The 142,537-nt window shown below is 31.9% G+C and overlaps 15 protein-coding genes and 1 pseudogene across 27 annotated transcripts; 10 read left to right on the top strand and 6 right to left on the bottom strand.

Annotated features, from left to right (window-relative positions):
- Positions 1-2,983: 2,983 nt before the first annotated feature.
- Positions 2,984-7,814, bottom strand: LOC107605446 (disease resistance protein RPM1-like). Its single transcript, XM_016307327.3, has 2 exons — positions 7,155-7,814; positions 2,984-5,150 (listed from the first exon to the last, which is right to left on the bottom strand). Exons 1-2 carry the CDS (start codon positions 7,795-7,797, stop codon positions 3,106-3,108), a joined length of 2,688 nt encoding a protein of 895 aa, XP_016162813.1. The 5' UTR covers positions 7,798-7,814; the 3' UTR covers positions 2,984-3,105.
- Positions 7,815-12,648: 4,834 nt separating this feature from the next.
- Positions 12,649-16,528, top strand: LOC107605447 (12-oxophytodienoate reductase 1). The gene is made up of 5 exons (XM_016307328.3): positions 12,649-12,956; positions 13,056-13,196; positions 13,441-13,571; positions 14,913-15,086; positions 15,828-16,528. Exons 1-5 carry the CDS (start codon positions 12,889-12,891, stop codon positions 16,415-16,417), a joined length of 1,104 nt encoding a protein of 367 aa, XP_016162814.1. The 5' UTR covers positions 12,649-12,888; the 3' UTR covers positions 16,418-16,528.
- A 710-nt stretch (positions 16,529-17,238) lies between these two features.
- Positions 17,239-20,068, bottom strand: LOC107605448 (peroxidase 46). Its single transcript, XM_016307330.3, has 4 exons — positions 19,732-20,068; positions 18,543-18,722; positions 18,303-18,468; positions 17,239-17,823 (listed from the first exon to the last, which is right to left on the bottom strand). The coding sequence occupies exons 1-4, from the start codon at positions 19,972-19,974 to the stop codon at positions 17,411-17,413; spliced, it is 1,002 nt and encodes a 333-aa protein (XP_016162816.1). The 5' UTR covers positions 19,975-20,068; the 3' UTR covers positions 17,239-17,410.
- A 4,495-nt stretch (positions 20,069-24,563) lies between these two features.
- Positions 24,564-25,892, bottom strand: LOC148563101 (uncharacterized). The gene has a single exon (XM_088491168.1). It carries the CDS (start codon positions 25,890-25,892, stop codon positions 24,564-24,566), a length of 1,329 nt encoding a protein of 442 aa, XP_088347294.1.
- Positions 25,893-28,642: 2,750 nt separating this feature from the next.
- LOC107605449 (spindle/kinetochore-associated protein) lies at positions 28,643-31,728 on the top strand. 4 transcript variants are annotated; one of them, XM_016307331.3, is made up of 5 exons: positions 28,643-28,892; positions 28,981-29,076; positions 29,638-29,760; positions 30,519-30,558; positions 31,468-31,728. In XM_016307331.3, exons 1-5 carry the CDS (start codon positions 28,752-28,754, stop codon positions 31,539-31,541), a joined length of 474 nt encoding a protein of 157 aa, XP_016162817.1. In that variant the 5' UTR covers positions 28,643-28,751; the 3' UTR covers positions 31,542-31,728. The 4 variants fall into 4 exon arrangements, with proteins under 4 accessions (XP_016162817.1, XP_020960877.1, XP_020960876.1 ...); XM_021105218.2 differs by having other exon boundaries at positions 28,649-28,892; positions 30,519-30,563; XM_021105217.2 differs by lacking the exon at positions 31,468-31,728 and adding an exon at positions 30,719-31,402 and having other exon boundaries at positions 28,649-28,892.
- A 246-nt stretch (positions 31,729-31,974) lies between these two features.
- LOC107605450 (uncharacterized) lies at positions 31,975-34,009 on the bottom strand. 2 transcript variants are annotated; one of them, XR_015886201.1, is made up of 4 exons: positions 33,615-34,009; positions 32,507-32,656; positions 32,268-32,414; positions 31,975-32,193 (listed from the first exon to the last, which is right to left on the bottom strand). XR_015886201.1 is itself a non-coding variant. In XM_016307332.3 (3 exons), the coding sequence occupies exons 1-3, from the start codon at positions 33,819-33,821 to the stop codon at positions 32,337-32,339; spliced, it is 435 nt and encodes a 144-aa protein (XP_016162818.1). In that variant the 5' UTR covers positions 33,822-34,006; the 3' UTR covers positions 31,975-32,336. The 2 variants fall into 2 exon arrangements, 1 of the variants encoding a protein (XP_016162818.1); XM_016307332.3 differs by having other exon boundaries at positions 31,975-32,414; positions 33,615-34,006.
- A 1,378-nt stretch (positions 34,010-35,387) lies between these two features.
- On the top strand, positions 35,388-39,252 carry LOC107605451 (uncharacterized). The gene is made up of 10 exons (XM_016307333.3): positions 35,388-35,645; positions 35,839-36,238; positions 36,330-36,574; positions 36,906-36,990; positions 37,076-37,261; positions 37,341-37,508; positions 37,642-37,860; positions 38,355-38,526; positions 38,609-38,780; positions 38,929-39,252. The coding sequence occupies exons 2-10, from the start codon at positions 35,867-35,869 to the stop codon at positions 39,029-39,031; spliced, it is 1,722 nt and encodes a 573-aa protein (XP_016162819.1). The 5' UTR covers positions 35,388-35,645; positions 35,839-35,866; the 3' UTR covers positions 39,032-39,252.
- Positions 39,253-40,409: 1,157 nt separating this feature from the next.
- Positions 40,410-48,107, top strand: LOC107605452 (uncharacterized). Of its 5 annotated transcripts, none has more exons than XM_021105224.2 (4): positions 40,410-40,794; positions 43,852-44,053; positions 44,321-46,645; positions 47,399-48,107. In XM_021105224.2, the coding sequence occupies exon 3, from the start codon at positions 44,473-44,475 to the stop codon at positions 46,546-46,548; it is 2,076 nt and encodes a 691-aa protein (XP_020960883.1). In that variant the 5' UTR covers positions 40,410-40,794; positions 43,852-44,053; positions 44,321-44,472; the 3' UTR covers positions 46,549-46,645; positions 47,399-48,107. The 5 variants fall into 5 exon arrangements, with proteins under 5 accessions (XP_020960883.1, XP_088347942.1, XP_020960881.1 ...); XM_021105222.2 differs by having other exon boundaries at positions 40,413-42,778; XM_088491816.1 differs by having other exon boundaries at positions 40,411-40,794; positions 43,852-46,645.
- Positions 48,108-49,889: 1,782 nt separating this feature from the next.
- Positions 49,890-56,107, top strand: MGD1 (monogalactosyl diacylglycerol synthase 1). Its single transcript, XM_016307338.3, has 8 exons — positions 49,890-50,641; positions 51,841-52,013; positions 52,604-52,765; positions 52,849-52,990; positions 54,124-54,348; positions 54,881-54,943; positions 55,026-55,100; positions 55,713-56,107. Exons 1-8 carry the CDS (start codon positions 50,114-50,116, stop codon positions 55,947-55,949), a joined length of 1,605 nt encoding a protein of 534 aa, XP_016162824.2. The 5' UTR covers positions 49,890-50,113; the 3' UTR covers positions 55,950-56,107.
- A 2,347-nt stretch (positions 56,108-58,454) lies between these two features.
- Positions 58,455-63,204, top strand: LOC107648531 (putative vacuolar membrane protein YML018C). 2 transcript variants are annotated; one of them, XM_088489297.1, is made up of 8 exons: positions 58,455-58,780; positions 59,436-59,810; positions 60,450-60,667; positions 61,251-61,324; positions 61,673-61,771; positions 61,855-61,972; positions 62,714-62,849; positions 62,944-63,204. In XM_088489297.1, the coding sequence occupies exons 1-8, from the start codon at positions 58,700-58,702 to the stop codon at positions 63,007-63,009; spliced, it is 1,167 nt and encodes a 388-aa protein (XP_088345423.1). In that variant the 5' UTR covers positions 58,455-58,699; the 3' UTR covers positions 63,010-63,204. The 2 variants fall into 2 exon arrangements, with proteins under 2 accessions (XP_088345423.1, XP_088345424.1); XM_088489298.1 differs by having other exon boundaries at positions 58,647-58,780; positions 59,518-59,810.
- An 11,945-nt stretch (positions 63,205-75,149) lies between these two features.
- Positions 75,150-78,129, top strand: LOC107605454 (ER membrane protein complex subunit-like protein). The gene is made up of 6 exons (XM_016307339.3): positions 75,150-75,426; positions 75,500-75,556; positions 75,801-75,954; positions 76,878-76,975; positions 77,050-77,115; positions 77,811-78,129. Exons 1-6 carry the CDS (start codon positions 75,295-75,297, stop codon positions 77,847-77,849), a joined length of 546 nt encoding a protein of 181 aa, XP_016162825.1. The 5' UTR covers positions 75,150-75,294; the 3' UTR covers positions 77,850-78,129.
- Positions 78,130-80,617: 2,488 nt separating this feature from the next.
- LOC107605455 (putative small nuclear ribonucleoprotein G) lies at positions 80,618-81,672 on the bottom strand. Its single transcript, XM_016307340.3, has 4 exons — positions 81,537-81,672; positions 81,384-81,406; positions 81,033-81,154; positions 80,618-80,912 (listed from the first exon to the last, which is right to left on the bottom strand). The coding sequence occupies exons 1-4, from the start codon at positions 81,569-81,571 to the stop codon at positions 80,853-80,855; spliced, it is 240 nt and encodes a 79-aa protein (XP_016162826.1). The 5' UTR covers positions 81,572-81,672; the 3' UTR covers positions 80,618-80,852.
- A 4,099-nt stretch (positions 81,673-85,771) lies between these two features.
- On the top strand, positions 85,772-90,328 carry LOC107647689 (uncharacterized; annotated as a pseudogene).
- Positions 90,329-100,709: 10,381 nt separating this feature from the next.
- On the top strand, positions 100,710-105,531 carry LOC107605456 (putative protein phosphatase 2C 59). 4 transcript variants are annotated; one of them, XM_016307343.3, is made up of 10 exons: positions 100,710-100,801; positions 100,917-101,011; positions 101,123-101,446; positions 102,028-102,155; positions 102,841-102,939; positions 103,046-103,204; positions 103,627-103,713; positions 103,794-103,885; positions 104,273-104,347; positions 104,986-105,531. In XM_016307343.3, exons 3-10 carry the CDS (start codon positions 101,364-101,366, stop codon positions 105,142-105,144), a joined length of 882 nt encoding a protein of 293 aa, XP_016162829.1. In that variant the 5' UTR covers positions 100,710-100,801; positions 100,917-101,011; positions 101,123-101,363; the 3' UTR covers positions 105,145-105,531. The 4 variants fall into 4 exon arrangements, with proteins under 4 accessions (XP_016162829.1, XP_016162828.1, XP_020960885.1 ...); XM_016307342.3 differs by having other exon boundaries at positions 100,917-101,003; XM_021105226.2 differs by lacking the exon at positions 100,917-101,011.
- A 2,448-nt stretch (positions 105,532-107,979) lies between these two features.
- LOC107647690 (pectinesterase inhibitor-like) lies at positions 107,980-108,465 on the top strand. Its single transcript, XM_016351746.1, has one exon. The coding sequence runs from the start codon at positions 107,980-107,982 to the stop codon at positions 108,463-108,465; it is 486 nt and encodes a 161-aa protein (XP_016207232.1).
- Positions 108,466-117,516: 9,051 nt separating this feature from the next.
- LOC107605457 (protein GLUTAMINE DUMPER 1) lies at positions 117,517-118,591 on the bottom strand. Its single transcript, XM_016307344.3, has one exon. It carries the CDS (start codon positions 118,509-118,511, stop codon positions 117,927-117,929), a length of 585 nt encoding a protein of 194 aa, XP_016162830.1. The 5' UTR covers positions 118,512-118,591; the 3' UTR covers positions 117,517-117,926.
- Positions 118,592-142,537: the final 23,946 nt, after the last annotated feature.

The following is a 142,537-nucleotide window of genomic DNA, read 5'->3' on the forward strand; positions in this document are numbered from 1 at the left end:
TAATTTAAAATATTTGAAAGACGAATTTGATTATTAAAAAAATTGTTCGGAGACCAATTTAAAAAACGAGTAATCTTTCGGAGACAAATTTAACTATTTATTCTACTAGCAAACATATTTAATTCGCACATACATCTTATGAATAAAAATATAAGAATAAAGACGTGGATAGTATAAAACTAAAATTAAAACTAAAAATAGGGGTGAGAGTTTTGTAAAATGAATAGAAACATGAGAAACTAAATAATGAATTCACATCAAATATTTCATCTCAACTCAATAATGAATAGTAAAAAGTTATGGAATATAAAATAAAAGTGTGCAAAGCATTATTATATTGTGCATCTACTGGACATGGCCTTAACCACCACATTTTATTGTTGCTGCTCTGAAGCAAAAATATTTTCAAGTTTTAATAATCTATATGGAGAATATACTTTTGATTTTTTTGTTTTGGATTGTCCATTTTCAAATTTAGTGAAACTCCTCAAAGAGAATGAGAGGAGCTACATTATCCTATGCTATTTATATTTACTTTGTTCTTCTCTTGGACTTTCAATCCTATTTCAATACTGACAAAAACAAATCTACATGGAGAATATATTTTTGTTGTTACGAGTTAGACGGTGAAAATGACAAACGAATTGCATTGTCTCACAAAAAATAAGATCAGAAATTAAAATAATATTTTTTTTATATAGTTATATTGTCTTTTTGTAAAAATAGAAAGAAATCTTTATTTGACAAAAATTAAAATACCATGATAATGAAACAGAAAATGAAACTAACATATAAAATATAAATATATATTGAAAATAAATTAAATCATACATATATTTATATATAAATATATTAGTGAGTAATTTTAGTATACTAATATTTTTAAAAAAACATTGTGTCACATTTTTTTTCTTAATCCATATCTGCATGATCTTGTCTTATTGTGTCTTATGAATTTTTTTTAATATAATGTATATCTGCTTAAAGTTTTTATAAATGTATTAAGTCTATTAGAAAAAAGTTAGAACAAATTTTCAATTGCTTTTCTAGTTTTCTTAAATAAATTAGAACTATCAAAATTAAAACCAAACATAAATAAATATTAAGAACAAAAATATACTTAGTTTCAACCCCAACTCATCCATTTATATGGCTAATTACTAGTTAGTAGTTACTCGTTACTTTGAGAGAATGGCGCAAATTACAAGTTGGACTAACTCGATAAAAAAAAATTGCATACTATTTAATTTGTTTTATTTTATTGCAAGTTTTATATTCTTAAAGAGTATAATCTACAAATAATTTAGGAATATAATACATTTCTTATTTTTTAAATTAATTTTAAAAATAAATTATATTTATTCAATTCCAATTCTAATGTAATACTAGAATTCAATTAATAGATCAAATAAAAATTAATTTAGATAAAAAAAAGCATTATAACAGCTAAAAAAATATTAAAGAATTAGTAAAATTTATTATTATGAGTCCATTTTGGTTTTTGATAATTTTTTCGAAGAACTAAGAGGACCCAATAAACAAAATACTCATTTTGGCCCTTGATATTTAACTAATATATCTTCTATTTATGTTTATAAGTAAAAACAATTTACAAATTACTAATATTTCTTAGTTTTATACCGTAAATTTAACTAACATATTTAAAAAAAAAAGTAACAAAAAAATATTAAAAAAATTAAACGACCCAGACCATTATCCTTAAAAGACAACGAGACTCTCAACAAAAAAAATTTATCAATCTTAGTTTACTCTTAACGAATAAATTAACAGTTTAATATATCATGTAGACATATTTCGTTGATACAAAGAGAAAATATTGTCAGAGTGACTAATCAGTCTCATAAGAGTAAAAATCAAGAGCGAAAAGGATTTTTTTTATGAATAAATGGTCAAATTAGTTCCTAAAAGATCACTCATTCTTCAAATTAGTCTTCGAAAGATTTTTTTAATCAAATTTGTCCTTCAAAAATTTTAAATTAATCATTTTAGTCATTTCGTCACTTTTGTTGCTAATAACGTCAAAGTTTGTTAATGTGACACGTTAATTGACACCACAATACACACCTAATAGTCCTAATTGATGGCTAATATGATAAGTTTATGAAATTAGATAAAAAAAAAAACTCAAATTGAGAGATTTTAATACCTCAAGTTTTTCTCTCAATTAGGTTTTGTTTTGATCTAATTTTATAAACTTATCACGTTAATAGTCAATTAAGATTCTTACATGTGTATTGTAGTATCACTTAACGTGTCATATTAACAAATTTTGGCGCCGTTAACAAAAAAATGACTAAAGGACTAACGCGATTAATTTAAAATATTTGAAGGACGAATTTGATTAAAAAAATCTTTCAGAGATCAATTTAAAAAACGAATAATCTTTCGGAGACAAATTTGACTATTTATTCTGCTATCAACATATTTAATTCGCACATACATCTTATGAATAAAAATATAAGAATAAAGATGTGGATGGTATAAAACTAAAATTAAAACTAAAAATAGGGGTGAGAGTTTTGTAAAATGAATAGAAACATGAGTAACTAAATCATGAATTCACATGAAATATTTCATCTCAACTCAATAATGAATAGTAAAAAGTTATGGAATATAAAATAAAATAGTGTGCAAAGCATTATTATATTGTGCATCTATAATTTAGGAAGGTGCATGTTTTCATAATAGGGAATGTCAGAGATAATCACTTTGTTGAACAATATGAATAACCACCAATCAAATAAAAATATATTACACCTCTAAATTAATCCTCTAAATTTTAATATTAAAATAAGCATCCGTACACTAAAAAAATGAACATCTAATATATCTATTGTTTACATTATTTAATATTTTTATTGTTTACCTATACTTTTCCTTTAATAATCGGGTCAATAATCCCAATTGGGACAAATATGAGTTAAAGTCAAAGATTCTTTGACCATCATAAGTACCCCAAAATATTAAAAATCGGCGAGAAATTCAATCAAACATAGTCATTACTATTATTTTATTAAATCACAAATCACTGATTCATAGTGTAAAAGCAACCCTCTCTTTATTCTTAATTTGTTGTGTATGGGGCTAGGAGCAACTCATCATGGAGATAATGGGTATGAGAGGTTGGATAATCCATTCCCTCCGAACATGACCTGGCACTTGTACTGTTTTTGACTTCAGAGTCCCAACTGGGAGGGCAAGGTGTTGGAGGCAAGGCAGTGATCCTTCATCTATTCTAATAGTTTTTAATATTGGACCCCCTAGTTCGAGTGATTGTAGTTTTCGGAACCACCCCTTTTGGATGTTTAATTCATCACCCTCGAATGACTGGACATAAAGTCGCATCAATTCTGGCAGGTGGCACCCTACAAAACACAATTGATCTTGTGTGAATTTAAACCTTACCAACTCCAACTTGATTAGATTTTCGAGTCTAAAAACCCAATCTGGCACCTTTTTCTCTGGATAACCTCCAAATAAGTAAAGACGCTCAAGGTGTCGAGGAGGACTAGTTAGTGACTCCAATTCAATGATTTCATTGTCTTTGGCAATTATCAACAATGAGCATAGATTGGTCATGCTCTCTATAGCATTGCACAACCCCATTTCATCCTTTCTAACAACATTTTCGATCTTCAAACTCCTCAATTGCTTTAAATTCTTCAGTTCCTCAACAACATCACTTGCATCAACCCAGGCTAATTTTTGTAGGGCCGTTAAATTTGCAACCCCTCTCTTTAATTTCACATCTTCCCTCCTTTTTGTACGCACATTAAGATAACACAGCTTTGTAAGTGAGTAAATCTCCACCGGAAGATCACTCACATTGGTCTCTTTTAGGTCAAGAGTCTCCAGGTTTCGGAGCTTTCCGATGGATTTGGGGATGGTCTCAATGTTGGTATCTCTTAAATTTAAGTATTTCAAGTGGACAAAGTTTCCAATTGTTTCTGGAAGATGACCAAGTGGTATGTTTTCAAAGTGCAGTGTCACCAAGAGCTTGAAATTAGAGAAAAGTGAGTTCACAAAAGTGCTTATCATTTCCTCCTCATCTATAATATCATAAAGAAGGAAAGAACGCAACAAGCTACATTGGTTTCTATCAGCACTTGTTCTCAGATCAGCAAAGTCAACATTTGTGCCAATTGATAAACGTCTACTCCATTTATCAAAACAAAACGGGTTACCTTTCTTCACTTGGCAGAAGTTGAACTCTTCGCATTTCTTGACAATGAAGTCATGCATCAAATCATGAACTCTACACTTTCTAACTCTGCTGTAAATGTTCACATCAGCTACCTTAACCAAGCTCCTAGCAATGAGCTCAGCTAAGTACTCTTCTCCAACTTCTTGTTGAGTTTGGTGCTCTCTGCACTCCACAAACCCTTCAGCTATCCACAAATTGATGAGCCTTGCCCTCTTGATTGCGTATTGCTCGGGAAATAGGCCAAAGTACAAGAGACATGACTTGAGGTGGTAACTAAGATCCTGATAGCTTTCTGACAGTGCCTGATGGTAACCTTTAAGATGAGAATCGTTTGCAAGCTTTGATTGAAGGCTGTTGTACACCGCCTTCCATTCTGAGACTCTTTCTTTCTTGGTTGACAGAAGAGAAGCTATAGCCACAATTGCAAGTGGCACACCATCACACTTTTTTGTGAACTCTTCAGATAGTTTCATCAACTCTTCTGACGGATTCTTGGAACCAGATTGAAATGCCTTCGAATGGAAGAGTCTCAAGGCATTTTTGAGTTCTAGAGGCTTCAATGGGTAGGTATGAACTTTTGCTGACACTTTGCAAGAATCAGCAACACCCATGTATCTTGTTGTAATCATTATCATTCCATTCTTTTTCGGTAATGCCAATTCCACAACTCCCCATAGATCTGTCTCCCAAACATCATCAAGTACTATTAAGTACTTCTTTCCTTCCAAGTATTCTCTTGTATCTTCAATCAAAGCATGAAGGTTCTTGTCCACATTGCTTTCTTTCATATCATGAAAGCTCCGCAGCAAAGTCTTGAACAACTGCACTCCTTTGAGTGAGCGAGATACATCCACCCACCCATAACAATCAAAAGAGTGCTTTTGTTGTTCTTGCTTGTATACATTTCTCACCAGAGTCGTTTTACCTGTTTCAAATCATACATGACGAAAAGGTACGATTAAATATGTATAAAAGCGTCTAAGATAAAATTAAAGAACCATGATTAAAAAAAATTACTTCTAAAAAAGAATTTAATGGAAATAGATTAACAAAAAAAAAACCATTTCTAATTATATAATGGATACACTAAAAATCAACGACCGAATTAATAATATATATTATAATATAAAATACACATAAAAAATAAATAATATAACATATATATTTATACATAAATACATAATAATTAATTTAAAATGTATATTTTTTAGCACTTTTTAACTCTTTAATGCATGTTATTTTTACTTGAATAGTAAAATAGAAAAACTAATTTAAAGATAATAATATAAATCATCAATAAAATAACAACAATAGTTTGTAATTATCATCTATCAGATACAAATATAACCAAATAATGCATATCTAAAATATTCAAATAAAAAATTAGAGAGTAGGTACTTCCTTAATTGTTTACTATTTATTAATATAAAAATGCTATATTATATGAAAAAAAATATATAAATTTGATAAATTGATTAAAAAATTAATAACATCTAATTGTATACGATTTTACCTTTTTATTAATAAAAACATAATATAAAAATACTATATTAATGAGGCAACAATTTACTTCAATATACAATGAGGATATATTTTTATTTAGTGTTCAAACTTTATTAAGACTTTTCTCTTTTTTATTATTATATAGAGTTTTATGTTTCTGTAGCTGTTTTCTTTTTTTTTTCTATTTTTTTCACATTTTTATTAAAAATATAAATGTCAAAATTTTATAAATTTATCAATAAAAATTAAAAAAAGCTTCACGGATAGAGTGATCGACAAGACCCTAGGACATAAAAAAATATGCTTTGTGTTAACAAATTATTATTTTAAAGATGATTTATTTCAAAAAATGGGTACTATACATTTTAGATCTAGAGCTCTAATACTATATCATGATACCAATCATACCAGAAGCTTATTCCGATAGAAAAAGATAAAACTAATAGTTATATTTCTAATACTCCCTAAGCCTCCCATACTTTCCCTGTTCGAAATTCTAATGGTCCTAAGAATTAATAACCTGCAAACTATTTTTTCTATTATCCTTCACAATAATTAGGGAGTTAATACTTATATTGATTTATAAAGTTACACCTATTTTTATTTAATTTTTAAAATTTTAATTTATTCAGTTTAATCTCCCTAATTTAATATTCTAACGTTAGTCTCTATCATTATTTTTACTAAAAAAATCATTAACAATATATTAAGATGCACTAATGGCTATTTTATATATTAGACCTTCTAATGGCTTGCAATTAAAATTTTTTTACCTCAATAATTTGTTCCCTACGAAAAATTTATAATTTTAATCCTAATTTTACTTAAAAACTTTAAAGAATTTTTATGAAGTAAAAAAAATTGTCACAATTTATAATGGTTAGTCTATCTCAAATATATTATTAATAATTCTATAAAAAATTAAATAGGATGAAAAACTAATACGAGTCATAGGTATCAAATTAAAAAAAAATCAAATTGAATAAATCAATTTAAATTTTAAAGACTAGATTAAGACGCAAGTATAATTTCATAAGAGTGTTACGAGGTCAATAAATTTTATGTTTTGTAACTATCAATTGATTATCAATAGTATTTTTAATGGTATGAGATTATATCTAATAGTGTAAAATTACTAATTTTTTTATAATTAAATATTGGTCAGATTTTACCCTAAACTTTCTCATTTTATAATTAGGATGTAATATTTTTGAATGAGGAATGGTAGAGGCAGCAATTTTTGTGATTTGTAGCCATCAAATAGCCATCAATGATGATTTTAATGGTGTAAGATTGGTGTGAGATTTCATCCGATGATTTACTTTTCTTTGCTGGTTACATGACCAGAATTTAACAAAATTGCTTTTTCTTTTTGAATTGGACAGAGAGAAACATAATATAGAAAGTAGAGAGGGAAGCAGAATACCAAGTCCGCCTTCGCCCACCACAGCGATGACTGTGCGACCAGCAGCGCCTTCTGAGAGCCAGTTGGTGAGCTCTTTCTTGGCATGTTCAATCCCCACAAGCTCTTCTTCTTCAGCAAAATTGGCTTGCAGTCGAAGGTAATGCCGTTGCGGTGATGAACTGCGACCGCCGCTTGATTCTGCAGCAGCATTGGAGTCGCCGTACAATTGTCTTGCTTCCTTGAGTCTGTTTATTGACTCTCTGATTTCGCCAATCTCAGATGCAATCTCATGGCGGGGTACACAACTTTTGAGCAAGTCACAAATTTTGCACAGAACCCCAGCAACGGCGTTTCGCCGTCCACGGCGGGGATTGTGGTGGTCGTCATCATCATTGTTGGCCACCTTGTACAAGTAAAGGTCGATCACATCTTGAATGCGGATGGAAACTTGTCTGATTTGAGCAACCCACTCCTTTCTGCTCTGATCAGAGTTCTGTGCCTCCATCTCCGCCTTTGCATCTACATCCCTGAGATATGCTCGCATCAGCCGTAGATCGTTGCTGATGCTTTCGATTTGGCCACGCACGCCACTCAGCAACTTTGCCTCACTTTTGAGTAATGGGATTAGTTTGTCAACAACAAGGTTTACTGCTATTTCTGCCATTTTAGTATTTGGTTTTCGTTAATAACATGTATTTACATACTCACCTCTATATATAGTAGTAGCAGCAGAGAATATGGATAACTTATCCATCATGCATCAAGAAAGGCACATATCTCTTTGTTAAAAGTAATGGAATCATGTGTGATGAGCAAATTAATTAAGGAACATATTCTAACTTGTTCTACATGTTGCTTGCTCTATGCAACAATTATATATCTTGATTCACCCATTCTTAGCTCAATACTTGTTGCTTGCATTCAAAGTTATGCAGTGATCAACATGACGATCATGGTGAATACTCAGATAAAAATAAATTTTATTGTCGCTACTCTGAAGCAAAAATATTTTCAAGTTTCAATAATCTATATGGGGAGTATATTTTTTATTTTTTTTTGGATTGTCCATTTTCAAATTTAGTGAAACTCTTCAAAGAGAATGAAAGAGGGGCTACATTATCCTATGTTATTTATATTCAGTTTGTTCTTCTCTTGGACTTTCAATCCTATTTTAATACTGACCAAAAAAATCTATATGGAGAATATATTTTTGTCGTTTCGAGTTAGACGGTGAAAATGACAAACGGATTGCATTATCTCACAAAAAATAAGATCAGAAACTAAAATAATTTTAAAAAAATAAAATACCGTGATAATGAAACAGAAAGTGAGACTAACATATTAATTTTAAAATGAATATGTATAATCAAATATCCATCTCGTCTCATTTACCTTGGAATTAGTGTCCGTAGTGTGAATATAAGACTAAATCTCGAAAGTGGTCGCTAAAATTGACGTCTTGCACTAAAATCGTTCTTAAGATTCTAATTGCATCAATTACGTTTTTTAAATTAAAAAAGTTGCAACATATTAATCCCTATGGCCCGTTTTCCGTTAACAACGTGCTAACGTAGCTTCATGACGTGCATTTTTGGTGACACGTGTCACCTCATGATTTGGCCATATGTAACGGTATGATGACGTGTCGGTCAGTGACATATGGCATGCTGATGTAGATGGTTATACCACGTGACACAATGTTATTTTGCCATGTGTCAGATTATGCTATGTGTCACAATGTTATTTGTCCACGTATCATCCACTATATCATCATTACATATGCACCAAATTGATTCCTTACTTTACATCAAATGACTCATTTTAGTCTCTAAAATTGAATGGCGTGCACCAAATTAGTTCCTTCATCAGTTTGTTGTCATTATTTTGTAAATTTAAAATTCCCAATATTTTTTGATACACTAATTTTAATTATATTTTTTATTATACAATTTTTTTATAATATTTTTTTAATTATTAATTTAAACTTGTATCATTAGAACACGTGTTAGCTAAATCTAAAATTTTATTATTGCCTCTTGTGTTTATTTGTATTTGTTTTAATATTGTTCAAGTCATAGTTACAATAAGTGCTTATATTAATTAATAGTGTAATATAGGAAAAGGGCGCCTAGCTAAGTTATAGATAAAATGAATTATTATAAATCTATTTTATTAATTTAGTGAGAAGTCAAATATATGGAGAATTGAACATTCTTAAAACGGATGGGAATAATAAATTTATATTAGTTAACAAATGCCTTATCAAGTATTCTTAAAATATTTATTAAGGTGTTCGATAAAAAATTGTATAATTAAAATTAAAATTTTAAAAATATTTTATAAAAGCACTTGTATTTAAATAAATTGTAAAAAAATAAAAATAAAATTAGTGTATTTAAAGATATTAAAAATTTTGAATTTATAAAAAAAAGAGAACAAACTGATGAAGGGACTAATTTGATGTATGACATTCAATTTCAGGGACTAAAATGAATCATTTGATACAAAGTAAGGAACCAATTTGGTGCATATGTAATGATGACATAGTGGATGACTCGTGGACAAATAACATTGTGACACATGACATAATCCGACACGTAGCAAAATAGTATTGTGACACGTGGCATAACCATCTACGTCAGCATGCCACATGTCGCTGACCGACACGTCATCATACCGTTACTCGTGACCAAATCATAAGGTGACATGTATCACCAAAGGTCCACGTCATCAAGCCACATCAGTGCGTCGTTAACAGAAAACGGATCAAGGATTAATATGGTGCAATTTTTTTAATCACAGAGACCTAATTGGTGCAATTGGAATTTTAGGAACGATTTTGGAGCACGACATCAATTTCAGGGACCACTTTGGAGATTTAGTCGTGAATGTAATGATAAAAGTCTACTATAATTATGGTAAAAACATTTGACTACGCTACATCAAAATTAGTAACTAAAATTAACTACTAATATAAAATACATATTAGAATATAAATACACATTAAAAATAAATTAAATTATACATATATTTATATATAAATATATTAATGACTGATTTTAGAAACCAATTTTAATATACAAATAATATTTTTTAAAAATATTGTGTCACATTTTTTTCTTAATCCATATCTGCATGATTTTGTCTTATTGTGTCTTACGAAATTTTTTGAATATAATGCATATCTGCTTAAAATTTTTATCAATGTATTAAGTCTATTAAAAAAAAAAGTTAGAACAAATTTTCAATTTCTTTTCTAGTTTTCTTAAATAAATTAGACCTATCAAAATTAAAACCAAACATAAATAAACATGAACAAAAATATACTTAGTTTCAATCCCAGACTCATTCATTTATATGGCTAAATGCTAATTACTAGTTACTCGTTACTTGGAGAGAATGACACAAGTTGCAAGTTGGGCTAACTCAATAAAAAGAAAAATTGCATACTATTTAATTTGTTTTATTTTATTGCAAGTTTTATTTTCCTAAAGAGTATAATCTATAAATAATTTAGGAATATAATATATTTCTCATTTTTTAAATTAATTTTAAAAATAAATTATATTTATTCAATTCCAATTCTAATTCTAATGCAATATTAGAATTCAATTAATAGATCAAATAAAAATTATTTTGGAAACAAAGCATTATAACAGCTAAAAAAAATATATTAAAGGGTTAGTAAAATTTATTATTATAAGTCTATTTTGGTCCCAAATAATTTTTTCAAAAAATTATGATGCTTCAATAAAAAAATATTCATTTTGGTTTTTGATATTTAATTTTTTTTAGATTAGTTAGTCTTTCTGTTAATAATTTCTCTCAAAAATATATTTATGTGACATGTTAATCACTAATATATCTTTTATTTGATGTTTATAAGTAAAAATAATTTAATTAAAAATCACTAATATTTCTTAGTTTTACACAGAAAATTTACCCAACATATTTAAAAAAAGTAACAAAAAAAATATTAAAAAAAACTAAATAACCCTGACCATTACCTTTAAAAGACATCGAAACTCCCAACAAAAAAAAATTTGTTAATCTTAGTTGATTCTTAACGGATAAATTAATAGTTTAACATGTCATGTAGATTTATTCTGTTAATACAAAAAAAAAATATTGACAAGAGAACTAACCAATTTCATAACAGTAAAGATCACAAAAAAATATATTTTTTATTAAGAGACTCGTTGTTTTTGAGATAATTGTCGTTGTTTAAAACTTTTTATTATTATTTTTTGTTAATAATTAATCAATAACATTTAAAAATATATTATTAAACTATTAAATTAAAACAATTAAACTGATATCTAAAAGTATTGATATAAAAAAGTACTAATTAAAAATAATATGTTCTGCTCGTCAAGATGTTTTGACTTTTTTTCAGTCCAAAAAAGGCAAAAAGCCATCCAGTTTGAAATTGCCCCACTAATTCACTAAAGTCGTTGCCTTTCGAATGGCTGCTAAACTAAGTGTCAAACCTGGTGGTTGTGATTGTGCGTAATGGCCGACATCATCCTATTCTATTATTAGCAACTAGCAACAAAGCCATCATAATAATTGTTTCGGAATATCTTTTACGTTTTTTAAATATAATATAATTATATTTTATCCACATAATCTCAAATTAATATAGATAAAAATAACCAAGTTGGGTTGGTCTAGTGATTAGCTAATTAGTCCGCTTAAGCAAGTGTTGGGGGTTCGAATTCCGCCTTGTGCATGCAGCAATCCATTGGCCAGCGGCAAACCCTTAAATGGAGCTCAGTACCGCGACGGATTAGTCCTTGACCTGCCGGGTTGGGGGATACCGTGGGAAACAAAAAAAAAAAAAATAAAATATAGATAAAAATAAATAATTATGATTAATTTTGAGGGTTAAGCCCTATTTTAGTCCCTAAAATTAGCGAGTTGCACTGATTTGGTCCTGACTTCTCAATTGCTACACTTTGGCCCTCCAGATAAAAGTGCACCAATGTAGTCCCTCTTTAACGTCGTTAGTGAGATAGCTCAAGTCTTACCATGTTAGACATATTAAAACGATGCTGTACACGTTTTGATGCTAAAAGAGTAAAGCACTAAATAATGTCATTTTAGGGTTTGAACAATATCAAAAGGGAGGGATATAATGTTTTAGTATTATTCAAACCCTCAAACGACGTCATTTGGTGCATTCTTTAACGCCAAAACGCATACGACGTCGTTTTAATATGTCTAACGTGACAAGACTTGAGCTACACTATTAATAGTGTTGAATTCCAGCGACGAAAGATATACGAGGAACTATATTGGTGCACTTTTTTGAATCTCGAGGATCAAATTATAACAATTGAAAAGTCAGGGACCAAATTAGTACAACCTGCCAATCTCAGAACCAAAATAGGGTTTAACTCTAATTTTGAATCATAATGTTGTATAAATATTATTATTTTTAGTCATTATTAATTATTATAAATATTTGATTATAAATATAATTTAAAAAAAGCGTAAACAAAAGATATATTTTAATGAGAAAAGATTATACACCAAGTTCTGAAAGCAATAACTTACATACACTGTACTCATAAAAAAAAAAAAAAAAAAAAACTTACATACATTGTATGGATCCTTTTAGAACTGGTCCACTCCCTTCACTTTACTCTCTATAAATAAATGGCTTATTAATGTTGGAGTTCAGATATCTTGCTTTATTCCCAACATATAAACAACATTATTATATCACAGAAACTAATTAATTATTATTAGAATGGGTGAAGCTCCAGTGATTCCTCTTCTTACTCCTTACAAAATGGGCAAATTCAATCTTTCCCATAGGTATGTCATAATAAGAATCTTCTTCTCTTATTAATAATGTGTTTTCTTTTTACTTAGCAAGTTAAGGTTTAACATTAAAATAATATTTTGTAATTTCAGAGTTGTTTTGGCACCGTTGACAAGACAGAGATCTTATGACAATGTTCCACAATCCCATGCTGTATTGTATTACTCCCAGAGAGCTTCTAAGGGAGGCTTTTTGATAACTGAAGCTACTGGAGTCTCTAACACCGCTCAAGGGTATTTCTTTTCTAACTTTATTTTTGACTAATTAAAAATATAAAAACGTTCTTAATTTTTTAAAATATGAGATATTTAAGTCTTTCTGTTCAAAATATACAAGAACAAATTGGTCTTTCGAAAAAACTTAGATATCTCGCGTTTTAGAAAGAAAAAAAGGCTTTTGTTTTTTTAGTTAATCAAAAACTTAAATATATTTGTATATTTAAATATATGAATAATGAATAATAATGGTGAAATGAAGGGCGTTGCACACACCGGGCATATGGACGAAAGAGCAAGTAGAAGCATGGAAACCCATTGTGGATGCTGTTCATGCCAAAGGTGCAACATTCTTTTGTCAGCTTTGGCATGTTGGAAGGGTATCAAGTTCAGGTACTTTCCTCATTTTAACTTTCTGTCTAAAAATTTTCTTACCCACCTTCTTAGACTAACATTAATTAACTTGGGCATGTATGTATGATGTATCTACTTTCTAGTGTGTGTTTTGATTACAGTTTGTAGACGGGAGTTTGCATAAAATTTATTTTGCAAACTTGATTTTGATCAAAAGTAAGTTTGTGTTAAAAGTGATTTATGTTTGTTAATTTTTGTATCAAAATAAATTATAGTAAAATAAATGTTGTTTGGCTTGTACCATTTAAAATCACTTTTAGATAAAAAATTACTAAAATGGACATCAACTTAAAATATAGTATACGAGAATTACAATTATAAAAGAGAGTACTGAAAATAATAAAAAAAATTAAATATTTACTTTATAGTGATTGAAACAAATTTAAAAGTTATTGATGATCTTTTTATATAATATATTTTTAGTATTTTTAATACTCTTTTTTAGTATGTTATAATTTTTTACTATTATTATTATTTACAGTTAATTTTTTATTTAATTTACTTTATCTAATAGAATCAATAAATCATATTATAAAAAGATAATAACAAACATAATACACAAAAATTACAATTATAAAAGTGTATAATGTCAAACAATAACATATATAAAGGATAAAGTTGGTAAAAGGTAAATAAATGGTTAATATCTATGGCCAAAAGCCCGTTAAGAAAATGCAGAAGCTAAAATAGTTGCTTCTTGTAAACGTAGTTTTGGCAGCAAAATCACTTATGCGTTCAAGAGAAAAAAATTTGCCAAACCAAAAATTGAAACTTTCAAGAAATTTAAACGTGCTTCTGCCATTCCAACGGATTTCCCAAACACACCCCTAACCTTCTAGAGATAGCTGAACTTATTAAGTTTGAAATGCCTAAGGAGATGTGAGAACTGTGTCTTTTATTAAAGGTTTCATTTTTGTATAAAAGATATGGTGATATTATGTAATTACACATGCTATATGTATAAAATTATAAATATTATCTTATATGCGGTAATTTTAGATATTATTTTTTTAATATTATTGTTACAAAAATAATTTATTCACCAAGTTTTTCTTCTCATATATTTTTAACAAAAATGTTAAATGTGCAAAATTAGTTATCAATGTAAAATATATATTAAAATATAAAATATACGTTAAAATAAATTAAACTACAAATATATATTTATACACAAATAAACTGAAAGTTAATTTTGATGTACGCTTAATATTTTTAACTATAATGTCTCTGTTTTTCTCAATGTATATCATTCTCTGCTCACAAAATAAACAAATAAACATAACAATCCGTCATTTTGTTGTGTAATTTTGGCAATTACAGCTTATCAACCAAATGGAGAGGCTCCAATTTCTTCAACAGACAAGCCCCTCAAACCACAATTTCGTAATGATGGTAATGAAGCTCAGTACACACCACCAAGGCGTCTTAGGACCGATGAAATCCCTCATATTGTTAATGACTTCAGACTTGCTGCAAGGAATGCTATAGAAGCAGGTAATTTAGTTTAAAGCGATTATTCATGTGAAAATATTTTTATGTAAAAATAATAGTTAAAAGTCGTCAATTAATTAGGGGTGAATGCGGATCGGATATGGTCAAAATTTCGATCCGATCCACACTAAAATCATCGGATCGGATCCAATATCCGCAATTTTTAAGGTTGGATAAGATCGGATATCGGATATATTTTATTTTTATTAAAAAATATCAATAAAATTTATTTTTTCTATTCTTTTAAATATATTTACTCTTAAAATAATATTAAAATACTTTTCTTAAATAATAAATTAAAATAATACAACATATATGATAATTATTAGTTGAAATAAAACATAAAAAAAAATTTACTTATTTATTTCTTTATTTTTGCGGAGACGCGAATATGCAGATACCAACACAAAATTCGCAATCCAATCCGATTCGAAAGCCTTGCGAATCGGATCTATATCCGCAATTTTTGAATCGGATTCGGATAAATACCGCTGATATGCGGATCAGATCGAATCCATGAGCACCCCTACAATTAATTTAATAATTGATATCATATTTTTCAAGACAAACATGAACATGCTATGCAATGGAAACTCACATAGTTAGATGATTTGATAAGTCTAATTAGATTATCGTCTAAGTTCTCAATTATGAACTTAACATGAAGACAAATGGACGTGAAGGTTCACCTTATAAATTAGTCCAATAATAAGTGCAATGTTTTCATGCTGATGTAAATTGTAGGGTTTGATGGGGTTGAAATCCATGGAGCACATGGGTATTTGCTAGAGCAATTCATGAAAGACCAAGTGAATGACCGTACAGACGAATATGGCGGATCTCTGGAGAACCGTTGTCGATTCACGTTGGAAGTTCTCGAGGCCATTGTAAACGAGATAGGTGCAGACAGAGTTGGAATTAGGCTCTCACCTTTTGCAGACTTTGCAGATAGTGAAGATTCCAACCCAAAGAAACTTGGACTCTACATTGTTAATGAATTAAACAAATACAACATTCTATATTGTCACATGGTAGAACCAAGAATGAAGAATGTGCTTGAAATAAGTACTCAATGTCCACACAGCTTGGTGCCAATGAGAAAGGCCTTCAATGGCACTTTCATTGCTGCTGGAGGCTATGATCAACAAGGTGGGATTGATGCAATTGCTCAAAATAGAGCAGATCTTGTTGCTTATGGCCGTCTGTTCTTGGCTAATCCAGATTTGCCAGAGAGGTTTGCAATTAATGATGCTCCTCTCAACAAGTATAATAGAGAGACATTCTACACTCCTGATCCTGTTGTTGGTTATACTGACTATCCATTTCTTCAGTAGAATGTATAGCTAGAAATTCGCTTATTATCGTCGGATTTAATTATTTTCGAATAAATTGACAAATTAGTTAAATTTCGAAAAAAAAAAAAACAAGATTTTTTATATTTTTCACAGGCTGTTTCTATAGATGCACCTCTTTCTCAAGTCAGAGAGAAGTTTATGTTATGTTGGAGTTGAAACTCATTTTGGCCCTGAAAATTTTCGACCGGGCTTCAATTTCGACCCCCAAATTTATAGTTACCCTATTAACACTCTCAAATATTAGATTGTGACCCACGTTTGCCCATGTAGCTATCTCCATTAATGGAGATCTGATATGGCACGTTAAGTTGACAGAATGTGTATTTACGTGGCACCCAACTTGCTAGAATGGATGTGTGATGAGTAAATGACGTGGCAAAAGTTGAATGAACTCAATTTCTCAAGCAAAGTCTTAAACATATTGGAAAAAGAGGGCTGCAAATTGAGTTCATTCAACTTTTGCCACGTCATTCACTCAGCACACATCCTTCTAGCAAGTTGAGTGCCACGTGGATACACACTCTGTCAACTTAACTTGCCACATCAAATCTCTGTTAACGGAGATAGCTACAGAGGCAAGCGTGGGGCACAATCCAATATTTGGAGGTGTTAATTGGGTAACTATAAATTTGGGGGTCGAAATTGAGGCTAGTCGAAAATTTCAGGGGCAATATGGGTTTCAACTCTGTTATGTTGTGTAATGACTAATGAGTAATGATGTCAATAAAGAAGAGAAGACCACTGAATTTGTTATTGGATTTTTAGTATGTATATAATATTTTTGCAGTAAAAATAAGGAAGACAACCCAATCCTATTTGCCATTATTTGATAAGAATTATTTAAAATATTCCTTATGCACAGATTCAAAACAAATACATCAAACTAGAATAAATAATTAAGAAAGCAATAAAACCTCTACATGAAGAAAATTCTTCAGTTGTGCCATAGTTGCATATTATGCAATACATTAATTAATTAGTTGCTCCGCAAAATCTTCTAATCTGACCCTCATCACCAGTTTTAACTCCAATACTTGTGAGCTTCAAAAATGACTGGCCCCAACTCTCAAAGAAAAGTTGTTGATCATTTGCCAAATCCTCAACTAGCTTCCTTGTTCTGCCATCAATCAACAATGCAGAATCAGATGGGAACAACCCTTTGTTGTTCATAAGGTTCCTGTAGTATTGGTTGTCAAACACCAATGATGTTTCAGGATCATTGTTCACTGTCACTGAAGGGCTTACACCTGTTGGACACTGTTGAATAAGATCATTGGCATAGTTACTGTCAAGGGTTTTGTCAATCAGGGTAAATTTTCCATTGGAGGTTTCTTGGAACCGACTTCGAATGGAGCTGCAATGAGCTGCTCCAATGGTGTGAGCTCCTGCAAGCGCAAAGCGAAAGCGTTTTTAACATGTATTTTATACAGATAACTGATTTAGTGATTTTTTTTTTGTATACATCGAGCATGGCTATTATTTGTCACTAGAAACTTCAGTTATTGCATTAAAAAATGTAGAGAACTTGATAAACAATAGTGGGCCAAAATAGTTAATGCATTGAGGGATAAATGGTACTGAGCAGACAAAATTCTAAGATGATTCATTATAATGCAATGGTTTATACTTTATACTTTATAGTTAAAATAAGTTGGGTTTGAAAATTCAAAGCTACTATATATAATGGAAAACATGCATGGTACCAACTGGAAAGGAGTGATTCTAATAAATGTGGTGTGTTGTTTCTCATCTGCAACTCTACAAGGCATTAATATTTCAATTCTTTCTACCTAACCAAAGTAACTATAGTTGTAAATTATATATGAAAGAGAAGTAGCAGAGAAAATAGAAATTGAAAATGCACCTGAAAGAACAAGTAGATCAATTAAGGACAATCCTTTAGTGGAGAAGAGATTAATCATCTGATCCATAGTGAAACTTGTGTCCACAATATTGGGTCTGACATTGGAAACAACTGAGACCACTCCATCTCTTCTACCTGTGGGAATTGGAATCATAGGTCCACCTGTCTGTGTTCTCAAAATAATGAATCATTAATTAGCAATAATAATAATATTGTAATGAAGATATAATAAGCACTTACAATTGCAACAGCATCTCTAGCAGCCAGAGCAATTATGTCAGCACAAGAAACTGTTTGAGGACACAACATCTCAAGGTCCCTTTTTGCCAAATCTATAACTGAAAGTCCTCCAATGGATCTATTTGCAGGATCACTAAGCTCTGTATTATTCCCTCTTAGCATCAAAGATGCATCACATCCCTGCAATTATATATACCATAAATAATTCTTCTACTTCTATGTCATAGTAAAGATGGTTGGTAAGTTTTTTACGTTAAATAAATTTGTAAAGTTGAAATATCGCTTTGGAGACTTAATTACATTTTTTTATAAAAATATAGCTAATTAATTAAAATGTTTGAAACCAATGAGTTATAACTCAAATGACATAATCTCTTCATACTCATCTAAGAGGTCACGGGTTCGAGTCTCCTATCTTTAGTAAAAATAAATAAATAAATAAAATGTTTGAAATTACAAGGATGTTATTGAAAATTAGGTCAAATAAATTAATTAAATAAATTAAAAAACATGTCGATGTGACCACTTCAACTCATAATAACATAAATAGAACCTCATTAGCTGCAAAATTACTTGGAATTCCATCATTGCATTAAATAATAATGAAGAAAATAAAAGGAACGGATTGCTAGGAAGCTTCTCTTCCAAATAGGGGTACTAAAATATGATTGCCACAAGGCATAGTTATTTTAACTTTTAAGTAGTTCATCACTTATTCCTCTTAATTAATTAAAAAGAAAAAATAAATTAAAGTATATAGGAGAGCTAGCTATATAAGTATATATAGTATATATCTTTGACCTAAACTCTAACCAAATAAATGAATTAGTTAGACTCAGTGATTCTTTTTGTAATTAAGTTTAAATTTTGGAGTGATTTAAATTAAATTAAAGAGTAAAGTGACAAATAAATCCTTGAGATTGTTTCGGATTAGATTAGTCTCTAAAAAAAATACTAATAAAGTGTTTTAGGATAATAAACATGGACAAATTGATTTAAATTAAGACATTTTATTTTAATCATAGAGACTAATTTAAATATAGTATATTATGGTATTCTAAAAAAATTTATTAATACTTTTTTTTAGAGATTAATCTGTCCAAAATATAAATTGATATATATTTATTTGTCACTTTCCTCTAAATTAAAAGAGTAAAATCAAGTCTATTTTACTTACTAATTCACTAACCTCTACAAAACAATCATGGAAAAGCAAGCGAAGAAGCTTTCCAGGAATTGAAGCATCAGAAGAAGAGGAAGAGGTGACTGCATTTCTCACAACAAACTCTACACCTGGACATGAATTTCCATAGAAATTGAAGAAGAGGCTACCACCTCCTGAAACAGATCCAACTAAAAACAACACCACTATAAAAAGTGAAGACACGGCAATAATAACATTGGTTAACACCACTGCTCTTGTTGTCTCCATAGACTTATTTTATTTGTGGTACAACTTGTGCACAGAATAGAGTGTCTCACTTGATAAAGAGATGCAATCATACAACAGAATCTGTCAAGGAGGTTGATGATTCTATTTAAGGCTACATTTATTGTGGTTTGGATCAACTTTGTGACATACAGTTCCCATTTGGTCATGCACTAATGCATTTTCAGCTTTACCATTATTTAACCAACTTGGATTTTTCAAGTGGCAGTTAACTTGTCTGTTTAATTAGATTGTGTAAATCGATCGGATCAAATCGGATCTAATAATGATAATATAGATAATTGGGTTTATTATTGTTACTATAATAAACCGATTTTGTTCTGGTTTATTAAAAAATAAATTATTAACTGATTTAATAAAGATGTCCAATAATATCATGACACATATAAACGTCTTTAAAAAAAAAAAAGACATTTTTAATGTCTTTATCGAAGTGACCTCTTTATTTATTAATGTATTTATGTTATTTATCCTAAAAATTTAAATAATTGTTTTTACAAATTTAAAGTTAAGTTGCGTGAGCTATTGGTTGAAGAGGAGGCATTGGCACAACTCCAAGCAGAGTTAGGCAAAATTGTAAGGTATCATTGCTTAGCTTTCATCCTTGTTCTAAGTTAATTGACATACACTACCAGAAACACGAACGTTACCAAAAAAAAGATACCCACGAACTAAAAAGAGTGGCAAATTTATATGATCATGGTAATCACTTGCAACGTCTTGTATTTCCGTTGTCAAATGTTGTGAAAATTTTTAACAATTTTGTTTATTCGTGGCTAACTTGAGATGAGTTCTACAATGACCACAGATTCAATGATTACCGTGGCAAAATCGAACCATTTTCACTTTCAAATTCTACGTTTAATTTGGTTTTGTCCTCCATCCCTCTCAAAATATTTTTATGCAGTTTATACTTTTTCAAAATTTAAACTGTAACTTAAGGTAAATTCAATTTATCAGGTGCAGGCTTTTCCAATTCTTCAATTGTTGAATTCTTCTCCCTCCTTTTGAGTGCTGCCATGAAAAATTAATAAAGTATGTTAATGGTTTAATTTTAGATGTTGTTGATGATATGCAATTTTCTCATTTCGTATGATCCTTAAATTTGGTTATGTGTTTTTTTTTATTTAGTATTAGCTATGCGCTGATTTGATTAATTTTTCCTTTTTGATTTAATAGTAGTTTTTTAACGTGGTTGTATTATTCATTAATTATTACTAAATCAGATTGTAATGTAACCAAAAAAACTAAATTATATACATACAATTTCAATATTTATATTTTTTAGTTGTTATATTTTTTTGTGCGTGTTTTTTTTGGTCAGTTTCAGTGTCCAATTTTATCGTATGTATTATTTAGAGACTTTGGTGATAGAATAAAATGATTCAATTGAAAATAAATGTTAAAATTATAAAAAGAGTACTTATAAAAAGAGTACATATTTATCTTTGATAAAATAGTTCTAACTAATTTTGGAAAGTAAAAGATACTAACTATGATTGATTGAAATAATAACTAATTTAATTATTCATTATTTAATTACTCACTATTAATTTATGGCAATATTAATAAACAGAATTTTAACTTTTAAAATTTAGAATATTAGTTTTATACCTAAATTTTATTAATTTAATTTAAAAAATAAATTAAAATTATTTTTATGGGAGTTCATTTTTTAATTATGTACACTTTTTTTTTTTTCAATTTAAAGGTATCAAATTCTTAAGTTTTAAGTTTATTTATTTTAATTTTTACTGATGCCATTTTTTTTTTAAATTCAACGAGTAAAAATTCTAAATTCTAATTAGTATGTGAAATTTTTGAAATATAGTTTAAAGTTATAAATTTTACAATTTGATATTTTTTTATTAAAATTAAATTTTACTCTAAATTAAAAAGTTACAGTTACTTCACTAAACAAAATTCAAATTAACATGTCTAATAAGATGAATGAAATTTTGAGCAGCAATGTTAAGCGCAACTTTTATTAAGTAGCCCACTCACCCAGTCTTAACAATAACTCCTTCCCACTGTTCCCAAAATTCCTATTTGTTAGCTTCTGCAATTGATTAAGTTTGATAACATGCAGCTAACCCCTTTTACTAATAACATTTTCTTCCGTTTCTACAGATCGTAATTTTTTAACTCCTGCACTCAGATCAATTCAGCTAACTTTCAGAGCAATTCGCTTAAGACGTTCCTGTTTAGGTTTTGTGAAAGAGCAGGGTCCATGATTTGCGGTTCGAGTACCGTCAGTTTGAGTCGCCGAAGAAGCAAGCAAAATCGGTGGAATCAGAATTCTATCTGTAAACCCGAATCGCGAAGAAGATTTTCATGATATCATTTTGTTTTTTATATTTCTTTTAGTCAACAATGAAAGTTAGTTTTAGACTTTTTTTTTTTTTATTCCAACGTGCATTCTTTCTTTTGTTTCTGGTTGTAGATAGATGCAACTGACAATTGAAGGCCGCAAAGCAGTTGCAAATTACATCCGAGAAGTAAGTATTGTACCTTAATTTTTTTATCATCTTTGAAGGAGTCAAATCATGGCCTATTAATTTTTTAGTTTAATTCTTGATCTCTATGTTGCTTAACAGATTTGATTGGAGTACACAAAGCAACTGGAGTATCGACAGGGTGTATAATTCAGTGGTGTATAATTTAGTGGCCGAAGTTATGTGTATTTTTTACTATTTACCTAGAAATATTTTTGCATGTGGATTATCTGTGTAACAAGAAATGGAGAGCTTGATAAATTCATTATTTTGGTACTTTCAAGATTTGTATCATTTTAGCAAAGTTTGATATTTATTTTGTAATAGTTTTATTTGAATATTTTTTTAACATTAAATCCATTAATCTAGGATATTTGCTTTTTAATACTAAGTATTTGTTAATTTTATATTTTTATACTATAGATAATACATATAGGAATGTGATTAATTTTTTTAATATTATATAATGTAATTTTATATTAAAGAGCATTTTTATTATGATATTTTTTTTTAATTTAACTTCTATCGTTAGCCACGAAAAAAAGTGTGGCAAAAAAGTCTGGCTTGGTCAATTTTGTCACAGGTAAAGTATGTTTTATTTTGTCACGGAAAAGAGTGTATCTAAACGTGTTAAAATTGTGGTTAACAAAATGTCTCCACGGATGTTAAAACCGTGGCTATTGGAGTAAAAGGCGTGGCTAACTAAAAACGCGTTGCCCTCTTTAGCCACAGATGTTCATTTGTTGCAAAAGCATAATTGCCATAGTTTTTTTGGAATTTAGCCACAAATTTTTTCATGGCTAAACTTCTTCTTTTTGGTAGTGTATAGATAGATTAAAAGCAAGCAATATGAGTTATAATTTATACAATTTATATGCATGTTTAGTTCAGTTATGTTAGTTTAGGTTGAGATTATTGTTAGTAAAAGAAGTTTTTTTTAGTGTGGTTAGAATTTAGGGCAATTTACCAAATTAAAATGATTGGATGTAAGCTTTACCAAATTACAACAATTGGAATTTGGTTACCATTTTGCGTTGAATCAATTTATATAGAAACCGTGGGAGCCAACCACGGATTCCAAATGCACATAAACCGTGGGAGGTAGGGAGGTTTTATGATCAAACCATTTTGTATGTAAACCGTGGTAGGCAGCCACGGTTTACGTGAAGAGAATGTGAAGCATAAACCGTGGTAGGCAGCCACGGTTTATGAGTAAATGCTTTCGAACATAAACCACTAGAGGCAGCCACGGTTTATGAGTGAGTAGTATAAATAGCAAAGCCGTGGCTGGTGAGGGCGGATCATTTGTGAGTTTTGTGAGTGAGGGGAAGGTTGGTGGGTGAGAGAGGAAAAAAAATTTTTTTTTGTTAAGTTGCTGGTTTGAGAAGTTGAACCGGTTTAGTGGAGAACCGATGGAAGAAGAAGACCGGATGTACCGGTTAAACCGCGTTGCGCATGTGGCTGGATTTATCGACCAAGAGGTTGGTTAAACCGGCTTTTTATTATTATTTTTTGTTTAATGTTCTTATCATTAATGGTAAATGTTAAATTAATATTTTAACAGTTATAATAGAATTTTTTGCTGTTATCATGATAGTGAGTATTTTATATTTATTGAATTTGTAATTTATATTGTTGGCAGAAATAATTTTTTAGGTTTACGTGTTAGTAGTATTGTTAGTGTTATTTTCTCTATTGTTGTTATGCTTAGGGTTTTTTATTGATATTACTGTAAATTGTTGCTATTGTTGTCTGTTGAGAGTTCGCTATCTTTCTTTTTACAGCCTGCTAGGGTTATTAGTGGTGTGAGAAGACAATAGAATATGCCTTTACACGAGCGTATCATACCGTATCTAGAGACGGCGGGCTTATATCACTTGGCTAGGCTGAACAGTCAGTGGTTCTGGGTTGATGAGCCTCTACTTAGCGCATTCATTGAGAGGTGGCGTCCTGAGACCCACACATTTCACATGCCCTTTGGGGAGTGTACGGTCACCTTGGAGGACGTGGCCTATCAGCTGGGTTTACCGATTGATGGTGAGCCTGTGAGTGGGTGCCTTAGTGAGTTTGAGAATTTCATGGAAAATGGAAGACCGGCATGGGTGTGGTTCCGTGAGCTGTTTGGGGAGTTACCTCCGCAGAATAAAGTGAAGCAGATGACAGTGTGCTACACATGGTTCCATGAGCGGTTTCGGGTTTTGCTTTCCAAACCTTCCGGTAACTGGGTTTGAAGCCGTAATCAGCTTCAGTCGCTTGTTGCAAGACCTTGATCGGTACTGCAGCATCCGCACTAACCAACGGAAAAATCCTCGCACATATAACGTGGTAATCAAGCTGACGGTGATCACTGGAAACAGATGTTGCTAAGCAAGTGTGCGGACCGTTGTACCTCCTAACCTCCCAAGTTCCCTTCCGTGCACGGAGCGAAATCCGAATCAGCCAACTACAACTTTTGCCGAAATCCTTGCACCTTCCATGATACTTCAAATGGTCCGATTCCATCACTCGGTACTCAACACCTCGACGGATGCTGTAGTCCTTCACACTAAGAACAGCTTCTTCTTTACTCTGGAAGGATTGCCCAATCTGAAATTCGGTTGACGAACCACCTACTGTAGCAACTCCGGCCGTATGTTCACCCAGAGCCTCCAAGTTTAACGTCGAGAAGTGTGGAGGGTAATGCTGTGTGCCGGAACTTGAAGGACCTTCTTGTGCTTGTGGATTGGCACCGGTGTCATCGTCGCTGTCCCCAAATATATTTACAGGCTCCTCGCCAGAGTCATCGTCCCGCATTGCATTCTCTACTCGATCAGGTACCCCGATTTCTTGATGTTCATCATCTGTGGCACGACCTGATTCCCCCAGAAATGCCTGTTGCAGGACCCCTTCATTAGGGGAACGTGCAGTTGGAACTGCAACCGCTGGTACCAGATCAGCCGCAAAAGAAGGAGAGGCAACCTGCGGAACAGAAAACCGGTTTGCTGGCGCCGAGCAAGACGCACCGCCAGCGGCAGTCGAGCTATGAACAGGATTCGATGCCCCAGAACTATCCAGAGTTACCTCCAACTTCGCATACAACTCGTGTATTCTGAGCTCAGGAAAACTCCTCACGCAATGAAATAGAACCCTAATATCTTCGTCAGCCCCTAACACGAATGTATCATACATCACACCGCTGGAAACTACAGCGATGGGAATCTTGTAGAAGATCTTCTTCACAACCTTGCTCCCAAAAACTCCAAGCTTCTGCAAGATGGTGCTCTTCAAATCTGACAAACTGTTTGACGAACTAACAAATACACTCAACGGTTCTCTATCAGTGAACTTCACACCATATTTTTTGCTTTTTTTAATTTTTCCAGAGCAATGCACTAAGACAAGAACACTCTCTCCCTCACTTGACATTGTGATAATGATCTCCTCAGCAACTACATTCTCACTCGAATATATATAGATTTTCATTATACATAAACCGTGCTAGGTTACAAGGTTTTATGATCATTGAATGCCCTTCATAAACCGTGGTTGCCAGCCACGGTTTATGCTTTTTCTTCTTCATAAACCGTGGCTACCACCAGCGGTTTCTGCTTTTCATTAATAAAGTGTAAACCGTGGCTGCCTACCACGGTTTACATTGTGCATTTCCAACTCATAAAACCCTGCTGCCTCCCACGGTTTATGTGCATCTGGAATCCGTGGTTGGCTCCCACGGTTTCTATATAAATTGATTCAACGCAAAATGGTAACCAAATTCCAAATGTTGTAATTTGGTAAAGCTTTCATCCAATCATTTTATTTTGGAAAATTGCCCTAGAATTTATTTAGAAATTTACACTTTTTTTATGTGAAAATTATATGCACGCATGTTTAGTTTATTTTTAGTGTTAAAGAGTTATTATATTCCTAGTAAAAAATATGCTAGAGTGGTAAAAAGTTTATGCCTATGTGGGTAGAGTTGATTATTGTAATTAAAAAATTTATTTGAATTATACTCCTATTATTGTTTATTTTCTTAAACATAATCTTTAACATGTCTTTGTTTCAAGAGGAATAAGAATTTACTTGAACATTAGTACCTTATCTTGAGGAGGTAGGTTATGTTCCGTCTATATCAAAATCAGCCATTAGTATAAAATATATATTAGAATATAAATATATATTAAAAATAAATTAAATTATACATATATTTATATATAAATATATTGGTGATTAATTTTAATGGCTGATTTTAACGTACAAATAGTATTTTTCTTCTTTTATATAGGTTGACATGCATAGCTGTCATATATATGCCAAGGAATTCGCCCAATAATTCAAAGGAGCAAAACTCTTATGTCACCAGATTTTGTTCTTCCCATGCGACTAGATCTCGCCAAAAAACTATAGAGGTGAATACGAAGACGAATGACTATTTTGGCCTTTGGCTCGTATTATACCTAAAATAAAGTAAACATCCCAAACTGCTTTTTGTCTATTTTTTTCAAAAAATAATGTGATCTCCGTAAAATAAAAGAGACATTTTGGCTCATAACAAATTTATTTTAGAATAACACAAGCCTTCTGTTAAAAAATATTAAATAGTAACAGGAACTAATTTTGTAAAATTCTTTCACTAGTAGTAATAAAGTACTTAAGTGAAAAATAATAATTATCAGAAGTGATGTGACAAAAAGAAAAAGTAATTATAATACGAAAATCTTTAAAAAAAATTAACATCGTACAAAAAATAAGAGAAGAGAATGATGAGGTTAAAAGTGTTACTTTCAGTGTTCATGATAGTAAAGGAGATAATAATCATATCAAGATATGACTACATAATTAAAATAGCAGAAATAGAAATTATAACGATAATAATGAGAAAGACAGTGATAGTGGTGATAGTAATTGATTTTATTATAAAATTTTTTTTGGTGATTTAAAACCCAAACAAATTATAAATAAAAGTCTCACAATACTAATTTTTATTACCTTTTTAATAGAAAGATTGTATTGTCGCGAAATAATTTTGTTAAAAACCAAAATATATATATTCTTTTAATAGGAATTGCCTTCTCCTTCAAGAAAATAAACCAGTATTGAATTGAATTGGGTATTTATTTAAAAAACAGTAAAATGATAAATAAACTCTTAAAAATTTTATATTTTAGACATTAATTTTTAAAAAAAATACCAATAAAATATGTTAGAATAACAAACGTGAACAACTTAATTTAAATTAATAAGATATTCTACACTAATTATTGGAGATAATTTGAAAATAGTGTGTCCATATGATATGCACATACACTTATCTCCACCTTACCTAGCTCATTTTCCTTGATCATCAAGTTTATTATAATTCCTCTCTTAATCTCCAACAACATCAAAAACATAGAATTCTCTAGAGGTGTTCATGAATCGGATTCAATCCGCATATTCGTGGTGTTTATCCGAATCCGATTCAAAAATTGCGGATATAACTCTGATCCGCAAAGTTATCGGATCGGATTGGATCCGCACATTAATATGATCGAATTGCAGATTTTGTGTAGGTATCCGCATATCCGCATATTAGCAAAAATAAAGAAATAAATAAGTAAATATTCTTTTTATATTTTATTTCAACTAATAATTATCATATATGTTGTATTATTTTATTTTTTTTTGGTGATGTATTATTTTAATTTATTATTTAAAAAAATATGTTTAATATTATTTTAAGAGTAAACATATTTAAAAGAATAGAAAAAATGAATTTTATTGATTTTTTTAATAAAAATAAGCATTTAAAAATAATTTTGTGTTTTGCGGATATATCCGATATCCAATCCATAAATGTGTGAATCGAATCCGATCCGATGATTTTAGTGCGAATCGAATTAAAATTTTGGTCATTTTCGATCCGTGTTCACCCCTAGAATTCTCAAACATGAATAATAATCCAATTAGAAGATCACTAAGAAGAGAATTTCACTATATCTACTTTGTTAAAAGACTTTATTAATATTTTTTTAAAGGATTTTTAAATGTACTCAAAATATTAATATCTTAATAATCTTAATAATTGAAATCAAATGTTAAAATTATTAGTTGACTGATACACTTAAAATTCTTCTTACTTTTTTATTTGTAGGACTATTCGAAGTATAAATATTCACGTGTTTATTTGTCGGATTACTCCTAAAAAAAATTTGAATTTAGTTGGCTCCTAAGGAATGTGTATGTGAGAAATTTGAAGTTTGAAACTTTTCGACATTTTGATCCCACTACCCGCACAGGAGAATAATGGGTCACCAATTTCATCAACAAATCCAACGCCATCAAGCAACAGATGGTGTTCTTAACCTCTTCAGAAAAGCCAATCACGATCTCAACTTCGTTCACCACTCCCTCGAAAAGGAGTTCCAAACCCTTTACCCTGACAACGTCCGTTTTTTCACTCCTTTTCCACTTCGCACTTTTCACATTTATGCTTCAATTTTAATTTTAATCTTTATTTTATTTTTTTTTCCAGGCAAACCCTATGAAGCTTGTTTCGAGAATCAAGAAGATACAGGAAGATATATCAACATTGAAAGGGCAGTGTCAAGATCTTTTGGCTGCTAAGCAGGTTTCTCTATACTCTATAGTATTATAGATAACTTATTCTGTGTAATTTCAATGCTATAATGATATGTAATTTTTCTCAATTTTTTATGCTGCCATACTTGATTGCAAACTTATCAGACTCTTGGCTTAATTTGTAAACAGTAAACACTACAGGTTTAGATGATTAGGTTGCTACTTCAATTTTATGATTGAAGTTTACCTAAACTCGTGTAAGCTTCACAAGTTAAGATAAACGCTGAGTTTTGAATGCCTTGTTTCATTGATGTTTGAATTAGTATATGTTTAAATACCTAAATTCTGGTTTTTCTTTGTTACTGAATAGAATTGCTATTAGTATTGTAGGACAATCATGATATGATATAGGAGGACGCTTGTCATCGTGACCCTGCCTGTAAAATTAGTCAGCGTCAAGATGCTGTGGCAAATGATCTTAAAAGGATGAGAAGATATTGGAATTGAGTGAATTTCTGATATTGACAGTAAATAGAAATAGAAAGGGTTCCATATTTGATATTTTGATTTTTGAAGTAGATTGTGAGATTGTGTTTATTCACTTGTGCAGGATTTAATTGATAAGGCTCAGAGAACTCTGGTTGAGAACAGAAATTTAGTGCAGCGCATGCAAGCATCTGTGGGCATCCCCCTCACCGGCGAAGATGATGAGGCTTTTACTAACTTCCAACAGGTAATTGTGTCTCTGTGTATGTTGTTTTTTCTGCCCTTTTTTGTGTGTGTTTTTGATTTTTAGAGGAAAAAGAAAAGCAATGAACAGACGAAGTGATGAAATTCTGCTTGTGAATTGTGCCTTTTTTTTCTAAACAGATGTAGTGATGAAATTTCTTGTAGTTTTCTCATTAATCTATTACAGAGAATTTCATAATGGTTCGTGTAGCTTCCCAATAGGATTTAGCCTGTTAGTTCTTCAAAATATCATGCATCATTGCATTCCCTGATAGTTTTGATTTCATAAGGGAAGAAAAAGCATCATTTCACAATGCAGTTTTTTTCATTTTGGAGGTGACTAAGTGGAGCGTGATGGTTATTTCTGTATGCGTCTTCTGCAATTCTCAATGGTTGCCTATTTTCCAAGTGGTGTTTCAAGTGTTTACACCATTTGCCAGCAAGCAACTAATATTTAAGAAATATGAGGCTTTGCTTACATGTATTTTACCCAAGCAAAGTTGTTCTTGGGTATCTTTCATATTGCGCTGCCTCCAACATAACAAAGATTCCGTGTGATTGAGTTGGTGGAGAGCGGAAGGTGGAAAATAGAGAATGGAACGAAAATCATTTTGATCAGAGTTATGTTCTTAAGTTGAAATGAGTAAATTTTGTTTTCCATGTTAATATATTTTTCTTGAGCCAATCAAGTGCAAATTGATTTTCTAGTCCCTAAAGCTTCAAGTTGCAATGAATTTTACAAAGTTTTAACTGATTGTGCAGATAATTGAGGAATGGACAATGCAAGTGAGATCCAAAATAGGTAAGGTATTTCTTGGGCTTTTTGGTTTATCAATTTTCCTGACATTTATGACTGCCTATTTAAATATTGATGTGTAATTTTTATTAGATGACAGTGAAAGTGTTTTCGAAACAGAAGTTTTGATTGAAAATGTATATATATATTTTTTCCAAATTGTTAGGAGGGATGGAATTTATAAAAGCAACTATTGTCCAGTGTGCAAGAACAGAAAAGGGAGAGAAATATAGAATGGAGTTTGGGTTTGAGTAAATGATCGAGTCTTAAGTCTAAATATGTGTTACCACTTCTGGCTCAAGGTTTGCGAGACAGTTGTTCCTGAGCCACAAGAAGGAACAATTTGAGCTTTCTCCAAAGGAATTGGTGTTCTCCTAGTCCGTACTACTACTACTGTAGCAATTGTCAAGACATTCATTCAAGTTCTCATGCACTTATGTTTATCTCTTCTTATCGCAATTATTTTTAACTCATCAACTGCGGAACTGCATAAGTCATGTGTTCAGAATTTTTTTGCCTCTCTTTTCCGATGTTGCATGCATACCAGTTTGCCTCATAAAAAGTGGATGCCATTTGGTTTCTAAACCGCAAAAAGATGGTTGCAATTTAGATGCAGTTTGGACTTTGAAATATCCGAGCCTTGCACACCCCTACAATTAACTTCGTCCTGCTTGCCCTACTCATTTCTTCTCATGTTAATATATGATGTCACTTAGTTGTATCTCTGACCTCTGTAGCTAATTAAGCTTTTAGAAGAGATGATTAGTGACAAGTTTTATTTTCTTGTTAATATATTTATAACAGTTGTCACCTTTTCTTATCATAATGTGATCTTAAATATTTTTTTGCATGTTACTTCCAAAATCATGAGTGCATTAAACAAATGTCTCAGTAACCACGTATGTGTTGATGCAGGGGATGAAAAACATGATGCTGATTCTGGAGATCTAAACAAACTGCTCTTCTCAGCAATAGTTCAAAGTAATTGAACAGGTTTCATGAAGGTTGTAGATGTCGCAATTTATGTCAAACTCCAACTTTGTGTTGTAGTATCAATAGAACTCTTGGTCCAGAGTTGTTACTCCTTACTTTGTGAAGGATTGGAATTATAGACATGAAAACAATTATGTTAGCAACATGTACAATTTTCGTTAAATTGATTATTCTCATTTTTCTTTTTCTTTTTTTTAAAAAATCCTTTTTTCTGGGATAGAAAAATATGAAGACAATGTAAATTACGCCACCAATGTGCAACAGGTTGGAAAGCTTATTCAGGGAAACAGAATCTTGTTACATGGCAAGATCTCCCGCTAGAACTATATGTAAGTGCCAGTTAGCTCAGGTTTGTGTCTAGTAATAGAACTCAAATTCTGATAGTTCAATCAGAATTAGACAGAAAAAAAAAAAAAAGAAACAAGAACATGTAAAAGACATTATATAATTCAAAACAAAAGCAGCAGAACAATATGGTTTTCACTGCAGATATAATCTGTTGTTGAAGGTTAGCTGCATCTCTTATTAGTTAGTTATACAATCCTCTTGACATGAAACATAGACACATGTTAATGATGTATTACTTTGTTATCTCACAACTTAATGTTGTATGCCTGTTTTGAAACCACTTAGATGCACCAGGTTGAACTTGCATTAAGATAATCCAATGGTATGGATTTGAATCATCAGCGAGTAGCATTTATCATGATTCAAAACTACACCATTAGATTACTATGTATAATTCATTAAGTCCAATTCTTTGCACCATAGCATTGTCCATGGTATCTTTGCTACTTTGAAGTTGGAGGTTCTTCTAACCACTTTGCGCGAAAGCCGGTTCCTTGACAATCAGAACAACACATGGATCCCTGAAAAAATATGACAAAGTAATGGCATGATGAGTCTCTTCTAAATTGAAGTGCTAAGGATCTAAACAATTAAGTTTTGAGCATGGATGTACCTTGCCATTGCAAATAATACAGCTGGTATTTTTCGATGGAACTTCACAGAGCATTTTGTCACCAATAATGAAGAAACCAGTACCCCCACACCATTTGCATTCAGTATGCCCCTTTGAGTTGCAAGACGAACAAACAATTGGCCGTGGTTGCTGCAAACATCAGGAGTTTTTGAGAACAATGACCAACATGGAGCTATAAGAAAAAGGTAACTAAATTTATATTCTAGAACATTAAAATCCTTGCTAGTTTTCTTCATTCCTTCTCCTTTGTACTTGTCTTCAGGTGAGCTGTTTCGAAGTCATAGCTGATGTAACCATTGATACCACTATGACTATCATCATTCATAATTACACATTACCAGCATATTAGGCCAAGGGACTTATGCAGTTTTATTATTCCCTCCATCTAATAATACCTGTCCGATTTAATAAAATTGGCACATTCATTATTGGATAGTAGAATCTCATCTCATGTGATTTGGACGTGTAAGAAAAAGGTTTGCAGAGAATCCAATTTGGAGGATGAATCAGATGGAAGATTGACAGGCGGCGAAAGGCAGAGGAAAACTCAAAAGACCATGATATGTAATAGTATCATTATAAACATGATACAAAATCAATCAAATAAAATAAAATAAATTTGATATATAATAGGACATGATAGCGAAGTTTAATTCATGTAAATGACTCCTATTTAGTAGGATAAGGCTTTATTGTTGTTGTACATTCTTTATTGATTTTATCAATTTAGCTGTTATTAATGGACAGAGAAGTAATTACTTTGTAAGGCGCTAAGTTGCCTAAACAATGAACACATATGGCATTCATTAAGTGCATGCTATTTTACTAAATTGAATAAATTCAAATGCTCTCTTTGTTCTGGGTGAAACAAAAGGTTTGTGAAGGGATAAGTCCTCTTGAAACAACATCTTGGAGATTAGACAAGCATTGCTTATATGATAAGTTAATTAATTGAACCATGTAAATTGAATTCATCAGAAGCATACCAACTTAGATTTTTCTTGCAAAAAATAAGGAATATGAGATTTATTAATTTAATGTTATCATCATCAGCAGCACATGATGGAAACAAGAATTTGAAACGTACCTGGGAGATTAACCAGGTTTTTTCTATGCGACTAACAAAATCAGAAGATGAGTCCACCATAGAAGCTCGGATTCTATTGAATAGCTTTGGATTACGTGGCATAGAAACTCTTAAACCAATTGGTGCTCTGAACCTTCTTCTACTACTCTGCAATGTTTTTGTCATGAGTGCTGACTCAGTACTACTACAAGATGCAGAAGTAGCCATTTTCGGGTTTCTTCTTCTTGGATAGATATTGAGAAGGGAAAAGAGAACATAGAAATAGAAGACCTTGAATCAATTTAATGGTCAAAATACAAGGTAGCAGGTCATGGTTTTTTGTGTTTTCCTGTGGTGTAAAGGCAACTTAGAATCCATTGGTTCTGGAGGCAGCAGAGACCAAGATATGCACAAGCACAAGGCCAAGGACTAATAAGATATTTATAATAATTGAAGTTGGGACCCACCCATAAAAAAAGGGTTCAAAATAGAAGAAAAAATGTATAGATTGGGCGTTTTTGTTTTAGATTATCTTTTATTCAAATTAATTATATATAAAAAAAAGCAATACAAAAATTTGGATTTGAATTTTTTAAATTTTGAATTTTACTTTAAAAGATAAAGTATAATTTTTTATTATTTATTTTGTAAATGAGACCAAAAAAAATATGAAAAAAAACTATTCAAAAATAAAAAAAATTATTTTTTCTCTCAAATAAAATTTAATTTTAGAGGATCCAAATTCCAAAAATTTATAAACAGTAGGTTGTTATTTATCCATAAATTTATTTAATTTGTTCTTGTTGAAAATAAATTAAAATTAAGAGAGAATAAAAATATGCTAATAGTTTCTACTTTCTAGTAGTAGTTAGTGGGTGTAGTGGCTACTCGCTAGTGAGAATTGATACAATATTTTTCATATAACTCGATCTAAAGGTTTGTTTGTGATTACTTAATGAATTAATGAATTGCTGATATTTAAATTTTCGATACATGTTTGAGTAAACAATAAATTAATTTAAATTTGTTTTTATATAATTTTTTTTTATTTTTTATAGTTTTTCCTAATCCGGCTAGCCCAAGATGCCCAAGATTATTGGAGTTATATTTAATGACCAATCCTTCACATATTGGAGTTATATTTAAATGTTTGTCTCGATCATCAGATTCTAAATTCTAAGTTCATAACCCTAACCCATTCTCATTTTGAGCAGAACAGATCTACTAATTCTTTGATTTCAGTTAGTAAAATAAGAGGAGTCAGATCTTGAACTAAGAAATAGATTCTAGAAGCTAAAAAAGGATATCCTGAACAATTTCAATAATCCGTTTCATTGATATTCTTGATATAGTAGATGCTATCACGCATACAATTATACTCAATTCGATGGAATTGTTTGATCTTAAAGGGGATCCTCTATAATTTCGCACGTGAGGAGTTATTTCTTGGTTTCGTCCAGTCATTAATAACTTGATTATTTTTAGATAATAGTAGATAGAAATAACACTTGTAAGGAGTCCTATTGAAACCAAGAAATATAGGCCTGCCTGCGATCCACACCGAATAAATGAAGTTTTCCAAAAAAACCTGCTAGTGGAAGAAGACTTCCTAAAGATAAGAGACATAGGACTAAAGAGAGAGCCAAGCTGATTTTTAATATAACTTTTTTTTGGTAAGGGCCTTTAACATGATTTTAATTCAATTTCCTAGGAGATTTTTTGGGCAGGAGGAGTAAGAATTTTTTGTTAGGAAACCAAAAAAACCTCTAGCTTTTGTTTTGATTTTGGGCCTTTAGCCCATTTAAAACCGACAACCCACATTCAAAATGTTTCTCGTCATTTCGTATCTAACCCATTTGACACTGACAGTTTATAACACATAACCTCCCTCCGCCCTCCGCCCTCCGCCGTTCGTCGTCATAGTCGCGCCTCCAGAAGCTTCTCTTCCGTGTTGCCACCGTCGATCCGAGTCTATCGACCGTTCTGAAGCTGGTAGTTTCCAAATCTACAGTGAAGCTCCTAGCTCCCCAAAACCCTAATCATATTGATCAGGTATTCACTCACACACATCCCCTGTTAAAAGTCTTGCGTTGTGCTGAAATATTTGGAATTTTTCGAATGCAATAACACAAATTTTCACATAGAATAGAAATTGTCGATGTAGAATTATGCTAAAATCATTACATTAGATAGCATGGCCTTACATTTTCTCCCGTTTTAGTAAAGATATATTTATTTTTCTCAGGTAGGGGGATTGGTGAAGTGAACATAACATGGCTTCAAAACGGGAAAGGGAAACTAACAAGGGGTTAGGGGAGGAAGAGCTTGATGCCGAGGCTAAAAGGCAGAGAAAGGATGAGGAGTCTTCTCCTCCTTCTGCTGCTGCTTCCATTGCAAACCCTCTTTCTGGGTTGGCCAATAATTATGCCGACATTGATGAGGAGGAATATTATGATAGAAAGGGAAAGCTTTCTACTAATGAGAGGAGGAATGACGGGTCCCAGAAAAATGGGAATGGATATGAAGAGCTGGGTGATAGTGATAGTGATGACGATGATTCCAGCGAACCATTATATGGTGGAAGACGCAGTCGACAAATTGAGGTTCGGAAAGACTGTCCTTACCTTGATACCGTTAATAGACAGGTATTCAGCTTATCCTGTTCTTTTGTATAGGCAGTCATTCTTTTGTATGCATATCGTATCTGAGATTCTGAGCTATGATGATGTTGTGTAGGTTTTGGATTTTGACTTTGAGAAGTTCTGTTCTGTCTCTCTGTCGAATTTGAATGTGTATGCGTGCTTAGTTTGTGGGAAGTATTACCAAGGCAGGGGTAAAAGTTCTCATGCCTATACACACAGCCTTGAAGCAGGACACCATGTTTATATCAATCTCCGAACTGAGAAAGTCTACTGTCTACCCGACGGATATGAAATTAATGATCCTTCATTGGACGACATTCGTAATGTCCTTAATCCAAGGTTAGTCTAATATGTTTTATTTTGGCTCTCTTGATACCATAATGTAACATCCTACCATAATATGTTTTTTGCTTAGTGAACTTTACCATGTACTTAGGTTCTTCTGCCTGTGGATGTGCCATCCTGTTTGTAACATGATAGTTCTGTGATGCTCATAGTTCCTGTAAAAGATTAAACCTCAATTATCTAATATTAAGAATTATATTAAAACTAAATTTTTAGTGATTATTCTATATGATACCAATCTTTCTTCATCTAGGGACAACAAATTCTAGTTAAGATTAAATACTAGAACTCATCGAAGTGCATTTATATGGTTCTCTGCCTGCAGGTTTACTCCAAAGGATGTTGAGCTACTTGACAAAAATAAGCAGTGGTCTAGGGCACTTGATGGTTCTAGTTACCTTCCTGGAATGGTATACCTTGTCTTGCTTATATATTATAACAATAAAATTTGCATTGTTCATTGGATTTATCTAATCCATTATGAAATGATTTCAGGTGGGACTCAATAATATTAAGGAGACTGATTTTGTGAATGTAACAATCCAGTCCTTAATGAGAGTTACCCCCTTGCGGAATTTTTTCCTTATACCTGAGAACTATCAACACTGCAAATCCCCACTTGTTCATCGATTTGGCGAACTGACAAGAAAGATCTGGCATTCACGAAACTTTAAAGGACAGGTTTGTTTTAGACATACTCATTACCTACGTGTGACTTTTATAATTTAATGCTTATCTCTGTATTTATCTGTGCCAACAGGTCAGCCCGCATGAGTTTCTACAGGCAGTAATGAAAGCCAGTAAGAAACGGTTTCGGATAGGAGCTCAATCTGACCCAGTTGAGTTCATGTCGTGGCTTCTTAATACGCTACATGCAGATCTTAAATCTTCGAAGAAGAATACCAGCATAATTTACGATTGCTTTCAGGTACTTCCTTATTGCTCTTATTTTCTTATCTTTTGGTTGAATGTTGTTGCTAGCTGCAACTATCTACCTATGTTTCAAAGATTTTTTTTTAAAAGAAAAATATCTACTGAAGTGGCATTTCATTTTTAAATAGGGCGAACTTGAGGTTGTAAAAGAGATTCCTAACAAAGGGATCACCGATAAGAAAGAAAACGGTGAGGACCTAAACAAGAATGAGAAAAATTCAGATGGTGCTACAGAGAGAGATGCATTCGTCAAAGAAACTTCCAAGATGCCATTTCTAATGCTAGGATTGGATTTGCCACCGCCTCCACTTTTCAAAGATGTGATGGAAAAAAATATAATACCCCAGGTACTGCTTCACTTAACTCGCTTACTTTGCTTTGTGCATTGAAATATTGTCATGAAAATAATTTTCATTTAGGTGGTTGTAGTTTGAATCATAACTCTGTTGCTAGGAGACATACAAGAATGGCGAAAGGAATGTTGTGGTTACACTGTTAGAAGGATAGTGTGAAACCTTGTAGCTTGTTGCTTGTTAACATTTTTTTCTGAAAACAAGGGGCAAATTACACTCATCTTATGATTGTAAAATATAACACTTCAACATAACCTGGACAAAGAAGGGGGTAACGAAGAATTTCACTACACCATTCAAGGGAGACCAGAAAAATTTTCCCTTAAAAAAAGTAAATGAAAGAAGCAGTTTATGATATTTACTTAAAAAAGATTTTGCTTATGCTGTAATACAGCTACAGTTTATGTTATGTAACTTATGTTCTCCCGTTTTCACTGACCGGGTTCTCAAGCACTCTGTCTCTCGTGCTAACAAAGTTTGCTATATAGGTTCCTCTCTTTAACATTCTAAAGAAGTTTGATGGGGAGACTGTTACAGAGGTGGTTCGTCCTCACATAGCAAGAATGCGGTATCGGGTTACCAAATTGCCTAAATATATCATTATTCACATGCGTCGATTTACTAAGAACAATTTTTTTGTGGAGAAAAATCCCACTTTAGGTAAGAATTTACTTGCTGTAATTTTGTTCTAGTTGATGCCAGCATGCTTATTCCAAGTTCATAATAAGAATTCTCGTTTCAGTCAACTTTCCTGTTAAGAACCTGGAGTTGAAGGACTACATTCCCTTGCCAACGCCGAAAGAAAATGAGAAATTGCGATCTAAATATGATTTGATCGCCAATGTCGTCCATGATGGCAAACCTGGTGAAGGTTTCTATAGGGTATTTGTTCAACGCAAATCAGAAGAACTATGGTAAGTTTTGTTTCTTGGCTAGAGACAGAACATTTATCAGTCTATTTATCCTTTAGAACTCAAATTCATCAATCTGAATTTCTGTTTCAATAATAGGAATTAATATCTTAATTTTATTTCTTTTCTTTTTTCAAAAAATATAAAATAGGTACGAGATGCAGGATTTGCACGTCTCAGAAACACTTCCTCATTTGGTTGCACTTTCAGAAGCTTATATGCAGATATATGAGCAGCAACAGCAACAGCAATAAAATCGACTCAAGTCCTGTTTTGCAAGCACCATAATCTGAAACTTGATTTTACCCGAATAGAGATGTAGAGGTGTACGTGCTGGGGTTGGGATGAGTTGAATCCAGCATTATTTTTTTACTGGGTCATTTTGTAGAAATCAAATCAAAATCACTGAAAATAATTGGATCTAAAGAGTTGACCTCATATTAGACAATGCATTATGTAAGACTTTGGATATTATATGTACTTATGTAGTAATGAAATTTTAAACAAAAAAAGAAGTTTTTGGCCAGCATTTTAAATCCTTTGGTTTTGTAATCAAAGAACATATTTTTAGCCAACATTTTGAAATATAGTTGGATAATTGTTGGTCAAAAATAATAAATTCTGTTAGTCTTGTAACATTCTTCTATATAAAATACTATTTCAACAAAAAAAATAGTGTCGAGAGCACAAGTATGGAACAGGGAGTTCTTCTATATAAAATACTATTTCAACAACAAAAATAGTGTCGAGACTCGAGAGCACAAGAATTCACTTGCAATTTGCAAATATGACAAGTTCTTTAGCAGGTATTAATTAGCATTTACATGCTAAATTAATTTTACATAAACCAATTTAAATTGATTTAGTGATTAGCTCACTAATCCAATTAAGTAAAGAGTATATAAAGAATATATAGACAATAGTACATATGAAAGAGTTTAGCATAGACAAGTGTATACCAAAGTTCATAAATACGAAAGTATATTCCAAATATTAAGTTTTACAAATTCACTAACGGTATGGTATTTTTGTCTACTAAATAATATTTTAGGTGTACTTTGATATTTTTATATTTTTGTTCACCCCAAATTCTTTTATGTGTACATTTGTCTATTTACTTTTTAAGTAAGTGTTAAAGGTTCAAATTTCGCTTTGTACATAGAATAACCCATTGGCTAGTGGTAAACCTTTAAATAAAGCTTCAATCCGCGACGGATTAGTTGAGCTTGACTAACTGACGGGTGACTATACTGGGCGACCCCAAGATTGAGTGGTTCGACGATGATTAATTGATTATTAGCGTATTTAAAAAAATTGAACTGACTTGGGCAATCAGATCGAAAACATTAGATCATGTAAGGAACAAATCCGGTAAGAATCGGTTTGACTCAGTCGAATTTTGCGAGAACTAGTGAACCGGCTGGTTTGAAAAATTCGAACCGATTTGAAATTTTTTTAATTAAAACCAAAGCTCTGAAAATCGGTTCGAACCGATCGATCGAACCGTGAATCGATGAAGTTTCCGGATGGAAATCATAACCGCCTTTTTGAAAAACCGTTATCGAACCGAACCGGAACCCGGCCGATTTTCAGATTTTCCACCAAAACCTAATCCTCTTCCCCGTCCTTGAGCACTCACTCACTCACGCTACCCGCAGCAACATCTGGCCTTCGAGCTCCTCCATGACTCTGTCACTTGCTCCGTCCAGCCACCGCCGTCGCAACTGTCATCTCCGGCCACTCTCCCCCAAGCCATTCCCCCAATCCTCAGTCCTTCCTCTCTCAACTCTCAACCCTAGGTTACAGTCTCCCCCACCGCCGCAAGGCTCGACTCAGCGTTAAACAATCGGTGCGTCCGCCTGTATATTCTCCTGGTAGCCCGTCGTCCGTCGCACGTCGTGGGTCGTCGTGCTCATTGCCTAGTCGACCGTCGCCCTCACCTTCTCATCACCAGCGTTCTTGCTCCTTCTCCCTCATACTCTGCTCATTGCTCACTTCTCAGAGTCTCATACTGAAAGTAATGGTTATTTTCTTGCCTTTTTTTTTTGTTCATTTGTTGTTCAGATTCAGAGATGTCCCTTTCCTCCTTTGCTTGGTTAGATTAGTATTATTTAGTTTATTCATACAATATCTTGCTTAGGTTTTTTTTTATGCTTAATCACTTAGAGGATTTAGACTTTAGAGTTATTTTTTATTGAATTTCTGGATTTGAATTTTGAATTCGTGCTTGATCTGCAATTTCTGTTTGATTCTTCTTACTGTTGTTGTGGTTGAAATTCAAAATTGAAATCTGATTCTTCTTCTTCTTCAATATCATATTCTGGACTTGTTGATTTGTGAACTGATCTTGTGAAATTGAATTTGTGATCTGTTGTTGGATTTGTTGCTAAATTGCTTGTTGAATCTGAATTTGCATCGATTTCGGCCTCTCTTTTTTCTTGAATTTCTGTTGATGTTACTGCGAGTCTTGTTCTGTTGATAGCTGAGATTTGGTTGCTTCTTGATCGATTTGTGGTGGTTGCTGTTGTTGCTGCCTTAGTCTAGCTTTAATCTCTTCCCACTCAATTTTCCATTCTGCAACTTCATTCCAGCAAATTTCTAGCAAGCTTGGACGCATATCCAGTTGGTAGCGATGATAGAACGCAATTTCGAATGTTTCCAAATTGGCAAATGGATTGAGCGCCTTCCATAACTGAAACCATCTTAGAGCTTTCCCTTTCAAACCTCTTTCCACCTCTATGAATCTCTGCTCCTCAGTTGTCCATCCATAACCATCTTTTCCATCCAATATTGGAAATGTATCTTCATATTGTTGAGTTATTTGTTTTTCCATGAAAAATGGAAGAAACCTCTAAATGAGAGCACCAATATTAGAACTCCCTCTTTGAGTTAGGGAGAGAAACTCCAAATTGAACCAAGTTCAATATCAATTCATTAATTCCTTTAATACATTGATAAAAGTCTCTTATTTATATTCTTAAAAAACTAAGTAATTCTAATGGACATAACTAGTACCCTTCCTAATATTAAATCGTAACATGTAGTGGCCACTGTTTATGAATATCATAAGTATGCAAAATCAGTAGAGGATGCTTGATGTTCTCAGAGCAGGTGTTTTATTTGCCATTTTCATTTTAAGTGGATAAATGGTTTCACTGAATTCAATTTTTGTGATAAAATTGTGAATATGAATAAATATGATTGATGACAAACTTGGATGTTGGCCTTTTATGTTTAGTTGGTTGTTTTTGTTATTTGACTTGAGTTTGTATTTGAATGAGATCATAATATTCTGGTTTATATAGTACTTTTAATTTGGATGATATTTTAAAGTTTATATTAAACTATAATTATGTTTTAATGTGTTTATTTATATTTTATTTATTATTTTATTATAAAATGGTTTTTTCGGTTCCATCACGGTCGAACCGGTTGAACCTATGAACCATTAAACCAGTAATTAGAGCGATTCGATAACCGGTTCGGTTTTCAGAACCTTGATTAAAACCCCCCAAAACGATGTCGCTTGACGTTTAAAGAAAACAAAACACCCTAGGCTAGTTGAACTCACCCCACCCAGTACTTTTGAGTTTTGACGACGGCACACCACACACAGGCACAGCGCTGGCAGCTCACCTCGGTTCACCGCCGCCGTCGTCGTGCCTCTCGCCGGATACTCCACATCGTGTGCTCACGAGTCGCGTCTCGCCTCTCTCCTCCGTCTATGCTGTGTGCTCGGCCGCTCGCGTCTCGCCGCGCCTCCACCGGTGAGTGCTCGAGCTGTGCTTCCTGCAGCCGTGCAGCGTGTCGTCGTCTTCCGCCATCACAGCCCCCAACGCCTGGTGTGCTCCACTTTTCGCGTCTTGCCTCTCTTCCTGCAGCTGTGCTTCCTGGTGAGTGCTCGCGGCGAGCTGCGCCTCCGTCCCTCCCCCGCCTCTCTTCCGTGGTTGTTGCTGCCTAAACTGCTGCTTGTCGTCCATCTTCTGCCTCTGCAATATCAGGTGAGCATTAATTTTTTTTACAGTTTTTTTCAGGTTGATTCATTGATGTTATTGCTGTGAATTTTATTGTTGATTGGTTTATGAGCGGATTAGAAATAAATATGGCAGTGGTTGAATTGAAATGTTGAATTGATTTCTGAATTGGTTTATAAATATGAATATGCAGGGGTTTTGCTGATTATGAATATGGTTTAATTGTTGAATATGCAGTGGCTTTGTTAATTGTTGCATTGGTTTATGAATTGGTTTCACTGATTATGAATTTTGTTGATTGTTGATTGTTGTTTCTGTAATGATGCCGGTTTGTTTTACTATTAGTTACTTAATTGATTGAATTCTTTTCTGTTATGGGATTTTAAGATGGCTTCATCAGAGACACCATCATCCCAAGAACATTACATGAAGATAGATACCTAGATTTTGAAATTACTCATTAGACATAGTTTATATATTGTTATTATTGTGTTAAATTAAGATATATTATAGTGGTACTGACTAAGTGACTATTGACTAAGTGACTATTGTTCAAATGTTAGTTAAGACATGCATTTCAAATTTTAATTTTAAGATTTCAGCTGTTTTATATTTTTATTTAAATAAGACCGATTCAACCCGTAACCCACCGATTGAACCAAAAATCCAATGGCTCAGCAGTATATGGTTATTAGTGGTGATAAAAAATTGTATGGTAAATAAATAATAAAGATATAAAATCAAATTATTATCTCAATTTTAAATCAAATTAATTCTTATTTTACATAACAAATTTGTATAATAATACTTCATTTTCAATTCATTTCAAATTAAATTAAATAGTGGGTTTAACAAGGTTCGGCTTGAAGTCGATCCAAAACCGCTTTGGACTTCTGTCACAATGGTGCTAGTGATTCTCATTCATCCGTGCCTCTTGTTGCTGCCATTGAGAAGTTGATGAAAAAAGGCCGGTCCTTAACTTGCAATCACGTCAAATGCTTGTGCTGATGGACTGGTTAAGTTGGGGCATAATCACCCTAATCTTTATGTTGCTTATGAGTCTCTTCTTAGAGTAGTTTTTTTTTTTTTCTTTTTTGCAGCTGATTTTAGAGGGATGTACTTCGAAATCCCAGCAATCAACGATGTTGTTTAGGTGTCATCATGAGCGGTGAGCCCAGCACAGAAAGACAACACCACAGTCGCAGGCTCATATTCCATCTCTGATTCCTCCCTCTATTTCATCCAAAGCTTCCATTAATTGAGAATCACACCAACCAATCCTTTTCAATTTAAAAAATGCAGGTACCTGCACTTCTTCATAATTGAATCAAAGTTCCTTTTGTATTCTTCATGTTGTGAAAAACATTGCCTTCCTGCACCTTATGGCACTGAGCTTCAATCCATTGCGAAAGGGTTTACAATATAGATTCTTGAGCTACTTCTATGATTATTCTTTATGTTGTGTTGATCTGAATCTGTGCTCTTCATCATTGCCTGCAAAAAGTTCTGTTTCTGGTTTTGGGGCTCAAGGTCAGGGTAAACGTGAAAATCATAGTTTTAGGTTTCCAGGGGAATTGCGTGTTACTGCCGATGATGATGGAAGTAAAGGTCAGAACTTCAATTCTGGTAGTCTTGATACACTGAGTGATGATGAAGAGGAAGAAGATGGTGATGGTGTCGTGAAAGGGTCTAGTGATGGTGATGATGAGGGTCTTGAGTTTATGAGCTCCTCTAATGGCAATGACAATCATGCATATGGAGAGAGTATTGGTAGAGTTGAAATTGATGAACATGAATTCAGGCACCCTTTGGTTAAGGAAGTTTGTAGGTTGATTACATATAGGTCAGCTTGGAACCCTAGACTTGAAGGATATTTGAGGTACTTATTGAGAAGATTGAAGCCCCCACATGTTTGTGCTGTCTTACGCTCTCAAGAAGATGAACGGATTGCTTTGAATTTCTTCTATTGGGCTGATCGGCAGTGGCGCTACAAACACAATGCTATTGTCTACTATACATTGTTAGATGTGCTTAGCAAGACTAAATTGTGCCAGGGTGCTAAGCGGATTCTTAAGCTTATGATGCGCCGTGGAATCAAATGTTCCCCTGAGGCTTTTGGCTATGTGATGGTGTCTTATAGTCGAGCAGGCATGTTGAGGCATGCCATGCAAGTTTTGACCGTGATGCAGAAAGCTGGAGTTGAACCTAATTTATCTATATGTAACACTGCTATCTATGTTTTAGTTAAGGGCAGCAAATTGGAGAAAGCACTGAGATTCTTGAATCGAATGGAGCTGGTTGGAATCAAACCCAATGTTGTCACTTATAACTGCTTGATCAAGGGTTACTGTGATCTGAATCGGGTTGAAGATGCATTGGAGCTTATTACGGAAATGCCATCCAAGGGATGTCCCCCTGACAAGGTTAGTTATTATACTGTGATGACTTTCCTCTGCAAGGAGAAAAGAATTGAAGAAGTGAAGCTGTTGATGGAGAAAATGGTGGTGAATAGTGAATTAATTCCAGATCAAGTTACATATGATACACTTATTCACACGCTATCCAAGCATGGACATGCAGATGATGCTTTGGCTTACTTGAGAGAAGCAGAAGACAAGGGCTTCCACATTGATAAGGTTGGGTATAGTGCAGTAGTTAACTCCTTTTGTAAGAAGGGCAAAATAGATGAGACGAAGAGTTTAGTGAACGAGATGTACTCGAAGGGCTGTATTCCTGATGTTGTGACATATACTGCTATTATTGATGGATTTTGTCGCATGGGGAAGATAGATGAAGCGAAAAAGATGCTGCAGCAGATGTACAAACATCGGTGCAAGCCAAATACCGTTTCATACACAGCTTTGTTAAATGGCCTGTGCCACAATGGGAAATCGTTAGAGGCAAGGGAGATGCTGAATGTAAGTGAGGAGCATTGGTGGACGCCAAATGCCATAAGTTACAGTGTTGTGATGCATGGTTTCCGTAGGGAAGGAAACTTGTCCGCGGCTTGTGATTTGGTTAGGGAAATGGTTGGAAAGGGATTTTTTCCAACTCCAGTTGAAATTAACCTGCTAATACAGTCCCTGTGTCAAAATCAGGAAGTAGTTGGAGCTAAAAGATTTTTAGAAGAATGCCTGAATAAGGGTTGTGCCATCAATGTCGTAAACTTTACTACTGTAATTCACGGTTTTTGTCAGATTGGTGACTTGGAAGCTGCTCTATCAGTGCTAGAAGACATGTACTTAATCAACAAACATCCTGATGTTGTCACATTTACAACATTGTTTGATGCGTTGGGGAGGAAAGGTAGATTGGACGAGGCTGCTGAGTTAATAACGAAAATGCTGGGCAAAGGTTTGGATCCTACTCCGGTAACATATAGGACAGTCATCCACCATTATTGTAAATGGGAGAGAGTGGATGATATGTTGAAACTATTGGAAAAAATGCTTGTTAGGAAGCCATTAAGAACATTATACAATCAAGTAATTGAGAAACTTTGTGCTTTGGGGAAACCCGAGGAGGCTGAGAAACTTCTGGGGAAGGTTTTGAGAACAGCATCAAACCTTGATGCTAATACATGCCATGTTCTCATTGAAAGCTATCTGACTAAAGGGCTTCCTCTATCAGCAAATCGAGTGGCTTCTAGAATGTTCAGCCGTAATTTGGTTCCTGATTTGAAGTTGTGTCAGAGAGTGAGCAAGAAACTAATGTCTGATGGAAAGTTGGTTGAGGCTGATAACCTTATGTTGCAACTTGTTGAGCGTGGAATACAACAAAATGAGACGAATTTGTGATATTAGCTACTATTCCAAGCTTAAAAGTTGTGCCCATGGTGCTATGTTATCACTTCCCTTCGTTGGAGAGATCCAATACATCTTGCATTTCAATGTGGTAAGGCCATTCTTTGTTCTAGGAAAAATGGTTCTGATTTTTGAGAAAGCAAAATTCATTCATGTAATGTTAAATATGGTTTAGATAATTGTCTTTTTATGTTTGGCACATATGTATTTCTCTTTTGTGGTGATGATGATAGGCATATCATTTTCATGCTAGTGTTTTGCTTATATATTTCAGTTTGATAACAAGAAAACAAGAATTTAGGGGTAGAGTATGCATCTTCTTCTAAATATTATTTACATGATATATTATCCTACAAGTTGTGCATGAAAATGAACTCTAACATTGTGTGCCTTGTTGACAATTGCATGCTTCTTTCCCAAACAGAGTTCTCCCAATCATTTGGAAGAGAACTTAGCGCATTGACTACTCTTGTTGCTGAAATTGCTTCCTCATCTGTAGTCCCTAGCACCTCTTTCTTTGATAAAATTTTAAGCATTCGAATAGTTGTCTATCTTGGCTACCAAGCTGTCAATTAGATTCACTTTTTTTTATCAGTAAACTGGAAAAATCACTTATTCTTCTCTTTTTTCTCTTTCTACTCTCTACATTACTGTTTTTCCCACCAATGCCAACTATCTTCCATTTCCATAACCATTAAAAGGTAACATATATAATGTATGTAGAGTACATTTTCATATATAAATATGTGTGTAAATAACATTTCATGTTATTGAAAGGCCATGATGGATACTTTTAAGGTACTATTTTGTATAATTACTTTTGACTGATGGATTTGCTGAACAGCTAAATTGAAGATGCAAGACACATTTTGCAATGGAGTTGTGTAGATATTGTGGAATAATGTGCTACCTACTCACATGCTTTTGGTGTGCACTCTCAAGTCTCAACCAAGCCAATCTCAGTTAGTTCCACTTCTTCAAAATTGCCTATAAATAGACCTATGTATTTAAATGCCTTCTCATGTCCAGACATGAAATTTAAAAAATATTAGTTAGCTTACAAATTAGATAGGAAAAAGAAACTAGAGAGATGGAGTTGAAATACAAGATGGTAAGGAAAGTAGTTGTGATTATTCTATTACTTAGGAATCATTGTCATTGTTGATGCTTGCTTTGATCCAATTTCGGTCTCCTTCAAGAAGGTGCTGCATTCAAATGGAGGTGGCGATCACTTTGTCAAATCTAAATCTTTTATGTTTTGTGATCATTGTTTTTGCATAGAGTGTAGAGTCAATGCCTCTCACATGCAACTGTATGGCTGGATGTTGGATATCATTGCCACCAAACTTGCAATAGTTGACATTCCTCTCATTTCCTCAAAAGTGTCAATGTTTAGATGAAATGGTATCTTGTTATCCTCCATGTACAATCTAGATGACTAATTAAGAATACCAACAAAGTTTAAGTTACTTTTGAATCTTGTAACTGAAACAAAATCACTCATAAAAATGCTCCTGTTATTTTTATTTTTATCTTTTACTTTTTTCTCTTAATTTTGTCTTCCGTGTTTCTTTTTTCTTTTTTCCTCTCAATTCAGCCTTTTATGTTTTCATATTAAATTTGATCTCTTATATTTTAAATCTTTTGCAATTGGATCTTACTGATAAAGAACTAAGAGTATTAAAAAATATATATTAAAAGTAAAAAATGGTGATTCATAATATAATTAAATGAGGATAATATAGTATGTGAATAAAACTGAACTCTTAAAAGAGACAACCTCAAATCAAATAGTTAATTTATGACAATAAAATCTAAATATTGGTAAAAAGTTCAAACTACTACTGGTATACAAAAATGAAAATTTAGCTATAGAGAATAAGAAAGTTTTATGTTTACATTCTAAATCGACAAACAATTCATCACACAATTTTTTCGGAATAATGCTGCGCATCCAACTATCTAAGTGTTTTTGTTAATCAAGTCCAATTAAGTTAATTTAACATTAACAAAATTCAGTAATAAATAGTATTACTCCAAGTCTCCAACTCTTATTATTTAATTTGATTAGACTTAATTCATAAAAAAACTTGAATGTATAATATTACTTTTTTTGTGATTTTGCTCAGTCCTGTGATGAGTCGAGTTGTGTATTTGCTTGGCATTCACTTCACATGACTGGCTGCTGTAATTTTATAAATAAAAACTTTTCAGACAATTATTAGGAGTTATTGATTTGGATTGTTTGGAAAAGAAGTATAAATAGCAAATAGAGGGAGAATATTATTAAATTAATTTCACGTCTTAACTTGCAATTTTCAAATACACTATTTCTTTGACATTAATTTATTAACACAAAATACGAATACAAAAGAAATTCAATTGTATATTGTCACTTCATCAAAAGTAATTAGTTTTTAAATATGTTATTTAATAAAATTCATGCAAATATATAAAATTATTTAGAATAACATATCAAAATTAAGGTTCGTTTTTAAACACTCTTTATTAAGTAAGAGTGATACACACCTTATTAATTAAATAAATCTTAGTTCTTGATTTATTGTATTTTATATTAATGACTTGGATTTAGGATTTGTTTGACTGTCATTAAAGTTAATAAAAAAAATTTGTGTTTATCAAATTTTTAATAGTAAAAACAAAAATAAAAATTTTATTTTTCGAAAAGTTATAATTTATATATTTTTTTAAAAAAACCTGTTTTCTTTAAAAAAATATTTTCACATGATAAATAAATAAAAAATATTTTTACATGAGATATTCAAATATAAAATTATTTAAATTTAAAATTTAAGATTCAAAATTTATAATTTAAGATATAAAATTTAAACTTAATGTTTAAGATTTTGAATTTAGAATTAAGAATTTAGATCTTCAAAGAAAAAATAAAAAGATGAAGGAGTAAAAAATTATTAAGAATAAAGTCCTAATTTAATTTATACAAAAAATAAAATTGAAATTAATTAATTAGAATGTGAGTATTTTAGTTATACAATATTATTAAAGTTTTAGTTTTCATTATAAAAAATTTTAGTTTATGTGTCTTTATTTTTTGAAAGTATTAAATACAAATTTTGACAACGAAAACTAAAATTTTAATATCAACCTCTAAACAAATAAATATAATACTAAATCTCAATCTCCAATTTCTATCACATTATCTCAAAACAAACGCATCTAAAATTTGAAGACAGCTGCACTTAAAGTCCAAAAATATTTAAAAAAAGAGAGAAATTTATAATGAAAAAAGAGTAATTATTAATGAGAAAAATGAGAGAATATTTTCATTTCAACTAGGATTCAAATATACATCAGATTCACATGGTAGCATTAGCAACCCACTTGGTGCCAATAAGAAGGAAATAGTGAAGTGGAGAAAATGGCATGAACCAACAAAACCCCCACTCTCTCTTCCTGTCTTTCTCCAACAAAGAGTAACAGTTTTCCCTCTGCAACCTATTAAGTATTAATCTTCCCCCTCTCAATCTGTAACATTATCCTAAAATAGAAACATTCACTCACACTTTTACTATTCATCATGCATAATCCCGCTAGTGTTAACCACGAACAACGTTCTCTCTTCGATTTAGGAACCCAAATCTGTCGCTTCACCTTCAATTCCACTCTCACTGGACCAGACACCTGCTCCTCTTCTTCCTTCCTCCACTTCAACGCACGTGCGCCAAAACGCACCGTTTTGAAGGTCAGGGCTTTCGCCTTCGCTACCTTCGTCAACGACTTCAACCGTGCGGTTACGTTCTACTGCGATAGGGTTCCGATTGGCTTCGCTTCGTTGAGGATTGGTTCCTTCCGAGACACCAATGGCAATGGAAGTGGTGATGGGAATGGAGGGCGTGTTGGGAGTGGTGACGATGGGAATGGGAATGGAGTCAGGGAAGATGGTGGCAACGGTGTTGTGGAAGGTGAAGGGTTGCAGTTTAATGGCGGAGAAGGTGTGGGTCCCAAGAAGGTGTTGATTCTCATGAGTGACACTGGTGGTGGACATAGGGCTTCTGCTGAAGCTATCAAAGCTGCTTTTTATGAAGAATTTGGCGATCATTACCAGGTTACTTACTCTCTTTCTTTCTTGAATTTAATGGTGATTGATTGAGTCAAACACTCTTATCGATGTAACAGTGCATGATTAGATATCTGTAACTAATTTTGATGGACATGTGCGTAACACTTTCACCTTGCACTTGGTTACTTTGTCTAATTAGAAGAAGAAATGAAGATGCTTTAGTAAGCAGGTTAATTGGTGGCTAGAACTATTCTACTTTGATCATTCTTTTTTTCTCACTTTACTGTTAACCAACTTTATTCTAGTTTTGTAACTTTTTACTGGTTACTTTGTATTTATGAATAATTTTAGGACGATTACAAGGTTACTTTTATATTTCCCCCTATTTTGACAAGCATTTTTTATGGTATAGGATTAGATATTTGGCATCTATTTGGTGTAAAGCTTGATTAGAGACTTCCCCTCTCAGACATATTTGAGAGACTGGAAAGCTATGGTTTATAGATAGCTCTTCTTTTGATGGTTTTCTTGCTCCTCTATGAAGGATCATTATCCTCCATCTCCTTATAATTGTTCTTCTCTCTGTCTTAAGAAAAAACACACATTTTTAGTGAGGTTTAGTTTACAATGCTAACAGGCCTTCCTTCAAAGGAAGAATCATCTACCTTTTTGTAAAGTGTTCATTGGAATGCTTATCTTTCTGTTTTCATTAAAAAATACAAATCAAATACATGCTTTGACTTCACTTTGGCTGTTCAAAAGGAAGTCAGTGTTGAGATACCTTTACTTTAAATTACGGAAAATGACATCAACATTGTTCTTGCTTAATAATGAGAAATTAGAATGTTGATGGAGCTTCTGATTTGGCATCAAAATGATTCCACTTTGTCATCAAAATGATTCCACTTTGTACTACAGTAGGATCACTTTGATTGAGCAAATGGATTGGTATCAGGGCATAATTTTAAGAAAGGAAATAAACCGATGCCACCATCTCTTTTCTTGATGAACAAACTGTCAAACACTTTTTATGACATTCATAACTGAGGAACTAATTGATGTAAACTTTATTTGGAGTATAAAATGAGTGTTCATATTTTTCGTTTGCATTTTCTTTTGTGGGATGGATTGATGGAAAATTTAGCAATCTGATTGTTGGGTGTGAGATTACATGTGTTCTTTTTAGTTTCTGTTCTTTCTTCTCCTACCCTGGTTGTGTTCTCAATGTGGATTTCATGACGCAGGTGTTTGTTACTGATTTATGGACCGATCACACTCCTTGGCCATTCAATCAACTCCCAAGGAGCTATAGCTTTTTGGTGAAACATGGGCCATTATGGAAGATGACCTACTACGGAACTGCCCCACGTGTTGTGCATCAGTCTAATTTTGCAGCAACTTCAACATTCATAGCTCGGTGAGATTCCTGTGTGTTTACTTTACAATTCCTACTCCTATTAATTGCCAAATTACTCCAATAAGACCAAGAGAAAAAGAAGGAAGGATACTCACATTTCATTGTAGATTGGTTATAGGTTTTGTGAAGTGAGACATAAAGACAGTACTGCTGTAGCATTTTGCTCATCTTTCAAACTGAAGTTGTCTTTGGATCACTGAAGAACTGCAATAAGTTATATCCAAGAACTTTATATTTTTTCACAGATTTCATTCCAAATGGCTGGAGTTATTTGTTTTGCTCATATTCAGAGTGCATATATTTGTTTATAAATGTAGATAGACAGAAGTAGAGATAATGACAGGGTTACTTGGCAATATTTCTATTCGAATTTGTGTACTTCAAAATAGTGCATGATACACTGGAACAATCTTTGGATTACAGTTTCAAATGTTTAGTGCATCATGGTAGTATCAAAGTATCAAACCGATGTTGCAGATGATGAAATTGTTTTTTAACTGAAGCTATATTCTTGAGCCCATGTAGCTCTTCTCAGACATATAAATTATATTTTGCGTGTCAGAGTTGAATATCCCATCTTTCTTTTACAGTGAGGTTGCTAAAGGGCTAATGAAATATAAGCCAGATATAATAATCAGTGTGCATCCACTGATGCAGCATGTTCCACTTCGTATTTTGAGGGCAAAGGGGCTTTTGGAGAAGATTGTTTTTACAACAGTTGTTACTGATTTAAGCACATGCCATCCTACATGGTTAGTTCAGCTTCTCTTCTATTATGGATTTTATATTTTCTTTATTGATAATCTTGTTTTGACTTCTATCTTGTAATTTTTAGGTTTCATAAGCTTGTAACTAGATGCTATTGTCCAACAACAGATGTTGCAAAACGGGCACAGAAAGCTGGACTTCAGCCATCCCAAATAAAGATTTATGGTCTACCTGTCCGACCTTCCTTTGTTAAGCCTGTTCGTCCAAAGGTATGTTGTGTTCATCATGCATTGCCCTGAATTGGACAGCTTGTTTGACCAAATGTATTGTTTATTGTGTGGAGGGTAAAGGTGGAAGATGTTCAATAGGTGATATATTGAGATGTGAATGAATAATACATTGAACAAAGAAAATTGATCTAAAAGGACTATACTTGAACTGGAATGACTACTGATTTTAGCAAGAAAAGGATTCTGAATAAAAGTTGAGGTTCAGTTTTCAGTGTGAGCTATGATCTCTCAGTTTTTATCTCTTGGTAATTCAAGATGTAATTATCGAACTACAACTTCCAAGGCATGGCTTACTAGAGTACAACTTACAAGAAACAACTCCCAAAAATATAATTATTAACTCATACTTCCAACTGAAGCCCCTTAAGAAAGGTCAGCCCAGTGTAAGGCATACCACATCAAGCAAGGCTTGGGAGAGAGCCGCACCCAAAGGGTGTAATATAGGCAGCCTAACTTAAAGCACTAGTGACTGATTCTACGGTTTGCATCTGCGATCTTGAGATACATGGAGACATTTCAACTGTTGATCCAAGTTTTCCCATCCCCAATCCCCTTCATGAAAAAAAAAAAAAAAGAAGAGAAGAAAACCCTACTATCTGATACTAAAATCTACAATAAACAAACCATGAAAAGTAAATAAAATATTTTGAGATTATAAAAGATAACGCCATTCAAATTTATGTCTAGATACATTAACTTTGTGAGGTACCAGATTTATCAGTGTTATTCTTGGATGGAGAAAGTATTAATGTAACTTTTAGCCATTGCTATGTTAACAGTGTTCAATTGTGTGATGTAAAGGTTGGATCTGTTAGCCCTATTTTCAGCATCTACTTTCACTTAATTTACCTCCCTTGTCAGTATATATGGAAAAGCTTAACAACTGCAAATGATAGTAATTACTTGAAACTAATTGATGCATTGCTGGCATTTATTCACCTACCTAAATGGTATAAATTTGGGTCTGTTCAGTTTCCTTATTTTTTCCTTCAGTGCGACCTTACTGTTTGACACTATATGTTCGATTCATGACTTTGATTCAATTAGTTATTTATAGAAGTGTAAAGTTTTATTGTATAAGTTAAAGGAAAGCTATTCAATTTATGCTATAGGATGTACTAAGGAGAGAATTAGGCATGGATGTCAATCTTCCTGCTGTATTATTGATGGGAGGAGGTGAAGGTATGGGTCCAATTGAGGCTACTGCTCGGGCACTTGGAAATTCATTGTATGATGAAAATAATGGGTCTTCCATTGGTCAGATTCTTGTGATTTGTGGTCGCAACAAGAAGCTTGCTAACAAACTAAATGCAATTAATTGGAAGATTCCTGTGCAGGTATTAATTAAATCTTTCCAAAGCCTTGTTTTGCACTCTTTCTATCTTTTGTTATGTTTGTTTCACCATATGCTTAAAATTTTAGGATCAGATTTCTCATCTATGAAATCCCATGTTTGAAATTTTGGAGTGAAGTTGTGAGAGAGAGAGAAAATACTCATGGTGTCTGCTATTGAATGCAGAAATTAGTTGAAAATTGGTTGATCACCTCCAAAAATATCTAGTTAAGACTACATAAAATTTGCTTATGGCACATAAGATTTATGAGTTACTTGGAGCAGAAGTTATTGATGGCATCCATCTATTCCTTGTGTAATGAGCTTTTCTAATATATAAAGACTTGGTCACTTGAGTTTACCTGTGATTAAATGCATTTAGTGTTATTTTTTCTTTTGGTATGGGAAAGGAATATTTTACTTGTAATCTTTCAAGGGGTTACAGACATCAATAAGTGGATGAATATGAAAATAGCAATTATAATCCCATGTTTATGCACCGAACCCCTCAATTATTTTATTTTATTCATACTTAGGTCAAGGGATTTGTCACCAAAATGGAGGAATGCATGGGAGCTTGTGATTGCATCATTACAAAGGTTCGTTCTCATAGTCATGGCTAATTTCTTCCTTAACTCACTGTGGCAGCAATTAATAGTTTTTTATCCCTCGATTCTGTAGGCGGGCCCAGGGACAATTGCTGAGGCCATGATCCGAGGCCTCCCAATTATTTTGAATGATTACATTGCTGGGCAGGTATCATGGTTCTGCCTGTTATTTTATTTTATTTTATTTTTGTTTTGTGAATAATTTCTAATGAAAAAGGATCCAATTGATATAATGCTGTTGTTGGAAGAAAATTGTGTGGGGTTGAGCTTTTATACTTTACTGGGATACTGCATTTGTTACAAACAAGTGGAATGAACCACAATGTGGTAGCAAAGTTGATGTGAGTAGATAGAATCTTTCTCAAAGTTAGACTTTAGGAGTGGTGCCTGTCTAAGTTATTCTAGTTTGCGTAGTATCAATGGGGAGGTTTGAGAGAGTAGAGTTTCATGTCACTGGACCTATTATCACACATTCTTTCTCCGTTTCAAAAGAAATGTTGTTACCAAATTGGTACATTGAAAAATAAATTTATTTAGACATTGCATCCAGATACATAAATTTTCCAAAGTATCAATTTGGTCAAAGTGACATTTGTTTTGAAAGTAGAGAGAGCAATTCTTAAGATTGCGGGTAATTAAATTTTTACGGTTATATATATAATCAGTGTAACACTTAACGGTTAAGACAGCCACCTCATACTCAGAACTCGAAATTTGAAAGATGAAATATGGTTACTTACAGAAACTCCTTTCATTACAGGAAGCTGGCAATGTCCCCTTTGTAGTAGAAAATGGTTGTGGGAAGTTTTCTAAATCACCAAAGCAGATAGCTAAAATTGTTGCAGAATGGTTCGGTCCAAAAGCCATCGAGCTAAAAGTAATGTCACAAAATGCACTAAGGCTAGCAAGGCCTGATGCTGTGTTTAAGATTGTCCATGACCTTCATGAGCTTGTAAGACAAAGAAGCTTCCTACCAGAGTATTCTTATGCAGCTTAATTAATGGTGAGGCAAAACTTTTTGTACCAGTTTTTCAGATAAAATGCCTGAAGCAGTGAAAGGTGTATCACTAGCAAACATACTGCATTTTATTAAAAAGTCCATATCATTGTTCAGATGCTCATTTCAAAATAATATAATTTTTGCTGTTTCCTGCACTTTGTTCCTTATGAAATTCATGTTTATTTTTGTTCCATTGTGGAGGGTGGTAGAAACTAAAAAGAGTCTATTAGATTCGTACGAACTAATATGATGAGCAGATGGTGGTGACTAGTGACCACCAAAAGATGCTAGACAGAATCATTAGGTAGTGTGTGTTTGTTGTCCATGTTCACTACAAATATAAGACGCGATGGCACATACATTTGTTTTGTGAGATACAAGTTTATAAAGGATATATAGTTTACACACACATCATAGAGATGTGTATTTTGTCTCTATTTGGTGAGACGAATTTCTAGTGGTGGACACATATTGTACACAAGTTAGGAAGAAAACGTAACACATGCACTTCTACCAACAGAGATAGAGGTCTATTGACGCAATAATAGATGTGATCAACGGAGCATATAATTTATGTATATGTTTGACTCATTAAATGATATGTATGATTCTATCTTTCATGTGATTTTTTATGTGTATATTTGTCTTCTTTTTTTTTTTTTTGTATGTCATCTAATCTTTCATATGAGAATTTAATCTTATTAAAATATACGAATGATTTTTCTGAAACTAATTAGTCTTAAGGAATATTTTATAGCAGACTTTAGAATAGATTATGTCTAACTAAAGTTGATAAAATCTTAAAACAAAGGCCATACTAAGATCTCATTAACTTTGTGACTTTACCTAGTTAACTCCCATATTTTTTTTCCATTTGATAAGGTCTTTGCATGCTCTGATTTTATTATGCAGAGTGCAGACGGTTCAAAATCACAGCTAACATTAATTTCATATTCCAAATTTAGCCGCTTGCTGATATTTAGTGTTTCAGTGTTTGGACTTGGAACCGAGTATAGGGTAAATGCATATTAAAACTTTATCCAAAGATTACAAAATAGGTGATATAACTTATCCGTGCTCATAACGAAGTGAGAAGATCACATAAAATTGCAAACAAGAAATATCTGCAATGAATAAGACTTCACTTGAGCAGAAAACAAAAATAGACAAATGTACAAGTAGATGGACTTACATGAATCACAGTTGTTACATAAACTTTGTTATGATAAGTGTTTTCGCCTTTGAATTAGCGGTAAGAAAACTCCTAAGTAGGAGTCTAGTACCCTTTTGTTTCTTTATTGGATTTTCTTCAAATTGGATTGAATAATTCTTATTACTAAAACTCTTATACAAATTTGTCTATTAACAAAAAAAAATAAAAACAAAGGATTATGCTAGGTAATTAATGACTTTCTTGAACAACATGAACAACCACCAATCAAATAAAAACACACTACACTTCTAAATTATTCACCTAAATCTTAATATTAGAATAACCATCCATACACCTAGTGAAATGAACATACGATATATCTATTGTTCACATTGTTTAGTATTTTTATTGTCTATCTATACTTTTCCAAAAATAAATTGCAGCTGATAGGTTCGGATACCAATAATAATAATAACAAAGGGGATAAAAAGAAGTGCTTAGTGCTAAAGGAATTTAATTTTAGAGTAATAAAACAAACAGGTTCTTCAAAATTTTAAGATAAACTTTTTTTTTTTTAGAATAAAGTATTAAGTAAATTATTGTAAAAATTTTACGATAGACTTATAAATCTTTGACAGAAAGATGAATTGAAGTATATCTAATATTTTAAATCTTCAGAAACATATTTGATATTTGTATTTCTCAAAAACCTATATATTCATTATAAAATTTTTAAATAATTACTTGATACTTTACTTTTCCTTTAAAGATTTACTACGGTAAATTTTTTCAATAACTTATTATCCTATTACTCTTAATTTTATAGCAATCATCGGATGATTTATTTTAAGTCAGATTAGCTTAAACAGTGCATTTTTTTTATGCAGATTCAGTTACTCTAAATACAAGCAGTTCATATAGAAAACATTAAAATAACTTATGTTACTTAAGTGTAACAAAACCCGAAAGCTAGATTAGATTCTGGGGTACATGTCAAATAAACAATGCTTGGTGTTAAGATTACATCAGAAACAATGGTGACAAAATTTCATTCAATGGAACACAAAGCTGAATTGTAATCTTATGTTCATGGCTTCATGCATGAATCTGTTCCCAAGATTCTTGTTTCCTAGCATCAATTACACATGTATATCATCTTTAAATGCCACGACACCCTCAATTTTTTTTTGTTGAAAAATTAAAAACGGCAGGTGTCAATTTCTTCCTTGATTTATTAATAATGAGGCCATGATGCTAACGCCTAAGACGAGCAAAAAACTTAGGCATGCACGTGAATATTATCTTGGATTTGACAACATATAAAGTTTGTAGCTTCTTCTCACAATAACAATAGAAAAAATTTTGGACTCTTTTGGAAACACTATTATATTATTATTCAACAATTCCAATACTCATGAGTCATATATAACACTAGAATTGAATTCATATTCATAATATATCTTACTTGCGAGTCCAATTAAATCAAGAGATTTTCCATTTCTATAGAAGGCTATGTTGATTTTATAGCAAAAGTGGAATTAAATTAATATCATATATTAATAGAGACTTTATATTATTAGGACAAGGTTTTGTAATGGGTTGGAGGTACCATGCTGGGTTGGGTCTCATTGGAGCTTTTGTGTTAATATGGGTTAGCTCTGCAGAAATAACTCAGGTTTGATTTTTTTTTTTTTTATAATTCTTTTTGCTCTGTTTTGTTTTCTATTTTGATTGATTATGGTTGATACTTGATACTACTTTGCATGCGTTATATCTTCTTTTTTTTTTTTAGAAGTTATTGTTGTTTTGTTTAATTTGAAACTCTTCAAAGACATTGAAGACTCTATCCAATCCAAGGATATGATACTTTAATTTGTTACAATTATATTTGAAGTATGGATAAAATCAATGAATAACAATGGTATGAAAACTTTGTTGTTTTTATTTAACATAGGGACAAAATATACCATTATTTGATCTATATATGTATATAGCTATAGAACTTTTCATGTTTATATATTTTTGGAGGAAGCAAGAATTTATCTTTAACATAGTGTGATCTAAAACATTTAATTGTGAGTATAGGTGCCTTGTTATCATATGTGAATATCTACAAACTATTAATTATTGATTATTTTTCTTCTAATTTTACTATTATGTTACTATCCAAAGTAAATATAGTAATTATAAATTAAAGAAAAGGAACAAGTGGTAGCACAATGGTTATAGACTATTTTTTTTTCCTTAGATTTAAATCAATTTAATAATTTCTAAGTGTCAAATAGTTAGGTACAGATAATTGCAACAAAGTTTATGATATGTTTGTGCAGAGGATTTTCAGAGTTTACAAACAACCATTTGCACTCACATATATTGGAGTATCTATGATGGTGGTGTATCTACCCATTTCAGTTCTCAAAGACTGGATCTACAAATCAATGAAGAATTTATATAGAAACCTTCATAGGGACTACAATAATGTCCCTTTTAGAATGCATGAGATTCAGCAGCAGCCGCAAACCGATTTAAAGAGTAGTTTGATCACTGACAAACATATCAAAGAAGCAGAAGAAGGGGTGGTTTTGGTAAAGAAAGAAGGAGATGATGAGTCTCATCAATTGGTGGATGCAGAGTGTTATGGAAATGGTTCATGGGAAATTGCTAAGTGTTGTTTGTACCTTACTCCAATATGGTTTGCAGCAGAGGTAACATGAATTCATCTAAATAATGATATAAGGACTTTTAAGATGTTAGTTCGTTTCATGAATAGTTATATCTCTAACACATTTCTTTAAATCAGAATTTTTTTTAGATGTTTCATTTTTTGTTTGGGCCTTTTTTTTATTTTTTTTATGCTATTCTTTTTTGTTTTAGGAATAACAAGGAGCGAACTCTAAATTTTCGATTATAAAATTTTTGATATTATGTTATAATATCAAAAAAAATATGGTGATTTCACTAGAAGAAAAACAACTTATTCTCTTCAAGGAGGATACCATAACTCTAATACTATGTTAGAAATAAGAAATTAAACTGGAGGAAGGATTTGTGTATTATTAAGTGTAATCAAGTTGTCTGGAATGATACGATATAAAAGTGTATTTATAGATGCTAAGAGAATCGTAATAATAAAAACGTAATATTCTATAATAAATATTTAGATATACTAAATAATTCTAATTGATTCTAATTGATCCTAATTATATTCTAACAAGTTTAAATAATAGGATGATATAATTGTATCTCTAACAGAACCATTGTTTCTATAAATAAATAAATAAAATGAGAGTATTGCATAGTTTTTTGAATTTTGATTGATGAAATTGTTATGATGGATGATGCAGTACATGGCAAACCTGGCACTTGCAAATACAAGTGTTGTGAGCACAACAGTGCTGAGTTCAACGTCAGGTCTGTTTACACTTTTGTTTGGAGCTGTTGTTGGTCAGGACTCAGTAAACATTACCAAAATATCTGCTGTCATTATCAGCATGGCTGGTGTTGCCATGACCACTCTTGGCAAAACATGGGCAGCAGATGAACATATTGCCACCTTCTCTCAGTAAGTTCAATAATAATCTTTGCTTCAACTTATCATTTTTATTTATTTATTTATTTATTCTAGAATTTTTAGATATAAGTGTGTTCCAAGATTGAATATATGAAGGAGACACTTTATTGAGTTGATATGAATGGGTATCAAATATATTTTGGTATCACACTCATTCTCACATGTGTCTTTTATGTTCAATTATGACTTGATAAAAAAAATAAAAAAAATATTTCTTCATTTAGACACATTTAAATATTATCATGAATATGTGCGTAACATTTTTTTATTAAGATTTTTAAAATGAATTTAAAAAATAATATATATTATTATTTATTAAAATAATTTCACTTCCAGAAATTTTTACAAGAGTCAAAATAATTGCAATTTTGTTGGATCATAATAATTGCAATTTCATATTTTGTGAAGAGACAATTGATGAGAACAAAAATTGAGGACAGACACTTTTAAATGATAATCCCATACTACCATTGTGGTTATATATATATATATAAATACTTATTTATCTTTATATTATATATGTTGTCGTTATTGTTTGAATTTCTAAAAATGGAAATTTATTCTTGTGGCTTAGGAGAACTAGAATGCATTCCATAGCTGGAGACATTTTTGCTCTACTCTCAGCAGTATGTTGTGGCTTATACACAGGTGTGTAAATTCATTTAGTTCTCAAAAAATTAGATGTCTCAAATTAGTTTTTAAAAGAAGTAACAATTAATTAATGGTAGAAATTTACGTACAGTTGTCTTTATATGAAATTATTAGTTAAAAATAGTTAGATAATTTGATATGTTTGACTAAATTGTTATTTAATTATGTACGTAATTGTCCACCTTAATTAAATTGATGTGCGTATAATCTCACAAAAACTAGTCGGATAATTTCAACCAAGTAGGTCAATTTTATAATATCAAATTCACTTCTAATTTATAAAGATAGACACATATAGTTAACACTAATCACAATGTATCAATTAAATTGGTGAATTAATTGCAGTGCTTCTGAAGAGTTATGCTGGATCAGGGGACAAAGTTGACATGCAAAAGATTTTTGGGTGTATCGGTCTCTATTGTCTTCTTGGCTTTTGGTGGCTAGGTTTGGATTTTCTCTTATTTTCTGTTAATTATTAGTTTCAATGAGTGAATGCATTTTCTTATACTCTTCTTACTTCCTTGCAGCATGGCCGTTAAATGCGGTGGGAATTGAACCTGTTTTCCAATTTCCAACTTCATCATCCACAATGGAAATTGTTATTGCAAATAGCATTTGGTCAAGCGTTATTTCAGATTACTTTTGGTAACTTGCAAATAACTACAAATTTTCAATTATCTTATGCATTCAACTTTTTTATACTGGAATTTATTTAACGTTAGTATTTTCTTAACAATTAATACGTTTTTTTTGTTTTGTTAATTTAAATATATATATATATATATATATATATATATGTAATTTATTAATAACAACTATATATATTTTTATATGAATATTAAAGTATTTAGTGTATAAATAGTATTAATGAAAAAAAATGGCATAATCTTCCCATACTTAATTAAGAAATTTCGAATTCGAGTCTCCTATCTTTGGTAAAAAAAAAAAATAGTATTAATGAAAAACTTTACATAGTTTATATATTAGTTGTATACAAATTTTCACCATTGATCATAAAACTATGTCGTCCAATCTAAAACTCATAAAAAAATTGGAAAAATTACACATAATAATAACAATCAAGCAAAATAAAATATTTTATATGAAAAGATTTATCCCGATTATTTTATCGTGAATGATGTTCCTTATTAATATATCATAATAATAAACATCAAATTATTATAGATTTATAATTTAAAAGTTTGTAATATTTTTTTAAAAATTATTTGTGCATTCTGGAGACCTAATTAAAATCTAAATGAAACTATAAGAACTTCAAAATAATAATTAAATACAAATTTTCTTTTTGTTTGATTATTATTAGGACATTATGAGTAGACATTGGAAAATGTTTTGAATAACTAGGATGAATAATATATTTGATAGGGCACTTTCAATAGTTTGGACTGCTCCATTGGTAGCTACATTGGGCATGTTATTGAATATTCCTGTCGCAATGGTAGCTGATATGCTTATATATGGTCGCAAGTACTCAGCAATTTACATCTGTGGATGCATTCAGGTTACATTTTTTTTCTTATAATTTTCATTTGTTTATATTATTATTATACATACATTTGATTATATATTATGATATGGTTGTGTTGTAAATACAGGTGTTTGCAGGATTTACTCTAGCAAACCTTTCGGATAAGTTTTCAAGGAATGATGCAGAGTTATAAGAATGAAGCTTATTAATTAATTGTGTATATTAAATCCGAGGATTCAATACAATCATGCAGGAGAAAATATGTGTGAGTAGTGTAAAGAATAGCACAAGTGTATATGTATCATATAACCTACGACCGGGTGAAAAAAAGAAAGAGCATAACTATATATGTGTGCTCTAAATAAAATATATATTTAATTTTTGGTAATTATTATATTATATAAATAATTAATTAATCAAAATGCATTAAATAGAAAACGTGAGACAAATGTTAGTTCTGTTCATACATGAGTTAAAACATAATCTAATCTAAGAATTTATTTAGCAACAAATAACTTTTAAGTTGTGAAAATTTTTACAACTCGTCTCAACAGTAACAATTCAATCCACGTAACTTCATCTATGCGGACCGGACAAATTAATATATAAATTCTCACGATTCATATTCAACTCGATTGAAGGAGTAAATCAATTTTTTTTACTATTTTGGTTATCACCACTAAGGTAATAACCACCTCAAACAGAGAATAATTTCGCATTCTATAAGAAAATATTTATTCATAATCATCTGAAGCCATTTTTAAAAAATATCAAATTTTATCTATAATTCTCTAAGTATTTTTTTTAATTTAATTTTATTCTAAATCTACTAAAACTCTTATTAACTTAAACATTAAAATCTCAGTAAATACTCCTCATTCTACAGAGAGAGAAAGAGAGAGAGAGAGTTTTCTGGAAAATGAGTTGTATTAGCTGAACTGACTAGTTTGTTACAGTGCATTGGTACTTATAGTGAGTGAGCTCTAACTACTTCTTATTAGATGTAACTGACTCAGTTTTCTTCTAACTGATTTCTCTAACAAACTCTAATATGTTGCACGTGTCTTGTCATGTGGCATCTCAATACTCTTAACATCAATCCTGTTACTTGAGTTTCTGAGACCTGTGCTTTATTCCTTCTTGTCTATTGTGCTTTCTGAACTCTTAACATTAACTCTGTCGTCTGGGCTTCCAATTGTCCTGCTGCCATTACATCTTCTGTCAGCAATTCTCAATCTCAATTTGAACTTTTGGAAGGCAGGGCTTGACAGAGGTTTTGTTAAGCAATCTGCTATCTGCTCTTGAGCTGGAATATGGATCACGTGTAGTCTCTTCTCGGTCACATAGTCTCTAACGAAGTGGAGATTGAGTTCAAAGTGTTTGCTCTTATTGTGTAGGATTGGATTGGCTGAAAGTAGTACAACACTCTAACTATCACAATATAGGTTTGGTTTGGTGGTGCAAGGTATCCTCATTTCATTCAACAAGTTCTGCAACCAGATGACTTCAGCAAGTCCAGCAGCTATCCCTATATATTCAGCTTCGGTGGAGCTTCTTGATATTACATGTTGCTTTCGACTGGACCAAGAGACAAGATTTGGTCCATAAAAGACACAAAATCCACTTGTTGACTTTCTGTCGTCTACATCACTTCCCCAATCTGAGTCTGTGAGTGCATAGATTCTACTCTCATCAGACTTTTGGAACCTTAATCCATGCTGAAGTGTCCCTGCTAAGTACCCGAGGATTTGCTTTACCGCTTTCCAGTGGTTGTCTAACAGTTGGTGCATGAATTGCGATACTTTGTTTACTGCATAAGAGATTTCTGGTCTTGTGATTGTTGCATACTGGAGTCCTCCAACAACTGATCTATATTGTGCTGGATTTTGAAATAATTCTCCTCCTTGCACTGAGAGTTTCAGACTAGATGCCATTAGAGTAGGTATTGCTTTGGCTTCTTGCATCCCTACTTTAACTAAGAGTTCTTTGATATACTTTGTTTGGCATAGGGTCATTACTTGGTCACTGTTCCTTACTGCCTCAATTCCCAAAAAGTAGTTCATTTCCCCCAAGTCTTTTAGTGAAAATACTGCATGTAACTGGTTGACTAATGCTGTGATTTCTGCTTGAGAGTTTCCTATGACTAGAATGTCATCTACATATACGAGAATATAAGTCGTTGATGCAGATGTGAATTTGGTGAAGAGTGACGTATGATCTGGTGTTGTCGAAGCCAAACTTGTTGAGAGAGAGTTTCAGCTTGGTGCACCAGGCTTTAGGGGCCTGTTTTAGCCCATATAATGATCTTTGGAGCTTGCAAACATGGTGAGGAGTGTGGGTGGAGATGAAGCCTTCTGGTTGAGTCATGAAGACAGTTTCTTCGAGGTCGCCATTTAAGAAGGCGTTGTTGAAGTCAAACTGTCGGATCTTCCATCCCTTTGCTAATGCCAAACTTAGCATGACTCTAACAGTGGGAGGTCTGACCACTGGGCTGAACACCTGATCAAAGTTAATTCCCTCTTTTTGATGAGATCCCTTTGCCACAAGCCATGCTTTGTACTTTTGAATTGTACCATTTGGATGCTTCTTGATTCGAAAGACCCACTTGTTGCCAATGGTAGGGGCTGTGCTTGGGGGTGGCTTTGGCACTAGTGTCCAAGTCTGATTCCTCGTGAGGGCCTCATATTCTTCTTCCATTGCCTGCTTCCAATGCTCGCTGGTCAGTGCTTGTTCAACTGTTTGAGGGACGCATTGGGAGAGGTCAATGTCAGCCTCTTTGAGCACTGCTGCATAAGTTTTCGGCTTGAAAATGCCTGACTTGCTCCTTGTTTGCATGGGATGGTGATTTGTAGTAGCTGCTGATAGTGTAGGGGAACTATCTCAGTTGGGGCTTGCTCAAGCACATCTGCAGCTAAGGGAGTTTCAAGGAAAAAAGAATTAGCAGCAGTGACATCCGAATCATGATTAATAGACAAAAAAAAAAGATGAAGTAGATAATGGTTCAGATATATAATTGAGCGTATTGGAAGTGTCATTCAATGTATGCAATGCATGATGGTGTGGTTGGGGAAAAGATGTGGGATAAGGGGTTGGTGTCACTTGGGGTACTGTTGCAGTAGGAGTGGAGGTGTTGCCTTGAATTGAAGATTCTGGTGTTGAATGGATGGTTGAGACATTGTAATGACTATAAGTGCTTGTTGTTAAGGTGAGAGGTTGTGCTGGAAGACTTGGTGATGACCTTGATGAGGAAGATGGGGTGGGCTGGTTGGGCAAGATGGTGGTTGGAGGTTGGATAATGTTGGGTTTAGGAGTGGAATTAAAGTTGGTTTGAGGTAGAAGATTTGGCAAGGAAGGTGTGAAGGTGGAAGGTGAGGTGTGAGGGAGGGATTGGCTTGGTTGATTCCTAAAGAGTTGGTTATAAGAAAATTCATACCCATTGAAGAGGACATTTCTTGAAATGATTTCTTTTCCACTTGGCAGGAGGCATTTGTAACCTCTATGGTTGGGGGCATAACCTATGAAAATGGATTTTTGGGATCTATGATCAAACTTGTGTGTATTGTAAGGTTTGAGAAGCGGGTAACATGTGCATCCAAAGGGTTGTAGAATACTGTAGTCTGGTTTTGTGTTGGTGAGGGCTTCAAGAGGTATTTTGTTGTTGAGAGTTTGGGTGGGTAGTCTATTAATGAGGTAAGTGGCAGTGAGGGTTGATTCATCCTAAAAGTTTAAAGGAAGGTTAACTTGGGCTAGCAATGTGAGTAAGGTTTCTGTGATATGCCTGTGTTTTCTTTCCACTAAGCCATTTTGCTGATGGGTATAGGGACATGTAAGTCTGTGTTGAATGCCATTTGTTACCAAAAACTTCTTGAATGGTGTGGACAAATATTCTCCACCATTGTCTGTTTGTAAGGCCTTGATTTTTAGCCCAGTCTTGAGTTCGATTGCTGACTTGTATTGTTGAAATGCTTCAAATGCTTGGCTTTTGGTCTTGAGTAGGTATGTGTAAGTATACCTTGTGCTTGCATCAATAAAGCAGATATAGTACCTGCAACCTGATCTGTTGTATAAGGGTGCTGGCCCCCAAATGTCAGAAAATATAAGGTCTAAAGGTGCATAGTTAGAATGAGACTCAAGATGAGGTAGTTGGTGAATTTTACTAATACAGCAAGCATTGCATAATGAAGGATCATAACTGATTTTATTCAATGAATTATCAAAACTTGAAGCATTACATTGATTCATCACTAGAGTTACCACCTTATCAGATGGATGTCCTAATTTTCTATGCCATAATTGGCTTGTATCACTGACCCTTTTACAAGTGACGTGGGCTTCTGCATTTGAAACATGACTTACTAAGGTATTTACAGACAATTGAGAGACAGAATTACAAATTAAAATTGGACTTGTGATAACTTTATTTGCCGTTGAATTAAAATTCAGTTTGGCTAGGTGAGAAGGTGCATTAGCTCTCTCTTTATTATTTAATGCTGAACTCGCATTGGCAGTGGCTTGCACATGCTTATTTTCATATTCAACATATGTATTTTTGGAGTTTTCAACAATGTTTGCATTGAAACAAGTAGGATTAATAGGTACAGACTTTGCTCTTGGGCCAATTTCGATCCCTTCAAACTTGTAAAGTCCTTATTTAAGCAATCCTTGAAGGAGGATCTTCTTGGAGATCTAACATTTAACATTACATAGATAAGGCCAAAACTCAAAAAACACACAATTGTCTAAGGCAAATTTGGCTAAACTCACTAAATTTTTGGATATATTAGGTACATGTAATAGGTTTTGCAATTTGAAAGGTTCGTTAGATAAAGATGCATGCATGAATGAACTTTCAATGTGTTCAATATCCATACCTTGGCCATTACCTCCAAACACTTGTTCAGTGCCATCATAATCAGATCCTGTGACGAGGTTCTTTTTGTCAAACGTGATGTGATGAGATGCACCCGAATCAGGGTACCAAGATGTGTCTGGGAGAGCTGAAGGCAGTGTAAGGAATGCTTGAGGATTGAGTGGTGCGGGAGGCTGAGTCTTCACTTCTTGAAATCTTTGTTGAGAGTTTGTACCATTGTGGAATGCTGCTGAAGGTGGTTGCCCTGCATTGAGGGGCTGCATTTGTGGATTCATGAAGTCTTGGTTAAACCTATGAAAACACTGCACTACTGTATGGCAGAGTTTCCCATAAAGTTGGCATTGTGGCTTACTGCCCTGCCACCATGATGACCTTCCTGTGCCTCTGAAATAGCCTCTGCCTCTTGAGCCTCGAAAACCTCCTCTGTAGTTGTTGAACCCTATTCCTTGAAATCTTTCTGGAGCATCTTCTCTTTGAGCAATGTTTTCCTGAACTAGTCCTAGCTCCGTCCTTCTAAATCTGTCAACTAATTCTTCTTGAGCGAGCAACTGAGATTCAAACTCGCTTTCTGACGTCTCTTCAATTCTTGCTGTTGCCACGGGGATGAAAACATTATATTCTTCGCCAAGCCCTCCCAGTGCAGCTTCAATATACTCGTCTTTGGTTAGTGAGCTCCAAGTGCACTAAGTGCGTCAGCAACTTGATTGATCTTCGCCATGTATTCAGTTACTAGAGAACCGTGCTTCTTGAGTGTCTTTAACTGAGTCTTGAGCTACTTAATCCTCGATTTGACTCTAGATTCAAAATATTCACTTAACACATTCCAGATCTGGTATGCGTAATCGTACTCAATTACACGGTTGACAAAGTTAGACTCCATTGTTGCTGTTAACCAAGCCACAAGGCACTGATCTTACACTTCCCATTCTGTGTAGCTTTGAGCTTCGATTCCTTCATGTCTGTCTAATTATGAGCTAAACCTAGCAGGTACCATCCTTGGATCAAGATGACTTTGAAGCTTGTTCACCTTTATGCATAATAGTGCTTGCTTCTTCCATGCTTTGTAGTTGTTCTCGTTGAGTTTAATGGCTAAAAACGCAGCGAATGTGTTCTGATTGAGGAAGCTCGTTGGAGCTTTTGGTGTTGGCGCAGTATTCTCCATGGATCATTGAGCTCTGATACCATGTAAAGGTATCAGACTCTTGAAGATGAAGAACAAGAATGAAAGAAGAGAGAGAGAGAGAGAGAGAGAGAGAGAGAGAGAGAGAGAGAGAGAGAGAGAGAGAGAGAGAGAGAGAGAGAGAGAGAAGGAAGGAGGAGGAGAATTTTCTGGAAAATGAGTTGTATTAGCTGAACTGACTAGTTTGTTACAATGCATTGGTACTTATAGTGAGTGAGCTCTAACTACTTCTTATTAGATGTAACTGACTCAGTTTTCTTCTAACTGATTTCTCTAACAAACTCTAATATGTTGCATGTGTCTTGTCATGTGGCATCTCAATATTCTTAACAGTTTGAGATTCAACAATTCAATGGTCGCACCAACTTTAAAATTTGTAAATAAAGTTCATACGACAGTAATGCTTACACAACAAAGTGTTAAAGGAGGACTTGATGGCAAAGAAAGAACTGGAACTGTTAAAGATAATGCAGAATAAAAAAATATTAATTAGAAAACTCTCGCCACCATTCATTTATGCATTACAGGTGATGTTTTGTAGGAAGTCCTTTAAAAAAAAGGTGATGTTCTGTGGATCAAGTTAGAATTATTACACATGACCAAGACGATTGTGTTTTATAATGTCTTTATATGTTTTGTATGATATAAAAAACTTCGATGAAATCGCATGTTACTAAGTTTATATATTTGGTGACGGAGTTGAATAATATGGGTAAGACTTTCTTTGGAAAACAACAAAGTATGATGTTTTTCTTTGGAAAACAACAAGGTATGATTTTCAGCATGTTTATTGGCGGTTTTAAAACCGCCGCTATTTACTTCGATGGTTTTAAGTTGACACATGTTTTGCTGCGGTTTTAAAATCGCCGCAAAATAGAACTAAGGATTCTGAGCGCGTTTCTGCAAAATTAAGGGAAATCAACTGATGTTTATAAGATAAAAAGGGAAAAACAAAAATTGAATAATAATTAGATCCTCATCTAGCGGCATTTCTTGATGCAATCGCCGCTGATACTGCGGCATACGAAAGAAGGTGAAAGGCCCCCAATTCTCCACCGGCTGTGTCCCATTTCTGGGATTTTTTATTTTAATAAATAAAATATATAATAATAATTACTGAAATAAATAATTTAAAAAATATTTATCGAAATAAACATCCCTCTCTTATCTTGTTTACACTGTAAACGAGATAATTTTTCATGTATCTCATTTACAGTGTAAACGAGATACGTGTATTTTTTTTCAATTTTCATATATCTCGTTTATGCTGTAAACGAGATACATGAAAAATTATCTCGTTTACAGTGTAAACGAGATATATGTATATACAAATAATTAAATATAATTTTTGAAAATAATAAAAAATATTAATAATTTAAATTGGACCAAACTCTTAACAATGGAACGTTTCAAATAATAGAGAAGATTGACGATTTTAAATAATAGAAAAGATAAACAGTACATTTTAAATAATAGGGAAAATGGACTGTCCATTTAAAATAAACACGTTAACACGTTTACTTTTCCTAACCGTTGAAATAAGTGAAAGTATACATAAGTGCATCATTAAACTGCCCACTATTAACACGATTATTTTTTTCTAACTACCCATTATTAATACTATTGCTTATTTCATTCACTTAAAACTTTAACTAATATTCTTAGTATATTGTTAAAATAAAAAACTAAAAGCTTTTTATTGAAAAAATAATTTTAAAATTCTAATGATAATAATTAATAAATTAAACATACATAGATTTACTTTGTTTATAAAACCTTTTTTATATTTTTATCTCTTTTCCAATAATGTTTTTTGTACAAAAATAATTCGAAATAATTAAAATTAATATCTACGTTATTGTTTGTGTCTATTTTTTATATATTTTTATAATATAAAAATATTTTGTTTTATCTTTTCTTATTTTAAAAACAATTTGAAAGTAGTTGAGCAGAATTTATGGTATTTTGTTGGGAAGGTGAAACAGTTAAAAACAAGATTTTAGTAGAAAAACAGGGCATGTGCGTTTGTACAGGGGTGTGCGTGCGTGCGCACGCCCAGGAGGATTTTCAAAATGTGTGCGTACGCATAGAGGTGTACGTACGTACAAGTGTAAAATTTTTCAATTCTGTTCGCTTGCACAAGGCATGCGAACGCCCTCAACAGAATGCACCTTCCAACGTGTGCACGCACAGGACTGTGCGGGCGCACAACTTGCAAAACCCTATTGGTTGTGTGTGCGCACGGGTCGTGCTAGCGCTCTCAATAGCAAGTCTTCTCGTGTGTGCGCGTACGCATAAGGCTGTGCGTGCGCACAGGTTCAAAAACTCACAGGGGTGTGCGTACGTACACAAACCAGAAATCACAAATTCTGCAGCATTCACAGAATTCAGATTTTGACACTAAACTTTGAATGATCATAACTTCCTCTACAAAAATCAATTTCCTACAAACTTTATATCCATTTAAAGATTTTTCAATGAACTTTAATTTAAAGGGGATACGGAAATGGAGGAAGCGGTTGAGAATGGAATGCAATTTCCAAGGATGAATCAAGGGTAATGTATTATTTGGATATTAGCGGCCATGATGGGGCCAACATACAATTTAAATAATGGGTAGTTAAAAAAAAGATAATCGTGTTAATAGTGGGTAGTTTAATGGTGCATTTATGTATGTTTTCACTTGTTTCAACGGAAAAATAAACGTGTTAATGTGCTTATTTTAAATGGACAGTCCATCTTCCCTATTATTTAAAATGCACTGTTTATTTTCTTTACTATTTAAAATTGTCCATCTTTTCTGTTATTTGAAACGTTTCATTTTGAAGAGTTTGGTCCAATTTAAATTATTAATATTTTTTATTATTTTAAAAAATTATATATATCATTTACACGATAAACGAAATAGAGGAGTGCTACACATACAAGTCATTTTTGTTTACAAGTTTTACAAGTTGGGCCTAACACGCGCGTTACTCAACCATCTTCGCGTGTTTCATCTTCGTTTCCTTTTTTACGAAAAAGAAGAAGAAGAGACACAGAGAAAGAAGAAGAAGAAGAGGAAGAGGAAGCACAGAGAAAGAAGAAGAAGAAAAAGAGGGAAAAAATGTGAAAACGGCGTGAATATAAATGACTTGTATGATTTGTATGGAAAAGCGTTTTCTCTTTGCCTTCGATCTCCTTCTGTTTTTTTTTTTCATGGTTTCTGAAATCAAGCTTTGAAATTGTTTTGAAGATGATGGAACTTCAGAAATACACACGAACGATTACAAAAATACACCCAAACGATTACAGAAATACATCCAAAGGATTACAGAAATACACCCAAACAGTTACAGAAATAAACCAAATGATTACAGAAATACACCCAAAGAATTACAGAAATACACCCAAAAGATTTAAGAAATACACCCAATATAAGGGGAGACAGTATATTTCTTCTTGAAATCTTTTAATGTTTTAATGGTTAAGGATTAGGCACATGACAGAGACAATCTAGAAAAAAAATCTAGAAGAACAGTAAAACAGTACCTTGAATAATGTTTCTTCATTTTTTCTGGTGATTTTGATGAAGGAGAAAGAGAAAAAGAAAAGAGGAGAAGAAATTTCAATAAAAAAAGAGGGAGGAAGAGATTGTGTTGATGACGATGATAACGAGAGAGAAAAATTACGAAAAAGAAGAAAAAGAGACACAGAGAAAGAAGAAGAAGAGGAAGAGGAAGAGGAAGTACGGAGAAAGAAGAAGAAAAAGAGGCACAAAAAAAACGTGAAACGGCGTGAATATAAATGACTTATATGACTTGTATTGAAAATCACTTATATGTGGAGAATTACTCAACGAAATAATTTTTCATGTATTATCTCATTTACCCTATAAATGAAATATATGAAAATTGAAAAAAATACATATATCTTGTTTACAGTCATCTTATTTACAGTGTAAATGAGATAAAAAATAAATATTTATTTCAGTAATTATTATAATTATTTTATTTATTAAAATAAAAAATCCTCCATTCCTGTTATAGTGATGTACTATTTTAATTAAGAATGATCGGTCATAGTTAGTGATTGTTAGGAGAAAATTATTAGGTTTTTTTTTGTTTTTACTTTTATTTCATTAGTCATTTTTTTATTAGAAAGATTTGTTTTATATTTTTTATATTTTCTCTTTGTATTTAAATTGTGTCTTTTATTTAGTTTGGTGTTTTGAATATAATTAAGATTTGATTTTAAATAAAATATCATAAATTACCATTTTATATCACTAAATTGAAATTTTGATTTTTCATTTAGAATTTTTTTAAAAAATTAGTCAGACAGAATAATTATCTAATTTTATAATTTTATTATATCATATTTATTTAATAAAATATTTTATTTTATTTTATTGGTGTCAATAATGTAAATTCCACGTTTTCGGTGACTATTTTTTCTTATATTATAAATAAACATGTGATATATATTGATATTTTTGTAACCCTATGTTTTACCCTGCTATGGGTTTGATTCCTTTTTTTTTAAAGCACAAGAGACGTTTTGTTGATGAATAACAATTTTTAATTAAATAATAATAGAATGGCATCGACATTTTATATTAAAAAAATATTTTTAATTTTTTATATATAAAACGGCAGTCATGTTTTGTATATTTTATTTTTGAGTAATTACCCAAATCAGTCCCCGAGGATTTTAGAATCGGACATTTTAGTCTCCAAGAAAAATTAATACACGGATCAGTCCCCAAGGTTTTATTCCGGCAGACAAATCAGTTCCCAGTTCATTTTCCGGCAGAGTAATTACCCAGATCAGTCCCCAAAGATTTTAAAAATGGACATTTTAGTCCCCAAGAAAAACTAATGTATAAATCAATCCCCAACATTTCTCTCTGTTAGACATAATAGTCCCCCATCCAAAAATAAATAAAATAAAATAATTATTATTATTAATTGCACAATAATATTGTACTATATTTTTTGTATTTTTTAGACAAAAATAATGATAAATTTATTCATTAAATTTTTATATATATATATATATATAGTTACTCAATAATAATAATAATAATAATAATAATAATAATAATAATAATAATAATAATAATAATAATAATAAAATGATTAGAGATTATTTTACAAAAAAATCAAGGTTAAAATCATTTGATATTTTTGTATTTAATATAATCAAAAGATGTACTATTTTAAAAAATATGTTTGTATTAAAAAAAATATATATTTAATATAAATTCAAATTAAAATATTTTGTTTTAATACATATTTTTTAATATAAACATATATAATTTTTTTTACCTAGGACATCTTTTAATTATATTAGATACAAAAATATCAAATGATTTTAACTTTAAATTTCTTGTAAAATAATCTCTAATCATTTTATTATTATTATTATTATTATTATTATTATTATTATTATTATTATTATTATTATTATTATTATTGAGTAACTATATATATATAAAAATTTAATGAATAAATTTATCATTATTTTTGTCTAAAAAATACAAAAAATATAGTACAATATTATTGTGCAATTAATAATAATAATTATTTTATTTTATTTATTTTTGGATAGGAGATTATTATGTCTAACAGAGAGAAACGTTGGGGATTGATTTGTACATTAGTTTTTCTTGGGGACTAAAATGTCCATTTTTAAAATCTTTGGGGACTGATCTGGGTAATTACTCTGCCGGAAAATAAACTGGGGACTGATTTGTCTGCCGGAATAAAACCTTGGGGACTGATCCGTGTATTAATTTTCCTTGGGGACTAAAATGTCCGATTCTAAAATCCTCGGGGACTGATTTGGGTAATTACTCTTTATTTTTTTAATTGACAAAAAAAAAAACGTCAATGACGTTTTATTTAAAGCAAAATTTTTAAATTATTTTTCTAATGGCATCATTTTTCCGCAAAACGTCAATAACGTTTTCCATTAAACGGCGATGACGTTTTCGTTGTGCCAATAGCTACTACCACAACGCCGTTAAACATTATCATTGGTATACAGTATACACCACTTCTGGTCCAATATTAAAAAAAACAATTCTAACTTTGTTTCTGTCAAATATTTCAAAAGACAATTTAGTCGCAATGGTGAACAGTGAATGAGAGTTTATTTTGTAAAATAAAAAAAAAAAGTAAATATTTAATTATTGATGTATAATAAAAATTAAAAATTTAATAGTAATTTTTTTTATCTTATTATTTTTTTATATTTTGAGATTTAAAATATACTTTTTTCCCAGAATTAGTATTATGGAAATAATAATAAGAATTAGTAGCTAGTAATAAGGAGTAGCCTTCAGTAATTGAAGATTGAAATTTGGGTTGGAAGCCCTAATCAATCATCGAGAAAGGTCCTCCATTCTCTTCTTTACTAAAACCACTGAATCAGTGAATCATCGAATGGATAAAGGAAAGGGAGTCATGGGATCCAATGCTCGGAGATGGGCCGTTGACTTCTCCGACAATTCAACCTCTCCTTCCTCTCGCGACGTTCCTGATCCTCCCGGTTTCTCTCGTGCTTCCATCGATCAGGTACTCTTTTTTTTTTTGACATTAATTTTAAAAATTAAGAACGCAATCTTCTGAAAAAAAAAAAAATTCGTAGGACGATTCAACCCTCAGTCGCCAGAAGAAGGATGCTGAATCAAACTGGAAATCACAGGTTCGCCTCTTTTTAGCATTTTAATTTTCAATTTAGGGTAATAATTTGGTTGCTAAGAACTTATTTACTTTAACTATTGCTTATACTATGCTATTGGATCTGGATCAACATTCAATTTGAAATAGTATTGCATATTCTAATTGTGGAAGTAGTTTACGATTGAATTACTGTTTAAGAATTTGATAGGGCGTGGAAGTTATAGATCCTTTTTAAAAAAAAGTTTTACATTTTGGGAACATGACAGAAAGCTTGGGAAGTAGCACAAGCCCCTTTCAAGAACTTGCTAATGATGGGGTTTATGATGTGGATGGCTGGAAGTACAGTGCACCTGTTCAGCATTGGTATCACCTTCTCAGCTCTTTGGCAGCCTATCAGTGCCTTGCAAAGCGTTGGCAAGAGTAAGATTCAGATCCTTGAATTGAACCCTGTATGATGTAAAGCATGTGTTGGTTTAGTGCATGCTTTTAGCTGTGACTCTGGTTGCAGTTGCACCGTGATGCCAAAAGTTGCGGAAAAAAACTGCTGCAACGCAGATGTGGAGAGTATTGCTACTGTAATGTTGCACCTGCAATTGTGGTCGTCAACTGCAATTTAAAACCATGGTTGTACGTGATGCCTATCTAACTACAATAACAGAGAACTTTTGTAACTACTGACTCTGATTAGAGCATTGTATTAGAATTCCATTATGTGTATTATTCCCCTCCTCCTCTTATGTGGATTGATAATTTTCTCCAGTCATGATAGGGTATATCAGTATCATTTTTATAATGCATTGTTCCGTTTGTGTACTGTATCCTTTTGTTTCACTTTCCTAATTCTTATGCATGTTGCTAATTATTAGCAGTAAATGTGCATATTGTTTTCACTTAAAGGATTATCTATTCATCATATCATTTGATGATGGAAATGTTTGCAAGGAATAAATTTAACCAACCATAGTCCATAGTAATTTATATCTGAAACTAGTAGACTGAGTTGTAGTTGGAAATGCATTTGCTGAATATTTGACCCTATAGATCCTGTTCCCTATCTCTGGTGATTTGATATTTTGTTGTTGCCTTCGTGATTGATTTAGTCTTCTCTTATCTGGTCTTTCCTCAAACTTAACCAGTCATGGTCTAATTTAAAAGCCCTAATTAGAAGTCATTTTCTTCTCGAATTGATGATAATTCTCTTAATTTTTTTTTTCTTCTCATTACATTTCTATAATATTTTCTATTTTCAGATTAGTGAGTTTGATTTGTATTATGTTTTTGTTTCCGTCTACTGTAAACTTATTTTTGTTAGAATTGTTAATATTTCTTTCTATTTTGTGCAGTTTTTGAGCCTTACAAAGACAGTAGAGTGGAGCTTCTTGGACCTAAGTTGTTATTCATAGCCCTTAATTTGGGTGGCTTGGCACTAGGTGTTTGGAAGGTTTGTACTTTAAAAGATCTTGTAATTTATACTTTAAAAGTTTAAAATTCATATCTGAATGTTTCACACTGCAGCTCAATGCATTGGGGCTTCTTCCTACGCACACATCAGACTGGGTCTCATCCTTACCTCCTGCTCAGGTTGGATTCATAACTTCAATAATGTAACTGCATGTTATATTTGGTCTGGTTATGTGTTGAGCCATCTTAAAACGATAGCCTAAAAAGATAGGCGTGTTATCTTTCTCTGTTCAAGGTTTAATTATAGAAACTGATTCATTTCCTTGGACCCATTCTATTGTGTTTGTTAGAGTGCTGGTAATGAATTTTGTTAAATTATAAATTTGCTGGTTCCTTCATTCTTCTCTTCTCTTCTCTTCTCACATGCTTCTTGATTCTACAAATTCAGTCAGTTTTCCTTTTATAGGCTGAAACTGTTATCAGGATTAACTAAGTTATTCTTCCAAGTCTTTCTGTGGTGTCGATATTAACATCATCATTATACAAAAACTGTAGATTGGATTTAAAAAAACAAAAGATGAAACGAAACAGATTCTATGATGAAAGGGTTGTTGCGAATCACAATGCTATTAGATTCTACATGCTCTTTTAAATTCACTTTGTAAAACTGGATATTGATATTTTTTCAATTTAAAATGTGATTATTGATGTTGAAAATAGATCTATGATGATTGATACTCTCCTGATTCCAATCTTTTGTGATTTAAGGACCTGGTGATTTAGTTGCGTCATGTTCATCGTTGTGATGCTATTCTATGTATTCAGTATTCTTTGTTCTGTGTGCCTATTATAACCTTGCTTTTGCTTATCTACAGGAAGTGGAGTATTCAGGTGGGGGTCTTAATTTGCGTTGATGAGAAATCTCTTGTTCATCCTAGTGTGTTTTGGATGAAATTTAAATAGAGAAGGACGAGGCTTGCTTTGTTATTTACGATAAATGTAACATACTCTTGGAATCACCTGGATTGGCCAAGGTTTGTAGGAGGCTATAGTAGTCTGAATAATTAAGAAAAAAATGTTTCTCTTTTATCTTGTTTTTGGATAAACTTCTATTTTTGCCTAGGATTCCAATATTTACATGTCAATTCTCTCTCGTTTTCATTTTAATTTAGATATTATGAAGCATTGTGGTAATTGACTTGGTTTATAAGCTTTGAGTACATTCATGGACATGGATCCTCAGATGCTAAAAGTCTCATATGACCTTGCGGGTAGTTTAAAAAATTAAAACATGACAAGCTCGTGAGATTTTCCCGTGAGGTTGCATTTCTTTTGATTTATATTTCATCACGGCAGCAATATGATGCATCACAATCTTAGCATAGCTATAAATAAGATTGTTGTCTTGTATACTGTATGTTATAAAAGAGCTAATATGATTATAATATCTCCTCTCTCGTTTACATAAGCTTGAGGAGACAATCACCTAGGGCCGTTTGGAAACTCTAGAAGTAGTTTTTTTTAATTTGACTTATGAAAAGTAGTAGTATTAATGTCTGGTGCAAATTTCAAAATCAAATTGTAACTTTCTAAGAAGCTATTTTGGAACTTATAGAGAAGTTAAAAAAAATGACTTTTTTCATAATACTTCTATTTTTCATTACATTTCTATAAAATAAGCACTTTTAGAGTTAAAAATTCAAATACAAAATAACTTATTTATAAGTTACTTTTAACAGAGTCATTTATTGTTTAAGTTATTTTATCAAAAAGAGTTTAATTAAGTTGGTTACCCAAACTGGACCCTAGTATCGGATCTAAACTCCAAAGTGCTTATCTCATTTGTTTATATTTTTAAATTAACGAAAATTAATATCAAGTTGTCAATATTGCATCTGAATATTATTATTACTTTTATTCCATTTGTTAATTATGTAGTTCTTAAATTTGATATTGATTATTATTATGTTTAGAAGAATATATAGATATTTTGACCAAAAAAAAAAAAGAAGTATATATTGATATGAGATATGTTTTAATAAAATAACGATCGGCTTAAAGTCAAATTGGGTAAGCTAATAAGAAAAAAAAATATTATCAAGATTCAAAAATCTCATCTCTTGTCCAAAAAAATGTCTCATCAAAACCTCTAAAGAATATCATTAAAAAAAAAAACTCTAAAGAAAAAGTCTATTGAGATGATGAAAAAAAAGCCTATTGAGAAAAAAAATTATTCTAGATAGAAAAGAGAATACATGAGCTCATATTGATTAAAAGGTTAATAGTGAAATTAATCTTTAAAATATGGGACTTTTTTTAGATTTGTTTTTAAAAGATATATTTCAATTAAATTGATCTTTCAAAATTTACGAAATAATTATATTTGTTCTTCAGTGACTTCATTAATAATATTTGTCAAGAATTAATGACGTAGAATATTAACTGATAACATACATAATACCTAACATGTCCAATTAGATGTTGAACAAATCTGTTTTTGAAAATCTATCAATTTAGTTGCTAGGTCATTGCAAATACAGTTTGTGTAATTGGAAAAAAAAGAATTAAATTAATAAATTTTCATGAATATATCTAGTCAATGTCCAATTAGACATGTCAAGTATTATATATGTTGTCAATTAACGTTTCATATCATCAATTGTTGACAAAATTTGTTAATGAAGTCACCGCAGGATAAATATGATTAATTCATAATCTTTGAAAAATCAATTTGATTAAAAAAATGTTTTAGAAATAAATTTAAAGAATGTCTCATCTTTTAGAGACTAATTTGACTATTAACTCATTGCTAAAGGAACAGAAAACGTATCCCATGATAACCATCTACCTAATAGCACTTACTTCTCATGTGTAAATTACTGCCTTATTTCATATCACCCCATTAAGGAATAGCAGTGTATCATACTTGTATATTAACCAATAACCACAAAACCAAGTGGATCCCATAGTCATATCAAGTCATGAGGAGGTCTTGGATGCAATCAAAGTTCTTTCAAAAGCAATTAGAGGCTCGGCCAACAAAAACAAGTGCTATATATCTTAATATACTGACATCTCAGTTTTATTTCTTCTTCACATCAAATCACACTCTTATCTTATTCTAGACCTGCTATTCTTTTCCTTAAACTTCATTCCATTCATGATTAAATCTGTTTGATTTTTTTTAATCCCATCCCTTTTTACAACGTCATTGAGGTTTGAATACAACACATCTCATCTTATGACTTAGAATCTCAGTTCTATCATTTATGGACAAGTAGCAAGAGAACATAAGCCAAGTGGGGTACCCTAGATAGACAAAACCAGATTACCAAAAAATTGGCTTATTAGTTCAGCAACAACAAAAACCTCTCAAACATACGGAATGAAACAAAACAAATACATGACTCAAGTACCTAATAATCCCCGTGTTCAGAGCTCGGTAAGCATGGTCCCTCACTTCCTGAGGTTTCATCATTTGCCCCCTACAGCTAATTCTCTTTCTACACTGCTTTATTTTCTGTAACACGTAATCTTTCTTTAATGGCATCCTTGTGCGGTGGTTAGGCATTTTGCCCCCTTATTTATCCCAAAAGCAAGTTTTGAGCACAGAGAACCATCAAAGTATTATTAAATCATAACAATACATATAACGGGAGAAAAGATTATAATTCTATCGACATAATTTCAATTTGGCAAGGTCAGTGCCATCCCATTAAAAAACCATAGTGGTATGCACAGTAAGCTACACTAACAAATGGACCAGGAAGAAAGGAAATGAACCCCAAAGTAATGGCCAAATGACCTTAAGATCCACAATTCCATGTTACTCTCAGAACTAAACCATCTAGAATGTTCAAAATACACACCAATTCAAACATTGAAATATACTGAGAAATATTACAATAAAACAGAAGTCAGCCCCTGTTGACAGGTTCAAGTGCTTCAACAGTAACCACACTGTTTCCTCTAATTACCTGCATCATCAATTTTAAAAACAAAATCTGGGTTAACTTGTACTCTATTCCCTCTAAAAATGTTCATGTTCCTGGTTGGCAAATTAAATTATAGAAAATGAAATGGAAGACAGAACTCACCACCATCCCTATTTCATTCTTTTCATTGCCATTGACTTCAACAGTGTTGTCAACAACTAAGTTCATAAACTGGTCAAAACCCCTGAGGGTACCAACAATCATCCTGTTTGCATTAAGCTTAACTGCAAGCAGATAATAAAAACTATTAATTTTCAGTATTATTGCTTCTCTCCTACAACAGCTAACACTTGTTTTCAAACATAAACAAAAAAAAAACCCTAAAAACTATAAGGTTCAAAATTCAAATGTCTATCTCATATGATGTATGCACAGTTATTATTGATATACAACATTATTAAGGGAAAAAAACCAAACTTCAGAAAATTAAGAATAAGAGAGAATCCAACTTACTCTGAAGCTTCTTGTCCATGTACCTGCAGCATCGCAAAGAGGGATAAAGAAGGAAAAATAAATTTAGGTTAATATTGCTCATTGCATCAGATTCTGAAGAAAATTAAGAAATTGAAAGATGAAATGAAGTGAATATGATTTAGTAATGCTTACTTCTTCAAATCCGGTGGCTGCCCTGATCTGCTCATAGTGAAGAGTTGAGTAGAGAAGCGACAAAGACGAAGAACAAATTTTGGAGTACAAGATGTTGCTGCACTCCGAAACCCTAGTGACTGTTTCACCTTCAGTTTTTAGCCACTACTAAGCCCAATAAAATATAACCCAAGCCCATAACTAAGGTCCTAAGTTCGAACTTCCCAAATCACGAAAATTGATGAATCGTTGAGCTTTGTTGTAAAATTTACTAGTTTATGGATAATTAATCCATTTTGTTATATTTATGTATGGTTTGCTTATAAAAAAATCTATATGTATTTAAAAGAGTTAATTTATTTAATATACATGCATATTTAGTAGTTAATTTCTTTTGTAATATTAATATTTAATTTGATAAAAAAAATCACATTAATAGAGATATTTGTGTAAATTTTATTTTCTGATATAAATAATACTTAGAAGAAGTCTATATATAACTGTGTCTTAGTGGTAGAAGGTAAAAAAGCACAAAACTTAAAAGTGAAAGTCTATCACGAAGTTTATAAGTTGATGTTTGTTGACAATGTAATAGCTAATGGGGAGTAAGTGGTTAAATTAGTTTTTAAAAGATCATTTGTTTTTTAAATTGGTTTTCGAAAGATTTATCTTATAAAAATTTTAAATTATTTATGTTAGTTCTTCTATTATTTTGTTTGTTGATGGTGTTAAAATTTGTTAATGTGATATATTAAGTAACACTCTAATATACACATAAGAGTCTTAATTGATTATTAATATAATAAATTTATAAAATTATATCAAATTAAAATCTAATTGTGAGGAGAACTTGAGACATTGAAATTCCTCAATTTAAGGTTGATTTATCTAATTTTATAAACTAATCATGTTAATAGTCAATTAAGATTTTTAGGTGTATATTGGAATATCACTTAATATATCACATTAACAAATTTTGACACTATTAATAAATAAAATGACAGAAAAACTAACATAATTAATTTAAAAATCTTTAAAGATGAATTTAATTAAACAAATTTTCTAGGGATCAAAGCAATTGGGATGTAGCATTCTAGAGCGGCATTGGGAAGTATCTGTGACAAATGTAATGGCTGTGTCACCTTAGTTGCTATAAACTAAAAGATCCAGAAACTTTTTCAATTACTATAACTAAAAAAATTTAAAATTTAAAATACTATTAATATAAATATTCAAATTCACTTTCACATATTGAAAAAATACCCTATTGATTTTTTTTAAAAGGTTTAGCTAACGTATGTCTTTAGAACATATGATAAGCTTACCATTAATAAAAAATTTTAAATATTTTTATTTAATAAATACAAAACACAATACATTAAAAACTTAAATTTTTTATATTTTGAATAAATTTTTTTTAATTTATAAACTTAGTATGTGTTCTTAGAACACAAAATAAATAAACTCTTCTATAAAAAAAAACAAATAAAAATTAATGTATAAAGAAAAAATTATATAGCTAATCATTCTTATAAAAGTAGTGCAAACAATAATGTCTTTGTGAGTTGTATCTTACATTTGATTGTTTTTCGTAAGTGCATTTAGAAAAACTAAACTCAATGATCTAACAAATCTTCCAAACTTAATGACCTCAATTTTTTTGAGATCAAATAATAAAAAATATACAAAGAAAAAATATAATAAGTTTTCACATATAAAAATTCTAAAATCACAATGAAACCATCTCATCAACTCATCACATATTTAAGCTACAAATAGAAAATAAACTTTTTCATATTCATCAAAATTCAATTCAATTAAAGCCATAACCTTTTCTAATTCTTATCGATGTTTTTAAACGATGAAGTATACTATATACTTTCCAGGTTTATTGAATGATAAACCCTTTTTTTTTTTTTTATCATGGATCAGATCTTACTTTCTATCTTTTATTTATTTGTTTTGTTTCAAGAAAATGCACACCTAAGGACATACAAATTAGTTGTTAGAAAAAAAATATTCTAGTCACTATAAGCTCCAAAATGGACCAAGGCACAATACAAATACAATAGAATACCAGGACACAATACAAGTTAGTTGTGCATACATTATACCAATTATTTGTTAAAAAAAAATTTCACATACATCAAATTTTTAGGTCACTTGCCTTTGTTTGTTTGGTATATGTCTTGATAAGTAATCGACGCTTACTTATCAAAGTGTTGAAAACTTTCAAAAGAAACCTGAGCTTACCTAAGCCACTAGCAATATTACATTGTTCTTTCTTCTTAAATTTAAAGAGACTTCTTTTGGTAAAGTTTTCAGACAGAGTTACTTTCTTTATATTTGGTCCTATGTATAACACTACTTTTAAAATTTCAAAAGTATCTTTAAATGTAAACGAAAATATTTGGTAACCAAAGAAAATCAGGCAAAAACAGTCATAACTTGCTTTATTTAGCATTCATTAATTGTTGCGATAATTAATTAATACTAAATAAGGCAAGTTTTGGTTGTTTTTTTTTTTCTACCTAGCATTACCCAAATACAGGGATGGATACATGGGGGGCAAGTGGAGGCCTGGGCCCCCCAGCTTTTTAAAAAAAAAAAACATTAGTAGTAAAATTTAAGCCCAATCCATAAACTGTAATAATTTTTAAATTTTTTAAATCCCTAAATTGGCTAACAGAAACACTAGTGACTAGATTACCTTTTTTCTTTGACGTTTAGGATTCCTTCTACAGCCATAGTCCATAGCCACGCACTGACGCACGATGCCCTCCACAGCCAAATGTAAAATATAGTAAGTGATAACTCTTTTCCTCTATTAGTTTAGCCACTATCTTGTTGTATAATATCATATGAATTAATGACTTATGCTTTGCAGGAGCGTGTAATCATCATACCAAGAAAGTATGTCATGGGGACCGGTTGATGAAAAAGCCTACAAAACTTAGGTTATTCATATATCTGCATCGTTATGCATTCTAGTCATTGGATGTGTTTGCATTTTGATAATGAAATGAAATGAAGTTAAGAGCAGCATTGATAAGTCAGCTTGAAGCATGAAGGAAGGCAAAGGCTTTCATAGGAATAGGTTTGGCTTAGTTTACAAGAAGAGGTAAGGAGTTGACTAACTGACTTCTAACTTTTAACTGCTTAGTCACTAAGGTAGCATTTGTTTTTAGAGATTAAGAGACTGAGACTCAGTATTGTGTTTGGTGGTTTAGGGTTGGAACTAAAATTTCAGTCCTGGAGCACAAAATTTTTGTCCCTTTAGTACCTCCAGAAAGTGGGGATACATCAGACTAAAATTTTTGGGGATGGAGATTAAAACTTTAATAACATTTCTTCTAAAAAATATTCTTATTTAACTTTTTAAATTCTAAATCTACCCTCTTAATCTCTATATTTATCTTAAGCTAAACATAATATTGAGATATAACTCAGCCAGTACATTTTTCAGTCTTTTAATCTCAGTCTCCCTTCCAAACGTAGCCTAATTATTATTGGTTGGTTGTTTGTTAATTCTTTTTGAGCTAGTTTACCAGGTTTGCTAGTCCTAGTTGCTGCCTATAAACACTAGTGGTTAGTTAGTTTTTCATTTCAGTCAAAATTCTGTTAAATCCATTGGTTTAGGAGAAGAAGTACTCCCTCTACAGTTGGTAATTCCAACAGTGTACTCCAATAAGGGATTGTGATTTGTAGTCCCAAATTCATCAATAAATCTTACTGATTCTTCTAATTCCTGATCCCATCAACTGGTATCAAAATTCTACGGATCTTGCTAGCTCGTGGTGAATCGTGCAACCATGATCGCGAAAAATGGAAGGGAGAATGGATATCATGGAATCATGATTTGATCGCTTTGAGGATCAGTGTCGCGCGCTGTAGGAGATGCTGCAGTGGATCAATGCACATGTGAACTCTATGCAGTAGAGTGCTCTTGTTTGTCACAAGTGAAGTTCTCCAGCAACGCACTAGGCTGTCGGTGGCTCACAGGGGAGTAGAAGCGCGCCGAAGCAATGGAGGAAACTTGAGCTCTTGATTTTTTGCAGTGAGGACACGATGACATAGATTGAGCAGATGAAGCAGTTTTTCTTGCTTAGAGCGATGCTGGAGGAGGAGTGGCTCATGGTGGCGACACTTGCCATAGAAGGCCGCACATTCACGTGATTCTGGTGGTGGGAGACAACCTCACACACGCTACAGTGGTAGTCCTTCCACATGGTATTACTGCATCACTTGCAACCTGAATGGTTGGAGAGCGCCTATCAATCGCTGTTGAGACAGAGACAAACAGGCAGCCGTGCAATGAGGCTAAGTTTGTTTTGGGACTAGCATGGCTGGATAAACTCGGGGTTATTTGGGCAAATTTTAAGGACTCTTGGATCGAGATCCTCAAGGGTAGAGAGGCTTTAACCTTGAAGGGTGACACTGGATTGTGTTATGATGGGTTAAGTTTACACTCAGTTTGGTCAGAAGTATGCCACAGTTGATATAAAACGGTGTTAGACGCTCATGATGAGGTAGTATTTCAACCACTATTAGGTTTATCGCCGCATCAATCTCATGATCATGCTATTCCTCTAAAGGAAAGAGTTGTTGTCCCTAATATTAGGCCTTACCACTTTTCACAACACCAAAAAGCAGTGATTGAGGATATAGTTGTGAAGATGTTGGTTTCAGGAATAATCTAGCCTAGTATGAGCCCCTATGCTAGTCCTATCTTGCTGGTCAAGAAGAAAGACGGAATTGGAGGTTTTGTGTGGATTATCGTGCTCTAAATAGGATCACCGTGCTGGATAAATTTTTAATTTCAGTCGTTGATGAACTTTTAGACGAGTTGGTAGGAGCGATAATTTTTTCCAAGCTAGATTTGTAGTTGGGATATTCACAAAATTGTCTTCCAAATACATTAAGGACAATATGAGTTATTGGTAATATCTTTTTGACCTCACCAACGCACTGGATTTTTTCAAGTATTGATGAATCACATCCTTAAGCCGTTGTTATAGAAGTTTGTTTTAATATTTTGTATGACATCTTGATCTACAGTTAGGACATCGAGAGTCACACCGATCACTTACAGCAAAATTTTTGCATTCTCATCACCAATCAAATTGTGTTAAACACAAAGAAGTGCACATTTGTAATAAATTCGGTGGAATATCTTGGCCACATAGTCTCGACTGAGGCTTATAGTTAACCTTGCTTATTCATTGTCCTTCAACAGGTCGGGCCTATCTTCCCTTAAGTTATGCACACTTCAAATAGAAAATTAGTTTTCTTTATCAATGGGGTCTTTTTTATGTTATTTAAAATGAGCAGATTTCATGTACTACCTTTAAATATCATCGCGCACTTATCATTTACCCCTTGTATATTTGATGAAAAATAACAACACAACAATATCTATTTATAATATAATGGTTAAGTAGTTCAGTACACGAGGTTTGAACAGTGTTCCCACCAAAAACACCAAACTCTGAAGCTTCGGAGGTGATGACACGTCACCCGCCATGGATAGTGTTCCCTCCATTAGGATGAAAATACAAACCTACTACAACGCGTCAGCTTATACATAAAGAAGCCTCTAGAAATTGTCCACCAACGGTCTTACCATCCAAAAAAAATTGCCGTCCTTTCAGCAGGGATGGACGCCAAAGTAACATCCCAGTGGACGAGATAGCTACAGGGTTCTCTCCAAAAGAAGTGCAAAGGTGACGGCTTCGTTGGTCAAAGGTCCTGACAAAATTGAATTCCAGATACAAGTAACATATCTCCCCACCCATGTGTAAGGACCTGCAGTTAATAAATGATTGGATTTGGGACATCCCACTTTGGCGCTCACCGGAGCTCTTTAAAAATCCCAATTTTTCCTGCTCATTCCATTCATTAATAGAGGAACAACTCTATATAAATATTAGACGGGTACATGTTATATAGAAAATATAAATCTATTGTTAATTATACCTGGTAGAACTTTTGCTTGAAGCTATTTTAGGGTGCAAAGAATGGCTGCAAAAACAGAATTGATCAGAGACATCAATCCAACCAAGCTTTCTTGGTCGTTGGTCGTGGGTGTTGCCCAATTGTATGAGTTTCCCAGCTAATGGAACCAAAATGAGGTGTTTAGCTTGGAGATGGTTTTGCAAGATGAGCAGGTATTGGATGAGTTATTGTTATACGTTGCATGTTCTTTTTTAATGCCTTTCTAACAAGTTTTGGTTCCTTGGGTTTCAAAATGTTTTGCAGGGTGATAGAATTCATGCAACGATATGTAAGCCTCGGTTGGATTTGTTAAGGGAGAGGATAAAAGAGCATGCCGTGTATAGTATGCGGAATTTTATTGTGAAAATTAACAATGGGAAGGCAAGGACAACTGCTCATAAGTACAAGCTTAGCTTCTATACAAAGACAAAGGTGGAAGTTCTCCCCATCGAGACTTTTGCTTTTAACCCGTTCAAATTTCGCCCATTTGCTGAACTTGAGGCAAATTCTCCAATGGATGGAAATATGTTGTTTGGTACGTTACATCGACATACTTCTTATTTTGTTAAGATATGATCGTGAATTTTATTACATGTTTAGATTTAAATAGCCTTATTGTGACATGCAGATTACATAGGAGAGGTTGTTGGAAAAGAAGAGGCTATAGGGATGATTACACGCACGGGTGAAGAAAGCAAGCATATTGCACTACAGTTGGAAGACCTAAAGTAATATTTACTATTTTCTCTCTTCTTTTAGTTGTACATTTTGTTTCTGTTTTGCAGTCATTTAATTCAGGCATATGCTGGATATTAAGTGTCCAAAAATACTGTTAGAGTTGTATTATGCCTTTCATTCTAGGAAGCATAAGAATAAATGTACATTGTTTAGGGAATTGGTGGACCAAGTGCTTCCACACCTCGAACGAGATGATGGGGAGCCTTTCATAATGGTTGTTCAGCTCTTTAAGTTGAATGTATACTTAAATTCTGTGAATGTTCAAAGTACTTACTATGTCTCCAAATGTTACTTCACTCCAAACCTTTTCGAAGTTATTGATTTCAAAAAAAATGTGTGTCTCTAGAGTGCCCAAATTGCTGCTCTGTTATGAGTTCATAAAACATAACTTAAAAACCATATTAAGTTATATGAGTTTTCTTGGAATCTCTACAGATTGGCAAAGGAGGACCCTGTTCACAATGAATAAATCATCTTCAATCGCAGCCTCAATACTCTGTGGCAGATGAGATCAACGCAGGCATTGTCCCAATACGCACCATAGAGGAGGTTCTTAATATGACACAGGTGAAGTTTGTAACTGATCACTTAAGCCGGTAAAGTTTTGTTACTAATTTTGAAACATTTTTTTAGGAAACTTCCTGCTAGATTGTGGGGAACATTGTGTCTTTAAAGGTTGGTAAAGATGACTGGTCATATACATCGTGTAAGACATGTCCAAAGAAAGTTCTAGAGAGCAAAGATAGGTATTGGTGTGATCATTGTAGGCGTGTAGGCTTCAAGGCTACGCTAAGGTTAGTTGTTTTGTGTCCAATCTTTGTTTGCTTTTTTTAATGTCTGCTTAATATCATGAACTATGAAATTCAATGCAGTTGCATATGGCCATATTTTTATTGTTAGCAGTGATGTGCTGGTGAGATGTTGTTCCAGGTATAGGCTGCAAGTAATCGTAACTGATGGAACCGATTGTATGAAGCTCTTTTTGTTGAACAAAGAAGCAGGGCAAATGGTGGGAAAGGCTGCTGAGAAAATTAAGGAGTTATGTGTAAGTCTAATTCATGGGAGTTTAAAATACTTTGCTCCTGTAATGAATGTTTCTCGGATTGATAAAAAAATTATTATGTGCATGTAAAGAAGTGGGAAAAAAGAGAGTCGTATCCTAAATAATTGGATAATATTGTTGACAAAAGGTTCTTATTCAAGCTCAACATCACCTACATGAATATTAATGTCGTGGAAGGGGTATACAGCATTTTAAAGATTTTAGATGATGAGTGCCTCATGTCTAGTTTTGGTTCTGCCAACTCTTCTTTCGATGCTTCTGTAAGTATAGAATGTTGCGATTGGAACTAGAACTGAGCTGTGTTGATTAGTATATTGTTGAAATTAATATGTTACCTTCAAATGATCTTGGTTCCTGCAGTGTTCTCAACATGTACCTAATACCCCTACAACTGAAACAGGTGATAATAGCAATAGACATAAGGCAGTTTCTCTGTCCAGGGTAAGAAGTTTTTATGTCTTTTTTTATTGATATCCACCTTATATAGAGATAATTGGGTCTAATCAAGAGGTTGCTAATGTTTTAGTTGCTAATTGTTGAGTTTTTGTCAACAATAGGATTCAGAAGTTGAGAGCAACGGTGACAAGAGGTCCTCCCCTAATACAGGTGATGGGTCCACAGCAAAAGCAGGTGTGTCTGTAGATGTGCAAGCATTAGCTAACAAGAGTTTTAAGAGGAATTGTGGGAAAAAAAAGCTGGATTGAAAACTTTTGATGTTAGTTACAGTGTTTGTATGTTTAAGAAGTTGTGATGAGACAAATGTTTTCTTAGCATTCTAGCTTAGTATATGTAGTAACTGCAATTTAGTAGTGATTCATGTATTCAGTATGGTTAATTAGTTTGCTTTATTAATTCGGTTGTTAGGGTTTAAGGTCTGCATGTCCCGACAGATATTATGGTTGTCAAAGCCTTTCAACCTTACAAGTTAAATTTTCTATTTTACTATGTGGCAGAAAATTCTTTGCACTTATTGTTCATTAACATGATTGCAATGTTACTTGATTCAAAGGATGCCTAACTGATCCATCATAACTAAATAAGTTCTTGCAGAAAATTTTTGCCACACACTAAAGCTTTTTAGCCTTCAAAACTGAAGTATTAGTATCAATAGGAATAGGATAATTCACTTATTGCAGAAGTTAGAGACATTGTGGTTACATAAATAAAAGGAATTAACTGACATTGAAATGTAGTTATTGGCATCTTTTACATTGTTTGAATATTATTATTATATGGTTCTGTTTTGAGTCAATTATGTAATAGACTGATGTGCTAGAATTTGACCAATTGTTGTAGCAGTTACCAAAAAAAATCACAGCTCTGGATAGTCAAAGTTCTAGATAATTACCTGCAACAAAGTGCACAAATCTAGCTATAGCAACCACTGCTCATTAACCCCTATCCAACACTTCGATCAATTAGTGAAAATCAAGGATGGAAGTCTTCCGTTGAGGTGTGCAACTGCCGAACACAGTTAGCTTAACAAAATTGTCATTTCGTTTTAACTGGCAATAGGTGGAACTAATTTAATTAATTTTGGCATATGTTGATCAGGAGACGAATCTAATATCATACCAAACATAAGAATAACTGTAACCGCTACTTAAAGAACATACTATACTTTGTGATTATGCAAGCGCTACTTTTGCTAAATTATTTCAATCATTAATTATTTATGGTCATCTCATATATCATGAATATCCACTGCAGGTAATAAATTATTTCTTAGCACATTATACTTTCATCATCCATAATATATAATAATACGTTGCTCCTTGGGACAATACATATAAGTAATGCTATATGGATTTCCATTTAATGTATGATTGTTATATACATTAAACCACATATACAATAGTGCTATTCATAGTACCTCAACTAAGTTAATTAGGCTAGTCTTCTGCATAACTAACAACTTTGTACATTCCGTTCAATTTCTTAGGTGGTTCAATTTCATCTGATAAAAAACTCTTTGAGCAAATGCCCTGGACACAATAGTGCAGAGTCAATTAAATACACTTCAAATTAAGTTTTAGATTTTTCATTGTGGTTTCATTGTTTAATTTAAACTCGAACCTTCGACAATTAGTCTAGTTGAATTTAGCAGCATGATGCCTCAATCAATTACTGATGCAACTTAATTTAAATACATTGGAATGGGATGAAGAACTCACACCTCTGCCAAATTGTATCATATTTTGGTTGCTTCATTTATGTCATTCTAATTACGCAGATAATTATCTATATATCCTATAATCAGATTTTTAAATTTTTACCTCATAATGTGTTGTCATTTCTAAGAAGTTCATTCACCTATTTATTATGGAAGTCTGACATTTTTAAAGTAATCGAGGGCTTGCCTGTTTATGTTAGAGGAACTAGATGGCAAGGGAAAATCAAAATGAAAAACACACTATCCTCTTTGCAAAGTAGAACTCATTAGAAAGTAAACAAACCAAGCAGAGGGATAGAATAGAGAATACACACACTTAAGCTTGATTTGTTAGTCATGTCACCATTAATTATGAACCTTCACTGAGATTATCTTTAATTATATTTGTAGCTAAAATTAAAACTTCTCTTTATTGTATCAAGATATGCCCTGAAAATGCTGAGATTTCATCTTCTTGCTTTTGCAAATAATAAACCTCTACTTACTCTCCATGTATTTTACCATCATCATTTCAAGATCAGTGTGAGCATAAAATACAAGATGTCAACAGTGTATGAAAAGTGCATTGATTGCTAAAAATGGAACATGCCAAAACACTATTTACTGAATGAGCATTAGAAGATCTTTAAGGGATTCCTTGCCTCACTTAAATTTGCTTCACAAACTCTGACTCCACTGACAATAGTAAAGCTGAAAGCTATTCTCACTATTTGATGTGAGATATAGTTTATTTGTCAACCTCCAATATTACCTAAAAAAGACTCATCAATATATGTATACTTGAATTTAAAGAAAATTGAATTGGGTAAATGCATATAAAAAATCCAATCATGTCATTAAAGCAAAACTCCTATATACTCCTTTATAAATGAAGACCAGTCCTCACAGTAGAGGAACACATCTCATACTCAACTAAAACTTCTATCCCAAACTCTCATATCTTTCCACTCCCACAAATCTAATTTGTACGATCCCTATATTTCAAAAAGGATGAGTAATATTCTTCCAGTTTCTCTTCCCCTACCAAAACTCCTTAACGAGGTTCTCTTAGACATATTCCACCTTGCTGATGCTTCAACCATCTTGAATGTCCGCTGCACATCTCGCTACTGGAGAGCAAAGCTTAGCAGCTATGAATTTGTATCAATCGTTGCTGAAAGGTGGAAACATCATAGCTGCTCACTAATGTTTCATTTTTAATATCCATCCTCTCTGCTAAAGTCACTTGATTGGGTCATGAGGATGGATTCTTCGAGTGGTTACACTATTCTCTTTCACTTTCCTTTTTTGCTGACATATGAAGGTTGGTTCCAAATTATTGGCGTTGAAAATGGCATCTTCTGCATAAGATACTCTTTCACTAAGCATGGTGCATGTCTCATATTAGTCTTTAGTTTATGTCGTTAGTGATTAATCACATGGTCTAGGCATCCTTATTAGTAGTACAAGGTATATATTAAAGCTAATTATGTAGTGGCATGTTAATGCATCTTTCCTATTATACATCTACTACAATATCATGTAATTTAATGCTTTGGTTGCTATGAACTAATATGAATTAATGTTGTTGCACTCGCCTTAAATGAATTACTCAGCATTGTCACTTAAAGTCACTCACTTTATGCTTGAATCATAACACATGAAGATGGGTTAAAAAATGGATGCTTTAGTCAATGTCATAGATTGTTTGTTGAAGTAAATTTGAGGCAAAATGCAACATAATAAAGGGAACTTCATGTCATAGAATCTGTCATTTTTCTGGAAAGGCTCATAGAAACTGGATTTCTCCTTATATGCCACTCACCATAAATTTTGATACAGAATTAATTTAATGCGAGGTTTATTTAGAACATGGCTCTGTAATAAGTGGCAAAAATAGAATGCAGAGGAAACACTAAAGCTACTAAACAAGACATGTCTGTAAAGAAAGTGTTAAATTAGTTTCAGATTTTGTGGTTGCTACAGTTTACTAGCAAACAATATATTATTTGTATATGAGCCCATGAATGACTACTTTTTCACCACATGCATAAATGAGATTTACATCTTGGTTGGACTAATGTCCCTCTAATTTTTATAACATGCTTCCATTAGTTTACTATTTATCCAGCTCCCTTTGTAAGAGAATAAAGTTAACAATATACATGAATTAGTTCAAATTATGAAATGCTTTAGTATTTATTCAAAGAATCCTCTCAATTTTTTTTTTTGTTAATGGGCTACTGATTGCCTTAGGCATCAATGTGACAAAAGAGTGAATTAACCATACCTTTGGAAGCACGAATGGGAAACAAAGAATTCTTATAATATGCATGATTATTGCATTAAATTACTTGACTATCCGACCAATTATGTTCTTTAGTTATAAGTTAACAAAGAAACTTCATGTAACATAATGGCTACATAGAAAACGTTTATTATTTTTGTATCAGCATTTTGTAAAAGCAGTTGACTTTTAACAGTAGTTGGTGATCAAAATAATTGAATGAAGTAGTTGCAAGGGATGTAGGGTATATACAACAAGCAACTTATGACACACCACTTTGAGACAACATTTTCATTAACAATTAAAATGGGATAATGTTAACTTTTTTACTGAGATTGAATTTGTTACCAAACAAAGACCATGAAAAAAGTCTTAAATTTAATATAAACTTTTGGTACTAACCTGGTGGCATCAGAAAAACAAATTAGCAACTACTTTTCTCTCTAAAAAAACAAAGATTGGTTTTAACTGGCCATTTTCTATTATATTTCTATTTGTTTAACATCACTTTAAATGCCAAATAAGAGAAGGATGGCTATGACACTATGCATAGAAGCCTGATAAAGCTATTTTTGCACAGTGTGACTTCACTTCTCATTTGATGTCAATTAATCACAATTACAACTTCATCAAGTCTGCTTTATCACACACAAATGTGAAAATAAATATCCAGAGGTCAGTGGATTAAAATAATCAAAAGGAAAGAGAATTATACTGTCAGCAACATTTACTAGTGGGTCAAGATACATGATACAAAATTATCAAGACGCCATGGCAATATACAGATGCGTTGGTTATCCAGATTTATTCGTGACTTTTACTTGCAATTGACAATGGGACGAAATACAATGGTACTGTGCTAAGCATAAAGTCAAACCAGAGGACAGACCAGATATGGTTTGTAGACTATTCAAAGTAAAATTGGGAAAGATGATTAAGAACCATAGATACAACAAATTATTCGGTGCGACAAAAGCAGGTATGCAACTTAAATACATCTTTCGGATTTTTATTGCTACCATGTGTGAAAACACTTCATCATTTGAAATTAGTGATGTTAATAAGATTGAATTTCTTCCATTTTTTTCAGTTATCTATACAATAGAATCTCAAAAGCAGGGACTCCCGTACGCACATATATTACTATTCTTGCATGAACAAGATAAATATCTAACCCTAGCAGATATAGACAAAATTATTTGTGCTAAAATTCTGGATCCTAATGTGAACGATGCATATTATGAAGCTGTGAAGAGTTTTATGCTCCATGGTCCATGTGGTATTAGCAGGTCAACTTCGCCTTGCATGGAGGAAGGGCATTGCATACATCATTTCCCTTAGAAGTTTAATGAAGTTACCATGGTAGACGAAGATGGTTACCCAGTTTATAGGCGTCAAAATAATGGATGCACAGTCGAAGTATCAGGAATTTATCTTGACAACAGGTATGTCGTGCCACATAATAGATTGTTGTTACTGAAGTATTGTGCTCACATTAACGTCGAATGGTGTAACCAGTCAAGATCTATCAAGTATTTATTCAAATATATAAACAAAGGGAGTGATCGTGTCACAACCTCTTTTTGCACAAACTCCACTGGTGAAAAACCAACTTAAGAAGTTGATAAAGTGAAAATGTTTTACGATTACCGATATATATCTCCCTGTAAAGCTGCTTGGAGGATATTTTCCTATGACATTCACTGCAGGAATCCATCTGTGGAAAGGCTTAGCTTTCATTTGCTAGATCAACAACCTGTTGTGTTTACATATGACGAATCATTACTTGGAGCTGTTGCAAAGGCGACTGCTAAAGAGTCCATGTTTTTAGCTTGGTTTACAACTAACAAAGAATATGCTATAGCTAGAGAACTAACCTACAATGAGTTTCCAAGCAAGTTTGTCTGGAAATCATCGTTGGAAGGATGATCTTTATTCCACCATCATCTGGTGAGCTATATATTATTTAAGGTTGTTGTTAAATATTGTAAAGGGACCAACAAGCTATGCAGACATTCGGACTTACAATGGTGTTATTTACTCATAATTTGAGATGCATGCTATGCACGTGGCTTGCATGATGACGACAAAGAATACATCGATGCTATTGAGGAAGCAAGTCATTGGGGCTCGGGCCATTATTTGCAAAGGTTGTTTGCGACTCTATTGTGGTCTAACTCAATGGTGCGACCTGAAGCTGTTTGGGAAAAAACAGCCATGCTATTAAGCGATGGAATTTTGCATGATCATAGAGTCATGTTTGGCCTATATGGTAAGAAAACGATTGCAATAAATAACTTTTTAATTAAATTTAAAATCTTTAAAATGTTGCTTACATGTTTTTGTTGTCTTTCTTTTATCTACCATTAATTTTCGTATAAAATAGTAAATGATATTTTTACCGTCTCAACATTTCAGATCTAGCTTTGAGTGATGAAGAATTAAAGAATTTAACGTTGATTGAGATCGAGCAAATCTTGAACAGTAATGGAAAAATCTTGCGAAATTTTTTGACCATGCCATTTCCATCGAGAGATACTAATCATCTCAGAACGTGAAACAAAATGATCTTTGATGAGTTAAATTATGATCGTCTTACATTAGCAAAGCAACACAACGAGTGCCTCTCCAAATTAACTGTAGAGCAAAGAAGGGTTTATGATAAGATCATCAACGCTACAGAAAGTCAACATGGACGTGTATTCTTTTTGTATGGCCATGGAGGTACAAGAAAAGAATTTTCTTTGGAAAACTTTAGTTTCAGCACTAAGATCAAAGGGACAACTAGTCTTAACTGTTGCATCTAGAGGCATTGCCTCTCTGTTGCTACCTAGAGGTCGGACTGCACGTTCTAAGTTTGCCATACATTAACTCCAGATGAGTTCTCAACTTGCAACATCAAGCAAGAAAGTCTATTAGCATAATTAATTGTAACAACTAAACTTATAATTTGGGACAAAGCTCCTATGATGAGCAAATTTTGCTTCAAGGCACTGGATGAGACGATGAGAGATTTGATGAGGTTCAAAGATGATCAGAACCCAAAATTGCCTTTTAGGGGAAAAAGAATTATTTTTGGTGGGGATTTTAGACAAATCTTACCAATGATCCCAAAAGGAACAAGACAAGACATCATATGCGTCTTTAAAATCATCATATCTATGGTAGCATTGTGAAATATTAAAGCTCACTGTAAACATGCGACTGCAAGGTATGACAACAAATACTCCAGTAGAAGATTTAAAGCAATTTGCTGAATGGATTTTTCAGTTCGGCGACGGAACATCTGAAGGAACATGTGGTGGATGAAACATGATTAACATATCTTATGAATTGCTTATCATTAATTATAATGATCCTGTACAAGCAATGATTAAAGCAATCTATTTTTATTACATTGCTGACATGGCTAACAAAAGTCACTTGAAAGGTTGAGCTATTTTAGCTCCTACAATTCATGTTGTAGATGAGGTAAATGATTACATGATTGCAATAAACACAATCAGTGTAGAACCTATGTTAGTTCCAATAAGTCTCTGTCCGAAGGAGGTAGCAATGAAATTGAAGGCATCCACACACTAGAATTTTTAGCAACACTTAAGTGCTCAGGGCTTCCAAATCATGAATTCAAGCTAAAGGTCGGTTGTCCTGTTATGCTTATCAGAAACATTGATCACTAATTAGGGTTTTGCAACGGTACCAGGTTGATAATTACAAGACTTGGGGATAAAGTTATCGAGGCAAAGTTATTGAATTCTAACCACTGTCTCGATAAGGTCTTGATTTCTAGAATAACACTCACACCATCAAATGTAAGGATACCATTTAGATTCCAAAGGAAACAATTTCCTTTTATGCTATCTTACGCAATGACAATAAACAAAAGTCAAGGACAATCGTTGGACTACGTTAGATTGCTATTGAAAAAACCAGTGTTTACACATGGCCAACTTTATGTTGCCATCTCAAGAGTCACAAATAAAAAAAGTTTGAAAATTTTAATTGCTCATGATGAAAACACTAACAACACAGAGAATGTTGTTTATCTCGAAGTCTTCAGAAATATATGACAATGGATTCAACTTGAAGTATTTTTTTCTTTATCATCTCATTTCTATATACATCCATGGTCCCTATACAAACCTATTCTTTTCCCTCATCTAATATTGCTCCAACTTTAATTTATTGTCGACCATGATAATACTTTTGACCAAATTTTTTTTTACAGAATTTATATAATAATCAGTAATTTTCTTATATTATTCTCAATCTTGCAGATCCAGCAAGAACATCCATATCATGAATATTAAATACGACCAATCTTGCCACATAACATATCCTATCATCACAGAAGATTAAGACTTACATGGTTTATTCTAGTTATATCATTCTAACTATTTTTTTTACCTCTATTACAACAAACCTATATCATTTTTGTAGTTTTTACACGGTTAGAAATTCATTTCATTTTTTGTTACCTATTTCTTTAGACTCATTCTAAATGTTTATATTTAATACAAATCAAATCTTAATCAATCAAACTGATAAAAATATATACCAATTATTTTTACCTAATATTCAATTCATCACATTTTCAGTTATGAACAAAAACATTGCATAAACTTTATTAGTTTTTTTTTTAGAAGTTCTTTCCATTTTTTTTCAAAATTTAAATAAAATTTTTTAGACTATACAAAATCTCTTTTATTTTCTATACCAAATAAAATATAAAATATAAATATATATTTATGTCATTATAGTCTGCATCTGTATTATCCGCATACATCGCGAATATCTTGCTAGTGGTTACTTATATACACAAAACTCAAAATTAAAACTATCTGCAATTGAGAAGATAAAACCATCAAATGCTGCTCCAATAATTCTTCTATCATCAATAAAGAAACATCCAGTGACAAACAATTTAGTGAGGTTTTATTTAGTAGAGAGAAAACAATTAATTTATGAAACTTATTGTTATTCTCGTCCCTTATTAGTAGAATTAAACAAGTAATCTTCAAGTCACCAAAAAAAAAAACAAGTAATCTTAACGTTTTCGATCTACGTTCTCTTCTATCTCTGCGTTTTCTGCATTTCTCTTCATTCGTTCTCTAAGTTTTTGAAATCAAGCTCTAAAATCAATTTTGAACAATTATCTCGTTGTTGGAGATAATGAATGATTCAAGTTCAGATTGTCAATTGAATCATAACGAAATTGATTATTGTTTTGAATCTAATTAAGTGGTTGAGGTGTGGTTCGATTCTAATTAATGTTTTTGTTAGTAGTTTATGATTCTGTAGATGAATAATATTGTTTTTGTTTGTGAAAATTGTTGTTCATCGTTGATGGTTTGAATTGAATATAATGTAAGAGTTCTGCATTAAAGAAAATATTTTTTCTGTATTTGCAGCAAATTTTGGTGTAACACGAAGATATTTAAGTGTATTGTTTAAAAATTTTCGGTGTATGTGTACTGATAAATTCTGCATAATTCAAAACTCTTCTTCTCCCTCCTCCTCATCGTCTATTGCTTCTTCTTCTTCTTTTTCATCATCATCACCATCTTCTTTTTTTTTTACCTTTTCAAGTTTCTTCTTGTTATACTCTCTTAACAATAATAAAAACAAAAAAAATCAAACAAAGAAGAAGAAATACATAATGCTGCAAAATTACTTGGAAGAAGATAAACTTACATTCATTCAACTAAAAGAAAGAAAGAAATAAGAAAAAGAAGAAGAAAAAACATGTAGCATTAGAGGAAATATTTTTCTATATTTACAGCAAATTTCGGTATAATACGAAGATATTTAAGTGCATTGTTTATGAATTTTCGGTGTATGTGTACTGATAAGTTTTGCATAATTCAAAACTCTTCTTCTCTCTCCTCCCCATCTTCTGCTGCTTCTTCTTTTTTTTCATTATCATCACCATCTTCTTCTTTTTTTCTTATTCATCTTTTCCTTTTTGTTTTACCTTCTCAAGTTTCTTTTTGTTTTACTCTCTTAACAAGAATAAAAACAAAAAAATCAAACAAAAAAGAAGAAGAAACACATAATGCTGCAAAATCACTTGGAAGATGATGAACTTACATTCATTCAACTAAAAGAATGAAAGAAATAAGGAAAAAAAAAAAGAAGAAAAAATGCAGCATTAGAGGAAACATTTTTTTATATTTGCAGTAAATTTTGGTGTTACACGAAGATATTTAAATGTATTGTTTATGAATTTTCGGTGTATGTATACTGATAAATTCTGCATAATTCAAAACTCTTCCTCTTCCTCTTCCTCATCTTCTGCTGCTTCTTCTTCATTATCATCTTTTTATTTTATTTTCTCATAATTCTTTTCAAATTCACCTTTTCGCAACTTCCTTCACTTTCGCGATGATTTTGAGAGATTTTTGAGAGATTTTGATCCTTGTTTGAATTTTGAGCGTTGCGTTTTTTATTGAAGGAGAAGAACCGTTTGCGCTATTCAAGAGTTGGGGAAGCGCATATTTACACGCAATCTAAATTGAGAGTTATTTTTGTTGGATTTGAACCAACTTATATGAACTTTTATACCAAAAAGACTTGTATGTATATCAAACATATTTCCAAAATTATATAGAATCATCTCAAACACTCTAGAATTTGTTTAATTTTTATACGAATATGATTAAATACAAAATTCTAAAATTTATAATGACAAAAAATAAAAAATACTACACTTATAAATTTTTTTATCAATTAAATTAGTTTAATATCAACAAAAATTATTTTTATCATTTTTATTTATCTCCTCACTCAAATTTTATTGTTTAACTTTATTAAAAAAAATATACTTATAGCATTTTTTCAAGATAAAATACTAAAAGTACTTATAAAATTATATATATAAAAAGAAAAGAAAGAATTTTAAAGAAAATTATGACGTAGTAATTATCCAGTATAAGTGTAACTGAATTTGTTAAATGAAGTAGCTCCAACTAAATATGAAACAGAATCCACTCTACCTCCTTTTCTCGTCGTTTTCTCCCTTTAATCTCTCTCTCTCTCTCCTCCTTCCTCAGGTACTGCTATTTTCTCTCTCTAAATATCAATTATTGCGTCCTTTTCCAATCTTCAATAATTTTCTCCAAATTCCCAACCTTTCTCTCTTCTTTTCAACTTTTGATTCATTACTAGCTTCATTCCACTACCTTCACCCAACAAAAATCGCAAGATCTATCTACACAAACTCTCAACTCTTTTCCATTTTCCCCCGTCTCATGGGTAACAAAGTTTGTGCCTTTTTTAGAAAATTCACTTATTTATTATATATATATTTTTTTCAATTTAAAAAAAATGTGAAATTAATTTCACATTTCTTCTTTGTGGGGTTTTGTGTGCAGGTTAAACTTGGAAGTCAGTGATTCCCAAAAAAAAAAAAATGACCCTACCCCACTAATGTTATGATAATCTGGAACCTTTGGCACGCAAGAAAAAAGCTGTCACACGCTATACTGTTATTGTTCCTTCATTATTATTATTTTTTATTTCTATTTCTATTTTGGTTTTCCATTTTTTGTTTGTGCATCGGCTTCAGAAAGGGGATTAGTTTCTAAGGGCCCTGAAAAATTCAACCTGGAACACATGGGGTACCTCAATTCAGTTTTGACATCTTCAAGTCAGGTTCATGCAGCAGAAGATTCACCCGTGAGTGGTGGAGGACTCAGGTGAATACCTCATCTTTTGTTTAGATCTTTCTAGAATTTAAGAATTAGGTCACTATTCTTTTTTTTTTTTTGTAACTTTTCATTGGTTGGTTTTAATGTTTAGTTATAATTTTTTTTGTTGTTATTGTTGTTGCTGCTTGACTGGTATTTAATGATATTTTGGTAGTCTCTGATGAATTTTTTTGTTTTTGGTTAATGTTATGTGTGTCCTTGGTTTTTCTAGTACTCCTTCTTGTGGTGCTATGAAGATTCGTAACTGTTATAATCATGTCTCACTAAGCAAATTTATTAGCCTTAGTTGATAAAGTACTGGTCAATATTTATTTCTCTTGAATACTGATTGTCCACTTCTTGCTTTTTTGCTTTAATAATTACTATTGGTTCATGTTCTTGAACTTGATTTTGTGTATCTTATCATCAACGAATTTTTTAGGGGGATAATGTTACAGTTGTTGTTCTGTGGAGATTGTTATTGTTACAGTAATCAATAATAATGGATATGTTTACTATATCACTATAGCTCAATGGTCATAGTTGGTTTCAATGATTTTGATGTAATCTGTTATGATTTGTATCTGCAGTCAGAATGGAAAATTCAGCTACGGGTATGCTAGCTCTCCGGGCAAGAGATCTTCGATGGAAGATTTTTATGAGACTAGAATTGATGGTGTGGATGGTGAAATCGTTGGCCTTTTCGGAGTTTTTGATGGTATGTTTAACCTTGTTCTCTCATATTCATTTCATTCTAAGTTCTAACCTTGCTGTCTTCATTCCTATTACCATTTTCCCCCTCAAAAGTTTGTTTCAGTCGAAATTAATTTTGCTTTGTGTTTAGTGTTTCAGTCCCTGGATTTTCCCTCTTCAAAATATTGGGAAATTAACTGTTCCATGTAACTTAATGGTGCACTATACAGATTCTTCTGTGCTTGTGCATTCGTACAAAATTCATAGCCGTTTCTTGTCGTTTTTCTGTCCTTTATTTTAAGCCATATCATCTTTATCTTTATGCATATAATTTCTTGGTTTTGTTCTAATCTCTTGGGTCCTTCTGTACATAAGTTACTGATATCACACCCTCTGATGGAAATCTCTATCAAAGTTTCTCTTCTATCTGTCTTTGTGCATAATTTCTTGATCCTTCACCGATGTCTTTTACTTGTTCTTGTATTCTTTATTGTGACTGTAGAACACTTGTTTATTTGTTATAGGAGCAATTACAGAGTCCAAAATGTTTCATTTTTTGACGATGGATATTATTTCTTTTCTAACATTTAAAGAATGTAGCATTTATTTCCTAGAGACTAAATATACAAGTTATAACATATGATGCTACCATTCTTTATCTACTAAAAACTTTAGAAGGTAGCTTTAACTCTGGTGTTTATAACTTTCAGGTCACGGTGGTGCTCGTGCTGCCGAGTATGTCAAACAACATCTATTTAGTAATTTGCTCAGACATCCAAAATTCATTTCCGACACTAAATCTGCAATAGGTCAGAGGAAAAAAATCAGCATAGCCTTCTTCTGGTGTTTTCTTAAAGTTTGCTAAATCCTGAGAATAACTGTTGTGTTCACTTGCAAAATTGTTCTTGTTTGCAGCTGATGCATATAACCACACAGACTCTGAATTTCTGAAATCAGAAAATAACCAAAACAGAGATGCTGGATCAACTGCTTCCACTGCCATTCTAGTTGGTGACCGTTTGCTCGTTGCTAATGTCGGGGACTCTAGAGCTGTTATATGCAGGGGTGGAAATGGTAAGAGTAATAATAATAGGTATTAGCTCCATATTCATGTATATATGTTCTTTTAGGATGTGTTTGGTAAGTGTCTCAGATGTAAGATACAGAAATACTATGTCCCTTTCTATTGTCTCGAGTTTTGGGATGGATAGAAAATATGACAAATTTTGTCTTAGGAAAGAAACAATTTGCTTGTGTTTTTGTATCTACCGTTCTCCAAATTGATGTGTCTGAGCTTCTCTGTATTTCTATCCTGAGACACTAGATTACAAGATTACATGCAATAGTGCACCTTTGTGGTAACATTTGTATGGTGTGTGGGCTCTTCATTTGCTTGTCGTAATTTTTTGTGCAAGAGAGAATCACTCCAACCTTCTTATATTAAATGATTAATTAAAATATTTTACTTGTTTTACTTCTCTCATTTTTCCCTTTAGCCATAGCTGTTTCCCGAGATCACAAGCCGGACCAAACGGACGAGAGGCAAAGGATTGAAAATGCTGGTGGCTTTGTTATGTGGGCTGGTAAGGTCTTATTATAGTTAGCATTCATGAATTGATTTATAGATTCATATTGTTTATATCTTTGAAAACTTCACTTACAGGAACCTGGAGAGTTGGTGGCGTTCTTGCCGTTTCTCGTGCTTTCGGTGATAGACTTCTGAAACAGTATGTTGTTGCTGATCCAGAAATCCAGGTGTGCTTCGAATTCCAGTATTTCTTATATTCATAGTTTTATCTCTGTTCGTATCCATATACAGTGCATAACTTAGTGTAATATATTATATATACGGTTCACATCGAAAAGCATCCTGCCTGTAGATTGAATAAAGAAAATTCTGTTTCGAACAAGATTTGATGTTTCTGAAAAGAGTGTTGTGAATCTTTCAATCAATGTAAATATGCAAACATTTTTATAGTTCTTTAAGGAAAAGTGCTACTAACAATAAGAATCGTGTAATACAGATCTCTGCATAAAAAAATTGTCTCCCGACTGGTCTTTATCATCGCTACCTGGCTTTTAAACCTTGACCTCTGTTTGCCTCTCTATATTCTGGTTACTAATTTGTTTGTGATATTGCAGGAAGAAAAAGTTGATAGCTCTCTCGAGTTTCTTATCTTGGCCAGTGACGGGCTATGGGATGTTGTCTCCAACGAGGTTTGAAGTGATTTTCATTTCTTCTACCTTAACTCTCTTTGATTACTAGCACATTTCCATATGTTCTAAAACATATAAATGAGTTATATCAAGAAGCTACATAATTAGTTTTTGGTGCCATGTTGTGGGGAAGGTTAATATCTTCTCTTCCAAAGAATCAAATACCTACACCAATTAGATGAGAACCTACCAGAAATGATTTCATGTTAAAAACTACTATTTAAATTGGAGAGAAAGGTCTGAATCTATCTCTATCTACTCTTGGTTTTATTGCTATTGAGTTCTCTCTGCTGTAAAGGTAGGTTGACTTACAAAACCTAATGTTCAGGAAAATTAGTTGTCAGTTCGAGTAAAGAACAATACAAAGTGTGAATAAATAGGTGTAAATTTTTGTTATGTGTTAGCATGACTTAATTGAAAACAGACACACAGTGATGCCAATATGTCGATGCAACGTTACATAACTGAAATTCGCACTTACTTGAACTGTGATCATCGCATATCTGTATAACTGAATACCAGTTTTTTATTTTTTTCAATTTGTCTCAAATGGGTGTTTAAACCACCATGTTCAATTAACACAATTGTATCTGATAAAGACTTTGATATAACACCAAGAATTCAAACCCATGATTCAGGAAGCTGTTGCAATGATAAAGAAAATAGATGATGCAGAGGAGGCGGCAAAGAAGTTGATGCAAGAAGCATATCAGAGAGGTAGTTCCGACAACATTACTTGTGTTGTGGTTCGTTTCTTGACGAACCAAGGCGCTGCTTCTGGTACTAGCTCCGGCTAAAGCGTCTCTTGGACACAAAGGGTAGTGCATAGTTGGTAGTTGGTGCAGTGGAGATGTGACAAATGGCAAAATCTGTTCTATCATATTTTGATCATAGGCATATTCCATTTTAGCTGTGTGCCATGCAAGAATTAGAAAAATTAATTTGAAGACTCACCTACTATGGTCCTCTAGCATAGATATTTTATTTCAGAATTTCTTACTTCCACAATTGGTTCGTATTTGTAGCTAGGAGAGATTGTTGTGTAAAAAGTGTGGACAGAGTTTTAATTGCACACACGCACACACAAACACACGCGTTGTATGTAAATTTGGTGTCTGATCTTGCTGCTGATCCCCTTTATTCTCAAACATATAAAGAAAAATATCATGTTAAGAATCCTTTCATTTGTTTGTGCGTTGGGTTTTCCCAGTCATAACTTATTAGTTACCATTGCAACTCAACAGCTAAGAGATTTTTTCGATCAGTTGCAACCGGTGGGATTCGAACATGAGACTTTTAGGTGAAGGGGAAGACTATGCCATTTGAACTATAGTTCGGTGGTTTGTATTATTATTCTTCAGAACACAACATATGAAGTACTAGCAGTTATTAATTATGCATGTCCATGAAAATTGAAAAGGAATAATTTGAGTGATGGACTCAGAAAAGAAGATATCATTGTCGGCAAGGCAGCTATTGCTCTTACGCCCGCGAGCGAACAATTTGTTCTTCATTGTCCATTGTATACCCAAAATACTAAAAAAAGTTACATGCTATCATATCAGTAAAATTTTTAATTTTAATTTTCACTTATGCTTATATAATAAATTAATTTATTAAACTAAAAAAAACTGAATTACATTACTACTGTCATTTTGGCAATATTAGTTAATTTTTTATATGTATTCTCGAGGAAAAAAAATACGTTTATTTATATAATACTTGACTAATTATCAAGGTAAAAGAAATTTATACTGTAAGTAAATAAAACTAAATAGAATTCTAAAAAGTATACCACAAATATAAAGAAGGGGAAGCAAAAGGTGGCACTAATGGATGAAGATTGAAGACACGGAAGAGCGAGAGAGGGGTGTGGAACTTTGAGTGCATTATTGAAGGTGGATGAACAAAATGGCAACGCAAGCTAGACCTTTATATAGGAGAATTCCTCTCTTCTAACTCTAATTTGGAACACAATAGTTTTACTTGCAAAAGGGTCAAGGTGTATATACTAAATTCTAATTAGTCCAACTTGGACCCATAAAGACAAAACTTTCATGCCTTGCTTGCCAAGTTATGGGTCCCATATGAACTTGAAAATTGAGTGAATATATTTAACAAAGCAAGGTTAGTTGGCTATCAATTATTAAATTTTTGGGTAAAGTAGTTAAAGTTTATCAAAAGTTTTAAAAACTACTTTTAAATTTTATGTTGTTTTATTTTTGTCTAAAAAATTTTTAAATTTATATCAAATATACTCCTGACAACTAAATTTTCAAAAAGTTTAGGACTAATTAAAAAATAATGCATGACAATTATATCTAACAGGAGTATATTTCATGAAATTGAAAATTTTTTGGACAAAATTAAAACAAAATAAAATTTAAGGGTATTTTTGATAAATTTCAAAAGATGAAAAGTATAATTTATCCAAATTTAAAATATTCAAAAGTATAGTCAGCCACCAACGCCATAGCCATATTCAAGTTCATTTCCATATTAGTGCAATTCAGTTATTCAAGAAGATGAAGTGGGAACAGAATCATGTATGCTATGGGGTCACTATATGCTAAAATAATGTTTACTTATAATATATTATTTTTGGACAGTGTGTAAGGGAAAATGTTTTTAATTTTGTATGATATAAGAAATACATAATGCTAAATTGCTAACTATGCATGGATCACGTTGAAGCACCTCTCCGGAAAACCGATATTTAATTTGGTTGATTTAAGTGGTTTGCCTCTTGTTTACCTTAAACAATATCACAAATTTGAGTTGTTTATGAGAAATTTACTTTCTCAACCTAGCAAGAAGAAAGATTATTTAATTTTCTTTCCAATCCATGAATATATATATATATATATATGAAAAATTGAAAATATCATTTATTATGATTATTACATTGAAGTTCATGATACTAGGTGCATGTAATGAGTAAAAAATAGGGTCAAGGTCAATTAAGATAGTTTTATTAGTAATTAATTTATTATAAATAGATATAAAAAATATAATTAGCAATTAATGAAATTAGTAAATTATTTTTTTTTCTTTGGAATTTTTCTCTCTTTGTAATGTAAAGGGAAAAAAAAGAGAAAGAATTAATCAATAAGAAGAGAATTATTAAGGAAGAATCAAGAGGGAGGGAGAGATGTTTTTTTAGAAAAAGAAAAAAATTTTAAATAGAAAAATTACTCAAATCACAATATTTGCCTATTTATATATATTAATTATCTATTATTTATTACATATACATCAACGACGAATCTCTTTTATTATTTTATTATGCTCAATACAATATAAATCTTTCTCCCTAATTTGCATGGTGTAAAAATTAAAGATCTCATTGATCAATAAAAAAAAAAAAAATCTGTTGTATATTTCTTTTTTTTTTCAGCCTCAATCATACATAATCATATCTAAATAAGGAAACTTATTAATTATTATACAAAATATCTTTAAGATTTGCAATAATCTCAACATATGAACGCGTGCGTGGACAAGCATATCAATTCATAGTCTATAAAAACAGGTGCATGATATTACAATTTCACAACCCATTGGAAAATTAGAGAGAAAAAAAAATGGCACATCCCATTATTACCCTTCCACTATTATTTCTCTCTTTCACTATGTTTTCATCATCATTACTATGTTCAGCAAGAACAGTTAAAATCTCTGACGTTTGTTCCAAACACCCAAACCCTTATAACTGTAACAACATCTTGAATTCCGTACCAGGTGCTTCATTAGGTGCTGATCTTAATAGCCTTTCAAGATATATAATAACCTCAGCACATGTTTATGCCTTTGATACCATAACCCTAGTTCATAATCTCACTAGGAGTATTAATGACAAACAATTGAAACAACGTTACCAAGCTTGTTCCATGGACTATGATGATGTCTTGCTTTCTCTAACACAAGCTCAACAATCTTTTGTCAATGGAGATTACAAGGGCATGAAGTCAAATGGTCAAACGGCTTTGAAGGATGTTCAAGACTGTGATTGGAAGCCAGGCAATGATCAATCGGATCTACCTAATAAGAACAAGTATTTGGAAGATGTTATCAATATTATTATAGTTCTTGCTGATTTTCTAGCTGGGGTTTATTAGTAGGTTTTTCTCGATCATTTATATGTACGCCTTTTGTTTAATTTTTTAGACAAAAAAAGAGAGAGAGTAGATTTATGATGAGATTTTGTGTATTTTGGTGAAATTAGGGTTCTAGCGGGGAATTATTTTTTTTTTATATATATAATTAGGTTACGCTTGTTTCTCGTAAAAGAGAAAATTTAGAACTTAATAAACTATTTTCTGTTATTATTTTTAATTATTTAATATATATAATAAAATAATGCTATTAGGAGTGATTTAATGGTGAGGGAATCAAATAATATGAAGGAGATCCTCAAGTTCAATTTTTAGGGATTTTTACCTAAATAAAAAAATTATGAGTAAATATCTTTTCTGGTTTCTAACAATTTATTCGATGGACATTGTGCTTCTTAATAATTATAAAAATACAAATCGATCCCCATCTACTTTTGTATTTGTTCAATTCAATTCCTGCAATCGGTTGACAAAATCACACCTGACGTGTCAGATAACCTGTCCACATGATTTTGTCTCCTTCTTAGGGACAAACCGTCCTCTGAGTAACCCCAAAATCATGTTTTATCCTTCGCCTTTTTTGTCTTCCTCATCTTCTTTTCCTGCCTTCGAAACCCAACAAAGAAGAAGAACAAAAAAACTCCATCTTCTGCGGCGCCACCAACTACTTCTCCACTACCCTCGGCCATGGAGGCTTCAGCCCTGTCTTCTCCGCCTCCCTCGTCGAGAAACCCCTCGCTGTCAAGATCATGGACTCCTTTGCATCCCTCCACACAGTAGCAAAATTCATCAATTCCTCAATTCCTCCTCCAATTTCTCAATCCTCCCAACAAAATTCACCTTTCTCGTTCTGCCACAAACTCGGTTCCATTGCCGCCTCCGAATTCACACTCCAATCGCCACCGAAAATCCTTGCTTTGCCGAACTTGTAATTACAGCAAAACCAACCCACGCAACTGCTGACGAGAGAAAGCATGCGAATTTTTCCTTTGGCCCTGAGAGAAGAATAGAATAAGCACTTGCTATTTTTCTTTGGTTTGGAAGTTTTTCTGAGATGGTTGGGGTGGCGGTGGTGTCCTTGAAGCTCTTGGAAGACAAGGAGGACTTAGAAGAATGATAGAGAAAGGACTAGAGTCGTGATTCCTCTTCCTGAGAGTGAAATCATGGATGAGTAACCCGTCGGGATCGAGAAGAGAGCGTGATATTCTCTATGTGGTGGTGGACTTGCTGCGCTAGAGAATGGCGACGTCAAAGGGTGCAACAGAAGAGTTGGGAGAGGGCTTCTTCTTCTTCTTCTTGACCAAGAGAAAAGGAAGGCGCCACGTGGACAGGTTACCTGACACGTTAGTGCATGACTTGTTGTCAACCGGTTTGCAGGGACTGTATTGAACAAATACGAAGGTGGGTGGGGACCGATATGTCACTACAAGAAAAACGCTGAATACTTTTGAATTTAGCGTCGGAGATTAGCGGCGGGTATACCGACAGAATTGGAAATAAATTCATAAGATTAAAAAGTTTCTGCCGGATTTGATTTTCCGACGGTAAATTTGCTAGTAATAATTGGAGGAAAAACAAAAAAATTGGCGCCAAGATTACTGTCGGATTTATCTGCCAGTAATCCTTGATTAGTGCAACACTGCGTTTTGGTCGCCGTCGGATTTTTTCGCCGATAAATCCGATGGTATTCTTGTCCTAAGTTCGAACCGCGAACTCTCTCCCCTCATTTTCGAACTACGTACTCTCTCTAACCTTTTCCCCCCTCTCTCTCTCTCTCTCCCCTCGAAACCACCTCTGCCAGCTCCTTCGCCAGCGTCGGCCACCACCAACTGCGTCCAAAGACTGCGTGAACTTTGTTAAGTGCTCCTTGCGACACGTTGGTTGCTATGTCGTCGCCGTTTTCGTCCTTCTGCCACTACTGCCGCCGTCGTTTCTCCTTTAATTGCCGATCTATGTCTCTCCTTCTTCTTTCAGGTAGGTTGTCCTCATCCCTCTTGCTATTCCATCCCCTTCTTTACTTCATTTTAATTAAAAAACCCTAACCTTTTTTTAAACTCTAACCCTAAATCCTAATTTATGGTATATGCCTATATTTCTGATTTATTTTGATTTTGTTCTATTTTTATTAGATTTTAGGATTTGTTTTAATTTGTTGTTTTTTTTGTTTATTCTGAGTTCATTATTTTATTTTAATTTTAAAATTTTGTGATTTTTGAATTCATTATTTTCTTTATGATTTTTGTTTTGATTTATTTTTAATTTTTTCTGTTCTTATTTTTGTTATGATTTTTAGTTTGTTCTTGATTTTTGTTTGGAGTGTTGTTATCACCTATGAGGATTGCTTTTTGTGAATGTTGTCGAACTAAACTGTGGTGGCTGGACGTGACTGGGTGAGACTGTGTGTGACTCTGTGAGACTTCATTTTTGTCTCCAGTTTAAGTAAGACCTCATCTTTTTTTCTCTAATTGTGACTTCAGTCCCTTTCTTCTTTTTTTTTTTTCTCTATTAAATTTTTTAATATTGTTCAATGAATCTGTTTTACACTTGTGCTATGTTACTTTTTTCTTTATTTTGTTTTTTGATTTATAAATGTAAAAATGATGATTCTGCTGAGTGCTGGATTATTAAAATTTAATATAATGATTGAATTTTTTTTGTCAAATTGAATTGAATTAATTTAATTGAATTTTACTCTTGTATATTTTGTTTTAGACTGATTAAATTTTGTTCCGCTATATGAAAGCATAAATTAGATGTGAATTTTCATTCTTTTATACAATAACTTAGGGACATGAGAAATAAAGACTAATATAAATATGATTATTCAATTAGGTGCCCTATGATTAATAATACAAATTTAAAATAATAAAATCCAATTTTTTACTGTATTTGTTATAATATTTTTATTCTTTTAATTTACAATTTATTAGTACTTTATTATTTAATTAATGATTAAACAAATTATTTTTATAAAAAATTATGTTTTGTATTATCTTATAGAAGAGACCAATATATTAGTTTAAAAAATAAAGTAAAAATAAAATTTTAAATAAAAAATATTTAATATTAAAATTTTTAAATATAAAAATAATTTGTATAAATATTTAAAAGATAAATATAAAATATATGCATAAAATAAATAAAACAGATAAAATGAAAGTACTCATGAGAAATAAATAATTATTTTTGTCTCCTTTATTTATTTTAAACATGTATTTTATATTTATATCCTGAATATCTATATAATTTGCTTTTGTATTTAAAAATTTTAATATTAACTATTTTTTATTTAAAATATCATTTTTACGTTAATTTTTAAATTGGTATATTGGTCTCTTCTTTAAGATTATACAAAAAATATTTCTCATGAAAATAATTTGTTTAATCATTAATTAAATAATAAAATATTAATAAATTAAAAATTAAAAGAATAAAAATACTATAAAAATTACTTGTAAGAAAGTTGAATTTTATCATTTTAAATTTGTGTTATTAATTTTAACAATTTATATTTTTTTTAAATAATTTATGTATGATAAAAGATATGTTTACTTGTTTAGAGTACAAATTTTATTATTATATTTGTATATTTCTGATTTTAATTATACTTTTAAGTACTCTTAATAGATTTATTTTATTATATTATATTATATTTTACATATGAATATATATTCCATATATTATTTTTAATGAAAAAAATTTAATAACCAAACTAACCATTAATTATATTGGTAAGGAATGATCCATGGTAAAAAAAAAAAAAGAGATTGAGTGAGAGGACATGAGATAGCAATGAAGTCGGTGCTGACTATACTGGAAGTCGGTGCTGACTATACTGGGAAGAACAAAGAAGTTACAAACCATGGAAATTTAACGACTCGTTAAGGAATGATGCACTGTAGAATGAGATTGCGTGAGAACGTGCTTCAATTAATGGGGTAGAATTTTAATATTTTAAGAAATTATACAATTACCCATCTCAAATAATAAATTACAAAATAACCCAACTATAGTTAAATAATGACCAATTAAAATGCGACACATCATGAAGGATAACTTACATGTTATTTTAGAGGGGGTTGGGTAGAATTCACTTTTTTTTAATTGTTTTGTCAAAGTTAGGCTTAAATCTTTGATCTTTAAATGTGTCTGATTCACTGTTAAATAAATATATATATAAGCTTAGTGATAACTGTTATACATTTTTGTGACTCTCACCAAACAAAAACAATGGCCAAAAAACTTGTATATATAGAGATTTGTTTAATTAGGTAATCCACAACAACCAAATTTGTATATATGATTTGAATGATTGAATTTTTGTTGTTGAATTTTTCCGAATCAAATTGTTGTGGCCTTAAGCTCATATTTTTTTCCTGAACTACAATATTTAAATTTTGCTATTGTATTGAATGTAATTGTTGAAATTTTTGTTGTTATACTTTTTTTTAATAGAAATGACATCAAGTGAACTTTCTCCAAGAACCTCCTCCTCTCCCTCATAATAATGAAGATAGTAATGTGAAAATTTGTGAAATTTGTGAAATTTGTGAATAATATGATGATTATTAAATGACTTGTTTAGATTTTAGTTAATTGGTTGTTTATTGCAGTAGTTTAGTTATTTTATTTACTACTTGAATTTATTTTAATGCCGTATAAATTTGTGAGCTGTGAATTTGTATTTTGATTTGTGAGTTGAACAGTGAATTTATGTTATGAGTTGTGACTTTTGACTTGTTATAGTTTATATTAGCCATGGTAATTTGGTTTATTTGGAATTTATTTCATTATTTGTGAAATTAATTTTTTGTTATCAGATTTCTTATATTTTTTATTGTGTATGTTTTACGAGTCGCGTTTATATTCCGTCTTATGATTCAATGACTTTACGATTTTGAACTAGCTTTTTGAGTCGAAATAAAAACTGCGAGTTCACTACCTTGCTCTTAGCTGATGAGCATATTTTAATACATGATATTTACAATTTGTTTAAAAGATTTAAAATTTAAGTTTACCATCAGATTTATTGTCGGATAAATCCACCGGTAATTATTAATTAATAATATATTACCGTAGGATTTAGCGGGAGAAAAATCTGGCTGTAAAAATTACCAATGAAAATTTTTCGACGGTAATTAGCGGCAGATGAAAAAATTCGCCGGTAAATAATTACCAGCGAGGTTTATACCGTCGAATTTATTCCGATGGTAAACATATTACTGGCGGATTTTTTTAGTAAATTTGCCGATAAATCCATCGGTATTTACCATTTTTTATAGTTTGCGTTTTTATAATTGTTAGGGAGTGCAATGTCCATCTAATTAATGGTTAGGGACCAAAAACAACATTTACTCAAAAATAATTAATAATGCAACTAAATCAACATTCTTTTATATAAATCTGTTTATTTATATACAATACTAAGCAAGTTTGTGACAAGAAAAGATTAGAATTTTATTATAACTAGATTAACAGAAATAACAAACAATCGAATTGGCTAATAACTTGGGCTACAATCTACTACCCTGATTATTCCAGTTCTTTTAGCTTCTGATCTTTTACTCTTGTACTTTTTGGATACACTTAAACATGTTGAAAGAAACTACAAGAACAAGATTACCTGATAAAAAAACAAATCAGATTTAAAATAACTTGATTGTTAAAAATAGAAGAAAACCTGAAACGAATTTAAATGAAAGTGATTAAAAAAATTTAAGCATAAAAGTGGCACAATACAAATAACAATCTTTGATCTATATATCCAATGTTATGTACTAATATAAAACTTTTAAATTTAGATTCTTTAACATAAAGAAATTGTTAAAATGATAAAATAAAAAATAATTATCATTAAATTTATAATTTTTATAAAATATATTTTATTATTTTAATTTAAGAATAATTAATTTTTTTTATATTATATTAATTTTTTACTTTAAAAAATTTGATCTAAATTTTTTTATAGTTGTGGAGATAGACCTAGGAAGGAAGATGGGACCATATTTAGCCTTAGAGAGTACAGAGGAAAACAAACAAAAGAAAAGGCAGTTAAGCTTTTAACTGACTTAGGAGAGAGAATAAGTGTCGGCCAATTCTCTTTACTTATCTCTTTCAAGTTTCAATCTCCATTTTCCCTGTTGAGATAATTGGTTGGAAGATTATTATTAGGTGAAAACTCAAGTGCACTCGACTTTACGTAAAGTTGATAACTGAAGGTTGTTAGATGATTTAACTGATTTGACTAAATTTTCATCTATCAACTGCACCTGAGTTTCCACTTTATTATTATTATTACTCTAATTGGCCAACACAACATTGCACATATCCTTTAGTTTGCTTTGGAAAATTTAACGGACTATATATTTAAATACGTCCCTAAAAATTTTAGGTTAAACGTTTTTATTTTTAAAAAAATTATTATGTCAAAATCTTTAAATTTTATAAAAATAAGATATATAGATTCATATATTAGGTAAATTTATTATTTTATTTGAATAAATAAATTTTTAAAAATATAACAAAAAATTTATATATTTTATTTTATAAAATTCAATAATTTTAACTTAATCAAATTTATTTAGAGACAAAATCATCCAACACAAAATTTGTGTATATATATACTCAAATTAATATTATTACCGGTTTAGATTGCTCCACCATCAAGCTACTCTAAGAGTTATCAAATATCTCAAAATAATACTATTCGATAAAATAATTTTAGAAAAGTTTTAAAACAGTAGTAATTAAAGATGACAAAAAATTGACTCACAAATAAAAAGTTGACATTTGAAATAGTTGATTATAATGAGAATTATTTTAAGAATATGCTTTTGTGAATTATATTAAAGCAAGCGGGCCATAATTTCCACACATTTCTAAAAAAAGTTTTTTGGGCCTTCACAATGTAGACAAAAAATGGGAAAAAAGTTAAATTATAAGGGACAAAAAAACTATAAAATTATAAATACATCGAAGGAAAAAAAAGGACATAAACAAAAAAGCTGTGCAGTTAATAAAAATGAGAAACCAAGTAATAAAATAAAAAATAAGAAACTACGACATTAATTTAAAGTTTATGAAAGAAATTTAAAGTTTATAAAAGAATCTTATTATTTTTTATTATATTTAAATTTCTGTAATTGAATTCTAAACCAATAAATTGAGTAAAACTTAATTTAATTGCATTATATTTTGATTTTTTAAATTATTTTTTTATTATATATCTATTAATAATTATTGATTCTTTCTTTAAATAGATAACATAAAAAGGAACTAAGCTGAAATTTTAAAATCAAAATTTGTCATGTCACGAAGTTTTAAGTTTAGTTTTTTCTATTCAAATATTTATATTGATAATTTGGTTTCTATTATATATTAGTTATATCTCTTAATTAATTTTTTATAATTAAAATTTGTAATTGAGTATATTTTATTTTTTTAATTTAATTTTTTTATTGATTATTTTTTAAATAGATATATAAAAAAAATGATCCAAATACTTGCACAAAAATGTGGCCATTATCATTCTTTTCACTCATCAATTTTACATAGATTTAATTACTATATCGGTCTCTATAGTTTTACTAAATTTATAATTAGATTTTTACATTGCTTTTAATTTTGCAATTAGGTCATTATTAATGTAAAAAATATTAGAATTAATAGAATATTTTTTCGCAAACTAGGGAATCCATAGTATATCTTTGACCACATTTTTACCAAAAAAATATTTTATTAATTTTAATATTTTAACGCGAAAATGATCTAATTACAAAATTAAAAATAGTATAAGAATCTAATTAAAAAATAATATAAAAATCTAATTATAAATTTAATAAAACTAAAAAAATTAACAAAATATATAATTAAATATTTTATATATTTAAATATTAATAGTAATAATTAAATAATTAATTAATTTCCACTATATTTAAATTATATTGATTGATTTTTTTTATAAATAAAATATATAATTTATTAAGAATTTCACTGTTATTGACCGTGTTAACTACTTATGACAATCCAATTGGATATTCATCATTGACCACCTTAGTCACTGCTTCATTAGGTCACCACATATGTTCCCATAATTTTAATAGTTAACATAATAATTTTATTTTTATGGATTAACATTATGAAAATATTTTATATAAATATTTAATCGTATATTATTATATTATTACAGGTACTAATTTTCAAACTCACTATTTAAAATATCATTTAAATGAATTAAAATTAAATTCTTAAAATAACTATAATAAATACAAATATGACGAATATATTTATATTAATTTTTTTAAATGTATAAATTAATTTAAAAGATATTTACAAATCAGATTTAGTTTAGCATTTCATTCGTTGATTTAGCATTGAAAAAAGTCTAGAGATTAATACGATAGTTAGACTTGGATATGAAAAATTCGTACAATAAATTTTGAATCTAAAAAATTTAAATGGTACCATTATAAAACTTTAGTCTTTTTTTAATTTTTAAAACTAAAAGTATAAGTGTATAAACTTTTTAATTAACTTATGTATTTTTTTTCAAAGATAGATATTATTTTATTATTATAAAATAATAATGTTTCCATAAGGAAGTATAAAAGAAGTTGGATATTCTCAATTATCACCAAATGTGATTGAAAGACAAATAGTTTAAGAAAGAGTAAAGTAAGAATAAATAGAAATTATTAGCATTCATCAGATATAATATAACTATTGACTTCACGCACTAAACTGTTGGCTTCTTGGACTATCTCCGGCTCTGGACTTATTAGTATTTTAAAAGTGGTGAAAACTAAAACATCAACTATTCATTCAGCAATTTTCAACTATAAATTTCATACGTGAGTTTTCACCGTTTTAAAATCACAAACTCCCCTCGAATGAACCTTATTCCCAACCCAGCATCGTGTCGGGCACAGAACAAAAGTTGGAAGTAAGATTTCATGAATGGCGTTATTTACAAAATTGTTCATAGAATCATTTTTATAGTTGTACCAAATACTCCTTCCTACTCATTATACATGTATTTAATACCAAGTCCAATACTAGTGGGGAATAATTTCTTGATTCTCAAACTCAATAATGTGGCAATGGCCAAGTTACAGTAACTAAAATCTACAAACTACAATTGATTAACACAAAAGATATGAGAAAATTGGGCACTTAGATCAAAATGAAACTTTAACTATACTCCCTCAATTCTCAATTTCGCTCACCTTAAATTTACACTTCTGGTTCCGGAATACTTAGAAGTGCCATAATAATAAGGCCTAAAACCCCAAAACCCAGAAAATTAAAATTGAAAAAGAAAATGGTCCACCAAGAAGAAAGAGTGAATATATGATGAGAAACAGAGAAGAATCTTATTCCCCATCATCACTACCACCTCTTTCTTAATTCTACTATCAAATAAAAAGGAAAAAGAAAGTAGCAAATTATATATTAATTTCAATTTCTCACTGATTTTCTTCTTGTTCATGTTCTTGATTCTCTTGTGGCAGAGTAGTAGTAGCAGCTGCAGGAACATGGACAACAACGTTGTCGACACGGTTGTCCTTGTTGATGATGTGGTCTTTTTCAGACACATTATCAGAAACCTCATCAAAAGCTTCAATCTTTGAGCCACAATCCTGACAAATAAGTTGTTTTCCATAGTTTGGAAAAACTGGGGTGGCCAAGAAGGTTGGTTTTTCATTGCCAGCCATGATCACCAACACCTTCTCCTCATAGGCCTTAAAGGTTTCGTTCCTTCGAGTTTCATCACACTCTTTCTCCAACTCTCCAACATTGTTGTTATTGTTATCACCATTTTGTTGTTGTTGAGCAAAGAGTTTGCAATAATAAGAGCAAGCAAGCACCAATAGAGCAAAGAACATGAGGCCAAACACGGCAGCAAGGCCTCCAAAGAGGTAAGGAATTGGTGTGTGCCATGGTGATGAGTAATTATTAGTGTTACCAATTTTTGTTGGTGTTGCCATAGGTGCTAATTTAGTAGTAGTAGTAGTAGTGCTGGTGGTGCTTGTTTTGGAAATAGGTCTCATTTTTTTTCTCCTTTTGTGTTTGGAAAATTGGGTTTGTGTTTGATGTGGGATTATTTTGTGTGTTAGCTTGGAAAACGAGGGAATGGTGGAGGTGGGTATTTATAATGGTTCAAGTAAGATAGGAGCAGAGAAAATAAAAAAAAAAAAGAAAAGAATTGAAGGGAGAGAAAGAAGTGGTTTAATTTTCTCTTAATCTCTTTGCTTTTAACTTGGAACCGGGGTCACGTACTTGGCCCTCTTTTGTTGTTGTACTTGCAAGTTGCAACAAGGTAAATTATTCCAGTGCCTGCAACACGGAAAATTTAGAGTAAATTTGCGAACACTTATTTTTATAAAAAGTTAATAGTTATAATAATTGTTATCTAAATTATTTTTTTATTAGTTTAATATTGATGATAATTAATTATAATAGAAGTACATAAAATTAGTCATAAAAAATATTTTTTATGTAGATTTTGGAATAATAATACTCATAATTCTCGTATTAAAATGCAATACAATAATTTTATTTAAAGTAAAAATTTAAATGGAATTAGTCAAAATTTGGTTTGTATTATAAAATTGTTGCACAATTTTATCTTTGATCAACTCTAACAAAGCAAATTTTTGAACTCAGGTCTTGATATTCCAATGTTATTTTATAGTGATTGTTTTGTCACTGAATATATCATCATACTCCCAAATAATCACGTGATTGATTGTGGTGTTATGTTGCTGTCGTTGCTGCCGTGGATAGAAATGGGAGAATACCATGCTTTTGGTAGCACACATCTTATGTGTGACCTTGCTTGTTACAATGAGAGCATGCTATTGTAACTCCACGACTTCTACTACTTAGATTTTTTCTAAGGTATTGATCTTGAATCACATTGCTCTTCGAAATTTGCTATTGAAGATTAGTGAGTTGATGGAGGAGATTGGCAATGCTCAAAATCACCACTCGAAGATATTTTGAGAAATCAATGAATCTTGAGAAATATCCTCTCATCAAACTCTATTGGATGAGTTTAAAAAAGAAATAAAAAAGGAGATTATAAAATGTTAGGAAAAACAAGAAAAAGAAAGAAAACGACGTCATTAGTAACTATTGGCAATTCACAACTTTTTAATTCGATTGTTGTTTACGCTTATCGCACCATGAAAATAATTTCATGTCCTAACCTATTTAAACTTAATCTTAATGGTTTGACGAATCAAAAGACAAAAGAAAAAAAAAATGAAAGAAAAAGAATCAAAAGTAAGGGTAAAGAGGAAGAAGATGACACAAAAAAAAAAAGAGGATCGGATTTTTCTATCGTTTAATTTTTTTTGAGAAAAGGACAGATAGGTCTCTAACCTTTTGTCCCGTGGACATTTTTGTCCCTAACCATTGAAAAATACTTTTAAGTCCCTGACCTTCACAAAATTTGGACGGATCAGTCTATCCGTCTAAATGTCTCCGTCAGGGACTGATCCGTCCAAATGTCTCTGTCAGGAATTGATCTGTCCAAGTTTTGTGAAGGTCAGGAACTTAAAAGTATTTTTCAATGGTCAGAGACAAAAATGTCAGCGAGACAAAAGGTCAAGGACCTATTTATCCTTTTCTCATTTTTTTTCCTATGCTTAGAAGGCACAAATCCTTCTACTATTCTTCTTCATCTTTTTCATTCTACTGACCCTTACTTTTAATTTTTTTTATTTTTATTTTATTTTTCTCTTTTTTTAGTTTGTCAAACTATTAATATCATAAATTAAATAGTTTAAGATATAAATTTTTTTAATAATTAAATAATTTAACATATTTAACTAAATAATTATATATAATTTTTTATTTTTAAATAAATATAAAAATAAACATGCATATTTAATTATGTCATATAAAGATAATAATTAAAAATTATTAAATAATTTGACTAATTAATATGTAAATTTTATCATGGATATATATTGTCAAGTTTTATATTATATTTATGTATGATTTTTATCTCTACTGCGTAAATATTTTAGTTCTATTCCTATAAAACATAGGTAATCAAATCAATTAAAACTTCAAAGAAGAATATTTTAATGAGATTTTTTTTATTATAAAATATAAAAAATATTGAAATTTTAATTTCTGAGATTCAATTTTTTGTTGACATTTAGATTAAGTTTGTCGCATTCTCAGCAAATTTTGTTATTTTTATAAAATTTGTCGTACTCTCAAGTACTCCCCGCCAACCTTGAGCCGCATATGTATATTTAAATTGGTCTAGAATTTTGTTATTATTTATTTATTATGATGATAAAATAATATATGATAAAAAAATAAAAAATAAATACAAGTAATTTTGTCAATTTTTTGTACGTGTATTATATAAAAGATGTTTGTATTTTTTTTTATGATATTTCATTTTAGTTGTAAATTAGTAGCAATGAGATCTGATAAATGTTCTGTGATGTGAATAATGTCTTTAATTCTAATAGAACATAATTCATCATTATAATATATTATTGGAGGAAGAAACTCCAACATCATCAATATATTCTCATGACTTCCTTTTAGAATGGTGACGATGATATGGATTCCACTTATGATAAAAATTATAATTAAAAATATTAATTAATAAAAATAATAATTAATGTAGAAGATGAAGTGTTTTTTTTGTCTTTGTTGAGACGATTCGTCATCCTCTTTAAAATTGTTATTGCCATTCTTCAAAATGTGCAAATTGGAATTATCCAATCGGGAGAACCAAGTTCTGTTGTTTATACAGACTGTATTGCCAGAAGTTGTTCCTACAAGGTTGCAAAAATTAATTGCCATGCTAGGTGTGCTTGTTTTCGTATACGCTGTAGCAATAATAAGAAAGACGACGAAGAGTCCAAAAAAATAAAAAAATACTTCGTTAATGGCTAACTATCAATGGATTGCAGCATATTGATAAAGAACCAGCAAGTTAGTATTATAACATTACTATTATTTTTTATGAATTTGTGAGCTGCAAGATTTTTTTTTATTGTTGTCATGAGTTAGGGTAGAAGAATAGTTTAATATTAATTGTGAATTAATAACATATAAGTTAGAAGAGCTAGGTTTTCTTTATGAATTAAAAAACGGAATATATATATATAGTATTGGCTTCTAAAAAATAAAAATAAATAAAGATAAGATAATAATAAAGACTAAAATTATAACTAAATTTATATATTTTAGAATGAATTGATGGGTTGTAAAACTTCTTTATAATTGTCATAGATTAAAATAAAAGAGTAATTTAATATGAATCCTTAATTAAGTACGGAAAATTGCCATAGTACACTTACTACATGAATTGACTTATTTAAGTCAATAACTTAAGACTGATGATTCTTCAGGCAAGGTCCTGTTTTCTTCCCAACACATTAAAATTAAAATTGCAAATAGAAAATAAAGATATTTTAAAATGCAATCATATTATATATATATATATATATATATATATATATATTAAAATATAAAATAAAATTTAATTTTAATGTATTAATAGTATAAAACAATTTTACATGTGCATTTAATTACATAATATCATGTTATAAAATATAACGACTATTTTATTGATCGCGTAAATGATCATTTAAAATAATGAATGTAATTGCACGATTGTTTACACTTTCATCAAAATTAAACTAATACAAAATATATATTGAAAATAAATTAAAGAATAAATATATTTATCCACATACAATTTTTACCAAAATAGTAATTAACATGCAAAGGTTAATTATAAAACTCAATTTTTTAATTATATTTTTTACTAGAATATCAATATTTAGTTTTTAATTGTTACAAAAGAGATTTGAGTACCAGTTAGCATTGCCTTCACTAATTTTTGGCGAACCGCCGCCTCCACCAACACAGAACATTGTTTTTTCTTTTAAAAAATACTAGTAACTGTTTGATAAATTTAAAAGTTGATATATATACCTATATTATTTGTGATTTTGGATATTAAAGGTTAGGAGTACTTTTAATTAATATATATAATCTTCACAAAGAAAAGAAAAACCAACTTTTTGAAAAGCAACAACAGTACGATACCAAATTCATTGGGTGGAGGCATTATTGATTCATTGTGATATCATTGGGAGTTAGACACGTAAAATTTATACATTTTAAATTTTAAAATGGAGTTTCCAAAAAAAATTATAAAATCAATTCATTGTAACCATTCTTTCTTAGAAAATAATTTACAATTCAAGTGTGAGGTCATGGAAATATTTTCCAATCTTGTCCACTATTAATAACAACAATAATCATGCACATATAAAGGAATGTTTTTTGTGGGATGATGTAATATTTTTTTGAATTTTAGTAAAATAAAGAAAAATAATTTGATTTCAGGAGAGCCACCTGGGTTGTTTAGGTCCCTATCCAATGGCATAGTGAATGCGCACAATGAAAGCACGAATTGATATTTTGTATAATGAAAGTAACCACAACCATCGAATAAGGATAAAATAGAATAAACAATGTGGGCAAAGTGGAAACAAAGCTATTTGCGGGGTTTTCGTTTTCCACTTGTTTTCTCATCATTTGGGTGCTGCATTTGATCTTCAAAGTTCAAACTATAGTTATCCATTGCCAAATTAGGGTTCACATAAGTAGTAGTATAATAATGACTCACAACATCGTTCATAAATGATACATGTGTTTGTGTCTGTTTTTTTAATTTTGGGTAAAGTTTTATAGTAATTCAGTTGAGGAGTTATGATGATGATCGTCTTCAGCGTAAATAAAGGGGGTATATTACAATTTACAAGTTTTAAATCGCTCAAGAATAAAAATTTTAAGATAATATTTATTTTAAGAGATTGAAATTAAACTGTGACCGAGTATTGTATTTAAACTAAAATTTTAATTTGAAAATATATAATTTTAGTGCTTTCAGTATTTAAAAAAATAAGATATATGGAATTAAAATTTCTAAAATCGGAGACTAAAATTTTAATAATATTCTTTTAAAAAATAATTATTCTCTACATACAAGTCATTTTTTGATACAAATTATTTATATTCATGTATGCACGTTCTTCTTCGTGCTGTTACTGCACATTCTTCTTCTTCGTTATTTTTTTCTTTCATTATCGTTGTCACCAACACCACTTTCTTCTCCATATATCTCCTTTCTCCTTCTTTTTTAATTGGAATTTCTTCTTCTCCTTTCTTCTTCTCCTTCTCCTTCTTCATTAATTATCTCGTTGTTGAAAATAATGAATAATTCAAGTTCAGATTGTCAATTGAAGCAGAACAAAATTAATTATTGTTTTTAATCTAATCAAGTGGCTGAGATGTGGTTCGATTCTAGTTGATTTTTTCGTTAGTAGTTTATGATTCTGTAGGTGAATAATGTTTCATTGTTGATTATTTGAATTGAATGTAATGTAAAAGTTATGTATTAAAGAAAATATTTTTCTGTATTTGTAGCAAATTTGGGTGTAACATGAAGATATTTGGGTATAAGATGAAAATATTTGAGTGTATTATTTAAGAATTTTCGGTATATATGTGCTGATAACTGATAAGTTATGTATTATTCAAAACTCTTCTTCTTCCTCCTCCTCATCTTCTGCTGCTTTTTCTTCTTTTTCATCATCATCGTCATCTTTTTTTTATTCATACTTACATTCATTCAACTAAAAAAAAGAAAAAAATGTAACATTAGAGAAAATATTTTTCTATATTTATAGTAAATTTGGGTGTAACAGAGAGATATTGGGGTGTAACACGAAGATATTAGAGTGTATTGTTTAAGAATTTTCGGTGTATGTGTGCTGATAAGTTCTGCATAGTTCAAAACCCTTCCTCTTTTTCCTCCTCATCTTCTGCTATTTCTTCTTTTTTTCATCATCGTCACCATCTTCTTCTCTTTTTTTTTTCGTAGTAATCTTTTCCTTTATATTTTACCTTATCAAATTTTTTTTATTTTACTCTTTTAACAAGAATAAAAAAAAACAAACAAAGAAAAAGAATAAACACATAATGCTACAAAATTAGAGGATGAACTTACATTCATTCAACTAAAAGAAAGAAAGAAATAAAAAAAAAAAAGAAGAAGAAAAAAATGCAGCATTAGAGGAAATATTTTTCTGTATTTGCAGTAAATTTGGGTGTAACACAAAGATATTCAAGTGTATTGTTTAAGAATTTTCGGTATATGTGAGCTGATAAGTTTTGCATAATTCAAAACTTTTCCTCTTGCTCATCTTCTGCTGCTTCTTCTTCTTCATCTTCTTATTTCATATTCTCATAATTCTTATTAGGAGAAAAAAAAATCAAACAACGAAGAAAAAAAATACATAATGTTGCAAAATCAATAGAAAGAGGAGGAGGGAAAAAAATGCAGCAACAACAGTAATAAAAAACGACGATGAAGATGAAACACACGAAAAAAAAGGAGGAGAAACGCAAAGAAGAAGGAGAAGAAGGAGGAAGAGGAGGAGGAGGAGGAACGCGGGATACAAAGAGAAACAACGTGATTTTACGCGTGCGTTATGTAAGTGACTTGTATGACTTGTAAGCAAAAAAGACTTGTATATGTAGTAGTATTCTTTAAAAAATATACAATTAAAAAATTTGAAAATTCAAGTGCAGTTAACTTCATGTAAAGTTGTAATGAAATAATTTGTTAGATAACAATTTAATTAAATATATCGAATCATTTAACGATTCACACCTATCAACTTTAATAATAATATACTTTTTTTTAATTAATAAAATTATTTAAATAATTTTATTTATTTCAGTTTCTATATTTATTTTAAATCAAATAATTAAAATACTGACATATAATTTAGTTTAATATATTTTATAATAAATATAATATTTAGACTTATTTAATTTTTATCTCTCCATTTCTATTTTTCAATCTTTATCTTTCAATTATAATCTCTCTTTTCTAAACATAACCTAAATTATTTATAAATGAGTTATTCCTCATGAATAATCTTAATTCTTGGAAAAAATCTCTAAATAATTTGATTATCTATAGTGGGCAAAATAATGAACCTTTTTGTTACACATCATTTAATGATAATTATTGATTATTTGACGTGGTTTTGTTATTTTTACTCTTAGAAGATTTTCTCTTGAACTCTCATATATCAATCAAATACGGCTAATAAATATTTCATCAGAATTGGTTTAATTATATGATTCCTGCAGCAATATCAAATTCCATATTGAATCCAAAGTTAGGATGAACTTGAAAATGATGTTTCAATTATTCCTAAGAGTGACCACCACTTTAACCTTATTATATAATGTCATGTTAGATGCTCCTTTTTTTTGGCTAGCAGGTACTTGCTTCAATCTCAATCTTGCTCAAACCCAAAAATGCTTCATGTCTCATCAAAGTAACTACTATATATTAGTGACATCAACAAACTAATTATTATAAAGGCATATTTATTAGTTTTTTAAAACATTTGTTTTATTTTAATTTTTATTTATAATTTTGTAAATAAAATATAAAAAATAATAACAATCTAATGATACTAATACATATGAACTCCATGTGTTTATATATTCTTAGTTATAAAATCTTTTCAATGAATTGAATAATAGTGTCATGTAAAAATAGGATTCATGTGAATCTGGATACATATATATATAATATTATTTTCATCACACACAAAAAAAAAAAAAACCCACTTTATATATAATATCCTCATACCAAACTAACAGATCATTAAAATCTTATATATAGTGATGGTAGCAATTGGATCTTTGGTGTGGTTCCTTAATTAACTACTTGATCTATCTCTCCCTTAGACTCCTTCAATTTCATTTCCTTATCTCTATGGAATATAATCTTTTCTTAAATTCATCATGCATGGATTTCAATTGAGTTGTGTCTTTTCAGCATATTGGCACCTAGTCCTTTTTCATTTAACATATATATACAAAAAGTTAATCTATATATATGTTCATGCAAGCTCTATAGTCTATATATATATAATGTTTAATTAATCTACTGGTCTCTATAGTTTTACAAAATTTTTAATTAAGTTTTTATATTTTTTTTTAATTGAGTCCACTATAAAAAAATGGAACATTTGTAACAAAAAATTTGTATCAAATTAAAAGTTGTTACAAAAAACCCTTTTTTGTATTAATAGTTGCTGATTGTTACAAAAAAAGTATGTTTTGTAACAACATTACAAGTTGTTACAAAACATCCAGATATTTTGCAACAATACATTTTATTTTGTTACAAATGATGGTAGTTTTTGTAACGCGCCGGTGTTTTGTTACAAAATATTGAAATGTTTTGTAACAAAACATAAAGTAGTTGCAAAAATTCGTAGTATTTTGTAACAAAATAATTTTTTTGTTTCAAAAAATCAAATGTTTTGTAACAAAATATTTTTTTGTCTGAAAAACTTAAATTAATTTGTAACAAAAAATTAATTTGTCACGAAATTTAATATTGTTTGTAACAAATTTTATTTTGTGTCACAAAATATGTGTATAATTTATACATTTTTTTTTCAAAATGTTAAAAACTTTAAGAATTAAAAAAATTGTCTTTATATTTTTTTAAAATAATTTTATTTTTACAGAAATAAAAATTTTTTTTTATATAATTCTTTTAAAATATATTGTATAGATTATTTTTTACATATTCATTAATTTTTAAATGATGTAAATATTAATTTATATTCCTTTAAAAAATTAGTATATAATTTATAATAATCAAAATTTTAAGATAACTTAAAACTAATTTGTAAAATTTAAATTTTTTTATTAATTTATAAATATAAATAACAAAGAGTTAAAAATATTTCAAGAAAATGTAAAAAATTAAATGCAATGTTAAAAAAACCAAGGGCTAATAGCTAGTGAAGGTAAAATGGTAAAAAAAACCCTAAGGTTCCCCCATTCCCCCACCTCACTCGAAGCCTCACACTCAGTAACTCTCAACCCATGGCGCCGTCAACAAACCCTATATGCGAGGGAAAAAGGAGCTGCTTGCGGGAGAAAGAGTTACCAGCGTAGCCCTCGGAGACGTCTCCGGCTGCGTCGTGGTCCTCAAGTCGCTGGTCGAATCTGGTTCGTGGGTGCCACTCCTCACCTCCGTCTCTGTCGGCGTGGCCGTCTTGGCTCCGCTGCCTTCCGCCTTCTCTGCCTCTACGTCTAGCCTCTTCTGTTTCTGCTACCACCGTATCTGTGGTCGTCTTGGTGGGTGAGTCCTCTGCTGGATGTGCGCTGTTCCTGCCGAAGCTTTGCTCGTGCCGAAGCTCTGATCGTGCGGTCACATCTCTTCGCCGGTGGCCTGCGTCTTCGACGGTGGAACGGCCCCAACCCGTCGCTGAGAACTGAACTTGGATCTGCTTCTGCCATTCTTCAGTCTAGAGGTGATGATTTTTTCTAATATGTAGTTGTTGTAAATTAATTTTGTGGACGTAATTCTTGCTGTTTTATTGTAGGTTTAGAAGAGAAAAATTGATGCTAATTATGTAAAAATAAATGATTTAATATGTTGTTCTGTTTGTTCTTTTTTCTTTCTTGAGGGTTGTATACTAAAGTTGGAAAACCTGAGTTACATAATAAAACAGAAGAGACCTCTATTAGCACTAAAAAGTTTGTCTTCTAGCTTGATAGTGAAATGATGAATTTTTAAAAAAGGGTCTTCTTCTGGTGTTGTGTTGCAGTCTTCAATTTCTTCTGGTTCAGCCGTGTTTCGTTGGTCTGCTGGCGGTCTGCTCTGCTCGTCTCCTCTGCTGAAGGTAAGTCCAGTTAAAAGTAGTATTGAACCTTGATTCTGCTGATATTGTGACTGAAAATATTAGTTTTTATATTTGTTTGACTATATTAGTGTTATTAGCTTATGCTTTCTTTTTATTCTGTTCCAATATTTTTTTTATACTTTTGTGTTTGTGAATTGAGTAAAGTAGGTAACTATTTGATCCTTAGTAACATAGAGATATTGTTTAAATTCTGTTAATAATTTTGTGTATTTTACATTGCATTAATCTAGGATAGTTTATGCTGCTCTGCTCATCCGGCGTTGTCCTTTGCCTCTGCTGGTCTGATTCGGTTGTCCTTCTTCTCCTGCTGGTCGGGTCTGGTCCTATTACGTTTCTGCTAAAGGTAACTTCAGTTTATTTGAGTATTGTTAAATATGCTGTTAGTTGATAATCTTAGCTGAAATATTGAACCTTGATTCTGCTGTTATTGTGGTTGAAAATATTGTTAGTTGATTATGCCGATGTTGTTGTGGTTGAAAGTATTGGTGTGTAACATGGTTGATTATTTGATTTTTAGGTTATTTGGAGAGTTGATATGTTTGTTCTATTTTTTGTTTCTGGGTTTTATTATTTTGATTCTATTGTTTGCACTTTTTTTGGTGATTTTGAAAGTGATAGCCGCTGTGATGCTATGTTATGTCATGCCCCGCTTTTTGTTTTCACTCTTTATATCCTTCTATCCATTCTCGTCTGCTGCAGAAATTAGTCCAATGGTCAATTACCAGAAATATTGGGTTAATTTTGATAGGCGTACTCCTGAGTTTAGGAAGTGCCTCGATGAATTATTTTTGGATATTGCCTTCTCTCAACCCGGTGTGAAAAATCAAATACGTTGTCCTTGTCCCAAATGCAACAATTTTATGTTCAAATTTAGAAATGAAGTTCATCATCATGTACGCCAATGGGGGATAGTGACCTCTTATAAAACATGGGTGCATCATGGTGAGATACTTCAAGATACATCCACTATAGATGTGTCTGATCTAAATGAAATTGATTGTGAAAGGGAGAATGATTCTGCTACTTATGAGATGTTGTATAACATCTTTAGAAGAAGAAGAAGAAGAAGAAGAAGATTCAAATGATAGTGATTGACTTCTTAGTATTTTTATTTTGGGGAATACAAAATATTTGCAATTGCTAAATTATCCATTTTTTGTATAGGATTGTGAATATACTTTATCCACTTTTTGTATAGGAATGGTGATTGCCTTTAAAGTAGTTAAACTTTATGAATTACATCATATTTGTATTTGCTAAGTTCTTCAATCTTTATTCCACTTGTTTAACTTTTTTGAAAACTATAATATATTTTGAATCAAGTACCAACTTTTATTGATGTGCTTTCCTTTGTGTAATTGTATATTAAACGATGTTGCTATTTTTTTATTTCATTTTTCTAATTTTATCTCTGTTAATTTTATTGTAGATTGAGTAACATAATGGCTACACGGAGATTGACAAGGGCTGCTGCATCTGGTTATACACCACGAGCACCTGCCACGGCCCCTGCAGCGCGTGCCCCTGCCCCCGCCCCAGTCCCGGCAGCCCCTGCAGCACCTATCCCAGCTCCTGCAGCCCCTGCAGCATCTGTCCCAGCCCCGGCAGCTCCTGCAGCCCCGGCAGCCCCTGCCCCAGCTCTGGCAGCCCATGCAGATTATTATAGCTGACCTCCTTTTGTCTTTTGTGAGTTTGGTCTTCTATAGGAAAAAAATTTAAGAAACAAAGATAATAGAAAGCATCATGTTGTACCCCATATTGTTGGTCGAAGGACATTTCAAGTTGTTAGACGTGATCGGGTAAATAGTCTTAAAGTTTTAATTTGGTCTTCTATTTTTTGCTATATCATGTTTGCACTTAACTACATGCTATATTTTACACTTCCAAAAAATTTGCAGCGCCATCCTAGAACCGGTGTCGAGCCTGACATTCAAGAATTATGGCAAATTACTCATCAAAAGAGTAATGGAGAATGGGTGAATGAAAAAGCTAAACAAATTGATGTAACATTCTTAAACTTTTCCTCTTTTTGTTGCATGGAAGTTAAATATTATCTCCATTTTCAAATTACAAATTGGATTGTGTAGGATGACATTAGCACTATGCTTGATGACTCCTATGATTTAGAAAATCCTCTCACTCCAAATGAAGCTTTTCTAATTGTGAAAGGTGACAAAAGTGGTGCAAGTTATGGCATAAAGGCTTCAAAGTCTAAGTTAAGGATTCAAGCACAACTTCAAGAGGCAATGCAAGACCGTGAGGAGCTAACAAAGGAAATAGATGTGCTCAAAGAAAAATTTGAAGAGCAACGAACACGGCAAGAGAAAGAATTAGCTCAAATGAAAGCTCAATTGGAAGCTCAACAAGCTGTTGTCAACTCTCTCATAGCGCGCTTTGACAATGAAACAAACTAGACCCTAAAGGTACTCCTAAAGTTGCTTATGTTTTTAATATATTTTTGTAGATGATTCCCATTTTATATTAGTATACTTTAATTTGTATATGGATCTCTTTATCACATTTTACTTGTGTCATGGTTGAAAAATGACAAATGTCCTATTGATTGCTTTGATAAATTTGGTTGGGTATGGCTGAGACATAAGTTGCATATTGGTTGTGTTTGTTGGAACCGTGAACGGTGGAAATATCCAATTTTTAGGGGAGGTTCTGCCGAATTTTTTATAAACAGTTTGGATAAAACTTAGTGGAAAAATTATAGATAGTGTTATATCTTGTTTCTAACTTTTTGGTTTCGGTTTTTCTTATTTACAGGAGTGCTGAAAGGGTGACCATATGCAACCTTGAGGGCTCAAGAATGTTTTGATGCATAGAGACACTAATCTATGTTAGAACTTTTATGTTTTGGTTGAACTTTTATGTTAGAACTTTTATGTTTTGGTTGAACTAATCCATGTACTCACTAGCTAATGTTATTTTGTTTCAAGACAATTTTAGCTAGAAGGATCTTGTTTGACTTATGTATGTTTTTGCATATTAAATAGATGTAAACTAGCTTATTAAAAGCGTTATTATATTAGTTAATTTAAAAACTAATTTACTAAATTATGCACGTAATTTGTAATAAAAATAAAGTTGTTACAAAATAACTTATTCACTTTCGTAACTGAAGAAAAAAAATGTTACCAAATTATGTTACATTTTGTAACAAATTTTTTTGATAGAAAAAAAATTTACTGTCACGAAAAATACCTTCAAGATCAAAATTTGTTACTAGTTTTGTAACGGCTTCTGGTTTTTTGTATCAGAAAAAATTGTTACAAAATATGGTATTGAATTGTAACAGTTCCATTTTTCGTTACAAAAACTTTTTGTAACGGGACTTACTGCAATGGACCCTTTTTTGTTACAAATACGCCTTTTTCTTGTAGTGGTCCTTGTACAAAATATTTTTTTAATTGGGTCCCTACACTTTTTTTTTTCTCCTTTTATTTAGGTCTCTGTACCAATTCTTCTTTTTAGTTGAGTCCCTATAAAATTAAATCAATTATTACTAAGAGGGACTTAATTGAAAAAAAAATTTATTGTAAGGACCCAATTAAAAAAAAAATATAGAGACCTAATTAAAAATTTTACGAAATTATAAAGACCAACAGAGTAATTAAACCTATATATATATATATATATATATATATATATATAATAACCAACCTCTATACATATATTTGTGTTTTTTTTCTTTTCATAATAGGATTGCAAAGCTAGCTAATTATTCTTTATCTCAATCGTGACGCAAATGATTCTATATTTTGTCTTCCTTTTCATCGTTTAATTAGTTTCCTTCATTTGGCGAAGATAGAGTTGGAAATTAAGAGTTTGGGATCGAAATAGGAAAACTTTTTGCCTTTATTAATAGGCATCATTTTAAATTTCTTGATTCTTCAAGCTTTTTTATTTATTTATTTATTTTATTTTCCCCCAGCTTTGTTACGTCAAAATATATTATATTCTGTACCCATTAATTCCCCTAGCTAAAAGAGTTGAAATTCTCTCTAACTAACATTGATTCTTCTAATTTCTCATAGGGTTGCTTTTAATCTTTTATAGTCCTAGCTACTAGATCATCACTAGTAAACTATAATTAAGATTCTTTATATCTAATTTTGATTTGTACTCGACCAATTAATTATTATATATGTTTACTCCTAAGCCAAATTGGATAAAGGATCTCAATTATATCTATATTCTTCTACTTGCTATTTTTTTTTCTTAAGATTATGCTCTTAATCATGCATCAGCCACTAACCCATTTATTTATTAATAATAACTAACAAGGTACAAAAAGCCTCCTATATATAGTTATTATATTTATATATATCCGAAAGAAAAAGAAATTATTAAATTAAACATTCCACAACTATACCAAGCTCAAAGCTAAGAAATATAGTGCAAATCAAATTTTCAACGTCTAAACACCTAAATATATTCTTTAAGTTTGAATAATTATATTATATATCATCATATATTTTTTACTAAAAACTGGCTATATAGATTTTCATAGAAAAATATTAATTACACAATATAGGCTCATAGGCTAATTTTTTTTATATATGGGTTTTTTTTTTTTGTAAAATTTATAAATTGAATTTTTTGAAATTTTACTAGAGTATGGGGGCGAATTTAAGAAAAGAAAATTTTAAAGGGTGATTTCTAAATTTTTAAAACATAGAAAAAAATCGCAGAGTGTGGTTTCTGTTTTTTTTTAAAAAAAAAATTTGCAGGATGTCATTTTTTAATTTTTAAAATTTAAAAGTAAAAAACAAAACTTGCATGGTGTGATTTAAGCTTTGTGAGTTTTAATTATCGAAAAAAAAAAACAAACTATTATTTTACAACAAAAATTAAAATTACAGTGATATATATATAAAATAATATTTATATGAATTTTTCTCTCACCTTTATTATTATTGAACATTAAATATAACTAACGATAAGAATTAAAACCTAATAATTAATAAGAAAAAGATGCAATGACCCAAAAACGAAATAAAAAATTTAGCTAGAGCGACTAAAATTAAAATGATTTATACATCTATAACAACTAAAACCATATTGTAGCCGTAATTAAATTATGATGATAATACTTTTGAAAATTTCACATTGAATTGATGATTTTATAATTTAACGAAAGCTATTGTTTTTAATTAGTGGCTCTATCCTCATTGTTCTTTCTATTCATTCTCTCAATTATGAACAAAAAGGATAGTGACTTATAGAATGCCTGAAATTTAATTTGGAGCATAAGAAATGGTTCATGACCTCATTGAATCACCATCTATAGTACTAATAATTATTTATAATAATGTATAGATATTTATAACTGCGTGTATATATATATATATTCGGCGGCATCAATAATTAAAAGTGGATAGAGCACTAATATAGTTGAGTAATATATTTATATTTTGTTTTAACAATGAGTTAGCGTACAAAGTAATCTATTTATTATAATTTCTGAGAGATTAGATTTATTTGGTGTTGGAATCTTATTATGTCGTTGCAAATGAAGAAAATGAAAGAGAAATGGATATAGATAGAGTTAAGTACTGGTTGGAACCCCAAATTTGGGTGGATTTCTGAGGTAAAGTTTCACTAATATAAATTATCATATATATTCCTCTTTGTACCCAAAATATAATGGTATTCTTGGACATATATGCTTCTCCCATTATATATAGATATAAGGAAGCTATATAGCACTTCAAGTACAACTTCAGCTTTAATTAAGTGGTGCAATTATTTATCTATTTTAAACAATTAATTTTAATAATAATAATAATAATAATAATAGAAAAAACTCATCAAATAACTAAGTCAACCCTAGGCTTTTTAATTTGTATATGGAAGCTGAGCTGGTGCTGAACTCGGTTATGGAAAGGAGAGGGGCTTCACATGAATATGGTATCAGGCAAAAAATCGGACCGTGCTGATGGTTTGAGTACTAGCAACACGGTCCGTTTTGTGGAGTGCTGGACACACATCACGCAAAAGTCACTCTCCAAACAGTGTCGTCCTAAATTATTATTATTATTAGGAAGTGAATTATTAATATTTAGAAAATAAATTATAAAGTGTAAACCGAATTATTATTTTTTTTATACAACATTTTTTTGATATCTTTTTAAAATTTTTAGTTATAATTGTTAGGCAATTAAATATTATTGTTGTTGTGAGTAATTGAATTTAGGAATTAAAACTGAATGATTAGTATTAATTTTTAAAAGTACGTAAGTTTATTTTTCGATTATTTAAATTTTTGTTAATTATAATTATCATGGTTAGGAAGTTAATTATTATTGTTATTAGAAAATGAATTTAGGAATATAATGAGAATGATTATTAGTATTTTTTAAAATTTAGAAATATGTGTTTAAATAATAATAAATAAATAATTAATATTACAAATTATAATTTTAGATATTAGAAAAATTTGAGTACTAAATCATAAGCTTGAGTACTAGATTTTTAGTTATCATGCCAAGCATGGAAGAAATAGAGAAACAAAAAACTAGAAGAAAGAAGTCGTTGAAGAAGGAGAAGAAGATGCGGGTTACTCTGATCCAGCATTCACACACTTTTATATAAAGTCACAAACAACACGGATCCTGCGATTAGGTTTAGTTCATTCAAAAAAAAATTATAAATTATTCAAATCGCACCATGCGATTTCATAACCCATCTCACAAAAAAATTATACACTACTAACTACACGGAGTAGGGCTGAAAGTGAGCCGAGCTAGACCAAGCTCAAGCTCGGCTCACGAAAATTGAGCTTGGCTCACGGCTCGACTCGTTAACAATTGAGCTTATTTCTTAAGCTCAAGCTCGGCTCACCAAAAGCTCACGAGCTGGCTCGAGCTCATGAGCTGGCTCAAATAAGAGAAACATAGATACATAATCTATAATTTTATATCAATAAATTATAACTTATATATTTTTAAAAATATTTGAAAAGATCAATTTTATATATTGTTTATCTATCAATAAATTATAAATTTTTTATTTATGTCCTATATTAAAATTATATGTAAAAAATAAATATAAATATTAAATAATTAAGATTGTTATATATATATATATATATATATATATATATATATATATATATATATATATATATATATATATAAAATCGAGCTAGCTCACGAGCTAATGAGCTGAGCTTATCCAAGCTCAAGCTCGACTCATTTAATTTATGAGCTCAATTTCAAGCTCAAGCTTGGCTCACCAGCTCACGAGCTTAGCTTATCGAGCTGTTAACGAGTCGAGCTCGAGCTGGCTTATGAGCTGGCTTGACTCACTTCCAGCCCTAACACGGAGGGTCCGATTTCCATCTTCCGAAAATTCAAAATTTCACCAGCTCCAAATCGGACCCTGTGATTTGTTGAGCCAAATTTAAAATTCAAAGAACTCGCACGGTCCGAGTTCTTCGACCTGACACTTACAAAAAAATTGTCCCACAGATTGGTCTAGTACTCCAGGACTCCATATCTGGGGAAGACACGCACAAACCTTTCATATCGAAAAAATTGAGCCTCAACCCTAACTCGGCAAAAATCTTCATTATTTTAGATAAGAGAAATTCTCCACATACAAGTGTTTTTTTATACAAGTCTTTACAAGTGCACCTTCTTCTTCTTCTTGTGCACATTCTTCTTCCTCTTTGTCTTTTTCTTCTTCTTTTCTTTCGTTTCTTGCTTTCTCTTTCTCCTTCTTCAACCATTACTGCACGTTTTCACTGCACCTTCTTCTTCTTCTTGCTGCACGTTCTTCTTCTTCTTCTTCTTCTTCTTCTTCTTCTTCTTCTTCTTTTTCTTCTTCTTCTTCTTCTTCTTCTTCTTTTCTTTCGTTTCTTGCCTTCTCTTTCTCCTTCTTCAACCGTTACTGCACGTTTTCACTGCACCTTCTTCTTCTTCTTGCTGCACGTTTTTCTTCTTCTTCTTCTTCTTCTTCTTCTTTCATTTCTTGTCTTCTCTTTCTCATTCTTCATTTACGTGCTTTTCTCTCTGTTTTCTTTCTTCGTTATTCTCGATTTCTATTTTTTTTTACATCAAGCTCTGAAATCGTTTTTGAAGAAGAAGAAGCAGCAGAAGATGAGGAGGAGAAAGAGAAAGAATTCTGAATTATGCATAAGGTATACTTTAACGAGTTTTGGGTGTATTTCTTAAATCCTTTGGGTGTAGTTTTTGTAATCCTTTGGGTGTATTTCTGTAATCGTTTGGGTGAATTCCTGTAACCGTTTGGGTGTATTTCTGTAATCCTTTAGGTGTATTTCTGTAATCGTTTGAGTGTATTTCTGTAATCGTTTGGGTGTATTTATGAAGTTCCATTATCTTCAAATTTGGCAAGAAACTCGTTTTCATCGAGGAAGAAGAAGAAGAGTAGTTTATAATGCATGGTGAGTAGCGCGCTTTGGAAACAGGAAGTGGTTGAATAACGTGCGTTTATTTACTCTTGAATGTGGGAGTGTAATGTGTGTTTTTTGTTGGGCTTGTGCCAACTTATAAGACTTGTAAGCCAAAAAAACTTGTATGTGTAGCAGGTCTCTCTAAATAATAAGATTGTTGCGCTCAATTTTTAGTAAAAATCATTAAAGTAGAACCTTTTCCCAAAAATTAAAGAAAACTAAATGAAATCATATTAGTTCAACTACGGGGGAAAAAAATTGAATATAAGCTAGAATTATTTACAAAGGCGAAAACCTCAAGGAGTGAAATAATGAATTGGTTGAAGTTGTTATTAAATTTGTTAGAGAATCATTTTAGATCAGTTAGTATCGTTTACATTTATATACCATATCTGTATATTAATTGTAGGATTATATACTTTTATTACTTTGATTCTTCTGTCACTTATATATACCCCTTGTACATTATACTTTTGATTAGACTGAATAATACACAAAACACTTTCTTTAGTTTGGTCTCTTGTTTCTAACATGGTATCAAGAGATTAGGTTATTTTTTTTCAGAAACAATTAGTTTCTAGTCCTTTTATTTTGTTTCCTCCGGCAGTACTTTGTGCTCACTTTTCGACTTCTTCCCGACGCTTTGGTTCGTCACCGCTAGGGCTGGCAATGGGTAGGGTAGGGTAGGGTTTGGACCCTACTCTAACCCTACCCGCGGGTTGAAAATTCTATTAAAAGTCTACCCTACCCACGGGTTGAGAATCTCTCAACCCTAACCCTACCCGCACCCTAAAGTTCTAAACCCTACCCTACCTTACCCTATCCGCAGAAATATCAAATTTTTTTAAAGTAAATATAAAATTCAATCATTTCAAATTTTATACATATTAATAACATAAAAAATAACAAACTAATGCTCTAAATTACTAAATTAACCAACTAGTTTAGTGGTTGTTCACTTATTATAAGTCATTACATAAGAGAGGTTGTGAGTTTAACTCTTACTTCCTTTACTATATACTTAATTTTTATAAAATATGTGTTATATTTGAGGTGCGGGTAGGGTAGGGTAGGGTACACCCTAAACCCGTACCCTACCCTACCTGCAGGCATACCCGGACCGTACCCTACCCGAACGGGTTGGACCGGGTTGGGTACCCGCAGGTAGGGTATGAATTGCCAGCCTTAGTCACCGCCGTTACCGTAGCCTTCTTCTCGTTGCGACGTTTCCAACGCCACCAGAATCACCACCATACGCCGCCGAACGCGCCGCCACGCGCCGGTCAAAGTTGGCTGTCCAGTTGAAGCAGCCCTCCCTCAAGACGCCTCCAGCGCTGTTGGATCAGCGCCTAGATCAACGACTCCAGACGCACCACGTGTCACCAAGCAGCCAGACGGATCCCGCTCGCCCGCGTGCCCGACCCGAACCGCCCTTCGACCCGCGTGTTCGCCCGCCCGGTCAGCGCCTCCCTGTCTCCAATCACGCAGCGCCACGTGTCCCTTTGCACTGACGTGGCACTGACTTGTTGCTGACGTGGCACGCTGTGGGACCCTCCCTAAAGTTTTTTGGTGAGCTCTTTCCGATTCTGCTCTCTGTTTTTTCGTTTTCGGCTCCCAAGTTACAGATTTTCTCTCCTCTCCGTGATCTCTGTATCTGCTATTATGGAAAAGTCAGCTGTTTTTGCTACCACACACAGAAAGGATATATTCGGTCAAAATTGTAACAGTTTTGGGCACCTCTTCTCCGTCTATCCCTCTGTTGAATGTCGCACATGCCACCAGAAAGGTCATATTAGCTACTATTGTTCACAACTTTTCTGCCATTATTGCAAGCTCTCTGGACATTTGATTACTACTTGTCCTACTCGCCCACCACGTTCTAAGCCTGCTTCTGCTGTTGATGCTCCTCTTGAATCTACCACCTCTGCACCTCTCAACCCGTCTTCTGTCTCTTTATCTGATATTGCATCTCTTCTTCGGCGCCTTCTCTCCATTTCTGGTAATACCCCTGCTGCTCTTTCGACTCCTTCAGGTGATTCTAAATGGTATTTTGACTCGGGATGTTTTAATCACATGTCTCCATTGAGTAATCTCTTCTCGTCTCTGTCTTCCACTACAAATGCACCTTCTGTCAACACTGCTAATGGTTCCCTTTTGCACGCAACACACAAGGGTTCTATCTCCCAGTCTACTCTTAATCTTCCTAATACTTATTTTATTCCCAACTTAAACTTTAATCTTGTTTCTGTTGGTCAACTTGTTGATTTGGATTTTGATGTCACTTTTTCTATCTCTGGTTGTCGTGTACAGAATCGTCGGATGGGACAAGTCATCGGGACTGGACGTAAGGTTGGAAGGTTGTTTGAAGTCGAGAATCTTCATATTCCTCCTGTACCAAATCTATGTGCTGCTTCTTCTCCATCTACCCTTCACTTATGGCATCAACGTCTTGCCCACAGCTCCTTAGGAAAATTGCGTCCTCTTGTGTCTCAAGGTGTTTTAGGTCAGGTTCCTAATGAATCTTTTGATTGCATTTCTTGTCAAACTGCCAAACAACTTGCTTTATCTTTTCACAATAATTCCTCTCTTGCTTGCTCTCCTTTTGATCTAATTCACTCTAATGTTTGGGGTCCTGCTCCTACCGCTTCTATGGGAGGAGCTCGATACTTTGTTGTCTTCATTGATGATTATTCACGCTTTACTTGGGTTTATTTGATGGCCAATCGGCATGAGTTACCTCAGATTTATATTAACTTTGCCACTATGATTAAAACTCAGTTTTCCAAGGTCATTAAGGTCTTTCGCCGTGATAATGCTATGGAATACCGTGATTCAAAACTCTTAAACTTTCTTGCAGAACAGGGTACCTTGTCTGAGTTTTCTTGCCCTGGTACGTCTCAACAAAATGGCCGAGCTGAACGCAAACACCGTCACATTCTTGACTCTGTTCGTGCAATGCTTCTTTCATCTTCGTGTCCTGAGCGTACTTGGGATGAAGCTGTTCTTACTGATGTTCATGTCATCAATAGACTCCCTTCTTCTGTTCTTGGTAATGTTACTCCCTTTGAGCGTCTTTATCGTACCTCCCCAGATTATAGTTCTCTTCGAGTTTTTGGTTGTGTCTGTTTTGTTCTTCTTCAGCCTCATGAATAGCAAACTTGAACCTCGGGCTCGTATGTGTTGTTTCCTTAGTTATGACACTGAACACAAGGGTTATCGTTGTTGGGATCCTCTCTCTAAATGTATTCGTATATCTCATCATGTTGTCTTCTGGGAGCATCATATGTTTTCTCGTTTCTCCTCCTTTGAGTCTATTCCTCCTACTCAGTCACCTTTTTTCTCTAACCTCAATGTTGATCTTTTTCCTAGTGATGATTCTACAGGTTCTGTCTCGATTCACCCTCCACAGCCTCCTGTTCTTCTGCCTTCTCCATCTCCCGATGATTCTGGACTGGACGATGCTCCAACTCCTACCGTCATGCCTCCTCCTTCCACTCGTTGTTTCAAGGTGAGAAATCCACCTCCTCATCTTGTTGATTATCATTGTTTCTCTACTATTCTTCATCAACATGAACCTAAGTCTTTCAAAGAAGCCTCCACAAATCCAAATTGGCAACAAGCAATGCAGGAAGAAATACAGGCACTTGAAAAAGCACACACTTGGGACTTGGTTGATTCTCCTTCTAATCAGGAAATTGTGGGAAGCAGATGGGTATACAAGATCAAGACTCGCTCTGATGGTTCTATTGACCGTTATAAGGCACGATTGGTTTCTCAGGGTTGTACGCAAGAGTATGGTATTGACTATGAAGAAACTTTTGCTCCTGTTGCTCGTCTCACATCTGTTCGAGCTCTTCTTGCCATTGCTGCGGTCAAAAAATGGTCTCTCAGTCAGATGGATGTGAAGAATGCTTTTCTTAATGGAGATTTGAAACAGAAGGTATATATGAAACCCCCTCCAGGTTATCCTTGTTCTTCTGGCAAAGTTTGTCTCCTTCGCAAGGCACTCTATGGGCTTAAGCAAGCTCCTCGTGAATGGTTTGACAAGTTCAACACTACCATATGCAGTCTTGGTTTCACTTGCAGTCCTCATGAGAATGCTCTCTTTATTCGTAAAAGTGAACGTGGAGTTGTTCTTCTACTTCTGTATGTTGATGACATGACCATTATTGGAGATGATGCTGATGGTATCTCTGATCTCAAGGCGTCCCTTTAGCGTACTTTTGAGATGAAAGATCTTGGTTCTCTCAGCTATTTTCTTGGTCTAGAAGTCATATCCACTAATGATGGTATCTATCTCTCTCAAGCTAAATATGCTTCAGATCTTCTTGCTCGAGCCGGAATTACAGATAGTCGCACTGAGTCTACTCCTCTTGAGCCTAATGTTCGATTTACTCCTATGGATGGCACTGTTTTGGATAATCCTACTCTCTATCGACAGCTAGTTGGAGGACTCGTCTACTTAACTGTTACCCAACCAGACATCGCCTATCCAGTTCATGTACTTAGCCAGTTCTTGTCAGCTCCTCGTACTACTCACTATGTGGCAGTTCTTCGCATTCTTCGCTACAGCAAAGGCACTTTATTTCATGGCCTTTATTTTTCTGTCTATTCCTCTTTGTCTCTTCAGGCATACTCTGATGCTGATTGGGCTGGTGATCCCACTGATCGTCGTTCTACTACTGGTTACTGTTTGTTTCTTGGCGATGCTCTCATTTCTTGGCGTGCTAAGAAGCAAACATTTACTGCTCGATCAAGCACAGAAGCTGAGTACCGTGCCCTCGCTGACACCACTGCTGAGGTTATCTCGATTCGTTGGCTTCTCGAAGATTTGGGTACTCCTCAGTCGTCCCCTACTGATGTTTTTTGTGACAACCGCAGTGCTATTCAGATTGCACATAATGATGTCTTTCATGAACGCACCAAACATATTGAGATTGATTGTCACTTTGTTCGGCAACGTATCCTTATTGATGCTGTTCGTCTCATTGCTGTTGGAACACTGGATCAGACTGCTGATATCTTCACGAAAGCTCATCACCCGACTCGTTTCTGGACTTTGTTATCCAAACTCAAGATGGTATCCTTAGCTCCCACTTGAGTTTGAGGGGGGATGTTAGAGAATCATTAGAGAATCATTAGAATCATTTTAGATCAGTTAGTATCGTTTATATTTATATATCATATCTGTATATTAATTGTAGGATTCTATGCTTTTATTACTTTGATTCTTCTGGCACCTATATATACCCCTTGTACATTATACTTTTGATCAGACTGAATAATACACAAAACACTTTCTTTAGTTTGGTCTTTTGTTTCTAACAAAATTAAATATTTAAATTTTAATATGTGATATTATTTAAATTTTTATTATTGCAAATACGATATTATAAAAAAATATGGTCAATTAGAATAAGAAATTACTTTTATAAATCAAAACCATCTATATAAAAGGTAATAAATTATAGCACTATCAAACATTGAAGAGATTAAGGATTTATTTATGTTAACAATAAAACTATTAAGCCAGAAATCAACTCCAAGATTGAGAATGAGAATAAAAAATAGTTTAAGAGTTAGTTATCTTAGTGTAACAGAATTTGATGGTTTGCATAACTGTTTTATACTTTTGACAGCTAATATATATTAGAGTAGAGTCTTTTTGGTGTTACACACTCTCATTTAATTATAATTGAGATAATTTGAGGTAATATTCATTCACTAAAATGTTCTTTCACTGATTTTTTGTTTAGCAAATTACTGTTGTAAACAAAATTATCTTTTTATTTGTTCTGGTTCTTTCTTTTTTTTCTTTATTTTTAAAGTTCTGATATAGAACCTCTATATA

Source organism: Arachis ipaensis, chromosome B6 (assembly GCF_059453495.1).
Source record: "Arachis ipaensis isolate K30076 ecotype BB chromosome B6, ASM5945349v1, whole genome shotgun sequence".
NCBI lineage: Eukaryota > Viridiplantae > Streptophyta > Magnoliopsida > Fabales > Fabaceae > Arachis > Arachis ipaensis.

Coding starts and splice junctions, on each gene's coding strand:
- LOC107605446 (XM_016307327.3), bottom strand. CDS start 7,797: ATGGCAGAAATAGCAGTAAACCTTGTTGTTGACAAACTAATCCCATTA. Junction 5,151..7,154: donor GGTGGGCGAAGGCGGACTTG/GTATTCTGCTTC, acceptor GATTTGAAACAG/GTAAAACGACTCTGGTGAGA.
- LOC107605447 (XM_016307328.3), top strand. CDS start 12,889: ATGGGTGAAGCTCCAGTGATTCCTCTTCTTACTCCTTACAAAATGGGC. Junction 13,197..13,440: donor GTCTCTAACACCGCTCAAGG/GTATTTCTTTTC, acceptor GGTGAAATGAAG/GGCGTTGCACACACCGGGCA. Junction 15,087..15,827: donor AAGGAATGCTATAGAAGCAG/GTAATTTAGTTT, acceptor TGTAAATTGTAG/GGTTTGATGGGGTTGAAATC.
- LOC107605448 (XM_016307330.3), bottom strand. CDS start 19,974: ATGGAGACAACAAGAGCAGTGGTGTTAACCAATGTTATTATTGCCGTG. Junction 18,723..19,731: donor TCCATGATTGTTTTGTAGAG/GTTAGTGAATTA, acceptor ATATAATTGCAG/GGATGTGATGCATCTTTGAT. Junction 17,824..18,302: donor TGATCTACTTGTTCTTTCAG/GTGCATTTTCAA, acceptor TTGCGCTTGCAG/GAGCTCACACCATTGGAGCA.
- LOC148563101 (XM_088491168.1), bottom strand. CDS start 25,892: ATGTCAAGTGAGGGAGAGAGTGTTCTTGTCTTAGTGCATTGCTCTGGA.
- LOC107605449 (XM_021105216.2), top strand. CDS start 28,752: ATGGGTCACCAATTTCATCAACAAATCCAACGCCATCAAGCAACAGAT. Junction 29,077..29,637: donor ATCTTTTGGCTGCTAAGCAG/GTTTCTCTATAC, acceptor TCACTTGTGCAG/GATTTAATTGATAAGGCTCA. Junction 29,761..30,092: donor CTTTTACTAACTTCCAACAG/GTAATTGTGTCT, acceptor TTCATTTTGGAG/GTGACTAAGTGGAGCGTGAT.
- LOC107605450 (XM_016307332.3), bottom strand. CDS start 33,821: ATGGCTACTTCTGCATCTTGTAGTAGTACTGAGTCAGCACTCATGACA. Junction 32,657..33,614: donor AAACCTGGTTAATCTCCCAG/GTACGTTTCAAA, acceptor TGATGTTTGCAG/CAACCACGGCCAATTGTTTG. Junction 32,415..32,506: donor GTATTATTTGCAATGGCAAG/GTACATCCATGC, acceptor ATATTTTTTCAG/GGATCCATGTGTTGTTCTGA.
- LOC107605451 (XM_016307333.3), top strand. CDS start 35,867: ATGGCTTCAAAACGGGAAAGGGAAACTAACAAGGGGTTAGGGGAGGAA. Junction 36,239..36,329: donor TTGATACCGTTAATAGACAG/GTATTCAGCTTA, acceptor GATGTTGTGTAG/GTTTTGGATTTTGACTTTGA. Junction 36,991..37,075: donor CTAGTTACCTTCCTGGAATG/GTATACCTTGTC, acceptor AAATGATTTCAG/GTGGGACTCAATAATATTAA.
- LOC107605452 (XM_088491816.1), top strand. CDS start 44,134: ATGGCACTGAGCTTCAATCCATTGCGAAAGGGTTTACAATATAGATTC.
- MGD1 (XM_016307338.3), top strand. CDS start 50,114: ATGCATAATCCCGCTAGTGTTAACCACGAACAACGTTCTCTCTTCGAT. Junction 50,642..51,840: donor AATTTGGCGATCATTACCAG/GTTACTTACTCT, acceptor TTCATGACGCAG/GTGTTTGTTACTGATTTATG. Junction 54,944..55,025: donor GTGATTGCATCATTACAAAG/GTTCGTTCTCAT, acceptor TCGATTCTGTAG/GCGGGCCCAGGGACAATTGC.
- LOC107648531 (XM_088489297.1), top strand. CDS start 58,700: ATGGGTTGGAGGTACCATGCTGGGTTGGGTCTCATTGGAGCTTTTGTG. Junction 58,781..59,435: donor GCTCTGCAGAAATAACTCAG/GTTTGATTTTTT, acceptor ATGTTTGTGCAG/AGGATTTTCAGAGTTTACAA. Junction 60,668..61,250: donor CATATTGCCACCTTCTCTCA/GTAAGTTCAATA, acceptor CTTGTGGCTTAG/GAGAACTAGAATGCATTCCA.
- LOC107605454 (XM_016307339.3), top strand. CDS start 75,295: ATGGATAAAGGAAAGGGAGTCATGGGATCCAATGCTCGGAGATGGGCC. Junction 75,557..75,800: donor AATCAAACTGGAAATCACAG/GTTCGCCTCTTT, acceptor GGAACATGACAG/AAAGCTTGGGAAGTAGCACA. Junction 75,955..76,877: donor CTTGCAAAGCGTTGGCAAGA/GTAAGATTCAGA, acceptor TATTTTGTGCAG/TTTTTGAGCCTTACAAAGAC.
- LOC107605455 (XM_016307340.3), bottom strand. CDS start 81,571: ATGAGCAGATCAGGGCAGCCACCGGATTTGAAGAA. Junction 81,407..81,536: donor CAGCCACCGGATTTGAAGAA/GTAAGCATTACT, acceptor GCGATGCTGCAG/GTACATGGACAAGAAGCTTC. Junction 81,155..81,383: donor CATGGACAAGAAGCTTCAGA/GTAAGTTGGATT, acceptor ATCTGCTTGCAG/TTAAGCTTAATGCAAACAGG.
- LOC107605456 (XM_016307343.3), top strand. CDS start 101,364: ATGGGGTACCTCAATTCAGTTTTGACATCTTCAAGTCAGGTTCATGCA. Junction 101,447..102,027: donor GTGAGTGGTGGAGGACTCAG/GTGAATACCTCA, acceptor TTGTATCTGCAG/TCAGAATGGAAAATTCAGCT. Junction 103,886..104,272: donor TTGCTGATCCAGAAATCCAG/GTGTGCTTCGAA, acceptor GTGATATTGCAG/GAAGAAAAAGTTGATAGCTC.
- LOC107647690 (XM_016351746.1), top strand. CDS start 107,980: ATGTTTTCATCATCATTACTATGTTCAGCAAGAACAGTTAAAATCTCT.
- LOC107605457 (XM_016307344.3), bottom strand. CDS start 118,511: ATGAGACCTATTTCCAAAACAAGCACCACCAGCACTACTACTACTACT.